This window comes from Pseudopodoces humilis, chromosome 1, assembly GCF_049639895.1.
Source record: "Pseudopodoces humilis isolate 2021_Gansu_Grassland_sample_001 chromosome 1, ASM4963989v1, whole genome shotgun sequence".
Lineage (NCBI taxonomy): Eukaryota > Metazoa > Chordata > Aves > Passeriformes > Paridae > Pseudopodoces > Pseudopodoces humilis.
In genome coordinates, this window is record NC_142200.1 from 39,514,709 (window position 1) to 39,658,887 (window position 144,179).

General features: G+C 37.2%; 1 protein-coding gene and 1 long non-coding RNA gene across 2 annotated transcripts; both read left to right on the forward strand.

Annotated features, from left to right (window-relative positions):
• The first annotated feature begins 22,165 nt into the window (after positions 1-22,165).
• On the forward strand, positions 22,166-96,814 carry ST18 (ST18 C2H2C-type zinc finger transcription factor). Its single transcript, XM_005517168.3, has 21 exons — positions 22,166-22,267; positions 28,800-28,854; positions 30,845-30,875; positions 46,433-46,623; positions 50,867-51,664; positions 54,406-54,540; positions 56,250-56,340; positions 57,811-57,915; positions 59,040-59,245; positions 62,401-62,612; positions 71,123-71,368; positions 76,999-77,114; positions 80,337-80,399; positions 81,183-81,251; positions 86,349-86,411; positions 86,507-86,587; positions 87,626-87,847; positions 89,878-89,966; positions 91,411-91,514; positions 93,713-93,856; positions 94,668-96,814. Exons 2-21 carry the CDS (start codon positions 28,800-28,802, stop codon positions 94,806-94,808), a joined length of 3,162 nt encoding a protein of 1,053 aa, XP_005517225.2. The 5' UTR covers positions 22,166-22,267; the 3' UTR covers positions 94,809-96,814.
• Positions 96,815-125,320: 28,506 nt separating this feature from the next.
• Positions 125,321-139,601, forward strand: LOC148185061 (uncharacterized). The gene is made up of 3 exons (XR_015773632.1): positions 125,321-125,391; positions 137,304-137,406; positions 138,136-139,601. It is a non-coding gene; the product is annotated as an uncharacterized LOC148185061 (long non-coding RNA).
• The last annotated feature ends 4,578 nt before the right edge of the window (positions 139,602-144,179 follow it).

Here is a 144,179-nt window from a genome sequence, read left to right on the forward strand (position 1 = left end):
TTTTCTTTCCTGACTTGACCCATTTGAGTTTCATGTTAAGTGCTACAAATTTAGAGTATGAGTGAAAAATATAAGTTATCAACAGAGAAAGGGTGATATTTAAAAATCCAGGACTTTAAAGGCAAAATTAATTGGACAAATGCTTCAATAATAAATTGACATTCAATTCTAGATATAAAGTTTTCCAAATTATCACAATCTCCAGATAAAGATTTTTTTTTGAAGTGGTTGCCTCTAATTTAATCTAAATCACAAGCAGAGAGTGCAAAGTTAGCTAAGGTTTTTGAACAGTAAGATGGGCAAGTGGAAAAATCTCTTATCCTAAGAAAAATCTTATACCAGGCACACAGGTGAACCTGTGCCTCATTACTTGCTGAGGAATACACAGGACTGATGAACCTGTTATTCTGAAACCAGCTAAATATCTTCCAATGCCTATTTTCAATGTTTCTGCTTGAGATGGTGATTTCATGAATGATATTTGGCTTTTCCCATTTCCTCTGTAGCCCATGGCTCACTGTGGTGGGTTTGTTGGATTTACTATAAAGGTTCTGTTCGCACCCTGTGGGTTGGGTTAAGAATTAGGATTTATGCATTTACTTCTACTGTTGCTTTGTTTATACAGCTTTGGTTTAGTTTTGATCCCTTTTTTTTTTGCCTTTGAGGCTCTTCCACAGTGTCAGCTGCTGACTGATAGTAGGAGAACGGCCTCGTGGTGTGAATGAAAGGGACCTAGCGGTTGGTAAACAGAGATAAGGAATAAATAGAGCACAGGCAAAAGGAGATAGTTCTGTGGGAGCCCAGATTGCCGCCAGTCTGTTCAAGTGAGATGCAGTGCCTGTCCTTTTCCCAGATTAAATTAGTGTGCGAAATCTCCAGTGACCTCCTCCCCTTCTCCCCATACTCTTTAGCCAAGCTGAACAGCCTCTGCTGTAAAGTATTCATTTTATCCAGGGACAACTTGGACAATAGAACTCTCCCTGTTACTTATGGACAGCTGTCGTGATTCATGGGGCTTTTCAGCATTTCATTTTTCATAAGAGTTAAAAGGGTTTTACCTTGTAACTGACGAGAGGTTAGAAATGCAAAGATGCCAGCCCTGAGGTTGCCTGTAGTGAGGAAGTTAATAAATAAATATCACACACACATACACACACACAAACACATCCCCTCCCCAATGTGCGAAAGGCTGTGTTTTTTGTTAGTGCTGCTCTTCTTATTTAAAGGGGTTTAATTGTGATAACATGATTACACTGAAGCATGAACTGCATGGAGAAATTAACAAGCAGAGACACAGCGATATCCAGGGCCCCCAAGGTTCCCTAAATTAAAGGTGACCAATGCTAACCCAGTGTGTGCCCTTTTCCCTTCTTTGCCCTTGCTTTTGCCTACAACTCCTATCAGTTTATTACTTGCAAATAACTCCCAGGAAAGAGTAAACACTCGTGAGATACCTCTGTGGTCCCGGGTTTGTTTGGGTTTTTTTTATTATTTTTTTTATTTTTTTTTGTGATTTACCGCAAATATATTCAGCATTTTGACTGATTAAGTAGACCTTCGGCAACCTTGAGGGTCACTGTGTAGAGTATGTACATAGAAAATGCATCAGCCCATTGTACCCTGGCAGCTAATGAGATTGGTCGTTAAGTAAATGACACAAAGCCTACAAAAAAAGCTTAGCAGCTCACTAGAGTATCACAGAGTGTCCCTGCACACCACACAACGACACAAACAGTGGACTAACCTAGCCCACCCCTGCTTTATTCTACATCACTGCTTCCCTGATGTCAGCGTGAGAGGCAGAACAAAGGCTAAAAGGCACACGGTAAGTCAGTCTGACAATTATGCCCTAGGGAGAAAGTAGAGCAAATCTTAGCCTAACCATGGGGTTGAAAGTCCGTTTCTAGACAAGTAGGTCATAATGAAGGGATTTTTTCCCCCCCCTGTCACTTCATGAAGGGGAGAAAAAATGTCTCTGGAATCAAGGTTGGGTTTATTTCTTGTTTGTTTGTTTCCTTTTCTTACTGTCTGATTTGCCAGCTTACAAAAGTTTCTGGAATTCCGAAAGTAATGTGAAACAGTATGTTTTGTGAACTGGATATTTCTATTATAGTCTAATGAATTAAATATTCCTTGAAGGAACTGACACACAGTAATCTTTGCCTCAGATGTACATTACATCTGATGAACTTTACAGACAGAAAGTTTCTTTTTACTTCTCTGTAAAAATCTGCTGAAAATGTGTTATATATATGAATACAAATTTCTATCCACTAGACAGCTACTTACACCCCTAAATTCCTGGTACAGTTTTTACAAGTATGCAGATATAAATGAACTTGATACTACACTATACTATAATTTTGGGATTTTTAAAAAAGACTTTTACGTGGTATCTTTTCTGTGTTGTCTTTTACATGAGCTGAAATTAAAGAGTTGAAGATTACTGTTTAACAGTTGCACAGTCATTACTTATTTTCTGTGCACAGCAGCAAAATATTCAGCTGATATCTTATAATAGCAGGTGCCTGCCTGTGTAACCAATGATAAAATCTTTTCTAGTAGTGTTTCAGTGTAGTACCTCAGGACCCTTTATTTTGCTGAAAAATGGCAACAGGAAGTTGCCGGAAAGTCTTGTTTGCATTACTAAAATGTTTCTGTCTGCTTTGCACTTTGGAGGCTCAGGGGATGTTAGCTTCAAAACAACATGATATTATTGCAAGATGCCTGTGTGCATTAAGCAGTGTTTCTTCCCTCCTCTCTGCAAAACCACTGCAAACCATGTTTTATAAGAATGCTTTATCAAATGCAGACAGTTAAAGAAGTGGGGTTTATATATCAGTCTGCATTACAATTGATATTTTGTTGGGTATTTGGGGCTTAGTTTTTTGTTTTGTTTGGGGTTTTTTTATTTGTTTTGCTTTGCCTTGTTTTGCTTTGCTTTGCATTGTGAGACTTAACTTAGTTTAGAAAAAAACTTGTCAATATATGTGTATTTAGACATATCAGGATAACCTGTTCACTTAATTAGAACTCTTCACGGGTCAGAGAAGTCAGTTCATTATGATATGTCATTTACCCAGGAACATCTTTTTTACTGCATGGGCAATAGAATTATCACCACAGCTTACAGACACTAAGATAAAATGTGACATTCTAACACATACATTTGATGATTACTTGCAAAGGGGTATGAGTATATGCATATATACAAATCCATGTGGGCATATTGAAAAAAAAAGTTCACACATGCAAAACACTATATTCACCTATATAACATCCCAGTTACCTGACATTCAGTATATATTAGGTATATCTGCAGTTTACACGGACTTTTGCATTTCCCAGTAATTCCAGTTTAGGAAATATAATGAGAAAGTAACCAAACTGAAGTAAAATTCTGTATTTTATTTATTTTCCATATTTTTAAAAGTTTTGTTCCTCTCAGCAATGTTTTCCCTGTGTTACTTCAGCAAATATGAGACATTCAGGCATCAGAAAACAAGCTTTCTTTCTAAATCCTATAATTCAGCCCTAGATTAACAGAGATTTATAAAGCTCCAGTTTTGCAACACAGTTTGCTTTAAAATATGCTAACAGATATTAAATTTTCAGTTTATTTTAACAGAAAATATTCCAAGCTATTTGATGTTCAAGTCCATCCCCACAGCTTTTAAAAATTAGCATATCCCTGTGACACAGTCATGTATCCTTTTTATGTACCTACACCAAAAAGAGTAAAGTGTATTTGATATTTTAGCATTCACCTAATTTATAAGTTCACCTATTTGTACTGTTAAAAGCAAAGAATGGTTTCATAGGGGTAATGCATATGCAGCAGTGTTACAAAAATCATACTGCTGTCATTTGGCAATTACATTCTGTAATCCGACAGGTTGAGCCTCAGTAAGTTTCAGTAGTTTTTCACAGCTTCCTTTTTTATTCCTCTTGTCATTTCTTTACTACACCTAAGAGAAAAGACAAAGAAAATTTGATTTTTGATTATTAATGTCATTCATCTGATCTCCCTGATAAGCTATGAAACACTCCAGATTTTTAGAAACCACTTTACACTGGACATTTTGGACTTTACATTACAATATGAGGCCTCTACCTTTATCTTATTGCACAGTTCCAGGGCATAACAGTATGAGTTGTGCATATGGATCTGAAAAACTTTATGGTATTATGCAGTTGATTTGAACAAATCTAATTCAGTTTATTTACATGTTTATAGTTTTTTTCAAGCCAGTGATCCCAAAACATCTGATATTCCTGACAAGCCAGTACCTCCAGAGTTACAGACAATCCCCATAAGGGCCTGATGCTGTCACTCTAAAATTAGATATAACAGATGACATGCAGAATAAACTTTATATTCTACTGTATCCACAAATATATAGAGAATCTAGACCAAAGTCTTTACTGAACTGATTGATCTTGGAAGCATGCATATATACCTGGGATCGGGCCACTTTATAGTTATTGTCCGCGTGATTGTGGATTATTAAAAAACTACATAAGCAAAATCAGTGTTTCTGGATTTTAATTATCTTGAAGTATTTAAAATTGCAGATGCTGTTTAATTAATAATAAAAAAAGGTTTTCTCCCCCTTAACTTTCTCTAGTATTTAAATTTCTTTGGAGGAAAATTGCTTTCTTTTATGTTTATGGAAGACTTTTAATGATACTAGCAACTCTTGCCTTCCTTAATAACAGATTTCTGATTAAAGAAAAGGTGATAACCTAACAACAGAAGTTATTTTAGAATGAAAAGGGGTTTACTTTCTTGGTTAGGTGAACACTGACAAAAATATTTATACACATAAGTGATTCCACTGAGGTGAGGTCGATGGCTCACTTTAGTAGAGTAAAACAAGTAAGTAAGTGTTTTGAAGATGAGGGTTTTATTGATTTGCTTAAGAGATTCAAATAACATTTGCTAGCACATATTTCAGGTTTGGTTCCATATGTGAACTTTTCCCTTTACTACGGAACTTTGGTGAAAAAGAGCTAGATTTTCATTTAAAGACGTGTATTTGAACTCTGCTCCATTGGGCGTTAGATTTAAAAAAATACTTCAGAACTTTTCCAAAACACAGGTTCAAATGAGGAACGGAGATCCCAAAGTCTTCTAAACAGTGGCCTTCTTTTTCCAGCAGTAGAGTCACTGGGTCAGTTCCCTAAATCTCAAGAGAAATTTTGACAATTTCGCTGCCCTTCCTGTCCCCAAGTTGAAGCACATGTTCAGCATCTGGACTGGCACAACAAAATAGTAATGGCTCCAAAGGCACCGTTATGGACTATCGGGTCAATAATCCTTATGTTAAGAAGGATTTACATGATACAGAGTAATGGGTCTGTCATTTCTGAAGTAAAAACCCACTTTTTAATGAGCATAAAAATATTGTTTTGCACTCTTCACATCAGAGATACAAGGGGAGCTAAAAGGACAAATATATATATAACTTCCTAAATAAAAGTTCTCATTGAAGTGTTAGAATAAAACAAATGTTAAAATACTGTAGGTATGTAGCTACAGTGCGCCAAATCGAGACTTTTTTGAAAATGTACTTATTCTCAATTTTTTTCTTCCTTACTGTATTAGAAGACTTATAGGATGTGTATGTCTTGTCTTCAAATAGCATTTTTATGAGCCGGTCCAGAAATAAATTTGGCTTAGGGGCTTTTTTTGTGTTTTATTTAATATTTCTACTACGTGATTTTCTCCTACTTAAGGCGCAGGTTTGACACAATCTAACATGCATGATCTTGTTACAAAAGTAAGTTTGAAAGTAAGATCAGTGGTCATAGAAAACCACAATTGTGATTTTTTTTCCTATCAATATGATTTCTTTAATTGAAAAAAATTCTTTACTTTTATTGAAAAAAAAATCCCAAACCACACACACACACAAAAACCACTTTTCTTAAATATCCCACATTTGGGGAAAAAGTATTTTTTTCACTCAGACTCCATAAGAGGCACGGAAAGTCACCAAATCCTAAACAGAAAGAACAAACACTGCAACAAAAATGAAGGGAATGAGTACACATGACATTTTCATTGTATCTCTAACATTTTATAAAATTAAAGACCATTTTGAAGTATGTGTCTGAAGGGAATCATCCTATATATAAGCATTCAACATTTAGTGAACAGAGTGCAACTGAACACATAAATCATATTAAATAGCATTGACACTTGGTCAAAAGAAACGTATATTTATGGCTCAAGTGTATGTCCAAGCTAATCTATGGAGAGCCTTGCCATTATTTTTGTGATAAACAGTACTGTCTACAAAAAGGGTTAAAGAAAATGCATTCTGTTGCATCTGCTTACTAAATCCCTTACTTTAGTAGAAATTCAAATTTTGTAAAGATTATTCGTTTTATTGATGCATATAATTATAATCACAAGCCATCTGCTGATTTGGCAGGCATGGTTAAAATTCTCTAACTCTCATAACCTTTCAAGTACAGTGCCCTTGGGACTCTATTTCACTTTTATATTTTGGAAAACATGTAGGGACAAACAAGAGAGGTCATCTGCCGAAAGTCAGACCTGTAAAACATTAAAAGAATAAAGATCATGTTGACTGCACTTGTTTTAACAGGGAAAAAAAGTATTTTCTATTTTGTTTCTCACTTCAGGAAGGATTATATTGGTTTTCATCACACACTTTGGGAATTTGAATTTTTTTTCTAGGGATTAAAGCTCTCTCCTAGCACCTCTGGGATCTGGGTTCCAAGTTTAAACTAAAAGAACAAATATTGTTCAGTTTGGTTGCCACAGGTGAATTAAATGTATTTAACCTTGGCCTTAATTTTTCTTTTTACACAATTTTCATTGCATTTCCATTTGAAATGTTTTAACAAACACTATTCCAGTTTTTATTTTTTTTAATTTGTTTACTGAATTTCACAGAGAGACACCTATTATATATTTAGCTTTTTCCTGTGAAGTTCAAAAAAGCATTTTGATTTAGAGGGCTATATCCAATAAGACATAAAATGAATGCCTAACATTCTTTGCCATAGCCTTTAGAAACAAATTACTTTATTTATATTAGCATACCATTGACTGGTGGTTAGCCACAGTTGCAAAGGTTTGGGCTTTTGGTCTGTGAGAAGTTTTTTTGTGTCCACCCCCATGTGTAGCCAAACGATTTTATGTTTGACATTTCTTTCTTTTTAAAAAAAATTTTGTAGTTGTCATTGAGGTAAATGTGGAGTTACTCTGCTGCTTCTAGCAGAAAACAACCACAAGGGGAAAACAAACCTCAACCTCTAAGGTGCTCTCCCTGTCCAAAAAAAAAAAAAAAGAAAAAAATTATTCCATTTCAACTAGTTGTAGCATACTGGCAATGCTGTGATTTAGGAGAAAGAGTGTTTTTTGAGAGAAAGTACAGGAAGGTGGAAAAACTATGTGCAGAATGAGATAATCCAGTGACTTCCTGATATTAGCAGAAGGCAAAGGCAGTAACCCTTCAACAGAGTTGCCTTGGCTCACTCTGTATTGATGTGTATCTCGCAGGGACAAAAGATGCAACTCACTTCTGTTTAATTAGTGCATCTGAAGGCCCGTATGCAACATGCATACTGCTTTACTCCTTTTGGAGGTTTGATTCTCACCCCACACCCTCATTATGAGAAGCAGGAGGGAAATGCACATGTTTTAAAGTGTCTTCACAGCTGAAACTAGGGAAACAGGCCGAGAGTAGCTCTGGTTTATTTCACAACCAATTAAGTATGACATCTGTTGAAACTCAGGAAATAAGTCTCCCTTCCCCCTGTTCATATACTTAAGCTGCCAGTCTTTTGTTTAGATATGATGAATTTCACCAACAAGAGTTTTTTTCTTTGGGGTAAATGCATGAAATAATAATAATAATAATAATAATAATAATAATAATAATAATAATAATAATAATAATAGTAGTGTTGTAAAATCTTTCTTCACTTTGTTTTTAACACTGCCTTTCACTGAGTGCATATGACTCAGATATGTTTGACACTCACGAATCAAGCAAAGAATTGTGTTGATAATTCTTTGCCTAAACACTAACCTTGCATGCTGAAAAAAAGGCATGTTTGTGGCAAGAAATGCAGGCAATTATGACATTTTAGTTTTTGAAAATCTGGCTCTTATTAGCTCCCAAAGACCAGCAAAAGTCACAAGAAGGAATTTGGGTTTTAATTTATCTATTTACATGGTTGAAAACTTGGCTCAGAGAAGACACCAAATAAAATGGGGCAGGTGGAATTATGTATGGTTAAAACAAGGCAATACAAAAGAAGTAAATGCAGATCCACTGTCACTGGTGACATCAGGTTTCTCTGGTGTACAGCAGTTCATAGTAAACCAAGCAAGAAACACAGATAAGCTCTAAATAGAGTTTTAGTCGTACCAGACCCTTTCCATTTATCAGACATTAATCCATGTGATGAATTTACTTACTTTTATTTCTCCCTAAAATTTTGTCCAATGCATATATTAAAAGGATAGTATTTCAGTCCATACCAACTCTTAGAGTTCAATTTCTCTCTGTTCTGCTTACAGTTTGATTGTCTTCTTTCTGCTATATCTAGATTAGAAATATTTACCATATCATGCTGACCTTTTCCTTTGCCTCTTGGCACTGGGTTCTCCTGTGTCTCTGAAACCACACTGCTCACATCAAAGCCACGGCTAACTCTCCTTTTCCGTAAGTTACACCATCTCCTAGTGCTCCCTTTTATTTGTTCATCAGCTTCGCGTTGTTTGCCAGTTCTTTCCTACAAGGACTGGCACTGCCTTCGTTCCTGGAGGATGCTTTCCTACTCTATTTCTCTTGCCTTCCCCAGCCCTATTTCACAACACAGCTCACATGGCATATGTGTTATTTAAGCTTTAGGATGCTGTTCGGTGATTGCCATAGGTCCCTCGGTTAGGCACCACCATTTGGTGAGATGTCAGTGTGCACAATGGAAGTAGCTAGACCTGAGCCAGTCATCCAGATTCCCTTTAGAGTCAGTAGAAAGAGACATTTCTTGTGTGCGGTTCATCACACCCCGAGGAAGGGTATGAAATGAGTAAGATGCATGACACATCTACACAGCCTCAGAGATGCCTGCAGGTTGCCTACAGGCTACCCAGAGACCATGGGAATCCAGCAGTTCCTGCCTCAGAAATATATGTTTGCATTTCAGGCATGTAAAGTTATGAAGATGAATCCTGTCTTTCCCATGCAGCCTACAAACTGGAGTTGATTTCTTCTTAAATCATATCTACGCAGAAACTTTTCTCACATATCCATACAAGACAGTGATATGGATAATATGATATAGCTTAGATCAAAAGTCTCCACTTGCTCCTCTCCTCACATGACATTGATGAAAATCTTTGTCTGCTTAGTTATTAAACGGCAAACAGAATAACAGAAGTGAATACAGCTGTGCAGCTCAGAGGACTAAATTTTGCTCCTGAAATGTAGTTTTTACAAATGGGAAGGTGTCAGTTCCTTGTTTTCTTCTTAGAAGCCATTACATTTCTTTAAAAAAAAAAAAAAGTTTCTCTTCTCAAAGCTACTTCTTAAAAAAATAAAGAGAAATTAACCCTAAAGATTTAACAATATCCATTAATTCAAAAATACCTTGACTCTGTTGGATTTTTAAAACACTGCTGATAGAAACATTTCCAGACATTTTCCTGTTGGTCACCACTTAACGTCCGGAGACACTTTTAGGGGTGGTTTTTCCGTCTCCTCAGGCTTTCAGGACTCTGTTTCTCAAGCTTCAAACTAATGGAAAGATTGATTTGATTATGGTTTTGCACTATTTCAGTGGGTGATTATAGTGATTCAATATTCCCCATGTTTTCATAAAAACTATAAACAAGCTTTCAGGTTAAAATTTCAGATGCTGTGCATACTTTGCATAGATTTCAACTATTTTCTTGCATTTTTCAAGGGATTTGATGACACAAATTTATATTTTTACAGGATTATTTATCATCCCATGATTTTAGCACATAGGCGTATGATTTTTAAACAAATAATCTCTTAAATGAAAACAAAAAATCTTTTAAATTTCTAGGGAGAGCTTCTCAAAGTTCCTTCAGATCAAGGCGAAGTTCTTAAATTCTCCAGGTGGGTGGTTCAAGATTCTTTCAGGGTTCAAAATTGCATGCAGCTCCACAGATCCATACTAACCCTTGTGCAGTGGATGGTCCCTATGGGACAGTATTTGGCCATGCACTTCTCTAATCCGTGCCACCAAAGGCACAGGTGGGCCTTGGGAGCAGGGAGCGATAGCTGGGTCTCTGACGCTGTTTTGCTTTTTCAGACTCTTTCCCTGAGGGTAGGATAGACACAGGAGTAGATTCTGCTGTGAGATAACTCTCAGAGTGGTCTTATCTTGAAATGACGAGTTTTACAAAGGGTGAGTGACCCTGCATCTCCAGTAGGACCTCCACAGACTCAATGTCAATGAAGATCACGCAAACGATTGTGGGCATGCAAAGTTTATTGTGGTATAAATTGGCACCAGTTCAATAAATATACCCCTTTATTATGTTACAATATTTCTCCTGAGAAGCTTAAACATAATAATCTTATTTCAGATTTTTCTTCCCCAAAATCAACACTTTAGTGTCTATCATTAAAAAGTGTCTTCTTGCATATCCCTAAGTCATTCTGAATAGCAGGAGAGAAAAAACAGCTTTAGCCCTGAATGCTTTGGGCCCAGTGTTATTTATAGCAACATTAGCAATACCAGTTATTTTTATTGTTATTAATGTGACTTACATGTTACTATATTGTGATCATGGGAAATAGTACTGTAATATTGAAGAAGTGCAAGCTGCTTTCAATCAATGATTGTCAGCCTACAAACAGCAAGTTCAGCACTGCAGACACCCTCCAGGTCACAAGGCTTACTTCCCTGTTTATTTGGGGCTTGGTATCTATTTGTTAGTTGCATGATGGTCCCTGTCTTTTAAATTTACATGATAATTTAGGAGTAAAGAAGTCAAGTTTATAAGAGGAAACAGTATGGAAGACATCATGTTTTGTGGTACCAATTTTTTTTTCCTTCTTCCTGAATCTCCAGCAGAGATGCCCACAATAGGAATATCATCAGTTCAATAGGCTCATTAGAGAAGCTGCCTTCTAGCATCCCAGTTCCGTCAGTGTACAGAATGAAGTCTACCTCCAGTAGAGAGATATTTAGCCTGGGCACTGACAGAATTCAAGTTAAGCAGAATTCAAGACCAGATCTCAGGAAAGCTGAAACTCATTCCAAAGGTGAAGTTTTTCTGTTCAATAAGTGGAGATCACTTTTTTCCCTATTTCCTGTCTGTGGATGAGGGAAGAATAATATTCTTGAGAACTCAGGAAATCTAAGACAAGCCAGTAACATGGGAAGACTTTGACTATGTGGAGAATAGTCAAGCTATCCCCAGGAATTTATTTATTTTTTTCATGAACAATGAGTGACATACAGTGTGTTGGAAGAAGGAATAATCTGGTCAGGGGAAGAATCTGAGACAAAATGAGCATTACATAACAGTTTTCCATGGCCTGACCTCAGTGATCAGGGGTTTCTGTGAATCATTAAGCCCAATTATTGTACCTTCAGGAAATTCACTTTCACTTAATCCAAAATCAAGCAGGAGAATTGCTTCTAATGGTGCAATAAATAAATACCTGCCTTTTAAAAGAGCATAACCACACAGCTCACATTTTCTCTCTGCTCAGTGTTCAAGCTGTCAATACAACTTGCACAACCTAGGGTCAGACAGAAAGAGGTGGTTTGTTACAGTAATGCTCTAAGGAAAGTGTGCTCCTCATTTCCTAGATGACCACTGAAGTGATCCCTTGGAATGCCATGGTGCTTTTCCTTTGCCGGTCTCAAAAGAAAATTTAACATATTTTGATTTGTCAGCCCTGCAAGGTTTACCTGGAGCTGGGAGCTTAAGTTTCTTCTTCCATCCTCATATTAAGATGTCTACATTCCTGCCATAAATTTGTCCATTTTCATTATCTCATGTGACGGCTAGCAAGGAATTCAGCCTCAAATAATAACTTCATGAACAAGCCTGTTGCAGATAAAACTGCAGGTAGCTGAGTTCATTCTCACATGACATGCATGTGTTTGTTGTCCCTTTGGTGTCTGGTGAAAATTTACTTTCTCTGCTAACATCTGCAGATCTTATGCTGAGGAAATCTCCTCAGATCAGTGCAACCTCCATACAGATATTTTCAGAAAAAAATTATGTTATAAAGACAGCATCAGTTGAGAGTCTTGCCTGCAGTTACATGAAAAACATTTTCTGAATGTTGACACAAACAGGACTTGAAATTTGGAAGAGCTATCTGTGTCTGACTTTAGCCATAGTCTTATAGCATCTCATAAGAAAGCTAAAATAACCTGTAGTGAGTACTACTCTTGATCTTATATGGCTCTAAAAAATACATCCTGTTCAACCTAGCTAGAAAATGACATGTTCTATTTACTTGCTATTGAATTACCTGTAGGAATTACATAAAAACATGAACAGTTTTTAAAGTCTTAAATCATTGTCTCATTAAAGTTTGCCATATAAAATAATACAAACTCGTTCCCTAACTGCATTAATTCTTGTTCAATTATTGCTTATACTACGTAAACCATATTTTATAAAGAACTTTTCTAGTTCCTAGATCAACAAGCTATAAATAAGCATCCTCACTCAACAATCAGGTAAGACAAGCTAGATGGCTGCAGGGATCTAATCTTCCTTATATAAACTATTATGCAATATTACAAAAAAAAACCCTCTTTCATTAGCTTTTATGTCTTTAGATTCCTACTCCTGTTGATGCATTAATAAACTGGAGAACATGGTGTTTGCCCACAAAATGATGTTGTTTCCATGAAAAAAAAACAACATAGGAATGGAAGGAGTTTTAAGTATTTCTCTTCTTTTTTTTTTTTTTTAAACTGCTTTGCAAATTCTTTGCACAACAAACCTCGCCAATATGTAAACAGGGCTCTAGCTACTGTGTTTGTCCACAGCTAGAGCTACAGATGAACACAGTGTAGTTGTGTGATGACAGGAACAGCTGACTCATTAGTAGAGAGCAGTGAAAGGTAATTAACCCTGGGAAAAGTACAGCTGCCATGCGAGCTGTTCCTTTCTGTAGGATCTGATTAGAAATTAGTGTTAAACCACTGATTCTTTAAAAAAATGTCATTGATAATTCACTTTCTCTCTCAGGTGTAGCCCCTGAAAGGGGCCTAGGATAGAAACTAATGTATAAAAGGTCTTCTATCTTAAAAGGCCTTTTCTGAAAGAAGTGCCCACCTGTTTGGCTGCTTCTGGACTTTCCTTAACCATGAATATTGTCCTAGTTTTCAGTGTTTTGAGGACAGCCTCCAAGAACATGGGCAGTGCAGAGAATGCACTGTCAAAATGATTTAAGGTTGTTGGTTGCTATAATGGAGTCTTTAGTGAGTCTAATGATTTAAAAGTCACATCTACTACTTGTATCAGGACACAGTTCTGATACAAAATGATCAGACCTCTTCAAAAGAAAACAAAAATCTGTCTCCTGAATAGGTAAGCACAGCATATGAAAATAAAAAGAGAAAAAAAGGATTATGTCCTGAGCACAAAAAACACCCCTTTGCCCATTTCCTTTCCTGCACACACCTTGGCATTTGCAGTACCAAAATAAGACATAGAGCCTGTGATTTAATCAGAGCCCAAACAACAAGCCAGACCATTACACAGATATGAAGACACCTGATTGAGACCTACTTATCAAGAATTAAAAAATCTATCACCTAAAATAAAAAATTTTCATTTAGTGTGCTTTTGGAATTTCTAAACTGCTGTTTATTATTTACAGCTGTCACATGCAAAATAGTTTTGATCATCTTACTTTGTCAAACCTTCTGACCAGGACTCTGTATTTATATACCTGTGTGACTAACACCGAGTATATGCGAGTGCTTTCACATGCAGATAACCTGTATTATTGAGATTCAGAGTGTCCTGGTTGTTTCCAATGCAGCCAGGCTAACACTAGGGAGTCTGAAGGGTAACTGAACTTTAAGTGACAAAGTTTGTAAGACATCTCTCAGTAGGATGATTTTTTTCATCTTGCTGTAGTCCAGTTTACTGCAAGAGAATTATTACTATTATTCCTCCAATATAAAATAGTACTACAAAGATATGTTCCTGTAGTGTCATTTTTAACTCAGTATTGTTTAGTGGTACCACAGACCACTTTCTTACCACACATCTAAGAGGTTCACATTGAAAGAAACTTTCCTCTTCAAATTTCTTTTAAATTAAACACTTCTTGGATCTTGTTTCTGGGGTGTGATATTTGAACTTAATGTTACCACAAATATATAAATAAATTTATATACACACAGAAATGCATATCAATTTATATGGACACATACACAAATATATTCATATACAATCATATATATATATATATATATATATACATATATATATATATGCCTTATTGACATTTTCGGCAATGAGACCAAAAATATTCAAATATTCAAAGGAAAACAGTTAAAGATATTTTCTCAGAGAATATTCCTCTATATAGGAAAACAAACAGATTTTTAAGATGAGGGTCTGATGTGTAAAGATTACAGTTATATCCAGATTGCCGAAGCTATTAGGAGAGAAAAGAATGGAAGTGTGTTTTAAATTATTTTGTTGTTCACCATACATGTTTAGTACCCATCCTTCTCAGTACTGTCCTTTTTTATTTCTTCAATTTTTTTTTTTTTAATTTGTTTGTTTTTTTAACTAAAAAGCCTCTAGTGAAAGAGGAAACATTTCAAGTTGAGTTTCAGAGGAAGTGAGATGAGCAGGCTACTAAACTGATAAACGCATGATGATAAAAACAATATTTTCTACATTAAAGTATATTTAGAAATGCACAAAAGCACTTTACAGCACTCTACGTTGTTATCCTCATTTAGCTAAAAGGTGAAAAGATTTGCTGAGGGGCACAGAACAGAGCAGTGGCAGAGGCAGGAAGATAATTCCAGAATCCCTTTTTTCCAGTTATTTGCTCAATCCCGATACCTTCTATTTATGTCTACGACAGAAGACAGGTGTCATTTTAGGAAATAATCTTTGTCTCACTTTAGAATCATGAAACCCTCAGAAAAGAGAGTATGAACCACCATTCCTGGTGATGCTGACCTCTTAAGTTTGAATTAACTGGACATGTTTCTACTTTCTCCCTTTACCTGATGCAAACATACAATGAGCAAAACATTTTGCATAAGGAGTCTGTCCCAAGGAACATTTGACATGCACATTTTGGTATCTGACAAGTAATAATCAACGTTTTTGGTATCCTTTACTGCTTTGATTTGCAAGGTGGTATTTTTATTCTTGGAGGCTTTTTCCTGTGCTCTTCAACATGTTCCTAAGATCTTCAGGGCAGTGCAGTAGTGTAAGAAAGCCCCCATTATCTTTAGCAGTTAGGGTCATTACAAGTCTTTTAAATGGTGGCAGACTGTACTTCACATGGCACTCTTGAAGTTAATGAACATATGTGATTTGCATGTTGAGGGAAGGCACACTTCTTCCCTTTGTGTGACTTTCCTGGGACATGCCTGTCATGCTTAATGAAGAGAACTTGTTTAGAAAGATGAATGCATAGGATAGCAGAATGGTAGTTATATTCTTTTAGTAAAAGTAGTTTGTAATTTTAGGTTTATTGTTCCTTTTGACTCCAGAAAATGTCCAGTCAGCTATTTAGCCATGGGTCTTGTCCAGCATAAGAATTATGATGCCCTAATTCTGACTTTTAAAATACTCCTAAAAACTATGGCTGGAACAGTCAGAAATCACAGGGAAGGAACAGAGGCACCTAGATTACTCCTGTAAATGTTTGAGAGGGGACCACTCTTACTGAACCTAACCAGCTTCAGAACTTCCACAGAGATTCAGTGCAACCATAACAACACCCCACAAAATTGCCCTTGAAACCCATTGGTTCCTAACTAACTTGCTGGAAATCAAGTACAGTAGAAAGACTGTAACAGTGGTGGCTAAAAAGCAGGCGTGTAGCAAACATCAGAACCAGACTGGGATCTTCCTGCTGCCGAAGAAGGCGGTAGCGGAGTAATTAAACCCAGACAATTTCGCTGTTCTTAGTTGTGCTGATCTGTGTGCTCAGGCATCTCCTGCTGGCCTCAGTCCTGCAACTACTGTGCAGCCCTTCGGTGAGCAGAGCATGGTCATCTCTTGCTGAAGGCGGCAGTGGTCCCCCCACACAGTGCATCACAGCAGAACTGGCTCCATGCGGGGAAAGTCATCCTGGCTGGAAAAGAGTAAACATGTTTTAAAAGAAAACAAACGCAGTGTTCCAGAGTCGATGACGCATGCTCTTTGAACTTTCTTTTAAAATTGCTCTGAAATCGTAAGGTTGTTACGGTGTGGTTTTACTCAAAATAATGCATATCATTGTAACACAAGCCTTGAAGTTAAGTGGCTACTATAATGAAACATAGTTGCCATAGTTACTGCAGGCGAGCAGAGAATAACTTTTAGTTCTTTTGAAGCTATAAATTAGTTTAAAAAGAGGAAAAGGAATAAACAAGCATGCAAAAGTTTATTATTCAGTGTTTCATGCCTGATCAACTCTTAAAAAGGAAAACTCTCCCTAGACTAAGGCATTAACTTTTTCTAGCTGAAATCTATAATTGCCCATCAACAAACAAAATTACTTTTCAACTCTCCACTGTCTTTTTTCATGTTTTCCCTCACTATTTTTCCCCCTGAAGAAACAGGTTTTCAAAGTTCTGTTTGCAGAATTTTGTTAATAACTGTCATTTTACAGCATCTAAATTGCTATAAAAATAACATTCTAAAGGCAATAACGTATTGCTTAGCACAACTCATGAAATCTATGGTCTAGCTCTATTATTCATTATAAACACTGTCTTAAAGCTGATGAGAGGGAAATGAGAATTTATCATAGTGAAGATGTCTTCTAGGACCAGCTTCATTGTTTTTCAGTTTAGCATCGAGATGTGCTCTATCCCTGAAGTGTTAATGGAGGTCACTGCTGTTGCTCTCCTTTACTGTGTCAAAGCAAAAGAGTTCCTACATAGTTGACTATTGAGAAACAAAATTATGTTCTTTCCAGTATATCACCTTCAGCTTATGAGCCTCTAGAGCAGTCGTGATTAACAGGACTTTTACAAAGTTTCTGTGTAGTTACAAGGACAGCTTCAATCTTCTGTCATTTTTTTGCATTAGCTATGATTATGCTTTTACCACCAAAATGCATTTATTCTAAAGGTAACAATACTGACTCAGAGAATAGCTTATGTTTCATCTATATTTATCAGCACTCACTGTACATTTGTGTCTTCATTACCAGGAAATATTAAGGGACATTGTGCCATCTATTCCTGTTTACAGTTTATTATGCAGAGATAGGAAACACTTAGCATGTAAAATGAATGTAGAAATTATTCCTGGATAGAAACACGGACATTTCCCACTCGTTGGCTCTTTCTCCTCCATCACCGGATCAGAGTGTAATTGTCAGTAATCAGGCCTGCTTGCTGCTGATAAAACCACTCTGAATGCTAGCAGCCTTCTTTGTGTGATGACTCAATTATTCCAGAAGTGCCTCATCAAATCTGCCCCATCAGCTGGGCTAATAAATAAGGAGAAGAAACTGGCCCCCCAAAGCAAATTATAAATCCATTTGCATTAACCATTTCACTGGTCCATGATCTAGGCAGAAATAAGCATGGCAGATTGCGTTAAGCTTATTTGAATATGTTTATAATGTTTACAGCTTGCAACCTTTTTTTTTTTTTCCACAAGGTGTTGGAATTATCGGTCATGAATAGCATCTAAATGCAGTTATGTTAATTACAGCAAAGCCTCCGGCATCTTTGAGGGATAGTTTGTTGCTTAAATCAGGTGAAAGTTAAAGTCCTCTGCTAGGTGAAATATGATCTTGGCTTTGGAGTTACTGCCCTGTTTGAAAGAGAGGATGGGTGAAAGTGAAGTTTTTTTACAGGTACTAGAAGGGCAACAGCCTGCATTACCAGCCTGTTTCACACTGCTAACGTGACCTTCTGTTCATCTCATGGTAGAACAAAATAAGATAAAGTTTAGCATTAGAGTTGAGAAAGAAAATGTGATTGTTGAAACAGCAATAATTCTGCTCCCTGTGTACTTTGTGCTGAATGAAACAAGTGCAAAGACGAATACTCTGCCCTAAGGAAACTCCTTTCTGAAGCTCAAATTATAAACCAGAAAAAGAAAAAAAAAAAAAAAAGAGATGTTTCCAAGTAGAGTCCTACAGATTTCTTGCAGGGAGGGTGTAGGCCAAATGATATTCAGTTACTCATGAGCTGAATATTTTACATGTACTTCAGGATCTCCCTGAGGCTTGTGCAGAACTTAATGTGTAAAGTCACAGACTTCTTACTGCTCAGGATAAAGATCTGACTGAAGTACCGAGATATCTTTATTTATTTGCTGTCATTCACATATTATTTTCTCAAATGCTAAATATGCTGCATTATTTTGTCTTGAGAAAGAGAAATCACTGTAGAAACACTGCAGAAAAGAGAAGCACTGTAGAAAGAGAATTCACCGTAGAAACACAAGAAATGTTCAGGGATCATAATGGTGAGCACATTGGATTTTGTTTCCTTAGATATTACTTTTATTCTGAGTTAACAAATCACAAACTGAAGACATTATTCATTGCCACATTTGCAATATATTGACCAGTGATGTGATAAATGGGAGAAAATCAAATTAATTTATTGGAAATGGAATGTATTACGCTTAAAAAAGCTTTTGGGATCTTTCACAAATATAGTACAGCTTTGAGCATTGAAATTCTGATAGAGAAAACAACTTCAGACTTCTGGTGAGATAATTTTGTGCTTGTACAATATGTCTTTTCTCATTTTAAAATCATCAGGAGCTCTGGTAATCTGACCTGAATGAGTGGACTTTTACCCACAGACAATGGGTCAAAAAAAATAGTTCTTTGAAGGGATTTGTCACACACATCTGATGTAGAGGATCAGGACCCAAACTGTCATTCACATCAGTATCCTGGTATGACTCATGGATCGCAGTAGGATGGCACTTCAGAGTCAGTACAAAATAATGTTGCACTGGAAATGGCTATAAACCAAGGAAAGAACTGCAAAGGCTCCAGGTGACTTCACTGAACAATTACACTGACAAATCAAGCAACTCATATATTCCATCTTTGTGGGTTTGTATAGTTTATTATTCTAGTTGAATTGAGATGATGGTTGAAAAGGGTGAAGGTTTTCTTTATAGACAGGCAGGCTTCACCTTCTAGAATAAAAAGTACTGTTCAGACACATAGGCAGTTGAAGTGTACGCATAATTTATGGTCTGTAAATTGTTTTGAGTTCTTGATTAAAAAAGAGAAATGAGTTAATGCAAGCCATGAATAGATTGGGCCAAATGAAGATACATGTGGACCTGAAGGGAGTGACCTCAACAAAGAAACTTGATTGACAAATAAGTAACTTAGCTCTGCCTCATTTCCATCAACAATGATCTTATCATCAAAGCCACTAACAACCTAGTTAGACGTTCTTTGTGGGCTCTTGAGGCTGACATCTCATTTTCTCCAGTTGTTATTGCAGATTTCTGCACTTACGATACCTCAAAATCTGGCCCATGGCAATTTTATAACTCGTTTACTAAATAAATTCAGTATAAGGCCTTGATATTCCTGTGAAATCAGCACCAAGCCTTTTTTGCTACCTGAACTATCGGATCCCAACATTCATATTTTAAATACAACTTACTTTTTGGAGTGTGGACAGGGGTGACACATAGTTTATATTACATAAAGGGTATGTCACATCCCATGACACAGCATAATCCTGCAGACCCTGTTTATAGCATGACAGATGCATGACACTGTATTAGACTTTTCATGAAACACCATATCCTCAAATATGGGTACTCACCCACGAATCAGCTGAATGGCAGCCAGCACCCTGTGTTATGTGAAAGAAATCGAACCCAGCACATTCAAACTTACTAACCAGCAACTTCTGTTGTGTTTAAACACAGCAGAGGGGCACAAGTTTTTGTGTTTTGATGCTGTTGCATGTAGTTTTTCATTACAATTTTAAAACCTGCCCCCAGACCCATGCCAGTCCAAACTCCTTTTCTTATGAGGAATTTCAATCTACTAGCTTATTTTGTAAAGCTAAATGTGGAAAGTTTTGTATATTTTTCCTTGTCCTTTGTGCACTTTTCCAAGTGGATCTCAGCTGTGCTGTCTTAACTCTCGGTCCCTTAGGATGAGAGAGACAGCAGATGGGGTTAGGGCAGAGGGCTGATGCTTCTGACAGCAAACGGCCTGGTTGTTGAGTGGAAGCTGTGAGCGTCAGGAAGCTCCTTTTCCCCAGAGAACCAACTAACCACTGAAGAAAGTTGAAAATGAGCCCTTTGAGAAACGCTATTAAAAGTAGTAAAAAACTGCAATTGTGCAGATGATGTGCTGCTGTGTGGTTATTCGGATGCTAATGAGTTTGACATTAGGGAACTCAAAGGGTTTGCAGCTACTCCCTTATGTGATTTAGACCTTTATTTGCAATCTTTGAGAAAATAAAGGAAAATTATATTGTTAATAAATACTTAAGTTGTTAGAATTTTAGACAAAAAATCTGCTAAGTTTAAGACTTTAGAAAGAGCTTTGCTCACCATTATAATTATTCTCAGAGGTATTTTGTTTTAGGTTAGTGTGTTTTGAACAAAGAGGAAGAGGAAGGTAGAAGGCTTTGAGACTTCTTTTGTGGTTTGGGTTTTTTTTAAATGAATGATGAAATAGAATAACATGAAAATAAGACTTTGATGATAAACAGCATCTCTTTCTAGTAACATGTTGGTTAAAAAAAGGATTTTTGGTGTTAGGATGGTTTGCTCTGGGTTTTCTCCCTTCTTTATTATCTTACATCTATTGTTTGTTTCATTATTTGATAAAAGTGTACTGATTATAATTAAAAGTTCTTGATGGGATGAAACTAGTTCCCTATCTATTGGGATACAAGCAGAAATTAGTCACTCAAGAAAATGTAGCTTCCCCGAGAATCTGTTTAGAATGAGCTTTTCCAGTTTCAGAATTGTAACATTTAAAATTTTGTTGAAAAAAACATCATTAGCTATCATTAAAGAAATACTTAATGTTCTTAAAGTTTGTCAAACTTTGGCATAATTGGAATATCTTCAGTGAATAGATGTATTTTACTAAATACACTGGATGATATGTGAAACAGACCTCTGAAGTCACAAATGATAGCAAAATTTTAATGTTTTAGTCACTTGTGTTAGGAGCAAAACCTAAATAAAACTTGCCCTTTTCAACTGCTCATTCTCAGATTCTTCCTGGTTGCAAGTGCCCAGAACTTTAAGTGCTAGAGTTAATGTGTAAGGGTTTGGATATTCAGTATTTCTGAAAACAAGGATCTCGGTGTTTTATACTTAGATGTAAACTTCTGCAGCTCTACTTCCCTCGCTGTCACTGTTGATTTAACATAAAGTCCCTCACAGAAAGGAATAAAAATTGAGAATGGAGAAATGTCAAAGATTTCCTTAATTTGGCTTATACTGAGAACACTCTCAGCATCCCAAACTTTAAATTTTAGTGTTTGAAGTCAGAAAATATAAAACGGAGAGGTTTTCTTCGGTTTTTAAAATATTTCAGAATGCATCTCATTTATTTTACATCATGAACTGAACCATCCCACTCAGTCAAAGGGGTTCTGATTCACTTAAAACATTTGACTAAGGATTTCTATGTATAGAACTGTAGATTTTTGTCCACACGAGACAAAAAACTTTTCTAAGAACAGGTCTATTTCATTAGCTATCAAAAGGGCATTAATGATATAAAGAAACTACTATAAAAAAAGAAAAAAACCCTGTTCTTTATGCCTTTTAGAGTCATCACTGATGCCTTTACACCCTATCTTTGTAAAACTGCTGAGGAAAATATTGCACCTGGATTTTTTGCCCATTGGATCTAAAGAGTGTCTTGTTTCATCTATATTTTATTTAGTAGAGCTGTTTTTTTGTTTTCTTTTGTTGTTTTTTGTTTTTGTTTATTTGCTTTTTCCAGAGAATGAATTTGAGGATTATCTGTTAAATCAGGCAAGGCATCTTGGACTGTGTGACAAATTTGGTCCTTTGGAATCTGCACGTATTTTCACCTGGAAACACGCAAAGGTGGGATAATTTATTTACAAAAATTAATTTGAGCAGAAATATGACTATATATTAATAGTAGAATACTACATGTCGTGCCTCATACATTAGGACTACTTTTCTTGCTTAATATCTGTTGTTTTAAGAAAAGTCTTCAACAGTCAGGTATAGCAGTATTAAAAAGTTGGAGGTAAAAATTTTTGTAAATATGAAGAAATTCTAGTTCTTAATTTTGTGAGTTACACTCTTTTAGCTATACATACTGTCAGTAATGCAGGTGTCTTTGAATCTATATGACTCTAGGAATGAGAATATATTTCACAATGCATGCTAAAATTCAATCTTTTATTGATAACTTATTAGTGATTTATATATATATATGTACATGTATAAGGTTTATTGTTTGGGGATTTTTGTAACTATATAGCAGTTGGATGGGCTAGAACTTTTGTGTACTTAAAAAGATCTCAAAGCATCAAAGCTTTTCTTTTAATATTGACTCTTCTAAAAAACTTGTTTAATATCTACTAGCACAGGAAAGTGTGACAAGACTTTGAACTACATAAAAAATAATAAACTAGGAAGAAAAACCTCCAGAAAATAGCCTGAGTTGAGCTGCATTTCAAGTAATATATTATATATTTTTTCTCTGAATTTAAAAAACTAGCAGTTGCCCCTTAATTTCATGAAGCTGTGACTCTGCCCTCTAAAGCCTTGGTAAAGAAGACTAATAGAAATACTTGGCACATGTTGCTTACCCAAGGGAATAATAGAACTATTTGCTGTAGTCGTTTGGCAAAAGGACATAAACATATGGCTTTGGTTTATATTCAGCACTGCCAGTTGTGCAAAGTTTCATGGATGAAGTATACAACAGCAGTGACAACTCAGAAATCAGAAGTGAGAATCAAAATAAATCATTCTCATTACAAAGCTATTCAAGCTTGCCTCTGATCTAAGGCTTATTTTGTCTCTGCATATTTTCAAGTGGTGAATTCAATATAACAAAAATCTACTTCTCAAAACCAGATACACCAGTCAATCACACTATAAAATGCCAAATTGTTAATGATTTATATGTGTTATAAACACATTTTAAAGTTTGCATTTAGTAAATGTACTTATTTTAATTCCCAAGAAATTCATACAGCTAAACCAATTATTTCCATGTCATTCAACTTTTTCCTAGAGAAATCAGGCACAACACTGAGAAAACTAAAACAAAAATTTAAAAAATAAGGATGCAATGACTCCTTATTTAAGAATAGTCAAAATCACTAAACAAGGCATAATTTTAGTGATAGGCTTTAGGAACATATTTCTAAATATTTTTCCTTTCTGATCATTAATATATTTTAAAAAAGAAAAAAAAAAAGAAAAAACTTTAACCACATTACAAGCAGTGTTCCTAAAATATTTGGATTTGGATTTTGGATAATTTTACTGCCAGCAATGAAAATATATAACTTTGTCTAGAAGCTGTTATATGTGTTCTTGGCATTTCTTTCACTCACTATACTTCTCACCGTCAGTGTGAGATTACAACTTCATATTAAAAATGTTATTGTAGACTAAGAGAAATATTCAGCACACATATACACATACAGAGAAATAGTGCTCTACTCTTCTGGATGGGCTATAGGAAATCTTATTTTCAGATTTATTTTAAAAATTGTTCCTCTATGACTTTATTCTCCTTTTATGTGGTAGAATCTTACATGAGTTACTGAAAAGAAATATCAAAATATGAGTATGAAAACCACTGAAAATCTTCCTCTGAGGGTATTTACTGCAGGGAGAAGCACACAGAGTGTTGTGTCACCTTGGGACAGTATAGCACAGTCCTGTTCATTGTCCTTAGCAGAATCTGACTCCAGCTTTGAAGTTTTTGGCTTGTGTTGGAGACTTGAGAAATTATTTGTGTGCTTTAAAAATCAGAGAGTTTTTTTCTTCTGACTGAGGTCCCTAAGCTTGTGACTGATATAGCTTTTATCTCAATACCAAATTATGTAATTAATAAATTAAAAATAGTAGAGAAAAGTTGTTCTTTTTCCAGACCTCTCAAAATCAGATAAAGCTTGTCTTAGTGAAATGATTCCCCAAATTTAATTTTGAAAATCAGGTATAACTTTAAGTTGTAAACCTACAGTGCAATGATAAAGCTTATACTCTTTAGATAAACTTGCAATTTCTATTTCTTTAGCTAATTATGCAAAAGGAAACAGACTGAAACCCCAGCAGTCTGAAACCCACTCTGGGAAAGTCATGCTTGTATGAAGAGTACAATGGAAATTACAAAGAACTCTTTCATGAGTTCTTTCCAGAAGATGCATTTAATTTTTACCTATGTCAGCAGCACTGGCTTCCCTAAGTCATAGTTTATTTCACAGTATTGTGCTGTAAAACTATCCAACCTAGATAGTAGTGTCAATTTAGTTTCTGAAATTCAAATTTAAAAATGTGCTTGTAAACTGAAATAGTTGCTATTATTATTATTATCATTATTATAATTCATTGTACATGCCCTATTTTCAGCTGTTAGTCATATTCTTGGATCCTATTATAACATCAGTACATGCACATGTGCACAGACAGATTCCAGGCACACAAAAAACCAAACTCGGAGCCAAATCCTGATTCTCTCACTCAGGGAAGTATTTCCAGGTGCTGCTCTCAAGCCTGTTAACTGCAGCGGGATGGTACAAACAAAAGAAGTACCATTTAGTTCCTGCAGCCAGGAACTCTGAAATAGTTTGCCCTGAAAGTATGATTGCTGCTATTGCAGCAGTAAATTAATCTGGAGAAATATGAATACCGTGTAGCAGTTAAATAGCAAATTGTTACAGTTTCAGCCAAGCAGAATCTGGGGTATTGTCAGTGACTCCAGTCAGTATTCTATGCTCTAGTTTTTGACTTAGACTGGTATCTCAATCAACATTGACGGAAAAGTGGAGGAAGGATCAGAATGAAATTCACTAAGTCAGACAGAAGGCGTTCGTAAACCTCGGGGGATTCGTTGGAACATGTATTCAGAAAATAATTCAACATCAATATCTTCAGTAAATTTTGAGATCACAGAAATGCAGTGTAACTGAAGCAGAATGTATTTATTTCTTAGCCTACTCGCTTAACGACTTGGGACTGCAGAGCTGCTGCACCTCTGTCCTTGTTTATTTCCCACTAATTCCTTTAGAGTCCATTAGCTAGGTTCAACTAATTTTGAAAAGAAAATGTTTAGATGAGTTTAAAATCCTTCTAATCAGAGAAACTAGCTATAAAACACAAATATTAAGTGGACTTAGTTCCACTATTCACTTGCCATTATTTTTGTAAAACTTGCTCTTAAAAATTATGGGGCTATAACCCCCAATAAAATTTTCCTGGGGAACATTTTATTATCCCCACGGTCCTGATGTCTAAAAAAATTAGCACTGAGGTATTGTGTGAGGATTTTGTGCAGACATGACCATTCTATTTACCCCTCATGGATTCTTGACTCACAACAGCATAAGTAGTGGGAGGGAGGATGACCACTCCCCAGCTTTGGCAGCATGAAGCACCTTCCTGAATCCAGCCAACTTTAACAGTAACCGCAGTAACAATATATGTCTCAAATTAACACCTTCATAACAGTTACATCTAAAAATATTGGCTAGAATTTCTCAGAATTTAATCTTTTTGTTGTTCCATGGGTGATTTGAAAACTTGAGTGCTTCTTGCTGACCATCCTTTGCTGTAATTTCATGTAAAATTATCACTATGTAGAGAAAAAACAGAAGTGAGACACTTAGTTCGCTTTGTATCAGTATCAGGCAGTCTCTAAAAGAATTGCCAAACTCCAAAGATAGTACATTTAAATTTTGAGCAAGTGAGTTTTATTGCTGATGCAGTTAAAAAATTTCAGTTCTATTCAGTTAGTTTTGTATTTCAAGTTAATGCATAGAACTATTTTTTAGGTTGAGGTGTCTTTTATGCAACACAGACATGATGAGTATTTTGGTATGTATATGCACCAGGCTAAACTGTCCTATAAATTTTATGTTTGAGTTGATAAAAGGATATCTCATAGTTTGAAACTTTCACAAGGAAAGAAAATCAATTGAAAAATCACCTGCATTGATTTTATCATTGGTTTTCACTCTTTGTGCAGTTTTTAAATATTCATTACAGTGCGACCTGCTGTTTAGACCAAAGTAACTGCTGTTCAGTAGAAGCAGTGGGCACTTTTTTGTTTCATAATTAAAAGAGCAGCACTGTGATTGGTGTGGTATTTATTATGAAATGATGACAAAGGAGTACCAGTGGTTTTAATAGTTTTAGCTTACAGGAGCTGTTGTTAATTTTGTCTGTAGAGTTGCAGGTGAAATAATGCACAGTGGATAAATACTCTATATTGGTTTAACTGAACATAATATATAGTGTGTTCTGGAGTTGTTTGTCTCAATAGACTATAGTAATCAAAAGTAATGAACCTATTATGTGCAGGACCTTGGAGAGCATAGAATGGCAGTAAAAGTGTGGCACATAAAAGGTTTATTAAAGGAAATTAAAGTCCATCATTGCCACACCTGCTCCCCTATTATAAGTCTATGGCAGGTCAGTGCCTTCAATCACAACTCAGCATCAGAGAACAGAGCCATGTTTCCCATTACCATTGCAGTCACATTGCAAAAACTCGTTCTCCAGCTTTTAAGGATAGTAACAAGTAAAGGCTGCCATCAACCCCACTATATAAACAGAAGCCCCTCATGTTTTTCCCTCCTAATAATCAATATCAGATGTAAATTTAAACAGAGAAAAGGTATCATCTGGCTTTGATGTGCATTTCCATCAATTTATATTTTCATTTCAGACATCACCAACCTGTGTTCTAGAATTACACTTCGTCAAGTCCATGAATATCTTTTTCAAATGCTTGTGTTCTCTCCTTCAAATATGTATTTTGATTCCAATAGCTGCTTATAATGTTCAAACATATATAAAAACAAATAAACACTAGGAAATTAGAGAAATGCTTTTTATTCTCTAGAAAGGATGACTTTACTCTTTTTAATTCTCAGGTCAATTTTGTCGTATTCTGCAATGTTCTTTCAGATAAGACCTTCAAAATATCTCAGTAATCTGAGTCACATAGGGCTAAAAATAAAGCATACTCAGATCTTCAAAGTCTATAAATGGAAAAAGGCACAAACAGGACCTCTTGCATCTTTCCTCAGTTCAGTGCAGTTCAGCTGATCCTCAGAAAGAAAAAGTGAAGTAATAGACAGGATTTTCTGTTGACATCAGTATTTATCTTGTGACATTTTGCAGGGAGAGATGCCTGGCATCTTCTGCTCTCCACATCTACCTATCACCCAACACAGTTTTATAAATCAGACACTGGTGACTGCAAACTGATCTGCAGAAGCCCATGGGAGTTGCTTTGTCTACAGTATATTTGATCATCACCATTTTACAAACAGGGAATCCGAGATTCAAGCAAAGACAGATAACAAGGTTCCCTCAGAGACAGAAGAAAAATTCCATAGTTCCCAACATTTTGCTTAGACAAAATTCCTGGTGATAGAGTCTTTCTTATGTAAAAAGTGTTACTTTTAGAAAGGAGTTTGCCTCCCTGGATATGGTCAAAATTATACTGTTGTACAATATGCTATATGTCACTGCAGTTCTCCACAGCACGACATGAAATCTTAATCCCTTTGAATTTCAGGGGTTTGCAATAAAATCCATGGACTGAAAACCTGCCCCTATAATTATGTGTCTGGGCCACATCCAAGACCAGAAGGTGCATATTTCCAGTTTGGGTTTAGATGTAGCCAAAAGTGTAGTGAGAACAGCTGAACTTGAGAGGACTCTCTTATTTCAGTTCGAAAACTTATGACAGCAGCTGACTTCTGAGGGGGGGTGGTCTGGGCTTTTTGATTGTTTGGGTTCGGTTTCTTTCAATGTAAAATACAAATCTGGACACTATATTCTCCCAAAATAAATCTGTAATTCACTGTCTCTAAACAAAACTTCTTTAAGAAGTAGTTGATTAAGTGTTGAAGAATTTCAAAGCTGTATATGTGTAGCTATGCATTGTCAAGCAAGAAGGTTTAATGTTTTAAGGATGAAGTTGTCACAAATGCGGGTTCCAACATAGCTATAGAGCTATGCCTCAGTCACATTAAAAATGCAGAGTTCCTGTAGTCACGGCAGCGTTCTGGGATCTTTTATTTCAGGAGGTGGATGCTGAAAGCAGCACTCATGCAGCATTACTCTTTCTAACCTTATGCCTTCAGCTAACACCTGTAGACCTCATCATTAAACCTTACAGAGTCACTCATAACCATCACTTTATTAAACAAATCTGCATCATTAAAGGTATCTCCTAGGTATTTACTAGATATTCACAGATGGCTTTTTATCTCTTTGACAAGATTAATAAGGCATGATTATTCTTTTTTTTCTATTACTGTCTAGCCTTTGGAAATGTGAAAAAAAAAAAGCATTGGAGTATTCTTTTTCTCAATGGCAAAAGGTATGAATTAAAGACCTTGTGTTAATATTACAGATGGATGCAGATGGGGAAAATAAAAAGCTGCGCACACGCTCCAAAGGAACCAAGGGTGAGTTAGCAAGCATGCTCCACAATCCTGGGCCCAGATCACCATGAAATATCATAGTTCCTGTGCACAGTCCTTAATGTGCAGTGAGAGACTCTGTAGCTTCCTTACAGCTGCTTTTTCAATCAAGGCAGGACACAGACTGCTGGCATTAAGAGACACAATGATGTTACTAGCTATGGTATAAAGAAAAGCCAAAAAAAAGTCTACTGATGCTATTTCCTTTGAGTTATTTTTCAGAGAAAATAAAGGTTCCCCTTTTTATTATTAAAAAAAAATTCCAAACACAAAAAAAAACCAACAAAAACCAGCCAAAAGAAAAACAATGCCAAAACCCACCAAAAAGCAAAAAAGCAAAAAAGCAAAAAAAACCCAAACTTATTTTCCACAGTGAGTAGAGTTGACAACATTGAATGGATGCTTTAAAAATAGTATATCAAAACTTTGTCTCAGCCACCTGAATGTTTTTCTGTCTATTGCCATTAATTATCTATAAAATAGTTGTGTAAATGGTCCAGAAGTAAATCTTCTTTAATCAAAAGTTGTAGGTGTATGTGGCAGAAGAGAACCTTGTCCTTTTTTTGGAAGTATTGGTGCTTATGTTTCATTTGCAAAGTTATGACATAGTTGTATTTCCCAGATATTACTCTCTTTTTGTAAGGAACAGATGGAAATGCAGTACTGAGAGATAAACAGGTCCTTAATGATCTCAACATCTGGAGAATATGATTGACTAGCAGTACAGCCCTTCCAGGAAAATAACTTTTTATTTTAATTCATAACACTTTTTGTGAATCTTGTTAACAAGTGAAAAATGGATATACTTAAAAACAAACGTCAAAGGTTTGCCTACCTTGTGAACATTTTTGCTTATGACTATTTTCAGAGGCAAAAAACACCCACCCTTCACTCTGATTTTAATGACAATTGTGCATTCTCAGGATTGTGCAAAACAGACTACTTCTATTTGTTGTCACAACTCACTAATTTGAATTTTTAACATTCTGCCTTCAGAATCAAGTTATGGTCAGAATGAAAAATTAGAATGGTTTGGCATTACTTCTCTATTTTCAAATGATCAAAGGAGCAAAAAGTGCTAGACTTCACTCAGGGAAAGACATTGAAGTACCACAGGCTGACTGCAGATAAAGGGATAAATAAGGACAAATCTTTCAAAAAACATAATCATTAACATACCAAAACTTTGATGCAACCCTCAGTGGTGATCACTGAAATTAATATAAAATTCATATATATATTTCAAAAGTACCAAATAGACAACTTGGACAGTTGCTGAATAGGGAAGTTATTCACACCTCAACATTACAGCATGTTCTTGTTGGTCAGGACTGTGAATTGAAACAGTTTGGCTGGCATAGCAAACTTTAGCTGTCATTAATAGGGATTTCATACCCTTTCACTCAAAAGGCTAATAACATAATTTTAAAACTTATGGATTTTTTTCCCCATGTTTTTACACATGGGCATACACTCTTATAACAATTAATGAATATATCAAGAACACTTTTCCCAGAAGTGGAAACAACAAAAGTTGCCTCTGCAATATGAGTAATCCTTAGAGACACCTGTTGGCCTTGTCAGTATGCTGTATACTCTTGTGTGGGCAGGAATTTATAAACACCAGCCTTTGTAAATCCCAAACTGATTTTAAAATCTGAAAAATAAGAGATTTTTAATTCTATTTTCAGGGAAAACAAGGGTCTTTGCTTTTACTATTTTTTATATTTTTTTATTTTCCTTATTGTTCCAGTGAACATCATACTCCAGGTTTTATGCATCCTAAAATAACTGTGAGAATTACATGTTCATTTAGCATTTGTCACTAGTAGCTACAGTCCTGTGGTTAGCATGAAACAACCACCTGTGTTTTGATAGCCACTCCTCTGTCATTACAGATAGTCAGGTGCAAGGCTGCAGAAAGCACAAGTCTGGAAGTGTAAATTAATTAATTCTTTCCTGCTTTTATTAACAGTTCAAGTGGACTCTATAGCTCAAGAGCTCAGGTAAGAACTTACATTGTTTATTTTTTCAGTTTTATTTTCTTATTATATTGACAAATTTATACCACTGCTACTGCTATAAAATAAAGAATCGAGCAGTTTGCATTTTGTAAAGCTTTAGCACGGATCTGAAAAGGATAATTTTTGCAGATTCAGTTTTTAGATATAGAAAAACTAAAGCAAAATGTTTATTATGCAAGCATAATCAAAAGTAATGTGAAGTGGCGACGATTCTGGTATGTTGTCCTTATTTTCAGCCTGTGTCAGGGCACAAAACAAACTAATTTCTGGTGAATCTTCAGATCTTCAGTAGTCTTCTTTTTCCTGTAGTATGTATTATAGTATTTCAATATCTGAATATTATAAGATATATTAATATATTTTACTAGGTGACTTTTATAAAACCAACCTATATACTCCTGTAAATTCTAGATGCACTAATGGCTCATTCTTTCTTAAGTATTTGTTGAAGTTTCATAGTTTATGGAAGTTGCAGGGAGTATTTCTCAAACTTGCACAAAGAATGTCTGTCCAGTCAAAAATTACACAAGGATATTTCAGACTGCAAATATTCTAGTAAAATTTCAACGTAACTAATCTACCTATGTGTGCACCAAATCCTAATAGATGCCCCAAAAGTTTAGACTAAACTCTGGAAAAACTGGCAGATTATTCTGTGCCAAATCTTCAAGAAAGAAAATATTTAGAGGCACCTGCAAATTCCTAGAGTTATTAATCAGAATTACAATTCATTACAGCTTCAATATAAATACTTAAAAATCTTTAGAGTTTTTGTAAATTAACTTATTTTCCCTACACTCACTTTCCATCACAAGATGCTTGCTTAATCACAGCAGGCATCCAAAATATGTGCTTGTGGATTCATCCATCTAGGGAACAGAATCACATCAACTTGTGATTTATTTGATCAACCAAAAATGCCCCATCTATTAAAACAGGGCATGCAATATTTACAGGAAGTTATTTCCAGTGAAGACATACAATATTTTAAGGTTTTGTTTTATAATAAAACTGAGGAAATTATAAGCTTCTTATAGCTACTCCATGAACAGAAGTGTAGGCTAACTTTTTGGATAAATTATTCATGGTGAGTCACTCATTCAGCTCTACTGTGAATCTCATTTTTTTGTATGGCTTCAGTTTCCTGAGATTTAGTGCTTCTCCTTTTTTCCTCTGTGCATCGCTAATTTATGCACCAGAAGGATGCATTAATCCGAAGAGGCAGCCATCCAAAAAAAGGGATGGTCCATGTGTTCCTAAGAGAAAAATGTTTGAAAAATAGAGGATGTGCAAGTTTCTGCAACATCAGGGAAGCTGTGATTTATGTATTATCGATTGCTATAGTTTTTCCCAAGCAACTTTATTTTTCCCTGTGAAATGCTTGCTGTCTTAGGAACTGCTGTGTAGCAGATCACTGTGTCAGGGATGTGGACTACCTCCATAAGGAAAAATACATTGGTTTAAAACAGTGAGCTCAGAAAAACATTATCCAGACCTTAACTTGGTATTTATAATTTCTGCTGTACCAAATTCCATATTGGGTATCTCCACAGTCAAGTGACTGACACACAAGTCAGGTGATCAACTTTCATGAATCTACTTGTCCATGAAAAATTAGAGGGAGAGGGACAGGGACTGCTTTTTTGGAAATGCAGCCACCAGACTTCATTCCTATTAGTCATACCCATAATATTGTAGGAAAACTATGGAACATTCCTCAAGAATTAAAGACTGAAATAGTCTGTTGTGTTCCCTGGATACAGATATTGGAACCACGGTCTTTTCTGACCAAGGTTCTAAATGCTGTGTTGGCTGAGAAATTTAAATCCATGTTTAATTAATTTCCCCTTTTCCCCTGGCTTATCCTATCTGACAAAGCACTTTTGCACTCCTTATTGAGTTTCTGTTACGAAGTGCCTTGGGATACTTCTACATGAAAGACACTACATAAGCTTACATGCTCATTTTGTGTTATTATTAATTTCATAACATTGATTGGTTCTAGAGCATTTGTTAGCCTTTTCTTATTCTGTAAGTCATGTTTCACAAAAGTAGACAATAAAATAAATGCAAAACAAAACAAAGAGTTGCAATCACCAATTAGACTCAATAAAACATAAAAAATTCTCTCTTCTAAATTTCAGGCGTTGAAATCTTGCTTAATAGAATTCAATGCCAAAAAAACCTCTTGATTTCAAGAAAGCCAAGATTTCACTAAGAAAACTGGCTAATGTTGTTATCATCCATCTTCTGCAAAATAGGACCTCCTTTCTGCATAAAAAAATATATTTTTAGAAAAGTATTATCTTAAGAGACAAGCCGGGTTTTAGATTTTTTTTTCTCTTAGTAAAATAATTAAAAATCCTCTTGCACTGCCCTGACTTTTCAGAGAACAGACTTTTCTTTCAGGTATACACAACGATTTTTGTGTCAAACCTGCACTTATTTCATATAACTATATGCCCTAAGGAATCCCAAATTCCAGTAAAACGTAAATAATTTTCTTTATACATGAACACAATTAACATTTCTGTGTTATTAATTCAAATTTATTAGGCTTATTTTAACAATATCTACTTTATGTGCTGTAGAAGTATATTGAAGCATAGTATGCCGTACTTAATAAGTCTTTCAAAACAGAACTGTTTCTCCTTGAAATCTTGATAATTTAGTTATTAACAACATGATTTAATTTTTTATTTAGGAATTTACTGCTGTGGTGTTTTCATTGGTAACTAAGCTACCTTAAGAAAAGATGAATCTTTTTATCACAAGCTAAACATAGCAAGCAACAATGTGCGGTAGAAGAGAGTGCTGAAGCCGGGAGATCTCTGTTCCATACATTTGAGTTTAAATCTGACACCTTTTGGGCATAGAAGCTTTGTTGTATCCATCTTCTGTAAGAAGCAGAATGAAGAGGTCTTCTCTTAGACAATTTTGTCATGGACCACTGAAAGGACCGGGACCTTCAGCTGTGTTCAGGATTAGAATGGAAACCAAAGTAAAGTGAGGAATATTGGAGTGATGTATTCTCATTACTGTGTTTTATTTAACAGATGGGATACAGTACAATGAACCATCTGTAGGTTATGGAGTGGCATCTGGGTCAGACCAAGGAAGAGCAAATTGGATTGATCCAAGTGCAGGATTGCAAAAGAATAGATCCATTTGGCAAAATCCATATCTGAATAGAAGGGATACCTTTTCTGAGTTAGATACAGGTGAAACCAAGTATTTTGGGCTTCTGTCACTGATGATTAATGTAGACTCCACAAGGTGTTTCAAATCATGGAGAATAACATTGTCGTTTGGTGGGAATATTACACTTCCCCTTGCTTTCTGCACTGTTGCATCATTTCTTCAAAAGTAACAAAAATTACTTTTTTTTTAATCTGGAACTCTTGTGTATGTACAGAGTTATGAGTACCTCAAATTCTTTAGCAGAGAGAGGGCTAACAGAGCAGACCTCTCTGGGTGTCTCCTTGTTAGAAGTAGTAGCTGAACAATTCAACCTTTTGCTGCTGTCTATTGATTAGGAGGGTGAGAAACCAGCAAAGCAACTGAACTAAAGTATCTCAGAAAGTCCGTGTTACTAAAATGTATTCCTTACATTTTTACCTGTAACATTTTAACAGGTACATTAATATATTGTTGTATACAAGTATATGACGACATGTCAGAAAGCACTTCACTAACTGAAGTAGCTATTCTTTATTGTACATTGCTAAATATTTTCCAGGTTTTATTTAAGAACTATTACCTTACATGTATGCAATTATAACTGAGCTCTGTTTCACAGTAATAGAATGAAGGTAGAGAGTTTGGTATATAGAGGGGAATTTGGCCAGTCTGGAAAAGATCATGGCATGAAAGAAAAGGCCTGCTCATGTCTAGATGCATTTAGAAAGGAATGATTGGCAACTCTTTTTCTGAACTTCATAAAGTAAGCAGATTTTTAAGAAGTATTTGTGTGAAAAGAAAGCAGTAGTATGGCAGATGACTGGAGAAGGAGGTGAAAGTGATACTCAGATGATAGAAGAAGTGAACACATGAAGAAATATCACACAAAAAGGCTCCAAGGTGTTCCTCAGTAAGAATTGAGATTATGGTTGATTTGTGTAGCTATCACCTTCACATTGGTGTTATCCCATAGCACTGTTTAGAAATGAGACAGAGACTGAGAAATCTGTTCCTAGCTGGCATCTGGAAAAGCTGTCAGGTTTGTCCCTTGGGCTTGGCTTCTGTTTCCACAGGAGTTGGTCAGAGACTGATTTTCTGGAAACTGCTGTGGAAAAGCACATTTGACATAATCCTGAATAAGCACATTTGGAACAGAAACTGAGGTGGACTTCTGCATTTCCTGGTGTCTCATCTGTCTCCCACTGGCAGAGAGTATGGGACCCTCTCAGTCCTTAATGCGCTTTGCTGAAACAAATTGTATCTTTGAATTCGAACAGACTTAGTAGTAAATGTTAAATGAAGATGGTCAATAGTTATAGCTACTGCCAGACATATCTGAGCTTCACAGAAAGTCTTTCTTTGCAACTGAAGATTGGATGCTGACAGCATACACTTCCAGCTCTCCTCCCGAGTACTCCACATGAAGGTAACTGGCTTTGGGCAGAGCTGTGCCACCTTGGCATTTAAATATTTCTCCATGAAATATTGGATTAAGCATTTCACCTGAGTCAAAGAGCTGTATCATGCTGTTTCTATTGATAACTGATCTTCAATTAAACAATGGACATTAATCTCAAGAGTAGCTATTCCCAAGATCTGTTAACAGAATGAGTTAGAGTATCTGCTGCTTGCTCTTTAGCTTGGAAAAGGAACTTCCTCCCTACCCTAGCCATTGTAGAAATTGAAATGGTTATGGGGTGCTGAAAATATTAACCTCTGTCTCTTGCTCCATGATTTCTGGTACAAGCATGTCTGTCACGTTATTATGAATCATGGTTTCTTAAACTCCCATTAAATCTTGTTAATTTACTATTCTTTTGTGACAACATTTTTAGGTTCCTAAGGAACTTTATCTGGTGTGCTCGAACTTACTCTCAAATAATCTCTTGAAATCTATGTTTTACACTAAGGAACAATGATTTTGTAGTTGATGTTTGATAGAAAACATTGAACAGTCAAACATAAATACTGAACAATCATTATGTGGTGCCATTTACTGCAAGGTAAAGGTAAGTATATAGTCACAGTATATTGTCACATTCATGGTAGTGACAAAGAATAGTGTTAGACCTCACCTACCCTTATTATTATCCTGTCAATATAGTCATCATAGCTAAAAAAAAGAAGCATTAATGAAAATTGTAATGACAATCAAGTTTATAGTCTGTCATGTCTAAGTTCCTCCCTTGTTTCCTCCTTCATCTCCATGACATTCACAATCAAATTGTGAAATCTACAGAGCTGTCATCCCTCCTGTCCCTTCACATTGCCTCTCCATCTTGTTTCTTTTCCTCCTTTTCATAGAGTTAGAATGAGTTAATGGACCTTGGGCTCTTTGACTTTTTTGTAGTACCAGGTGCTTCCATATTTCAGAAACAAGTCATTCTTTCAGTACTGTTAAACCAGTAAACAAGACAACAGTTAACAACAAATAAACACAGCAAGTCAAAATTCAAACATTTCCACTTCAAGTTTTCTTCTTTCAACACTCATGTGAATGGGTTAAAGCTTACATAAAATGTTTGCAACTTGTGTATGGAGAAGATCAGATAATTTTTTGCCTCTTACTAAAATGTCAATCTTTGAATGTAAAGCAATAAGGTAATAAGAACTGCCATTCTCTTTCAGTAAATGATAACACTGTTCTGGGTGGCCACAAGTAATGACTTTTAACATTTTGCAGGTAACCTTGGGGTTTACAGTTCTTTGGCTTAAATATTCAATGAAATGTTCTGAATAACCACTAAGATGGTTGAAATAAGAACTGTACCTCATAATTCTTTTGAGACAACTGTGGTAGGAGGTGTTAATTATGATTAATAATTTGCTTAATTCCTGTACATGTCCAGACCTTTTGATCTGTGTACTGTGACCTCTACTTTTTCTTGCTGGATTTATTTAGAACTTTTAGAGACAGTGTTTCATGTTCAGATTTCTATTTTAGCTTGCTTTAGTTGATACTTTATGTGCATTTGCTTTATAGGTGACATTTACAGCTCTGTTTAACAACAACTTCATTAGATATATTTCTAGCATATTATAGGCCTCTTTTGATGTCTACTATGTTGATTTCCAGCCAAAATCCACAGTCTCAGTGTCTCTTTTCTCTTTGTTATTATATTTGATTATAGTTTTAGGATTTTTTTTACTTAAAGCCTCCATTTAATATTAAAAAGGGTAATTATAATTTAGTTTCAATTTATGTTTTTCCGTAAGAGGTTTTTCACAATATACGTCAAATCCACATCACTTTATTGTGGCTGCTAGATTGAGATAGCTATTTTCAGGTTTTATCTGAGAGCTAGTTGTATCTTAGAATACTCCCTGCCTTGGACTAAAATTTTTATGTTATTTAATATATTACATGGGTCATTGTCTTCCCCATCACAACTTCTGTGCTTATCGGCACATAGTAAATGCTATCCTCCCAAACCTACACAGAAATTTAGGGTTGCATATGCCTTCATGCCTTCTGCTACATGACAGAATGCGTCAGAACATTACAGCCCCAAATGTTCGTTTTCCTCTTATGGCTGATCTTTTCCCTGTAGATGACCACGAGCCGTATAGAGATGGAAACGCCAACCCATAACTTCTGCCTCATATATATCAATCATGAGTTAAATATTATGGCTAGCTGAATTGCTGCCTCTGACTGATGTCAAGGGGTTGATTCAGCCAAGCAAAAGTGAGCAGGAACAGACTGTGTACAGCCTGGAGATAGCAAGGAGAGGGAAAGAATGCAGCCATGGGGCCTCCTGCTACATTAAAGGGAGGTACTGGCTGCTCACAATGAGTTGCTTACAGTCACATTCTCTGTTGGCAAAAAAAAAACAACCCACAAAGCTGATCTTTACTTCTTCTTTAACCAGACTGTGGTTACCAATATGCTTTTTATTAAAGCATTTACTGGCACTAGCAGGCTGACCACTCATGTGCAAGGCTTCCTGGATGCATAGGTTGTGTGGATGATCTGTAGATTTGCCTGGAATCTTAATCCATTCTAAGCCAAATTCTTGGCCTGGGTCCCACTGGAATTTATTGACCTACTGAACCTGGACAGATTGAGTGAGTAAATGAAAAAGAGGCTAGGGAGGCTGGATTTGGCCCAGATCTTGGGCATTCATTCATATTACTGAATTTAAGAACTTCTTGAGCTCCACAGAATAAAAACTAAATTTTCTCTAAACTGGTTCTTACTAAAAAGAACTTACCTGTTAGAAAAAGGTCCAGCCATACAACTTTAACCATGTTAAGTTCTTGATTTATGGAATGACACTCTGAAGTCATCCTTTTCATTGACATAGTATTTCAATTTCAATTTCAAATTGAGGGTTTATATGCAATATTTTTCATATGATCTGAATGTCCTTATGATCCTACAAGCTTGTACTTGACAAGAAAATCAGATAAGTTAAATCTCTGTTATCTTCCTCTGAGCTGAATTTCCTCTGTGGAGAATCCTGACAAAATAATAAAATAGAGTTTAATAAAAAATAAAAATATATTTAAAAAGAAAAATAAAAAGCCATTTCATGAACCTCTTGCAGCCTGAAATTTTTGTCCTCAGAGGCATGAACTTGAGGCATGGGTAAATTTCACCATAACTGCATGTCTTTCTCCTATTTACTGTTGACTTACCATTGCTCTATTCTTTTTACAAGCATCTTCACGTTTGCTCAATCATTTCACAGCCCAGTTGTCCTTTTTGGTCAGGTGGCCTGTAACATTCAGTTTACTGCCTGAAACATCTCCAAGCTCAGTACAAAATGACTCAACACCATTACCCATTTCTCCCCAGCCTCTTCTTACGGGGTCTAATAAATCCTCTTTTACCAACAAGACTATGACAGTTCCTTTGTTTTTCTTAACTGTCTTTTTAAAATAAAATACATCTTTTAATATCTTGCTCCAGCCATCTTTCAGTTATGATACCATATTTTCCCCGCATTATCATCTGTCTAGTTCTGCTCCTTTTTTTCTAGCTAAACCTTCAATTTGTGTATATAGAAGGCATTTAATACTCCCAAGTTACTGGTCTTGTTTTTCTCTATATTAGTGTTCATTAATACAAATTTTCCTTTTATCTTTTTCCCATCTATATCTCATGTCCATTCCTTTCATCTTGGTCCAGCCCTGGACTGAACTTCTCACAGCCCTGGCATTTTAAAAAGAAGAGCATTGCAATAAACTTCCATAGCTGTAGAAGGTGCTTTAACCCTGGGATGGTTGTTAGGGGGCACAGGAACAGCCTCTGTCTCTTTCACAGGTGCAACATGTGAACCAAGTGTGTGAGTTACAAAGGGATGGCATGAATTTTTTTTGTGTTGTATGTGACATTTAAAAATGAGAAAGAGTCAGATTTTCTTTAATTACCATTGGAGTAAGTCATCCCAGTTTTAAGCTTTATTGCAACCAATTCCCTCTGTCCAAATGAAGAACAGTATTTTTCAATACATTTTATTGGTTTATATTCTTAACATTTTAATGCTTTAAAATGCTGAAGGAAGAAAATGGTTTTTACCTGATGAATTTTTTCACAAATGTATTTTTGAGGAATTCCCAGCTGGAACACTTTTTCAGGTTTTTTTATCTCCTAGTCTGAATCAGTAAAATAAGATACACACAGTCATGGAGTTCAAATGTTAAAAATTATCGGAAATAATCTTGTAGCTCAGTTAAATCTATAAAATAGAAGAAACCATTAATGCAAATAACTCTGGTTCAGATGAGCAATTGGGATAAATACATGTTTAACTTCTTGTCAATGATGAGAACTCAGTGGTCCTTTCCAGGACTAGTACTTGAAATTTCATCTGTATAATCTCATACCTGAGTTAACAAATGTCCTTCTTTAATATTTTAACATAAATCCACAAGTTTTTATTTGCATAATGTTTGGATATTTTTAACAATTGTAAAAATTATATAAAATAGTTTGAAAGAAAACACTTGTTTTCTGACTTAACTTGGTCTTAGACTGCTGATGAATTTTAGCCCAAACCTTGATGGCAATTTTCTCAGCTGCCAGTCACAGTCTTACCCCTTGAAGTTCTTCAAGTAGTTGATGTGTGGCTACCTACAACTTGCAAATCAAACTATTGCTTCTGGACATTTGAAATTTTCCATCACCTGACAGTTCACAAATCTTACTTTTACTGATTTTAAGTTGGTAGAATGGTGATTTCTTTATCCCTTGCTCCAGCATATTCCACTATTCAGGGATAATTCCTGGACATACAAAACCTCTGTAAGCATAGTTTCGTATCCCGTTGAGTAGAAAAATGTTTGGAATTGCAAAATTCATTGCAGGATGGAACATCAGAATACAGTACAGTAGAAATCCTAATGTAATGAATTAACATGCTTATTAATCTATACAGCAGACAAATGAGGAGGTATTGAAAAAAATCCTTCTGAGATTGAGAGCTGAAGGGTACACAAATGGGTTGAAATCATTGCAGCCTTTTCTTAACTGGCATTCTCACTTATGAAGAACACCTCATTAAGTATCTTTCTTAAAAAAAATAAAAGTCATGGGTCAAGAAATCCTTCTTTATTACACAAGTAATTTTCTTTATAGTCTTTGTAAGAATTTTCTTCATTTTTGAATCCAGCAAATATATGGATTTTAGAGTGGGATAGAGCAAGCAGAATTGCTGTTTAGTTGTAATTTTTTCCAAGTGTCTATAAGCCTTGTAAATTTTATATTTGAGTATCCATGATCCAAAGTGATACATTTTGCTTGCTTTCTTTCTTTTAGAAAGCATTCAAATATATATAATTTTTAACATATATATATATATATATATTATATATATGTAATCTGTGTCTAATCTATGTGTCTTAAAGTCACTTGTATCTAGCTTTATGAAGCTAGGATTTGATTTTGTATACAGTTAGATTTTGTGAATTATTTCATATTCAGTAATTAAGTTCATGGCATTAAAAACACCACCCTAGGCTGCAGCTGTGGAAAAATTTTTTGCAGACCCAACTGGTGATGTGGATTTCCAGACTTTTTGTGGAGATTCTGACTTCCTGAAACTGTTAATACCATCTTTCTGTCTGTTATCACATTTAGAGCAATCTGAGCTGACACTTTCACTGTCACTGAGCTACAAGATATACATACACTCTTCACAAACAATGAGAGCTAATTAAGAAAGTGGAACATAAATCTGTTTTAATCTCAGGACAAACCACTGAGTCATAGTAACACTCCACCTTCCTTCCCAACCTCCGTTGTCCATCTGAAGCTACTGTAATTAGCAACACCTGTTTAGGTTTTCAATTGCAGTGATGAGACTACCAGCACTCTTTTCTGAACTCTGACATTACAGCTCCTTTCATGAACCTCTGTCATTGATGGTTGATGTAAATTATATCAGCAATGTAATTTGAACTGACATGCAATCCATCCTAGGAGCAGATCTTCCTGTATCCAATGCTAGTAAATTCTCCTAATCATCATCTGTTTATGAGGAACTCAGAATTTTTCTGTGATTTTAGGTGACCAAGTATTTTCGCTGCTCTAGACTAAACCCTATGAAGCCCTTGTGCTAAAGAATTAGACAGAATCCAGTTCATCTGTTTTTTAGAGAACAAATTGATATAAAAAGGGATACTAAGATGGGGAGATGTTCAAAATTTATCTTCGTCTTAGATATTTCTGCTTTTTAACATTCTTAGAAGAAAGGACACTTGTACTTCTTCATCTTTGAGTGGCAAGTGTCCCTGAATTTTCAAATACCAGCTCTTCCCTCCTATAAGGAAAATGTAGTATTTGACTGCATTGTCTTAGGGCATCTGAAAGTCTGGGAAAAGAAAAAAACCTAATCAGGGTTTAAAGCATCTGTCAATATCTTAAACACAATATGATTAAGGAGTAGTTAGACTAACCTTCTCTGTGTAAATGCAAGTATGAAGTTAAATGCTTCTGCACATCAGAAGATGCTGTCTCCTTTAACTGTGATTCAGTGTTAGGCAAACAGTCAAAATCCAATTCATGTTACGAATATAAAATAATTTTCTGCACAACTAAAAAGTTCCACTAAGTTTTTTTGCACAAACTCACATAAGGTATGGTATCCTTACATATCAGTAGAAAATAAATGCGCCTTGATATTTAAATGCCTTTATTTTCTCTCTTGAATCTAAGAACTATATGTGGGATGCGATGTGTTCTGGTCTCATTATTTTACATGGCATCCATTACAAGCATTATTAAACACCAGTTTTCAGGCTGAATCTACCCCTAATTTTACCCACTATGGCAATTCTTTGCTCTGTTTTCATGCTTTGCCAATCTGCAGACTATTGTGAATAAGAAAAAATCCTCAGAGGTCTGGAAGGCTTGCCAGCAGATTAACTACAACAAATCCTTGCTGGATACAACATGGTTAAAGGTCGGGTTGAAGGCTTGACAAACACATCACTTAGATGAACCAATTACAAAAAAAACCCACAAAAAAATCCAACAAAAAACCAAACCAAACAAATGAAATCCTCCCCCCCCCAAAAAAAACAAAAACCCCCCAAAAACACTCAAAAAACCCCAAAAAACAAACAAAACCACCAAAAACTCAAAAAAACAAACAAAAAGACCCCTCAAAAAAACCCAAAAAACCTAAACAAAAACAAACAACAACAACAAAAACCCAAAAAAACCCCAAAAAACAATCATGGCCCATTTTTAAGAACAGCTTTATGTGTTTGGGACTGCTGAAAACCTCTATCTTTCTTCTGAGACATTGCTTTGTGGTGGGGACCGAAGGACAGTACTGCCTGTATATTACCGGTGTCTGCAAGATGTAATCTGAAAAGAAATAAAGGAAAGACCTATTAAATTCCCCCAAAATATATTTAGGTATAAAATATCTATGAAAGATTTATCTTGGGAGTTTTTTCAGTATATGCAGCCAGGTCCTAAGTGTCTTAGACTTTTGCCTCTTGACTCACACTATGATAATACACTATGATAAAAACAAGACTGGTTTTGGCAACTGAAACATGATTTAAAAAGTTATAATAAAAACTTTGCTCACTATAGATAATACAAACATGATTTCTTATCCATAAAATTTAAGCACAGTTAAACTGGGAAAAAAACCCCAACTATGTATTGGCTTTGGGCTCATAACAAAAAGAGCTTCTCCTGTTTTATGAGCCTTGGATTACCAAATAACCTTGACAGCTGAATCAGTGTTCCATGACAACAAGCAGGCCATTGATAAATAGCAACAAAACTATTAGATGTTGAATTTAAGAGATGAGTAATAGAGAAACTAAATTATAGGTTTACCACTTGACAAAGTACAGCTTGACAAATCAGTGATAACCTACATGGGTGTCTATGTATGAAAGCGCACAAGGAAAAGAGGGAAATAGAAACTTTTAAAGACAAAGGTTAAATCGGCATGACATGAATGTTACAAAGCCATAAATATATTCTTTTCATAGTAGCAAAATTCCTGTTTTCCATTATCAAATCCTTAACAAATCATGTGTACTTTAAAAAGCTGCCACTTGTGATTTTTTTTTCTTATTTTATTTAAATTTTTCATTTTATGGTAGAAAAGGGGAGCAATTTCTGATATGTGATAGAACTTTAAACTAGTTCTTGCAAACTAATAGATCACAATTAATTCAAAACCAGGAGTTTAAAGGACCATCAACAAAAGCAAGAGCTGAAAATCTCTTTCTGGAGAATGGAGAGCAATTTGAACTTCCTAGGAAATAAACGACAACTATACTTGTCAACTTCCTGTTATCAGATTGGTTTGAGGAATTATTTTACTAAAAGTTGAATCTTATGTATTTTTAAAAAAAGATGGGACCTATAGAGGAAACCTGGATGGGTAACTGCTCATGTACAGAAAAAGGTACAATAAAGACAAGTTAATGCATCAGTCTTTCATGGGGGAGAAATTTTCTAACATGACCAGTGTGCTCCCAGGAAGATCTGTGGGGCTCCTGTCCCGACTTTGATGTAGCAGCTTTTGATTTACTGCTGTAAACTGTGGTGGTTCTCTTAGGTGGGATTCTTGTGCTCTCACTTCCCGGAGTAGATCTGCAGGTGGCAGGTGGCAGCAGTACCCACACCATGGTCTTGACCATGGTCTGCTGACATCTGAGTTTGACTCTGTTTTCTGGTTCTGGTGGAAAACCAACGTGTTGAATAAGGGTTATGCCAGTCCACAATGTGAGACCTGTAACATTATATTACTAGAAAAATATTGTACTCAGTGAGCAAGAATACAGCAATGAATTTACCATGTTATCATGTTTTCCCTTAACTTGAGGTTAGTCAAATCTTGAGAGTACTTAGACAAATGACAGGATTAAGGGTGAAGAAACAGATAAAGTTCTGTGACTTGAGTTGCACAGGAGGGCACATTACGTGACCCAATTGGATCTTCTGTTCCAAAACTATTAATTATTCTGGTATAAACAACAGCTTTAGCTTCGTCAAAGGGGAATTAAACACTGGAGATTCGTCACATCCTAAACACTTCCACAGTATCTACAGGAGAGTAACTTGACAAATAAATGAGAAACAACAAAAGCAAACCTAGTGAAGGTTTTGGTTTATAAAAACAATTGTGTATGAAGGGATTTCAAACTTATGTCATTTATTCAATTTTCTTGGAACAACACAACTGGTATGAAATGCCGTTCACAAATACAAACTAACTAACTGTATTTCTTTAGAAAAAAAAATGCATATTTTTTGACACTGCATCCATCTCTGATATCTGTTATATTGGCATTATTTCCAGTGGTACACTGATACTGTTGTGATTCTGACCTTCATTATGATATTCATTTTATCCTCTGTTCATAAACAGAGAAATAACATAAAAGACATATTTTATTCAACTATAGCATATACTTACCATCCCATATTCCTGGATTTCAGATGCCCATAGCATTTTAGGCTTCAGAAGATCAAAAATATGCAGTATTTGAAATGTATATGATGGAATTTTAACATTCCCCCTAAAATGCAGATCTTTGTATTTACATGTCCTTTATATTAGCAATGAGGGATTTCCAAAAAGGTGATTAGCCAAAAGCATTTCTGTTTTTTTTTTAACAAAAAGCTCAAGTTAGTCATATGCTTTCATCCAAAACAATCACAACCTGAGCCAATTTAGCGCACGTAAGATACCTTAGAAGGATTAATTTATGCTGTTGAGCTTTTAATATGTTAATATGTGTAACAAATAGTTCTCTTCACACTGTTTTTTTTTTTTTTTTTTTTTTACAAATCTTGCAGCTAAGTCAGTGAGCCAAATGCAAAATCCAACACCTGAGGGCATAGTATAGATTTGTAATGCACCCTGGGGCTACCTAAGGTTGAGAAACCACTGAGTGGATTACACAGATCCATATATGTAGTTTTTTCATCTCTGACATAATATGAGCATTATTATTCATGCTACAGAGATTTCTTAGTATATCCTGTGTGAGAGAAAAACAAAATCATGTCAAATCACTTACATGAAAAATTACTAAGAAAAGAGTGTTGAAAATTCCAGCCTCTTTAGGGGTGTGTCTTTTGCTATAACACCTACATGCCATACAGATTTGTACAGTGACAAAGGTTTGGCTGAATAACTGCAGAACCAAATGGATATTTAGATCAATATATGGGTCTATTAAGAACTGAAAGAAATTTATTAAACCTGCTAAAGATCTTCCTCTCTAAAATCCTGCCACTCCTCCTCTTGTCAGTCATCTGAAAGTTAGGCACCTGAACTGGTTAAGACCTTTCCCAGGGAATAGCTCCCCCTTTTTTCACATAGATATGGATGGAGTAAATTAAAGCAGACTGATGCTCAGGTCTAATATTGAAAGAGGGACTTGTGTTGCAAAATGTTATCAATGTTGAGTATGTTTCTCACAGGTTTTATGCTGTTTAACTCAACGTGTATAATTGGATATTCACACTGATGCAAAGGTAATGGACCAAAGGCTCTGGATTTTGTAATACAACTGGTGGTATAATTTTCCCTTGAGATGTTTTCATGGATTATCAACACAGGTTACAGTTTTGTTTATCCTTTCCTTAAGGCTTTTGGGTTATGGATTTTTTTTGGTTTTGTCTTCCCCATCCCCCCAAAAGATTTTGACAATGAAAAGAAACAGGACTTTCCTGTGACCTGGACTTTCAGTACCTGAGCTAAAATTAAATATCCACTAGACAAAATTTGCTGAAGCTGCAAGTGATTTAGCATTTTGTCAATTCTCACTTTTATACTTAGAATTAAACTATAGGATGGTGCTATTTTAAAAAACAATTTGCTCCTCACTTCTCCCACTTTTTCTCTGTCCCTGCAAATTGATCATTGCAGTGCCTACAAATGTTCCATGGCTAAGAAGAGAAAAGCTGAAGATCAGATATCAGGCGTTCCTGTCAACAAAAGGAAGTCCCTGTTAATGAAACCCCGCCACTACAGCCCCAGCTTGGAATGCAAAGAAGAAAATGAAGACAGGCCGGAGTTACAGGAGGATATCAGTGTCCTTGAGAGAGGCTCAGCTCCAGGTAGTCGCTTGAACTCCACTTGAACTCGAATTCCATAGGAAGGGAGATAAAAACCAGTGTTTTGTAACAGGATGCAAGATATGTTTGACTTCTAAGGAGTTGGAGTGGTGCTTTTCTGTCCAGATTTAACCATCAAACTTCCATTTATTTTGTACAATAACTTCTCCTGGGGTCTAGTAAATGCTTTGTAGGTCACACAGAGAGAACTACCACAGCAGGTCAGATATGGAGCAACATCTGCCTCTCCACTACCTCTGTCAAAGCTTGAGCCCACCACCATCCCACGCATTTCTGAAGAGCAGATTTTCACTGGAATATACAAGGCTCTTAGGAGGGAAAAATAATGCTTAGCAAAACATTGTTGACTTTAACATTTAGCAAAGCAATTTCATGCGTGTGACTGCTGTGTGCGTTCTGCTTAACGCGATTATTAGACTCAGCACTTTCATACTTGTTATTCCAACACTGGTAAGCCAAACACATCCAACAATTTATAGCAGCTTCTACAATGTGTATGCTGGAAAATATGGACAAGGATGGGGGACAAGATATGGCTATAGCATGTTTTGATTACTCTTTCTTTCTGATACATTTTTAATATATATCCAAGTTGAACAAAAAGTCTCAAACCAAATTGTTTTGCACATATTTGTTTAAGAAGTCCTGCCAAAATAGTTGATCAGACAGGTGAGAGGATATCAATGGATCAGCAGTCACCTGCACAAAGCAAATGTTAAAATAGAAGGAATGTGATCTGGAAATGGGAAATTAGTAATCATAGATAACATGCAAGCTGAATGAAATTAAATGTCACTCAGTTGCTGGTTGCTATTGGAATTAAAAGATAAATTATTTTCTACTTAGTTTCTTTTTATCAAACGTTCTTGAAGGATAGGGTGGGGTATATAATCTAGGGTTCCTTTACTACAACAGACTGGACCTAGGTGGTCTCTCAAGGTCTCTTCCAGCCTGGGCTGTCCTCTTATTTTATGATGAACTGAGATTAGTTATTTGTGTATTTGTGCAGTCTAAATTGAACTCCCTTAAAGCAAAAAAAACTGCACAAATTTTATACATATGGTTACTATAAAATACACAGAAGAGGAAGAAGAATGTCTTTCAGATTAAAGACTCAAATCCTGATTCTAGCAAAATCAGTGGAGGTCTTTGTCACATTCATATAACAGCAAAGTTTTCAGTCATCTGTCACCTGTAAATCTTCTAGGAGGAGATTTTTCTGAAAGTCTGCATCCCATTGCTGTGGAAGCCTAGAAGGTAGCTCCATCTTCAAACAGAACATTAATTAGCAAGGTGATACACAATGTCTCTGTCTTTTGGGTGACATTTTTAAGAAAAATTAATCAGGGAAAATATCCCATACCTCTCAGTGCCTGCTCAGGCTTCAGGGAATATTTTTAGCTCCTAACACTAGAAGGGAATCTGTTGGAGTGAGAGTTCCTGTACGGCTCTTGTCATGGGATTTTGTTATTGTTTCAACATTTTTATTTTAGATATTTGGATTTTAGCTAATTTTTTTGTGTTGAATCAGCCTGGCTCCTGACCATCCAGAGTTGCACTCAGTGATGTCTTTTTGCTCCCCCTTTTTCTGTCCTCTGCACATCTTGAAGAACGTGATGAGAGAAAATTACTATGACGGGTGTAAAGGTAGACTTTGTGTCATATACAGACAAACCTAAGTTATTAAAATTCTTTAAGTTCCCATTTTAGAAAGGGGCAAGTGCTGGGCCAAATCTATTGATTAGAAAGCAGGGAAACCATGCCCTTCAGTCAAAACAAAAAATCCCCCTTGATTTCAAAAAGATTTGTTAGACATCAGTAGGATATATTCCAACCTACTTGTGTCAGTGATGATACAACCTACATCTTTTGCATTAATTTTACCAGCTACAAAACAAGTTTCAGTGAAAACACACAATGGGTGTGGGTATGTAGGTTTACTTGGGATTTCTTAGTGTAATATTGCTCACCTTATTATGGACTCATGATCTTTTTCAGTTGATCAGTTAATGATTCTGTTCATGGATTGATGCAACTGTAAACTAAGCTGAGTTTTGATTATTTTAAAAATAAATTTACAGCATGTAGATGTAAAAAGCAAAGCTGGGACAGCTGAATCATTAAAATTGATTAAACAACAAATTTTTAAACTTTGTTTTAAAAATTGCTGATTATTTAAGGAACAATTTTTTTTTTTATCATCAACTTCTATTTTTTTCATCTTTCAAACATAAGAATAACTGAAAAACCTTTTACCATTGAGCATTTTGTTTGGTTTTTTTTCTTTTGATGGGTGGGAGATTTCTTTTAAGATAGATCTTGTTACTTTTTGAAATTTCCCACTGATGGGATTCTGTTATTTTCCAAATGGCAGAAGAGCAAATAACGGAAATCCATTTGACTAAAGTTAGTTATAGAGCCAAATCATCATTCTTACTTGCTGAGATGTGAAAAGATGGCAGACTTTATTCAGAATACATGCAATGTGTGTGGTACTAGACCAGCTGCTAAAAAGTTACAGACACTTCTTTAAATACAACTTTATGCATGCAGTGCACAAGGCCACCTCTGCCTGCATGAGTCCAATTTTCTGAAGAAGAATAAGAATTAATCAATATTTTCTTTTAACATATAACAAACAGTTGAACCAAACAATTATGTAAACTGGAAATGACCCAAAATGCTAACAGTTTGGCAGCAGTAAAGTGAAATGCATTGTGGTGCACATGTGCATTTTTGTCCCCCTTTTCCCCTCCACAATAATCTGCACTTAATAGGAATATTTTAAACTATGTAGCTAAGCAACAGAGGTAATTGTTGCTTTCTAGAGCTTTTGTTAGGCACTCTAACACAGCCCAAATATGCATAATTAGGTATAATGTCTATAAATCATTATTGTACACATGTGGGTAGTTAAGTGGATTGAGAGAATAGTTCAATGAATTGGACATATTCACTGAAAATGCTTTTTATTTGTTTTCTGTAGTTCATAATACTTTAAAATTATCATAACCCTTTACACTTTCTCTTAATAGCTCACTGTGTTATTGAGAGAAACTCCATTTGCATTTTAGGCTATGCTTAATTTATTATTTAAACCTGGAGTTCTTCTGTTTCAGGAAAGGACAGACACATCTTATGAAATAGTCTATGCTTGTTTATTCATCCTCCTTCCTAGGAAGTAAAATGTTAAATTTTTCAGTTTATGTTGAATAGATCCCAACAAAAGAATGTACCCTATAATCAGCATTATTGAAGGGGCTAGTGTTGTGACTAAATTCTTCCCTTCATCCAAAAATGCTTTTAGTTACTATGGCAATATTTACTTGATCCTGGCAAAACCAGTGTTGATTTTAGAGAGATAATTACCAGAAAGGAAGATGATGGAGATGTATTTTTGAGTGTCCTTGTCGGAGGAAATGTTTATAAAAAATTAAATGAGATACAAAAGGCATATTGTCTTCCACACTGACAACCTCTCCTACATGCAGCCTTTATTACCTGCTGGCTGCTGCTTTTCTTCTGAAGAAAGATGTTTATAAAGACAGGATTCACTTCAGTGGTGTCTTTAACAAGTCCTTTATGAGTCTGTACATAACAACCATTTCTGTTTGCCTGTGCATGACCTGATCTATCACTTAGTGTGGCAATTTCAATGGTGACCAGGAGCTTGCCCTTTGTGAAGTATTGAGGATTTTTCCATCAAGGTTTTTCATGGGATCCAGGGTGACTGGGAAAGTAATTAGGGTTTATTTTGAGAAAATATTTGGGAATCTTAGATGAAATAAAAGTGAAAATAGATCAAAGGAATTTTAAAATGTGTTTGTGTGCTTGTATATACATATATATATATATATATATATATACACATATTATATAGATTACATGCATATATGTAATATCAATGTTTGGCACATTATATTTATGCACATGTGTGTGTGTGTATGATCTAAGAAAATATATTTTTTCACCACCAGTGAGAAATGGGGGATGTAATTTTTTCTCATATAGTGCTGGAACTGTAATATATATATAGTCTTAGAAGAGTTTTTCATCATTCTACATGCAGACATTTCAAACAGATCCTTGGTGTGAATTCAATCATTTCAGAGTACCTTTCTGAGTAATGAAACAACAATTGGTAAGTCAGTATCTTCATGTCACTTCTACAAGACACAAAAATTAGTCATTCTTATATATTTCTCTTGCTTTTTTTCTTGTACAGAGGAGAGTACTCCAAAATCATCTGAGGAAAGCCCTCATTTGGCTGGGCAAGAAAATTCTAGTCAAAGAAAAGACAACTACTCCAGCTACCAAGATGCCGTCACCAAATCTTTGATGAGCATGGGAAAAGTAGTAAAAGAGGCACCCAGTCAAACAGTGGCAGAAAATCTAAATGATAGTGGAATTCAATCTTTAAAAACAGAAAGTGATGACACTGATGAATGTTACCTGATTAGCTCAGCTGAAGGAAAGGAAAAGACTGCTATTTCTGACCCAAAATACTGTTCATCTGAGGAAAATGAAAGTAACTCTGAAATTATGGACAACGAGTGGGATAGCTCTTCAAATTTCTCAGAAGAAACAAGTGTAAAGCCCCATGTAACTCAGAAATATATTGTAGAGTGTAATCAGCCCAGTATCCTGGAAGTTCCAGAAATTAAGAAGGAAGAGGTCGAATATGGTCCTTGTGAAACACTCTGTGACTCAGAAACAGAGCTAAGAGCACCCCAGGAGCCTCACTCTGATCCTTTCGAGAAGAGAATTCAGAATCTCTTCCCTGAAAGTGAGGAAGATGACAATGAGTGCCTGTCAGAAACCACAGACGTGTCAGTTGAGCTGGACAAAACAAAAGGGAACTTGAGTTTGCTAGAGCAAGCAATCGCTCTGCAGGCAGAGCAAGGGCATGTGTTTCACAGCACCTACAAGGAACTGGATAGGTTTCTTCTGGAGCATCTAGCAGGGGAAAGGAGACAAACCAAAGTTATTGACATTGGTGGGAGACAGATATTTAGCAGCAAACGTAAGGAAGTATTTTTGGCTCTTCTTGCTGGCTTAAGCATTTGTCCTGTGACTGATAGAGGATTCTGAGCTGGGTTTTATAGCAACAGTAAAGAATCTGGAATTTAGCTGGTAATTTTGTTAATTATGTACCTTCACACTAGTGCCTCACATCTAACCAGGTTAAACGCTAGGTACTTGGCTTCCTGCCAAACTGCTGTGTGAAATGATCAGTAATGGGTACTAAAAGGCCTGTGTAGCTGGCACTGGCATTCCTTCTCCTCCTTTTCCTCCTCCTCTGCTTCCTCCTCTGTAGGGTGCTAATACAAACCTTCAAAGTTTCAGCAGACAAAAGACAAGGCATTTAAACAGTGCTCAAGGGCAAGTTTAGGGTGAAAGATTGGCCTCTCCCAAAAATACTACCTAATTCCTAAGCCATGTGTTTTCTGAGTTCAGTCTACTTCAGGTATCAATCAATGTTACATTTTGCTACATCCAGCACTTCTGAGCCCCTAAAGTGTAAGCCATGCTCTTCTGCCTCATTTGCCATCAAGAGAAATACCAGTAAATTCCAAAATTTTATTTTTTCTGAGGGCTTGTGGTATCCTACAAACCAGTAAGAACGTCACACAATTTTCAGCACTTAATCAGGCTTCCAGAAGTGAAGATTTAAAAGATTTGGGTTTGATCTATAAACTGGGCTGTCTTGTATGAAACTCCTCAATTGAGGATAATTACAGAACATCAAGAGATGTCATTTTATAAGCACACTCCCTTCTGTAGTAAGTAACAATACATTCATCTGTCCTTTGACTTTTCCTTTTGGCCTTCCAAACATCCCGAGGTCACTCTAGCATTGATGCAATTTCTGCTTTTGATAAATGATTTACTTTGGTATTTCTGATGTAACTTGCCAGTAGTCCCTGTGGACACTGCAAATATTATAGTAATTTACTTATCTAAAGCATTTTGTATGAAAGAGAACTGACAGACATTTTTAGGAGCTGCAACTATAAAATATTTCCTGCAGTATTTGGGAAGAAAATGCAGACATCTAATTTTTGTGTCTCAAGCAGCGTTTTCATTAGCATGTCTTAAGCTGCGCATGCATGATAGTTATCTACCTTTTATTAAGCTACATGAACCTTTATTTGCTCAGATGACTTTATGCAGAACTTTATAGATACATTTTTCCTACCCTGACAGCAGCTGTGTTCACCAGGCTCACATTGTGACTTTCTCACAGCACACATAGGACAAAGCAGTGATGTAAGAATGCAGAATTTATCCTTTCCTGATTTACCTGATATTATAATTAGCTGTGGTTTCCAGGTGAGTGCAGAGGTAACACCCATGGAGAAACACACCAAGCTCTGTTTGGGTTGTATAAGCATCATGTGACTGTAGTCAGTGTTGTATTGGGCATGTGATTTTGCCATTATATAACTACCTGGGTTTTATTTCTAAAATACCATTAATAAATACCATCAGCTCTTAATTTTCATTCCTGGATGCTAGATGAGAAAAATACCTCTTTCATGATAAACCTTTCCAATTACCTGAGGAAACACTAAATCATGTTTCAGGGTCCCTCTTTATTTTCTGTTCACTATTGCAGCACTTCCCATTTGCAGTGGTTCTAAAAAACATGTGGTCTCCTGACGGTGCTGAGTCTATTTTCTTTCATCCTTATTTATTTATTTATACTTTTCTAATCTAAAAACTTGCCAGGAAGTTTAACCCTCAGCTGACTCTGGTGATTCTATCCCTAAGCACTTCCCACCTCATGGTCCAGAAAAATGAGCTAGAAGGCGGCAGCTCCCTGTGCTGGCTGCAGCTGTTTTCTCCCTCAGCACCAAATGCTGTTGGCAGCCAATCACAGATGGAGCTAAAACCATCCTCAGCAATTTATGCGGCCACTTCCTTCAGATTTCTCACAAGAGAATTTCTGGACCAGAAATCACTCCTTTCTCGCCCAGACTTTTGATCCTGCATTGGAAATCAAATAAAGGTTTTCTGACCAGCGCTTCTTGCACAATTCTAGGCGCTTGAAACAGAAACTGGGAATGCACTGTGGCCATTACAGAGTGGTAGCTGTAGGGCTGGGCTGAGACCTTGCCTTTGAAAGGGTATCGGCTGCTCCATGTTTTCAGTGTCTTTGTGGGCTGCTCCACAAAGCAGCACTGCCATGTGTACCAGAGGGAGCTGCTTGCCTTGCCTCTCAAATGTAAAGTGGCATGTATTCAGTTTCCTAACAAAGAACCTACAGCCCAGAGATCTGTGATATTTAAGGAATGGCTTCTGGTTGAAATGCTTTTTGTTTGTTTGTTTATTTGTTTCACACCTCAGCTTTTATTTGGTTGTCCCAGCTTCCTGGAGTCTGACATTAACAGAGCAAAAGATTGTTTCTTCTTTTTTTTTTATTCCTTTATAGATCTTGCTGTTGGCTCATGCTGCCAGTTTTCTGGCTTATTGGATTGTGGCTTCTGTCCTGCTTGAGGCTCTGAATGGAATAAATGACACTGCAATCCTAAAGCTATATAGTTTAGCACATAAATGGCATATTGGGAGAGGGAAATCATTGTTTAAAGGACACAGTGTGAAAACCTGAGGTGATGTTTCAGTTGCATACATCCCTTTTAAAACTTCAGACAGTAATTAAATCTGAAGTATATAACAGAAAATATCACACTGCTAGGATCACTCAGCTGAGTGCATACAGGGGCTAAACCCAAACAAAATCTTTATCTGATTTCTCTGCAGATTCACCCAGGCCTGAAAAGAGAGAAACCAAATGCCCCATCCCAGGATGTGATGGCACAGGGCACGTGACTGGGCTGTACCCTCACCACCGCAGTCTCTCAGGCTGTCCACATAAAGTTAGAGTGCCACTAGAAAGTGAGTATCATCACCCTGCAGTTCAGAATAACAACTGGATCTGTCTCAGTGTTGTGGGTAGTGCGTGCTTGTGCTGGAGAATTCCCTTATTTCTGCATGAGATTGCAGGATGAGACTGGGCAAGAAGCCATCACACCTTCTTTGCCCTCCAGCTCACAGTCACAGTCCTGCTTCCCACACTTGACAGCTCAAGTTCTCCTCAGCAGCATTGGTACAAACAGCAGAAGGCTCCTTAGGTAGCCTGGGAAGAACAAGATCAGACAGCCCAGCCCCACGCTGCCAGCAGACCTGCATGCTGTAGTCCCATGACCCCTCAAGATGCTGCTCGCTCACACCTTTGCTAAGGCACAGACATCACATGCTTGGTTTGGAGCTGTGGTCCCATTTGCCGCAGTCACACACAGAGGCTGCTGGTTTTCATTGCCAACAGATGAGAGGCCTGGGCATGCTTATGCAGAGATATTTCCAGTATCCCCCTTACTGCTGAGCTCAAAAAGGTTATTTCCATCAGTACATCCCAGCGCTGGTCCACAGCAGGTCCCTGTCTTGTGACAGTATCACACTAACCCTTTTATGCCCGACCTAGCCTGAATCTCCCTGCTTATATCTAACTGTGCTGCTCTAATTGCATTGGTTTGTGTGTGTAATCCTAAACATGGGGCAATGAAATGCTGTGTAATAAGGAAAAGCTTCATGTGAAACTATCCACTTAAACAACCTAGTTAGTCAGATTGTACTTTGTGGTGGTATGCATAACAACAAATTAAAGGGATATTTGCACTTTACCAAAATCCTCTTTCCAACTGTAGCTCTCCCTTTTTTAAAATCTGGTACTAAACTGTATTTATGGAAACATCTGCTGAATTAAGCAGACTGCATTTGGAAGGCCTTAGCAACATTAACTTCCTAAAAACTTAAAATTAACAAGTCCTCATTAATTATCACATTTCCAATTAGATGTGCTCTGTCCTGATGGGGAGAAAAAAAAAGAAGGAAAAAAGAAAAAGGTTAGAATTTAGTTCCTGGCAAACCTGTGGGCTGAACAGAGAGTCTTTGTGAAACGCTATGGCCCAAAGATGTATAATGTTCACACAAACATATCTGTGTTTCAGCAAAGGTGATCCACACCCAAGGGCATAAGAAATGTACAGGCAAGAAGTTGTAATTGCTACTAAGAGTGTAAACTGATGCTTGGAACCGTTCCTGATTGGTCCAAGGTAGTTTCAGAGCAGCTCAGATGACCAGAAGGTGTAAAGTTCGAAGGGACATGCTCAAAGTATCTGATAAAATGTATAAACAGCCTTCCTGTACTTGAGAGCTTTCCTTCCCTGGGACACAAAGGGACTGTAGCTCCATCTAACATGGGCTGTGTGGCCCAGGGCTCCTCTATCACCTGTCTTTTCCAGTGTTAGTGGTGTATAAAGGGCTTAATGATTTAATATCTTTGCTGACTTCCACTTATGTTCTTTTAAAGTCTGTATAAACAATTTTGTGCGTGTGGAAAGCCACACCACAGTAATATAGAAATAAACTGGTTTATGCTGGAGGCACCATGGTTACTGTGTTGTAGGTTTCTCCTCTTCTTTTTTGCTAAAAATGTGAAAGAATTGAGAATCTGAGTTCAAAGAGGTTATATTCATTTTTTTAAAGACTTGTTTTTTTTAATTGATCCATTTTACTATCAACTTTTTTTTTTTATTTCTGTATAGTTCTTGCCATGCATGAAAATGTTTTAAAGTGCCCTACCCCAGGATGCACTGGAAGAGGACATGTCAACAGCAATCGCAACACGCACCGAAGGTAGATCAGAAAAATTCCCGTCCACTTAAAACCTAACACGTACTCGGGAGTAAATTGATAGGCACACCTTGGAATTAGATGCTATGCACTACACTGAAGAGTGCCTATGAACTGCAAGGGCAGCCTGTATTATTTATAACCAAATAATTGTGTTTAATTCCATTATATTAAAAAATGGCTGCAGCACAGAGGATGGCAAATTCCACTAGTATTTAAAGCTACAATTCAATCACAGTCCTCACATTGAAAAATCATCATGTACAAGGGGAAAGAATGAAAAACACATTATTACTGCTACAATTGGAAAACCCAATGGAAACCAAAACTCATTTGTTTTGCACCACTACATGCTAGTTGTTGACAGGAACTTCCAATCAAGGCACATTCCCTTTTAACCAAATAGAAAACTTTAAGCTAACTATTTTGAAATCTGTTTAGAAGCTCCACTTATTACCCTCAGGAATGCCACCTTCCTGCCTGGAACCCTCCTGTCTATTTAATTTGGTGCCTGCAGGGAGGAAGTAAAATTGAGAAAAGACTTCCAGACAGGCAGCTGGGGAATCACAGCTGGACTGCAGGTGAGGCAGAGAGTCAACACACTCTGTCTTTAGCAAGCTATTGCTGTCAGCACAGCTCTTTTCAGTACTGCTTTCTGCTGCTTCTGGGAAAATATGTCAGTCTTAAAACTGAACCTGGGATATGAGAATTTAAAAAAAAACAACTTTCTTTGTTGATCTGAATTTTTGTGAGATTTTGGGGTTTTTTTGTTTATTGATTGATTTGTTACTACATAGTACCCCAAAATTGAGGTTTATCATACTGTATTTTAATACTAGAAATAGTAAGTCAGTCTTTACCAGTCATATGACAAGTTTGTCTGCAAGAACATTTAAGGCACAAGCAGATATATTTTCTTTGTTTTTCCTGTTTCCAATGCCCAGTTATCTTTGAAGCACATCAGCTGTATCATGAGCAACCCATGAATAGGATAAGAAAACATGTCCTAATCTAATAAAACAAACAGGAAAATATAAGCTAGCACAACTTGAAATGACAAAATGTGTTCTTTGGTAACAGTCTCTCATATATCCCTGCATTTTTTTTCCCAAATTCACTTTCCTTTTAATCAGCAGGAGGCTTATATGCATGGTTTAGCTGATAAAGTAAATGTCATTTGTCAAAAAATTTACTAGTGACTTGCCAGACACAAAACATCAAAGCTGAACTGTGGAAAACTCCTACATGATTCAGTTTCCAGATATATCACCTAAAATACACAGATTTCACAGTTTTGCATTAAGGATTGAAAAACAGATGAATCTGGGCTATAACAGCAGCAGTTCCCTTAGATGCACAGACCATCAAAGTCACTGGTTTCCATAGAAAAACAGCACACATCTCCTTTGCTCAAAAATTAATTTCAATGTTTTTTTCTTGCTGTTTCTGTTCTTCACCTTTGCTTTCCAACAGCCTTTCTGGTTGTCCAATTGCTGCAGCTGAAAAGCTGGCAATGTCCCAGGAAAAGAGCCAGCTCGAGTCTCAAAAAGCTGGACAGTGCCATGATCAGACTCACAGGTAGGAACCATCACAAACCAGTTTCTCCAACAAACAAACTCTTATTTATGCACAAACTCTATTGATTGGTCCTCAGATCTTTCACCCACTTCAGATTTCAGCTTTGGTGAAACTGAAATCTTTCAGTTTTCCATTATGAACCTCTGCAAAACTATCTGATTCTCAAAACATACCACCATCTTTCTGTTGGTTGTTGTGCACGTGGCTGACATAGACAAAAGACGTATCTTTGGATAAGCAATCAAATATATCCCATTAAATCTTACTTTCACACAAGTAACCTGATCAGAGCAATTCATAGAATATCTGTATTTTTAGTTTATTGGTTTAATTACTTTAATTTATTTTTTATACAATGATATAAAAAAGGAGAAACACTTTTTATTGCAATTGTATTTTGTTTGAGTTATATGGACCCTACAGACATGCATAATTTGCACATCATTGGCACCACGACCATTACAACCTATTACATTCAGGTCTATTTGGGGACACTTTAATTTGTGGATTATTGACATGATCAGCTCTAATGGTTCCTTCAGAGCCATTACAGAATATTATGTCCATGTGTCTGCCAACCGCACGTGCCTTAACTCTACGTATGAAAAGTCCTAAGGAAATTACTAAAGACAAGTAGTTACTGAACATTGACTAAATGGAATAACACAGCATAAATCATTTGTTCCTACCAAATAGCACAAGCAATTATTTCAGATCATCTTATATTATATTTATACCATACTCATTCACAGTAAAGTGAGAACAATACTGATCCAAAAACCCTAAAATGTAGAAAAAAATCCAGATAAATTTTTAGAACTAAAGGAAGTGGTAATATAGCAGCAAATCAGTAACTTCCTTGTAAATATCTCAAACTACTACTAAAGAATACTGCATTTTTTAATGTCCTCATCTTTTACTTTGTGAAGTGGTCAAAGTTCTTTTTGACTACTAGTCAGCCACCATGTTTATGTTGTTTATTTCTCGTATACCCACCAGTAAGTTTTGCATACGATGATAGCACACTTTTGGATTATGAGATGCAATCATATCCTATTTTTCAAGACAAGGTTATTTAAAGACATTCTTGTGTTGCTCCTTCATTCTTTTCCTCCTCTCTGCAGGACAAATTTAGCAAAGCAGCCTGAGGTATCTCAGTACAGTTACAGAACTTCACAGCCAGTCACTTCCTCCAGAGGCACCCTGGTGAAAGAACAGGAGAAGTTTGGGAAAGTCCCATTTGATTATGCCAGTTTTGATGCACAAGTCTTTGGCAAACGCACAACAGCACCTGTGTCACAAGGTCAAAAAACACCTCAGTTTCTTGAATGTAAGCTCAAAATTCAATTTTCTCTTGAAAAAGGGGGAAAATATCAATGATTTTTTTTTCCATTTTGCTTGTTGTGCTTTCAAACTTCTAGAATTCTAAAAAGGTCTGTAGAAACCATCTTTAATCACTTGTGTCTATAATGTAAAATAGAATTACTAATTTGCAAAATATGGAATTTTAAAACACTAAACACTAAATATCATCACTACAAAGTTTACTTTTTTGATGTTTCTCTTAAAAGCAGTTATCAGTAGAAAAGAGGAATAAAAAGTAATGCTTAATGTTTTACTCATTACCTTCTTCCTTGATTAAATTGTGATATCTTTATGGGATAGATGAGAAGTCCCATGGAATGTGTCTGAAGATGTAATGAGCTGTAGTACAAAGAAATACAAGTTAGGTTTCAGAGGTACTTCAGGTATCATTTAGATGAATTTATACAGGTATTATTCCCTTTAGATGAGCATGTGCCCAGCTACATTAATTCCAGGCCTGGGCTGAATTTGTTTTGGTATCTCGTATTTCTGTACTAAATCATATTTGTAGAGCAGTCATATCCAGTGCATGAAGTTGCTATCAAGATTCCTCTTCTTGCATCATTTACAGATTTCCTGAGGTACTACTCTGTACAAATGAGATACCACAGTGTGAACACTGATGGTTTATTGCAGATGGGAAACATCGACAATGTTCTGCCATTGTATTGATGATTATAAAATACACTTCAGTTTAAAGAACAAATGATTCTGTTGTCATGAGGGAAATGGAAAAGAAGTGTTTCATTGCACCAAAACTGGATTCAGAAGAAAATAGTTCCAGAGAAATGTGAAAAAAGGCTTTTTATTTGGCCTTTTTTCTTTTGTTTTGTTAGTGATATAAAGACTAGTAAAGGAAAATAAAACGGGAAAACAAATTTTGTCCCACTTACTCCAACAAAGAGGAACATTCATAGTAAGGTGAACAGAAAAGCAAAAAAAAACTTTGTTAATGAATAAATTTATATATAAGTTAATGATAATATACATCTAATATGATAAAATATTATACATGTTTTATATATTTATAAAATTTTGTGTATTTTTATATTCATTTGTGTATGTGCCTGAGTACACAAATACATACATGTATATTTGTAGGTATCTGTTTTTTGTGTATATATATATAAATGCTCTATTTAAAATTGCAAATGAAAAGTAGATATTTATCTGACCTGGAAAATAGGCTTGCTTAAATGAAAGCAAATATATGCATTGCCAGCTTCTTGGGTGGCAGATTTTCCAATTTTGTTTGTAAAATTGAATATTCCCTATTAGCTGTCTCTTTGCACAGATGTATATCTATTTCACAGGTTCATTTCAAGGAAAAAAAAGATTGAAATGTTTTTATACAAATGCAAAAACATATATATGCAATTTATGTATGAAGTATATCAGAACTGAAGTTTACAGCCTGTTGTTCTTGCAAAGATTGCAATGTGCAGCTATTATTTTAATGGAAAGGTGAAAGTAAAAGAGCTGGTGAGTGATTTAACTATTCAGGTATACAAAAGTTGGCAATAAGAAGCTGATGATGTAGTGATGGGTTCAGAGTCCTATGTAAATATGTAGCCAGACAAAAGCCCATCATTAGCCCTCTGTGGATTCTGCACTTGTAAACTTGTTTTTATTTTAACAAAACATACACCCTTTATAGCCTGGGGTGGCTCTTTGTTGGTTGGTCATTTTTATATTTTTTTTTTAAGGATAGGTAATGAAAAACACACTTTCTGGTCTTTAAACACAATTTAAATATCATTGTAGTAACTGTTAAAAATGTAAACTGTCTTGTTTGTGCTTGCAGCAGGGTAGATAAATCCTTCTTAATTTTCACTAGAAAAAGGGAGGACTGAATCATGAGGCTTTCATGTATTGCTCTACTGAGATGCCTCTAGTGCTTAGAGAAATGGAATATAGAATTCAGCTACAGTCAAAGCACATAAACAAGCATTTCTTTCAGAGCATCCCAAGTTTGAGGGAAGATGAGTCCTCCTATGCCTTGTGTAGCTCTTAGCATTAAAAAGCACTCAGCCAAAGCTCTACATCCAACGGGATCCAGAGCCTTGGGGCTCAGATCTTTAGGGAATGAGCAGATGGCCATACGCAGAAATGTTCTTGATGTATCTGGGTGTAGGCTGAGAAATTGGATTTTGCTTAGTTTATCTTTGTAGGACACTGTGAGGGCTGCAGACAAAAGAAGTGATTATTGCTTCTTTAGAGCTGAAATCATGGTGCTGTGTTCTCCCTGCAACAGTTTATGCCATCTCAAGCTCCAAAATCCAGAAGAGAGAGCAGAGTCCTCTCTAAGTGTTTTAGAGTAAGTGCTGCAGCTGAAGAAGAAAACAAAGAACCAAACACGCCACTTTTGTCTGTGAAAGTGCTTTTCTGTTCACCTGTTAGTATTTAATATTCAACTGACCTCCCTGGGCCTAATAAATCTGTGTATTATTCCAAATATAGCCAACAAAAGACTGTAAACCAAGATCATATGTATGTTCATTATTTTTAAAAATTGATTAAAGGATAGACTTAAATTTATAAATATTTCCACAAAATCAGTACTGAATACTCCTTAGAGGCAATGTTTTTATCTGATTTTTTCATTCGAGAGCCCGGTTTTGTGCTCCTTAGTCACATAAGCAGAGCTATTTAAATAACTGATTTATTCATCTAAGTAGAGTAAGCAGTGTTGTTTTAGCTAAGACTGGACAAGTCACTGCTGTTTTTTTGCACAATAGAGATTCAAGAGGAAGCCTTTATAAGAATACATTTACAATTGCATTTGTCCACTGGAGTGGTAATATCATGGTGGATACCACACTAACGCCTGGTCAGTCTTTTCTCGGACATCATTGGTTTTAATGCCTAAGTTAAGTCAAATATGAGTAAAAAATCTCAGAAGGTTTGTTGACAGATGTGTTTTTCTCAAGGAAAAATTAAATTATTGTGTTTCTGAAGCAATTTTTACTGTAAACCCTTGCTGGCAATAGCAAAAGGATTGTTTTAAATGTAATCTTTGAGTATTTTTTTTCTATGTATGAAATTGTAGTCTGAGAAGCAAAACTATTTAATGGGAAAAATTTCATACATGCGATTGCTAATCAAATCTCTCTTCAACAGCAAAGCATTTTTCAAATCCAGTGAAATTTTCTAATCGACTGCCTAGTGCTAGCGCCCACACACAGAGCCCTTGCCATGCCAACTCTTATAGCTACGGTCAATGTAGTGAAGACACCCACATAGCAGCAGCTGCTGCTATCCTGAACCTTTCCACCCGCTGCAGGGAAGCAGCAGAGATCCTCTCCAACAAACCACAGAGTCTGTCTGCCAAGGTAGGGTAGTCCAAGAACCTGGAGGGTGTGCTAGCTACTGAACTGTGCGAATAAACTGTCTTTCATGTTAGTGACTGCATTAAATCCCCCAAAAGGAGGCTTCTGTTTGCATGCTCTTTTGAGGAGAGGCAGAGAAAAAAAAAAAAAAAAAAATCAGCAATGCAGTGACCAGTTCTGATAAAACTAAATAAATAGGGGGAATTATGTTGTTAATTCTTTTCATAATTGAGCCCTAATTACAAGGGGGGAGTTTTCTGGGAGGAAAAAAAGAAAAAGGGTGTTTGAAATCCAGCAACAATCTGTGGTGGATAATGAGTAAGATCTGTTTTAAGAGGGAATTTTTCTCCCTCTGAAACCTGCCATTGGTGATCATTTTGGAGACTGATTTTTAAAAAAATACATAAAAATCATATGATTAATCAAGGGGATATTTTGCTAGCAGTGGAACAGAACTACCTATGGAGTCTGTTGTGTTTGGAGCCCTTAGCAGTTTGGCAAGATGGAGAGGGGGGAATAACAACTGACTTTGGTAAAATTCCCCTTTCTGCTGGCAAGAGAGGAGAATCAGGCCCACTGCGTTTGGAGATAGATAATTTGGGCAAGTCTGTCATAATGGAAAGCTGCCTAATTTTGTAGATGTTTGTGTGGCTCTCGTGTTTTGGTTCCTGCTCTGCGTTTCCTCACAGATCTTTATGATTTACAAATGGTGCTGTGTGAGCTATGAGCCTTATTTTCTGTGCCATTACATAGTATTATAATGCTGATGTAAACAGACAAGATTTTCTTCTGATGACAGTGGTGTGGGAGCACTGTTGTTTATTATTTGCATTAAAGTCACACATGTTCCACTGCAATGAAACTTTTGAAAGCTCTTTGTAGATGAGAGGGTGTCATTAAAAGAGCTTAAGGAGAAATCATTGGGGAGTGAAAGGAGGTGCATTTGTCAAAACAGAGCATAGCAGGTGTGCTTCTGCTGTGGGACTCTGACTCATGATGTTTGCTCTGAAAGACAGATGATCTGTTTTTGTGGAAGTCAGTGTCACTCTACCTTATCTCTCTGTTATCTGAGCCCCACAAGGCTCAGTGTGGTTAGATGTGTCTTCCACAGCTGTCGATCTACATTTTGGTTGAGGGTTTAGTCACCATTTCTAGGAGGTTAGCTATTATTTTTTGAGTGGAGCCATTCATTTTTCCATCAGCATAATACCTTGTTAGGTATCCTGAGCCTTGTGCCTTTGCAGAGTGGTATCCCCTACTCTGATGCTTTTGATTTCTACTTGTGTGTGAAGTTTTGGACATTAAAATCAATGCTGGGAGATGCCACAGGGTAAACTTTTTATAGTATGTCCACATGCATTCCCTGTAATTCATTATCTGTTCCAAAGACTGCTCATAGAACCTTTCCTAATGACAGATCCATCCTTGATATCTGCTGCAAAAAAGTCTTTAATAGAGACTTCTTCTAGTAGGGAAATGGAAACTGATGCCAATGGTTGGATTAAATTGCTGCAGCAGCCTTTGGCTGACCTCAGCAATAGACCTTTGTTGCCAGAGAAGAGCAGTAAAGGGACCAGGCATAACCCAAAGATTTTCTCCTATGTACCTGCTTTCACAGTTGCCAAATCATGGGGAAGGATTGAATGGAAGTGACCATAATAGTAACGATACAGAGGGGCACTTGGGGCACATAGCTTACTCCTTTTTCACAGCCAGGAATCTAGACTAAAAGAAAATCACCTGCCTACCTTGCTATCTGCCTGCCTCCAATTTTGCCAGACTTTCTGGAGGGCATACTGCTACAAAACATCTGACAGAAGAATCAGAATTAGCTTCTGGCCAAAACACAGACAAGTAAGCCTCAAACAGATTTGGTGTCCAAAAGTACACAAAACATATTTTTATTTGGTTCTGGATATTTATTACTTTGATCATACAGGATTCAAACAAAAAAATTGTGGAATTAAGTTGCCAGACTCTCTTCAATGAAGACACTTTCTAATTTTAAAATGTAAAACAATAAAATACTATTTATCAGTGTTTCCAAATTGTTCTGTGGCTCGTAGTGGCCACAAATGTAAATGCTTAATTGCTAGAATATCTTACAAATTTTTAGATTATTAAAAAACCCCACTTGAGACTTTATCTATATTTGAACTCAAATAATGCAATACATTACTACAGAGTTAATTATTTCCTTTTTCTACTCGACAGCACACACATTCAACAGGCTTGGAAATAACTGTGTGGAGTGGCTGTGTTCTGAGCCCCACAGTATCAAGCACCTCAGCCCTGCCCCTTGAAACACCCTTTTGTTCCTTTTTCTAAGAAAACCTGATTACCATCTTCCATAATTTAGCACATCAAATCTCCTGACTTGTAAAGGTGTTTGAGCATCACACAGCCTCCCAACAATCCAATCCTTGGTTCTTTACAGATGGGAGGCTGTGTGGTGGTAGAACAAGGATATGTGAGACTCCAGAAGATTTCCCAGGCTTGCTGGAAATACTTTGCCAGTAGCACAATTGTCAGAGATGCAAAAATATTGTGCTTCTAAGTTTTAAAAGCAGAATTTAAAGTTCAAACATTTAAAGTAGGTGGCATTTTCTTGTATTTGCTCAAGACATGCATATGTTGCCTTGCTTAAACAAGTGGGGAAAAAATCAAAATACTTTTTAGCACAAATGTGTTCCCAAGTATCTTTTTTTTCTTTTTTTTCCTCTTAAATTTTATTTCTTGACCCCCAAAGCATTGTCCCTCTCCTAGAAAGAGTTGGATGGTTTACCCTGAATATTCACCACTTTCCTGTGTATACACATAACATTTAAATGAAAAAGTAAATGTATTTTATAACATAGTTCCAAATTTCAATAATGGGTATTCAAATATGTGTCTCTCATTCTCTACATATCAGTTCAAAAAAGCCAAGAAAAGAGAAAGAGAAGTGTAGAAAGGATAGAAAAGTCACATTACACTTTAATAGTACCACTGGTGAGAAAAACTTCCAGAGAGACCTTATGTTCAAGGTGATCTGACAAATATCCCAAGTTTAAAAATAATAATTCAAAAATCAAGCCATTAAAATAATACATTTATTCTGAAATGAGCAGTAAAATGAATCTTAAACCTTCTCTATGAATTATGTATCAGTTGCATACAGAATAGTAAGATCATCAGATACCTTGATGATATAGTTTTCAAAATAATTAATGCCACATTAATGTTGCGCTGTCTGAGCCATTCAGCCTGGGACTGCAGAAACTTTTCCCCTGAATACAACCCCAAGCAGGCAATTCTCATGCAGACAGTACCCCAAGCCAGTCTCCTGGTTGTATCTGATTTTTCAGTTCATGTAGCTTCACTCAGCTCCCATTGAAGCCACCAGAAGGGCTCCCCTAGGAGGCTTAGCCTGCAGTTTCTAGCTCTGTGTAAGAATCCACATCATCATAACTTCCAGGGATCTCCCCTGTTTACAGCCCTCACCACACAAGTCTCAGTGAGGTAGCTGCAAGCAATAGTTTATCTGTATCCTCATCACTATTGCTTGCCAAACATTTTGTTGACTGTTTTGGTGTTTTTCCCACCTGTTTAGACAAAACGGCATATGCACACTATGCCTTGAAAGAAAACAACAACAACAAAATAAAATCACACTTCCTAAAAATGTTTAAATTCTGGTTTTGAACAAAATTGTGTCATCTCTCCCTTCTTGGATTTTGATGATGTTGAAAATTGCATCTATTATTTAAAAACTGTAGTTAGAACTCAGCATGTTAGTCAGGCAGTACTTTACTCCAAATACCTTAAAGCCTAAATACAGGATGACAAATCATCCAAGAGTATTACTAGGTACCATCCTGTAATACTGCTGTGTAAATTACTCTCTAAGCACTTTCCTGGCTAGCTTTTTTAATTTGTGAACTGCTCTGGGCTTAAATTGTGACTCCATTTTTCTCTCAGATGTTGTTGGGCTGTTAACAACTTTTCTCATTTTGACCCAAATTAATATTTTAATTTTCTGCAGAGGTACTCAATTGCTTAAGTCTAAGTGTGTAGAACTGAGGACCAGGTGCATGTGTTTTTGTTGGCTGTGAATAGAAAAGATTGTACTCTTTTGAATGGAGTTGTATTAAGAATATTATTCATACACATGGCAAGATATGAGTCTCATTTACTCCCAATACCAGAACTTAAGAGCTCTTTTGAGCTTTCCAAACCATGCTGAACTGCTAGGGGGAATGCAAAATCATTGATCATGTTGTTTCTTTGGACTTCCTTAGCATTAAGTTCCATGGTTGATGCCAACCAAAAAGTACATGAATTCCCTTATATATCATGACACAATCTCCCTGGTGTCACAGGTTTGAAATAAGATCCATGCAGACACAATAATTTACTCTTTCTGATCCAGCTGAGATAAAGCTTAACTTGTAATCATTACTGGAGGAGACACACTGGAGGGTATTAAATGTTATGAGTGATCAGATGGGCCAAAGGCATATGAAAAAATGCAGGAGAAATTTGGGACAAAAAACTAGCATCCTTTATTGTCCTAGCTGTGTAATTCAGTTCTAAGGATAGGACCTAATTAAGTATTAGAAAATATTCCCTAATATTTATGTCATAAAATAAACAAGACTAAAAAAGATTGACTTTATTGTACAAAGCAGTTGGAGAGTATACAAACCATTTCTTTCATTTTGGTTTACGTATTTATATTAGTCTTTATTTTTGGTAATAAAGTACTTTTTGTACCTTATTCTTTCCCTGAATAGCTACTGGAATAAAGAAAATGTCCTCTGATCATTTTTCTTTCAATTTTTATTCTGGAATCCCTTTACCAGCAACTAAAATGCTGTAAATGGCTGTAAAACATGAGGTGGGGGAATTTCCTGTTACTGATAAGGTAGTATGTAAGAAGTAACCTGAATTTAATTACTGTGTGTATCCTATCATGCTCATTGATTTCTCTTCATTGCTTCAGTGGATATTTTCCTGGCTTACACCAGTGTAAATGTAAATGTGAGTGAGATCAAAAATCAGGCTGCAAAGAATTTCACAGATTAAAACAAATATAAGTTAAGAAATAAAAAGATACACTTTCATCTTTGTTTTGCTTCCAGTTTTAAGGAATAATCAGAACAGTTTACATTGTTTTAGTTGCTTTATTTTAAATACGTCATGATAAATGGATAATATAGGCCTGTTCACACATGCACTAGAGTCACCAGCAATAAGATCTTGCCTTCAGTGAGGAGAACACAGCCTTTACAAGCCTGAGCTAAGCATAGTAAGTGCCATTTTCTGTCAGCATGTCAGAGCACTGCTTTAGCGTATTTTCCCATTTGCCATTTTTGTCTTCTTAGTTCCATTTAGAAATTAATGTAAAAATAAATGTGGTAAGGCAAGCAAAGGAGACATATTGAGAGGAGGGTGGGCTGGGAGTAGGAATGTAAACTGGAGCAATAACTCTGACTTCCCTCTTTTTGCTCTGCCATTTGGAGTTTGCTAGGAAGGCACCAAAGCAATAGCTCTTTTATACCACTCTGAGTAAAAAGACATGCTGTAAACGTGTGATCAGTCCTGCAGTGAGCAAAGAGGGATATTTTTCCCATGACTTTATTTAATTGTTGTGTGCATCTGTGAGCTCACTTAAACCCCATCTGCACGCTACTTCACAAACACACAACCCAGCCTTCCCTCATCGGAATTAGGTACGTGTTGGGCAGCCCAACTTTTACATGAATTTCAGGCAAGTGTTGAGAAAGCTCTAAACATCCATGTTAGTAAATGTTCTGCTTATCAGTCAGAGCTCCTCGTGGAAGCTATTGGTATCTGTTTCTTTGAGAGAATGATTTTCTGATATTATTCTATGTCAAGTTGCATCAAGAAGGGGGCCTTGATGGTTTTTGGCCCTTTTTGTTGTTGCTGTTGCCTTCTGAGTAGTTGATATTTTGTCAGTGACAGAGAATCTGCACTATTTATGGGTTTTGCACTATAAAACTACCGCAGCCCAGTCACATGGCTTCCTTTCCTAAGCCATCTGTCACAGAGGTCTGGAATTTTATGTGAATGTTGGTTGTGCAGACTTAACCCAAGTTTTTTTATTATGAAAAATGTCAGCAACTACAATATTTAGCATTTTACTTTACATTGGTCATTAAACTTGATTACTGTAGCTCTGTTTCATTGCTATAGTTACATATCTACTTTGAAGCCAAAAAACACTGGGGCGATCATGGCAGAGCTGTATTTTCAGATCCTGGAGTGTGTGCTTGGCACTGATATAGTTAATATCTTGGAATTTTGTAACTAAGGTTTATTAATGCTGGTAAAAAATGTATTTGATATTATACAGATGGCATAAGATGTTGTGGTTACTAAGTTATTATCCAGGATAAGCTGCACTGTCAAATTCAGGGCTTAAAACTATCACAGGAGATTAAACTATTTACTAAAAAGGGGCAGAAAGATATAACCAAAGCGTCTTAGTATGAACATATTAGAAGTGTATTTACTTCCCATAAATATAATAAAACATCTCTCTCTTTAAGCTGTATGATTGAAAATGTGAACTTGGCTATGTGGGAGAAGCATACATAAGAGATGCCTGAGTTTCTGAACCAGGGACAAGCAGATGGCTTGGTGGTGCTTCGGTCTAGGTGGGCATCTGTGTCAGACTCATGGATGCAAAAGGGAGTTGTGCTGGCTGAGTGAAGAGAGATTGTCAGGCCTTAAATTGTCATCTACCACCAATATATTGATATCTTTCTGATTCAGAAGATTTAATCAGTCACATTTTACCTTTAAATGAGTCATCACTGACAGTGGTAGAAGGCAAGGATGCATGAAGGAGGCTTGCATCCTTGGTCCAGCCAGCGTGGCCATGTCACACTTGCAGCACAGGGGAAGAACTCCTTGTTTCACCACAACTCTTAAGATCCTCAAGCAAGGACAGGTTTCACTGCCTTGTCTGTAGCAATTGAATGGTTGACTAATCATCATGCCCCAGCAATATTTAATGGGCAGAAAAAGAAAGGGACTCCTTCAGCCAATGTCTTTCTGAGGAAGAGGTCTAAGACAGACAGACAAATTTCCCCTTGGACATACCTGACTCTTTTCTATTAACAACACAATATCTAGATGATTCACTTACACTACGAGTTTCCTATTATATTACTCAAAGTAGGGAATCCTGGGTTATACCACTGTCTCCTACACAGAACCAAACATATCTACCCCAAATTCCCAAGTGTTATCCAAGCTTTGTGGTGATGCAAATTAAAAGTAGTAGTCATGACAGTAACAGGAAGACAATGAGCAGTGTTAATTACAATATTCTCTGTGTAGATATCTGACATCACTGTTTATCTCCATAGTCTTTGAATGTTTTCCACTTTATTCAGGAAAACATTAAACTAGACTACTGAGTAGTCCTCCAGAAGCCACATTTCATCTTTTTCCCTGCTTGCCTTCAGTAAACATTGGCAATAGCAAGGACTAGCCTTATATTCATCCCTATATAGAAAATATGTCAATATGCAGTGTAGCATATTAAGCATGAGTGAAAATTTGTTGTTTTGTAAGCTGCATTTTCAGCAGGTTTTTACCACTGCTAGAAGAGGAGTTGGTCCTCTTTTTCTGTGATCTGCATAAGGCAAAATAGTGACCTTTCCTTCCTTAGTTCTTGTACAGCCAAGCAGCATTTTCCCCTTTTTGTGAGCAGGAGAGCTTCTCCCAGACTGGAAAGAGAGGTTGGGTCTCTCCCCAGACTGCACACACCTCTGCAATTAGAGGCTGCTCTGGGCTGTGCTTCCCAGGAAGCAAAGGGTTTGTTGACTCAGGCAGAATGTCTCCATTAGGGAGAACCCCCTCAAGACCCTCCTGTACCTCCCAGTCTAGTGGTCTCAGTGCAGACCTGTGCTTTAGTGGCCTAGTCAAATTATGATAAATAATCATTTATCAGTACGCTATTTCAAGCGATGTAGAAAACGCTAGTGAAAATTTCTCCTACTGTGCTACTTTTAGATGTATTTCTTTCCCCCTCCTTCTCCCCCACCATGATGCAGATGTTGTAATGTTTCCAGGGTGTGGGGGGAAGGGAGGATATGTAATGGTAATGCTGTTGATGACCTAAACAATGCATTAATGCTTTTAACTGTGAATTGGGGTCATAGTTCTCTGTAAGAGTGAAAAGATCAAGAAGATTTAAAGCTAAACTTTTTTTAAATAAAACTAGATTTAGGGTGTATAGGTTATGGTTTAGTGGCATCTTATTTAAATTCCACTTACTATGTTTAAGCTGAGATGCAGGGATACCATTACTGAAGCTACTCTTAAGTCTGCCTAAGAGTTGGACATTAACTGACATAAATCGAAAAGCTGGGTTTAGATTCAGATGAATTTAAATAAAAGCGTGCATTTATATTTATCCTTTAAAAGCACCACATGGTTATTTTACAGCCTTCCCATGTCTGTATCTAAACATGTCTCTATTTCCTGTTGCATGTCAGGGAGCTGAGATAGAAGTGGATGAAAATGGCACACTGGATTTGAGCATGAAAAAGAATCGAAGCCAAGACAAAGTTATGCCTCTCACTTCTTCCAGCACAGCACTTCCCACTCCTTCCTCTTCTCCTTTCAAAGCAAGCAGCATCCTGGTAAATGCAGCCTTCTACCAGGCACTTTGTGAACAGGAAGGCTGGGACACACCAATCAACTACAGCAAGACCCATGGCAGGAAAGAAGAAGAAAAAGAGGTATTTTTTCAGTTTCTGAGTGACTTTTTCCTTTGCATGAGAGACCATATGATGGTCTTTAGGAGTTTAAAGATCTTTATGCAGTCTAAAGGGAATCAGTTTCCACAAATAGAAGCTTGTGAACATTGATCTGGTCACTTGGATGGGCTGTAAAAAACCCCATTACTCACTTAGAAAAATCTTGCTTTCAGACCCTACTTGTTAATGTCTGTAAGTCTCTAAGGTAAGGGAAACAAAGGTATCCATCATTAAAGTCTGCTTTTTAAATTTTGTTCCTAATGGATCAATCCTGTAACACAGATACTCAAAGAAAAGAAAAAAAAACAACAAAAACAAAATAAAAATAAAACAAGCAAATCAAATCAAATCAAATCAAATCAAGACAGTTTGTTCATGCTGAAATAAAAGACAATTTCTTCATACCAACTTTTCAGACTTCTAGAGAACTTAATATCTAAGCATTTAAACATGCTTAAAACCTTGCCTGTACTACTCTTTCACTGGAAAACTTTTTATTTTAAAGACTGCAAGAAATTTCTGCCACTGAGTTTTAGATCTCCAGTTTGCAACTTATGTGATAAATCTTCTAGAGTATCACTTCCAAATCAGTAATTGTCTTGTTTTTGTTTTTGTTTTTATTTTACTTTTTCATGTCTGTTTATCCTGTCTTGAAGACAAGGCAGCATAGTCTATTATGGCCTTTCTTTCTTATTCTTCTACTTTTCTGGCATCTTTGATTGTTTATTTCTTTTCTCTTGAGCCTGGATATGGATATGGGCTGCTTTCACTTTTCTTAAATCAGGAAGAGACCACCAGCTCTTTAAAAGGCTGATTAGATGAAAGCCTACATTACAGCCTTCAGAAACAAACTAAAAGATATTGTGGTTGGAAGGTTTTATACTACTTACTCCTTGTTTGCTTTTACATATTTAATAAGAGAATTTGATCATAATTTTAATATTAAATTATAATTTGCTCAAATATCAAATCTGACACTTCAAGAAGACATAGATGGGGTAAAGCTACTTACAATTGAGGTTAAGGGATCCAGGTCTCCAATTCAAAAACCACCTGGAATTAAAAGAATATTCAGTTGAGTGAATATTCTCATATAGTAGTGGGTTGCAACGTGTCCACTGAAAAAGCTTGCATTTCTTGGAGGCTGGGTTCTCTTGAACCCTTTGCAGTCTCCTCTTTGAGGCTAGTGATGGTCTTTATCTCACCAATAATGAACAATCCATGTACCAGGGTTTTGGAGCAGGTTTGGCGTGAAGGAGGAGGCTGAGGACTCAGGCCCTTCCCCATTCATGCTGGATGAGCAGGCACATCCAGCTTTGAGAGGGCTGCCTTGCTGCTGGGATTAAGAGGTGTCACAGGCTTGGCAGGGGACCTGTCATGTCACTCCTCCTCCCTGCTGCCATCACAGCTCAGCAAAAGAGCCAAGAGAGGAGCACGTACCCATTCCCCCCAGTCCATGCCTGACTTCCACAAGGCTATGATGGGTGTCTGGATGTTTCCCTGTCCCTTTCCAGCAGAGGGAACTGGAGGCAACTTAACTACCCAACAGGACATAGTGGTCCAATGCGCTCAGGCTCTGGTGCCCCTTGCACTTGGTGTTTTGACATTGTGAATTTTGTCCCTAATTGAGGATCTGGTCCCAGATCTCTGCTGTGAGATTCTGCTGTCCCAGGGAGCCTTGATACATGCAGTGATGTCAGGGCCAGAGGCTCTGTTTTCAAAATCAAAGACTGGCAGTTATCCTTATGCAAAGAAAATGACTGATTATATCTATTTCTAATTCATTGTTATCTGGTTCATATGCACAACAGTTGCTTAATTTTGGTGGTAATTTCCAGAAAATATTGTCTCTCTCTCTCTCAGCAAAATAGCCTGTCCAGATGCCCCCTTTAGAAAAAAAAATCTGAATTTGGAAAAAGCTCAAAATCTCTCCAAAAGGAAAGCACTGAGAAATAACTAGAGCTGTCAGTTAGTTCAACTGTCAGTTCTCCAAAGATTTCAGGGCTTAAAAATGTTAAAAGTGCCAGATGCTATTATCTGTTATTCATGTTACCATTATGTTCTGGTCTTTGCTGAAATCAATATAAACTTCCATCTGTACATTAATGGAGTATCATTGCTTGCTTGCTTTCAGTAGTGTGCATGCATGAATACACACATGCTCTTTGCAGGAAATAGTAGTGCTTGGACCAATTGGGCTGGTTCCGATTTTTCTTTTAGTCTGAAATTCTTTAGATTTTAATAGCATTTAACTACAAATCCATTCAAATGGAAAAGGAAAAATTATACGTACAGTTGGGCTTGACTAGCTGTGACGATCATCACCCAACATACCAAAAAGAGAGAAGTGCTAAAGGTGTTTTCCCAAAGGATTATCTCTCCCTCTAAAGATAAATAGCTGGAGAAGCACACAAGCCAAGACATGGTGCTCTGCTTTTAGTCTTAAGTGCAGAGGATCAAAATACACTTGTTCTTTATTTCTGACCTTCTGTGTTCCAGACAGATGCAACCCCTTTTGGGCCACATGTAGTAATGTAAGGCTCTAGAAAGGCAGAGTTTCAGTATTCCTTTGCCTACAATTAATTTGCACTGTCCTGGTTTTGCAGCTTCCACACATATGAAAATTTTATGCCGCTTGAATAGCACCAAGTGTCCATCAAGGAACTAAGAAAAGGCTGAAGAAGTCACCTATTTAAATGTTTATATATCTCCCTACTCCTGGGAAATATACTAGGAGAAAAACTGTATAAAATTTTTTATGTTTCTGTTTGTATGTATGTGTATAGTTTTAGTCTAAAAAAATTACAAGTATTAATAGCTCAATTCAGGAAATTCACCATTAAGATTTAAAAAAAACCCCAAACAATTATTTAAAGAAAGAAAATTAAAATAATACAATTCTAAACCCTCTAATATCAGTTATAGTGGTGGCTGTAGGTGTATTCCTGTCAGACTTCACCATGAAATGTTGTTTTTATTAAATGACTCAGTGAAATGAAGCTGTGAACTGCAATACTGTAGCATTTTGTCAAGCCTTGGATATACATAATTCTCCATCAGTCTGCTCTGTGCAGCAGGTATCAGATAGTGACATGATGAATAACACACACACACACACACACACATACACATACACATACAAAGTTTCTTGTCATCACCAGTGAAAGATCAGGATATCTTTCATTTAAAATAAAGAACACAAGTTACATGTATGAAAATATTAGCATATCCCTCAGCACAGTTATGGCTACTCTGGTGTGCTGCAGATGCACCCTAAGGTACGTGACCCAGATCAGGACCACAGTAGAGTGCTAGAGGGTTCTTTTCACCACCCCCTACTCCAGGCTGCTCTCAGAAGAAGTGGAAGAGGCTGATGTATGCCTGGCTTAGATACATAGGATCCAGGCAAGGCATGCTTTAAATTTTTAGAAACACACATCAATTCAGTGATGCAGATGTAGCCTGGCAGAGTTAGTTGTTAGACAAGAAACTGATAAACCACCGTTTTTTAACCTCTGCTCTGTTAAATTAAGTGGAAACCATTTACCTGTGTTTTTTGAAATTATTTTGACATCTGATCCCTTCCAGTAGGTAACAGGGGGTTAGAATTTTTTGTTGCTTCTGGAGCTTTTGATTTTACAGTAACTTGTACCAGTGATGACTCCTGCTTGCACTTATGTGTTTGCAAGAAAGGTGGGTCAGAACTTGTGGGCAGAAGTAGTCAGGAATTCAAATATCCATGGTAAAATCATCCCTATATGCCACTTCCAAAATCACCCCTATATGCCACTGAGAACAAGATTTAACACAACTTTGGAAAAGTATCTTTGATGTTTCTTGGGTCTTGAACAAAGCTGACACCCATTTTTCCACTTTTGCATTTTAGCATTTTAGTTTCCATGTCTGGAAGACTTTCAATCATTTATTATTTCTGCACTAACGTTTTATCAAGACCTCTGTAGTTGCTAATTTTCTCTGTTGCTCCTTATCTGAAGTTCTCCTTCAGAAATATAAGTCCCCAAGACTGAAATATATGAGGGGTTTTCTACTTATTTAAAATAATTACTCATTAATTACTGTGAAATAGTGTTTAGCAAAGCTGACTATATGTATTTTTGCTTTCTGTATTTGTAGCAGATTAGATTATTCCCAACCAAATTAACCTCACAACTGTGGTTCAAAAAAATCAGTAGTAATTGATACAGCAATAATATGGCATCACTTCTACATGTATGTCAAGCGTGAGTTACAGTAGGCAGTAGGTAGCCAGTAGCAGAAAGCAGAAGAAAGTCATATTGAGGATCCAGCCTCCAAACAGGCAAAGATGAGCTGCCAGAATTGAGGACCATATGGAAGCTTTATCAGAAGAAGCACCCCTGCAGAGCTGACAAGACCCAGGAGGCAGAAACTCCATTTTCAGTCCAGATTCGACTCAGCCCTGCACTCTGTGTTAACAGCTCTGCAGACAGCCCTGCTCCTCTGTCCTGGCACGTTTGTCAGCTGCACAAGCCCAGAGCATCCATGGCACCAGCACTGTGAGTTTAGCGGAGGCTGGGACCTTCCCCTCTCAACCACAGGCAGCAGTTTCTGCTCCTACAGATGGCAATCTCTGGGAAACACCTGAGTATTGGAATGGAATCCCAAAACCAACATGAAGTCCAAGAAGGGAGTAATAGAGGTCTGATAATTGACACTATAAGCTTTGGAGAATTCTAGAATGATAGAATGGCTACAAAGCATCCCTCCAAAAAGAAAATACTTATCTGTCATAATGATAATAATAATTGAAGGCATTGAGTCTCAAAACAATATAAACCAAGCTATTTTGAAGTGGTCAAAGAAGATTTTTCAGAAAAAAAAAATACAATTTCCTTTCAGGACTCCCAAGTTTCCAAAATGCCTTCCCAAGGGAGTGAATGCTCATGATTCATACTATCCACCAAACAGAATGGTAACAGTTATGATTTTGATCTACAAATTGTAGAAATCAAGAACTATCCTTAGCAGCCTGCTATTAAGAAAGCTTCAAAGTTTTTTGTTCTTTATGATTTTTATTTTAAAAAGAAACTGCTCTTTCAATAAGATAACAGTAATAGAACAGGATTCCATTCCTCAGACCTAAAAAGCTTTCCATTTAAATTTGCTTAAGTAAATAACAATTTTTAAAATTTATTATTACAATTTTGTAATTTATGGTCACCAAATCTATTCAAAAGTCTGCAATGTACTTACAAAGCAAATAAAAAGAACATAACTGCCAAAGTCTTGTTTGGATCTACCAACAACAACTTTTCTCTGTGTACTTTTCCTTGACCTTTATCACCATCTTATAAAACAATCACAAATTTCTCCTCTACATGGCTTAAACTTGTATCTGTTTTCAGAAATATTTAAACAACATTTTTAAAAGTTTGCCTTTAAGAACCTGAAACTATGATATACTAAACTTCCTTAATTTCTCTCTGAAATTTCTCTTCAATTTCTTCCTTTTTTGATTTTTTTTTTATAAGTTTTAGAAGAGGTTCTTTTCTTGCCATGGCAAATTGTTTCTTGAATGTGTGGGAATACTAGAAGAGAGAAACCTTTTATTAAATTCTCATCTGATATTTCAGAAAGATCCAGTGAGCTCCCCAGAAAACATGGAGGAAAAGAAGTACCCAGGAGATGTCTCCATACCGAGTCCTAAACCCAAGCTCCATTCAAGAGACCTCAAAAAGGAACTCATCACGTGAGTCACAAAAAATGCTGCATTTTCCTTTGCCCTGGTAAAGACTGGCCATGCTGCTGTTTTGATTTCTGTTTTGAAGTAGATTTGCAGGAGCTGAGGAGGGAGACTTGCACAATTCACTGCCAGTAGTTAGTTCCACATCGTGGGTCTGCAGACATGAGGTTTGGAGCTGCCACAAGCCAGAGTGTGCTTGGGGGTCTAGATAGATTAAGGACTAAATTTATACTGGGTGCCGTTCCTTCTTCCTCAGATAGATAGGTAACAAGTGGGCAACAGCTCCTTCTACAAAACACACAGTTTCATCATAATTCATGCTACAGATTGGCTCTGCTAATACTTACATAATTAAATAAGCTTTAATTGAACAATTGCCATTATAGCTCCATTGCTTAGAGTTTGTGTAGAAGCAGTCAGGATTTCTCAGACAGAAAACATGCAGAGTCCATAAAAAGAAAAAATACATGACAGAATGGGGTTTTACAACCTGTATGAAGCATGTTTAAGTCCTTCATCTGCTTCCTTCCAAGCAGAATTATTCAGTCCTGCTGAAAATCCAGTGGTTGTAGAAATTCACGCCCAGGACCATACACTAATACTCTCTTTTCCCAATTTCTGAGATGCACTTGCTCTGTGATAAGTTCCAAAACTTGACTATCTAGAACTGCAGATAGATTCTATTAAATCTATCTGCATACAACAGCTTGTTTCATTTATAATTGTTCACTAAAATTGTCCCAAGCAGCTCAAAACACAAGTCACTTTTTAAAAATCTCATCTAGGCTCTTCACAAAATCCCTTTGGGTTCATTTCAATATCATTTTGATATTAACACAGAGTTTTCAGTATAATAGTCAACTGGGACTCAGCAGTCATTTATGGCACCTTTCTTTTTGTCCCAAACCAGAGCAGGTCTCTCTGAACAAGTGTGGTCCATATCACCTCGTGGTGATAGCCCATAACATATCACTGCAGGCTCACCCATAAATAAACAAGTCATGTCCTGGCAACTTGTGTCCTGCTCTCCAGACTCGGTGGTTCTGAAGCAGTTAGAGCTGCCTCTGCCTCTAGAATTCACATTTCCCTGGGGCAAGCTGCTGTGAAAAGCGATTCTTTCCCCTCATGTCATGCAGTCTGCACATTGTCTACTCACCACATTATATCTGCAGTCGTAGTTCATGACCTAAATTGCTACAGGTCAGGTTGTTTTGCCTTTTCTCCTAAAACAAATGCATCACTGAGAGTTTATTTGCTGAAGACTAATGGCTTTTCTTTTGTAATATTTATTTCTTTGTGATAGTGACCTGTTTTGAGATACCTGTAATACACTTTTCTACTGTCCTAAATAATAACACCAAAACATTTACTAGGGCAATGATGAGCTTACGGAGGTTGTACCCTATTATGTTCAAACAGTATCTAAAAACAGGTATATAAAATGTAATTGTGCCAAAAATTAAATAAGAAATAGTTTTAATTTATCTGAAGAATCCATAGGCAGTACAGGGATCAGACTATATTCCTGTGATCCCACTGAGCTCAGATATTTTATCGAACAATTCAGTACAGTTGGCTCCATCATGAGGAAGCTTTTAAAATGACATATGCACTTGCAGAGAAGAAATTTTGAGCATGGTTAACGCAGCTGGAGCAAACTACTGTATGAATTCCACCATCTAGCATGTGCTTTCTATTTTTCCATGTTAATTCTGTTGGCCATAACAGCATCGCTCAGGTTGAAATGGGCTGTGAAAATGAGGCTGATGTCTTCCTAAGGCTTTTTTACAGATTTGAAAAACTTCCTAGCATTCTGCCAGCTCAGAGAAAATAGCCAGGTGAGCATCTCAGGCACCCCTTTTTCATTAGCATGGAGCACTACCTAAGAGTTTATGTGCAGCACCTGCTTGCCCTTTTTATCCATATTCCCAGTGAAAGAAAAATGGTTCTTTATAAGGCAACTCTGTAGGGTTGGTGTTAGAGTGCTTTAAAGTCCTGTACAAAGGTGTATTTAATTCACCTCCCTCTCCATGTATTTCTTGGTATCTTTGCCCTTTGGCAGAGGGAAAACTGTACCCCAGTTTGATAAATGACATTAGTGTTACAACTGAAGAAGGGCTAAGGAAAAAAAGAAGCTATAACATCCCCAGGTCATGCATAATTCCATCTCTTGGTTTAAATGAGTATACCTGTTCTGTTAAGTGTGTGCCATTGTCTTGGTTCCAGCCAGGACAGGGTTAAATTTTGCAATAGTCAGGAGGTGGGGTGGCTGGGACCTGGGGGTTATTTTATAACCTCACCCAGGGAGAAGGTTTTCCTCCCAGTCAAGTAAGTTTGGCAAAGTCAGTGGCTGGGTAACCTGTTCTAAGCAACCATTTACCTATCTTGGGCACTTTCTTATGGATATTTTTGTTGTTACCACTCATTTTGTTATCTCATTGCTGTTTCCAGTAAATTGTTCTTATCTCAAGACGTGGCTTTCACCTTTTGTGTCTCCAATTATACTCTCCAACCTGCTGAAGGGGAAGGAGGAAGGGGGGCAAGCAAGCAGCCTATGGTTTGGAGAGTCTTGGTGGGAACACTAGTTTGGAGAGTACCATTCCCAAACCACAACAACCACCTTTGTATCACTTCTCAGTTCAGCTGAGAAACAGCTTGAGAAAGTTTTGTTCTCTCTTGGAACTTCAGATGTGTGATATTGACGTGCTTTCTGTTCCGCAAGCAACACTAACACGTTTCCCACTTGTATCAGGAAATAAATATTGGATATGTTTCCAAAGAAGGTGCCTTATTTTAGTCAGAAGTGAAAGGAATTATTTGAAATGTTACTGTTCTCTGGCCTCCAGTATGTTATACTGGAGGTCAGGTCAGAAACTTCAACTCCAACATTTATGAATTGCTGTGAAAATTTTGTGCCAAAAATAAATCAATATTTTTAAGAACCCACTTTGCAAGTAAAATACCCCTGCAAAGGTAATCTTACATGGATGATAAAATGAGGGTTTGAATTATTTGCATTGTGGGAATAGGAGAAATTATTTCCCTCTGTGCTTCAAGTAATAATTAAAAAATAGAAGTGAAGTTTTTCTAGATTTCTGCAATGTCGTGACAGTGTGCAGTGGTGAACGTGATTGCCCTAAGGATCATTACATAATTCTCTGCAGAGTATGGTGAGCTATGTGGTGTATTATATATACTCAAATTTCTCCTTCCTTCTTCTTTGCATAGCTGTCCAACCCCAGGATGTGATGGTAGCGGTCATGTAACAGGAAACTATGCCTCACACCGCAGGTAAGAAACAACAGGAAGCCTAAAACAGGAAATAGAGCTACTTCTAGCTCTTGTCAGCTTTGAACCTTTTTGTACTAACCATGGATAAGTATTCAAAAGCAATTTGCAGAAAGTAATCCACAGAGAAATGTGGAAATGTGGCTGTTTTTCCTGGTTTTGTTATATTTGTGAAGGGCTGGATTTAATACAGTGAGGCAGTTAAGCAGCATATGCTTATTACTGTAGCTGCATTTCTCAGCTGAGACCTGCAGGTAATTCATTTAGTGAAATTTGCATTTCCTTGAGTGTACAAGCAGTCACTATACAGATGCTGTTGGATGTGATTATAAATGAGATTTCTGCATACCTATCTGTGAATGGCTTCAAATTTCATAATTTGCTATTATAACCTAACTATTTTCCTCAAAATAGCCTACTGTCAACTAAGGTGTTGAAACAATAATTTCCTGCTTCTCCCATTGAAGCAGAATGTGTTTTCTGCCTTCTACCTACCATGTGGACCAGATCCTCTAGCTTTCCTTCCTAAAGGAAACATCAAGGATGGATTCTGTCTACCAGTGTCCCCTCATGGCAAAGATTTACAGGGGCTAGAAACTTTTGTCCCTACCTACATACATTTTTTTAGTGGTTTAAGAACCACAGCCTTATGTTGGCTGGTCCTTCTTTGCCAAAAATAAATATTTGAGAGTATAATTTTAACTAATACAAATTCACAGATTGTCTGGATGTTGCTGTTTTAGATAAAAGTTTAGTAAAATATTTCACATCAGGATTTCTTTTCAGTGTTTCTGGGTGCCCATTAGCTGACAAGACATTAAAATCCCTTATGGCTGCTAACTCTCAGGAGCTAAAGTAAGTATTGACAACAGCACAAATGTTACTGTTTTTTATCTTCTACAAACATGTTCCCTGTGTTATTGAAGTTGTAAATTTGACTTGCTCTGAGCGGTATCAAATATTTGTCTAAAAAGTGCAGTGAATTGGTTTGAAAGCTTTTGAGTGAGATAAAGTTTACTTTTCTCCATTTGTCTTCCTTCATTCTTGTACCCCTTCATTTTCATTAACTAATCAGGACCTGGGAGGACAAAAGGTGTAAGCACTAGGAAAAATGCAGTTTTCTCAGTATGTCTGAATCAGAGAGGAACAGAAAATATCTAATATGTAAGAATGATATGGCAACTGATCCAGATAGAATTAATTGGAATTATTTAGTTATAAATAAATCTGGTTAGAATAAATCTAAAAATGAGACCAGAATACCTGCAAATCCTTTTTTATTATTCACTACCCTATACTATGAGTTTAATGTCACTGAAACAGGCATCAAGTCATATGATTTTGTGCTGGCATAATTCTCACCATGAAATGTCACTTACAAAAGGACTGTGCAGGCTTTGCTATATAGACAGATGTATAGGGACATATGAATATTTCAAAAATCTGTAGTCAAGAGAGGCACTGGCAACCAGTCATCTAGTTATTGAATTGGCTTTGTCAATAAGGATGTGGGGAAAGGGGAAGGGTAATTAGAGTTCTTTCATAGCTTTCCCTCTGCAACTTGTAAATTGGATCCCATAATAGATGGCTTGGAAAAACTCATGAATGCATGTAAAAAGGGGAGAACCCCGTGACTGTCCTTTCTGTCCTTTAGGTTCGTCCCTAGTCCAGATAGAAGAAAATAAAGTCTGATCATGTCACTGTTTTCCTTTTCTAATAGTATTAATAGCAACAGTGACTACATTTAGGCTTGGCACAGTGTTTGGCTTCCCCAGATCAAATGTTAGTGGTCTTATTCCATAGCCTTACAACTTAAGTTATAACTGAAATGCTGAACTGATGGTAGCTCTGAAGATGAATGTCAGAAAGATGAAGATGAATGGCAGGAGACGCAGCAAAATAGCAAAGAGAGACCATTTATATAGGCAGCTGTCCAAAGCAGTTTGCAAAGCCAGTAGGTAAACTGGCACACTGGCATAATGCTTCATTTTTTGACATCTCTGATCCTCAGAGGTGTAAAATTTAGGTTTAGTTTGTTTCAAAAGAGCAGAATGGTTAGCAAGGAACTGACTTGCAAAAATGCTGACAAATTTGAAGTCATTTGCTGAGTCATATATATTTGTCCCTGCTTTTATTGGCTTTCTGCCATACAGAGACACTCACACAAATATTTTGAATAGTTGCTCCTCATGCATCACCCCCCCCCGCCCCATTCATGTGTGAATAAGTAAATTTGCATACCAATATGGTTATTTTTCCACTAAAGCTTCTAGAGTTTTGGTCATGCCATAAGGAAAGAGGAGCAACAGCATATGACTTAAATGACAAACTGCACACTGTACGCCATGTATAATAAGTGAGTTGTGAAAGACAAAGTCAAAGTTCATGGACATTTCACAGACAGAAATATGTTGCATAACGCAGTTAGCATTTAATTTCAATTAACTAGAAAAAGAGCAAAAATCAAAATCTGTTCACAGACAATTCGCAAAAGGAAAAAAGGCTAAATAAAATTATTTTTCACAAATGCACCACCTTAATTTAGGTTAAGGCAAACGTAATTCAGGTGATAATTTGAAAAATTCTCTGTTCCTGTCTAAATTAAATCTTATTCCAAAATGCTGCAATCATGCTTGTGCTGGTATAGTGATATCAATAGTTAATTTTAGCATTGCTGTGTGAGCAGAGGGCATAAATGCTCATAGAATCAGGCCAGGAAAGTACCCTCATGTAGTTAGGCATGAATATGAAAAAGCTGTGTATTTTTTCCAAATGTTATTCATGTTTAATTTGCCAGAATCAAGATAAGATTTTGGCTTTAATTATGAAACTCTATGCCAGCAAAGATACAAGGCTTCCATGTGATCCACAGTTTGGAAATAAGGAAGATCTGCTCAGAAAGTGGGCCGTGATTCAGATTCAAGAAAATTCCTGTATGAGGATTCTTGCTGCTCAGAACAATCTGAGGTAGTCAATTTAAAACATAGTAAGTTTGATGATGACTCAGATTTTAAAGCTAAAAACGATAATTGTGGCTGATATCCCATTTAATTAAAGAGCTTGCTTATCCAGCCTTAAATAATTTTAAATGTGTATTTTAGAGAGTTATTTAGTTACAATTCAGCAACTTTTAGGAAGAGGTGGTCAATCTTATCCTTAGACTGGTTTTTGCAGTGGTTAATATCAATTTTTAGAAGAGATTTGAGCAGTTTTTCTACATGGGTTCTACGTAAAACATTGATACTGATTTATATTCCACAGACAGTACAAAAAATGTCAGAAAATTCTTTTCTTCTTTATGGGTTTGCCTTAACTACAGTTCACATCCAACACCTCTGGTGAGCTTTTAAGGGAGAAAATGTACCAGAAGTGCTCCTAAACCTGCAGCTCAGTGTTTGAATTTTACATGCAGTTGTAGTTCATCTTCCTAAAGATAAAACAATCCTCTTGGAGAAAGGGACAAAATAGGAGGTACTCAATGCCCATTTGCAAGAATTTATATGTGAAATCACTGAGAGATTTATTTTTGAATAAGAAATTTGGAAGAATTGGAAAAGAACTTGTAACCTACACCCACCTGAGGGTTGACATCTCTTAATCTTGCATCCTGAGACCTTCAATGTAAATCTTCAATGTAAATCTTATTTTCTTGGCTCTGCACAGGAATCCATTACAGAGGATGACTCCCTAAGCTAGGGGCCAGTCCAAACACCACTTAAAACCTGACGAAATTCCACACCATTACTGATTGCAAGACAGTAGATTTTTAATGTCTTTTGTCTTCAGGAATTTCACAATCCATAAAAAGATATAACCAATATTTAGAAAACCCAACCCAGTGGTCAAGATTAAGAGTCTTGCTGATGAAGCTTTTAACTAATTTGTCAGCGGCCCACCTGAAATATCCTTTTACAGTTTTGTTAGTACTGATAATATCCCAGCCTCAAATCTTCAGTGATTTCCAGAAGATCTTGGACTCCAATCTGCTTGGAAATCTGTCTGCTGCCAGAGGTGGTCAATACAGATGGGGTGATATGAAATTTAGTTCAGTGTCCTTTTTAAGTATATCCACAACTCCCAGACTTTCAGATCTGCATGTCTCACACAAAGACCTTTTCTTGAATTAAAGTCCACCTCCAGTCTATGCAGGGAGCCCTTCCATCTGTGATCATCTGATAAAACAAGTAGCCAAAATTAATTTCCTTAGTTTTTGGCAGGTGTTCTGGATTTTCTTGTGAGCCTTCACGATCTCCAGACATCTGCCCTTGCCTGCTCCACATGACATTGTGCCCAGTCCTTGTCCCATACTTAAACAGGTCAACATTTAGTTCTACACAGTCAAGCATATTCTGGCACTCTGCAAACCCCCACCTTTACCTTTGCTGTCAGTGTAAGGCAAGTCATTCTGCCAAAAATATTTTGTTCACGAAGTGTCATCATGAAATGTTTTGACATTATCTTTAAAAAAAAGTCACCCCTTTCTTCATTTGAAATTATTTGCTGAATTCTACTGGAATCAATGCATAAATTTGTTCATGTCCAAAAGAAGTCAGATTTTTTGACAAATTAATTGTTCACAGAAAACTAGTTTTAAATATTCAGTGAAGAGATGCACCTGCACACTCAGATGTGCTATTACAATTATATTTGTAGGTGTTTTCCATGGCAGCCTACCAATGCCTAGATGAAATCACGAATCTCTTTAACTCAGGAAAGATTCAGTAAAGACTGAGACTCTTAAGAGCACAGTGAACCCTGCAAGTTCCCTTAATGGTTCAGTACAACACTGTTTGGCACAATTCCTTATGTAATTCTGACTCTCTGCAAAAAGCATAGCATTTCAAAGTCCCTTTGGGTTGCTTCCTGTAAGAACTTTGTGTTGTATAATACAGAAACATAGAAAAGGCTGGCATAAATTCTAAGGCAAATGTATTTTGGTGCTGCTTTGTTTGCTGAGGTGTGTTTATATTCTCTGAAAAAACCTCAAACCAAACCACCCCACAAATATACAACAGGCTTAAATAAAAAAAAAAAATAAAAAGAAAAATTAAAGAAAAAATAAAATCTTTGTACTTCTGAGATGGAAGGTGTAAACAGAGAGATCCTGCTCCAAACCCTGCAGAAGTCAGTGGAAAGACCTACTGACCCTAGCTGGCTTTTGGGGCACAGCAAGCAAGGAGCCCACCCTGCCAGACCACTGGTAAAAGCACAGTAACAGGCAGGTTTTGTTTTTTTTTCATTGTGTGGGTGTTTCAGTATTAAACATTCATACTTGAAAAGGCTTGTTTGTTGTGCATACACAGAGAAACCCCTTAACTATGAGAAATAACCATAATCCAATTGCTCAGCCAAACACCCAGCTGAATCTCAAGCTAGAGAGAGATGGTCCTGTGGTATGCTTACAGTGCTAGAATACACAAATTGTTAAATTCAAATTCTGGCTATCGTCTACTGGTGCCCAAAAGTAAAACTGTTCCTCTGCTTTCATTTTCCCTTCTGTAAATACTGGCAAAGTGCTTATTTATATCTCTACCTGAAAACATCATACCAATAACAAACAAACACATCATAGCAAATTTACAGATAGATCTATATCAAGCTGTTTTTTTTTTTCTTCTCTTTGTAATGTTGATTCCGTACAAGGAAAAATGTTTGATGCAAACATTGATATAAACTAACTAAATCTGCGCATCATATACAATGTATTTCACATTCCTTATTAAAACTCTGCTATTAAAAAAAAATAAATAAATCCTCCCCAAAAAAGGGAGCCTGCTTATTTAAGAAAAAAACCAAACAAACAGCAAGAGGTAGGTTTAATTATTCAACAAAAACTCTGCTGTTCTTCCTTCCACTCTAGACAAAATATAGATTTTGTCTATATTTTTATTATTATTATTTACTCTGTATCTTTGTGACTGTACTTTGTAAGCTTCCTGTATTATTCCATAGGTGCCCAACACCTGGCTGTGACGGCTCTGGCCATGTGACAGGGAACTATGCATCCCACAGAAGGTAACAACCATCCCATCATATGGGGCTGCAGTGCTCAGGGCTCTTGCCTGGCAACAGCAGAAAGAGGTGGCTCTTATTCTGTGTGCTTCTTTCAGCTTGTCTGGTTGTCCTCGTGCCAGGAAAGGAGGTATCAAAGTCACTCCTACAAAGGAAGAAAAAGAAGACCCTGAACTTAAGTGAGTACAAGAGCAGGGGTCCACCACCAGTGGAGGGAGAGAAATGTCCTGTAAGAGCTCAGGACATGAGGATTCATAGGGAGATGCCCCAGTTAACCTCAACCATGTGAGAATAATGCCCAGAGCTGGAACCAAACCAAGTGTTTCTGCTTCCAGTGGAGTTGGTGGAGTCCATCACCTAGGAGACTGAACAGTGAGGAAGGATCGCTGTATCTGCTTGCATTGCTCCAATTATTTTAAAGAGTGCTATGCAAGTGCCAATTGGTTGAAAAAATTGGCAAAATGAAGGAAAATTATTACTGACTGAGGTGAAACATGTCAGCTAATTAAATCAGAGTGACACCTTCAAAACATGTTCCAGAGAACTTACATATCTGTGAGTCTCATGTCTTTACCTATGAATGAAAATTTCACTTAAAGTGAAAACTGGAAACTCAGTAGAGATTCACTACATTCCTGGATTGAATGCATATTCTATTAAAATTGGTAAATGATACTGCCATAATATAAAAGTGAAGACTGAGTTGTATGGAATGTTGTCTTAATACTTGCTAATGATATATGCAAAACTGCAAAACATTGACAGAGGAGCACAAAAAAAAATCCATATCCTTTCTTTGCAAGTATTTGCATGGGTTTCCATGCAAGTTTTACGTTTCCTGCAGTTACAGGAATCCACCCTCTGCTAAGATAGAAAGGAGACAATGCTGACTTTCCATGCACTTGAAGGAGGGTGATTTATTGCCTGTGATAGAATTCCAATTTTCTTTTCAGGTAAAATTCTATCTAAATGAATGTCTTATTTTCTTAGTCTCTACGACTGTATTTTAAATCTCCTTATTTTAAGATAGCTGAACCCCCATAACCCAGCTTGACAAGAGCTGGATGCTCTGGTACAATGTGCCACCAGGGACCCAGTCTTACTCCGTTAAAGCAAAGTAGCAAAGGCAGCCAGAATGATTTTCTTGGCATTTTTTGAGACTGTCTTTGCCTGCTCTCTCCAGTGAAAATGAGGGTTCTTTTGCTGTGTTTCTGTAGATGTCCAGTGATAGGCTGTGATGGCCAAGGTCACATATCAGGTAAATACACTTCTCATCGCACTGCTTCTGGTTGTCCTTTGGCTGCCAAGAGACAGAAGGAGAGTCCTGTCAATGGGTCTTCACTATCCTGGAAACTGAACAAACAAGAGCTGCCACACTGTCCTTTGCCAGGCTGCAACGGGCTGGGTCATGTTAATAATGTTTTTGTCACCCACAGAAGGTATAACTTTGTGTTTTCTCTTTTCATTTTTCCTTAACGTTCCACTTTGAATTGGCAACATGTGAGTTTAGAGTCAGAATAAATTGTGCTGAAGTCTTTTGAGTAATAACTTTGCAGCTAAAGTAATACAAAACAGAATTACTTTGAGATACTTAAACTTCTATGTCTTTTTCTATGTTCCCATTGAAGCATGACTTTCCAACGTGTTCAGATTAGCACAGTGCCTATGCATTTTAAAATTAAGTGGAGTTTTTTCCTAGGGAAATATGGAGTTATATCTGCCTATCTTCAAAAGAGAAATAGCATTGAAATGTCACCAGAAAAGCTTTGGCCAAGAGTCATTTATTTCATCTTTCTACCAGTGGAAAACTTATAAACTTTGTATTTAAAGAGCTAAAGTTACACAAAGGAAAAATCAATAAGCACGCAGCACTCATATGGATTAAAGAAACTCAAAGTTATACCAATCTTACAAAGAAAATTATCCTTACAGAGAAGGAGTCACACATATAACTAACAACAATAAACACCATCTATCACAGTGAAAAATAATAATCTGACCATATTGAATCAAAAATAATCAGAGAGTCTGATTGGCAAGTTTGGTTTTCTGTCTTTAACAGTAACTAAGTCTACATTCTCTATCGCCTTTTCTTTCTTCCTAACACTTTGAGCCAACTTCTCCAAAACAAGAAATGTCCAAGGTCATTTAAATAAATTCAGAGTCCAGTGTTATCCTAATTTATTTCCTACATTCCATCTAAAAGTCTTTTCATTAGGACACTACTGTAAATTGTGGCTAATGAAATAAGTAGCAAAAACTGTATGTTAGCTAGTAGCAATTCATAGTACAGATGATTCCTGTCCTCCATCAGATGGGTCATTCTCAAGATCATGCTAGTTAAAATGACATAGCAAATATAACTTTGTTCCACAGCCTTTCTTAGGACATTTGAAACCTAACAAGTAACTCATGGGTTTCAAACAGTCTCCCAGTTGGCTACCTGCTCTGGCCAGAGATAATTAGCAGAAATTTAGAACTGAAGAGCTACCATCTTTCCCTGTATAGCTTTTAGCCAAGCTAATGAAAGCTTAGGTTTTGCTGCTTTCTTGTTTTGTTGTTTTTATTTCTCTGTGTGGAAATGACATGTCTAATAGGATTTTTTTTTTATTTATTTTATTTTTTTTTTTATTTTGACACACACACACACACACACACACACACACACACACACACATACATCAAACATTTTCCTGTGGAACAAATTTTTCCCTCACTCCTTACTCAGCTACACCTAAAAACAAATCCTTCTGCCAGTTCTTTAGCATATGGGTATTTCTTCTTTGTTATTTATAAAGATAGTATTAAGACAGTGCAATTCCTCTTAGCCCTTTAGTGGGCTATAAAAATTGCCTCAGATAATTACCAGCTGATGAAATTGTAAGCTTTGAAATAGCAAAATGTAATTTAATGTGAACAATGGTTAAAAAGCAAACTGACTATATAATAGACCCGTTCAAAAAAGCTATTATAGCCTATAGGGTATATCCAGAGTTATTATTGTATTGATCATTATTACATATCAACAAAGTGATACAATAATTGTGCACCATTAACATCATCCCATTAACTAATTTTTTTTTAGGATAGTAAACTTGCCATTTTAAAAGACCACACTCTCCACCCTTTTGAAGCAAAAAAACCCGATTTATAAGTGTTCAGACTTTAAGAATTCTGTAAATGAATCTTCATATAGCTTAACAGTAGCTGCTACTGCAATTCTGATTATTTTGAAATATGCTTAAGAGTTGTTTACTCATAGATTGAGATTTCTGTGCCAATTTTCAAGCTGGAATATACAGCTAAATGACTCTTTATGAGTTATGTCATTCCCTGAAGCCATGCTATAATGGAGATTCTGATGTGACCTTAGGTACAGAGGTCTGTCCAAGTGCATGATAATATTGCCTGAAAGGATTGTTGCCATTTTCAAGTGGGTGCTAATGTTTTTTTCTCCTATCCGTTTCAGCCTGTCTGGTTGTCCTCTGAATGCACAAACCATAAAAAAGGGCAAAATTTCGGAAGAATTAATGACTATCAAGCTTAAAGCAAGTGGCGGTAAGGAGATCTGTAAAAAATGATGACATTTATTTAGATAGAAGGGCCCTGACTCCCATTTATAGTTGTGCCCCTTTATGCCATTCTGGCATTAATTCTCACTACTTTCAGATGTCTCTAGCAATAAAAAATCTTGACTAACAAAAATATTTGCATGAGAGATTATAAAATTATTCTCATTTACATTTTGATAACTCAAATTTGAGGATATGCTCTTGTCACAGAGCATAATTTTTTTATTTGTGTATGCTTTCAATATTGTTTTTACTCATAAACGATTAGTTACAGATCAGGAGGACTTAGCTATCTGATGAATAAGGTAAGAAGGGAGAAATATTGTGGGCAGAAATTGACTCATTTCTCTAACTTCATTTCTACATGGCTTAGTATCTATGCAGTGCTTGTGCAATTTAGCTAACCTAAGTGCAAAGCAATAATTACCAAAGAGTTGCAGGGGGAAATGTGTGGGAGTCTCCCTTCTTATACAGTGTGCTTTAGCAAGTTGGGCATTGAGCCAGTATTCAGGAAATTCAGTCTTTAGCCTCCAACTGCTGAGGAAAAGGGTTGCATTACTGCTTACAGATTTCCCAGGCTGGTTCCCCAGTAGACTCAGTTCTAGGCTTTAAAGCAGTAACAACAGTGGCACAAATCCCCAGACAGAGGTGGGCTCAGAGTGATACTAAGCAGAAACAGGCACATGTATTGCCAGCAGCTGCTACTGCTCAGTATTTTTCAGGACAAGGCTTTTATTCAAGAACTGAAGATTTTTTTCTTTGCTATGTAACTTGTTGGGATAAAAAAGACTGGCTTCCTTTCTTTTTTTTTTTTTTTTCCCTGTAATACTTGTTAGCTTTCAGAAACTTTCACCCTCTCCTGTTTAAATATCACTGTTTACCAGAGATAACTAAGGCTGTGCTTATTGAGGTTATTCTGCACAGCCCCCACAGAGATTCTTGCAAGATCAGAAACAGGTACAGATGAATGAAAAATTATAATACTAGTGAAGATGTTTCCCTGGTGTGTTTCCTGAAAAAGAAAGGTTGCTGTTGTATTCCTTTTAAAACAAAAACCAACCAACCAGCCAGCCAGCCAAACAAAAAAACCACACCCAACCACCATAAATATTTCCCCATGTTTTATGATAAACTTTCCTCTTTCTGGGCAATGTTTCCTTTCTGTATCCTCCAACTTGTATTTGCATGATGCAATGAAAAAAAAGAAATTGTGAAAAAAATGAGGACTAAGATAGCCCCATCTATGTTTCAGCTCATATAGATGTTTAACAGGTAGGAAAGAATTTTGACAATAAAATCGAACTAAAAGACAATTTAAGGATCAATCATTTGTTAAAAAGCTTATTTTCCTGTAATGCAGCTTGTTACTCATGCATCCATTTACATATGGATACTTTAAATCTGATATTATTATTTTCAACTATTTACAGGTATTGAGAGTGATGAAGAAATAAGACACTTGGATGAGGAAATAAAAGAACTAAATGAATCCAATCTTAAAATTGAAGCTGACATGATGAAACTTCAGACTCAGGTATGCTATAAATGTAAAACCTTTCCTTATGCTATGTTTAAACATGATAAAGTAAACGCTTTGTAAATGCTGTGTTTAAAAATAGCTAGTCTTCTCTGCACTTGTTTTATCAAGCTTTTGGTTTTTTGTTTTTTGTAATTAAGCAGCAGGTATTGTCTTAAAAATCTGGTGAATGACAAATTCAGGACAGTTTGTAGCTAATCTTAGCAAGCAGAAATAAAACATACTTACCAAAAAAAACATTCCGTTTCCTTTGTTGACCAAATATTTGCTTACCAAACCACGGATGTCCTATGACTTGAGTTTTCAGGGATGACAATTCCTCTTACAAACCCATTCCAAGTTTTAATGAGAGTTGAATTTAATGAGTTTAATGAGTTTAATGTGTACCTAAGAAAATTTTCCTAGTTTAGTTCACCCAGTGTCAACTATTCAAATAGTTTGAATTTTTCCTCCAGACAACAGCTGGTAAAGAATTTTGTTAATTTGCGTAGCAGAGGATTTTGATGGGAGTTACGGAAAAGAGTAATTCTCTTTCATTATTTTGTATACTGGAGAGATAAAGGTGGCTTTAATATGCTGGTAGTGGTTCTATATGGAGTGAGCTGTATACCTTCATCCCTTCAGACTCCCATATGTACCTGGAAGTTAACCTGGGCAGACTGGGTAAAAGCATGAGCAAAAGCTTCAGAATTTTCTGAATAAGAGTGAAATAAAATGAAATCTGTGAACTGAATATAAATCTAGACTGCTCTAAACCAGAGTGCAACCACACCCCCCTGTATTTGCACCACGTTGGAATGAGCAGCATTGACTCATGCTGTTTGTGCAATAACCACTGCCTGTATGGTCTAAACAAGGTACAAGCCTTGCTTCTACCACCTGTGCTGGATCTAAACAATCTGGCCTCACACCACAGCAGCTGTGGGGGTATCCAGCCCAAACTGCCCTGCAGGAGGGCTGTGCTCACTGTCTCAGGACACTTGGTTCTCTCTGATCACTGTGATATTTGCATGGAGATTGCCCAGTTTATGCAGTCAGATTTCTTCTCCCCAGACTTTCTCCCTGGTGAGGGCAGTTTGACCAGCAAAGCCTGAAGTGAACTACAGAAGAAGCCATAAATCTCCTACCTCCTTTTACTCTACCCCAGCCAGGTGTTAGACTGCTACAAACACCCTCCAGAGGAGGGGTTGTAGTGCAGGACAGATGCACAAGAAGGGGTTTCTCACAATGGGGAGTTTTGCCATGTGTCTGTGTGCGAGCTAAGAAGTAAAGTGGCACAAGCAGGAGGCAATTAAGTAGTGCAAAGAGGTGCATACTAATTCGGATAAAGTGGGCATGACAATTGTGGATATGGCTGAACCAGTCAGTGCCTTGTCATTGCTCTGACGGGGTGCAGGGATGGCAGCCTGTGGTTCTGCCCTGCTGAGCTGTCTGCTCCCGGGACAAGGAGAGGGCAGAAGGGGGAACCAGACCCTTCCATTGCTGGTTTTTTCAACACTGCTTTTGAAATCTAAGCTTTCAGATCTGAGTACATCCCAGAGTTCTCACTTTAAAAAGATACCATTTTTTCTACCTTGGCTGCTTTTTCTTGCTCTTTCCAAACCCCTCCTTTCCATTCTGTTGGTCCGAGATCATCTTTGTGATACATGCTCAGCCTCTCAGTTTCCTTTCCACTCTATTTTTTTCTTATTGTTCCCAGCACCAGGCCTGTTGCTAATCCCAGCCAGCCCAGAGCTCACCCAGGAGCAGGGCGGGGAAGTAGCACAACAGCTAATACCCGTGCCCTTCCTATTGTGGTCGAGCAGCAGGGATGCTGTAAGCAATATAAACATCAACCTCCTTTCTCCTTCCCTCTGCCAGCCCCGAGGCCACACTCTCCATCCCAGCTCCACACTGACCTTCCTCTCCAAGCTCAATTCCCTCCTCCCACTCTGGGACACTCGCTAGTGCCTTGCTGCCGCAAGGTTTCCCCACGAACTAGCGGCAAAATCCGTTGTTTCAGAGCAAATACAACCTCTTCTTTGCTTTGAATGCTCTGTGGAGAAGTTATGCGTCTCCTAGAAAAAGTATAGCTGAGTTTCAGATCCACCATAGCCTCTCTTGTAATCACCCAGCTGACTCTTTACGTTCAAACTGCTGTAACAATGCTGCCAAGGGTTTGTCTGTCTGTGTTTGTGCCTGCCTGTCTCTTTTAGATCACATCTATGGAGAGCAATTTGAAAACAATAGAAGAAGAGAACAAACTCATAGAGCAGAACAACGAGAGCCTGTTGAAGGAGTTAGCTGGCTTAAGCCAAGCCCTTATCTCCAGCCTCGCTGACATTCAGCTTCCGCAGATGGTAAGACCACAGCCAGCAGGGTAACAGCTAAGTCTTCTTTTGAGACTGTCTTGCCAGCACTTGAAGCAGATGAGCAAGCTCAGGGACCGGCAGGAGCACTGGAGCTGCATTAGCAGAGAGCACTTGTAGGATGATTTGCTTTGCAGAGATGCAGGATCATGAAGTCTGTGTGGGAGTAGGTGCAGTTCCTTTCAGGAATGAGCCAGCCCTGTTGTCTCCATCCTCTACCACATCATGCAAGGCAGACTTTTCACTCAAGCCTCCCTGTCTGAACACCACCCTGCACAGAGTGAAAACTTCCCTCTGATGAGAATTATGAGCTTATTTACTCAGGTCCCAGATCAAACCTATAACCTGTTTCATATACATAATTTTTCTGGAGACAGCTAAGGTCTATCTTCTCAAAAATTTCACATCTTACTTTCAAACACAGGCCAAATCCACAGAAGTACTTGTGTTTCCAGTCCCCTTTCCAAATACCAAGAGTGCCACTGGAAGATTAAGAAAGGACAGTTAAGGGGAATGTCAGTCACAACCCCAGAGACAAATTGGCCACAACAAAAAGAAAAAAAAGCTTACACTAACCATAATATTTCCAATTCCTTTTCTTGCTTGGAGAGGGTGTGGATTCCCCAGGACATGTAACTCCTGTAATTTCCACAACCCCTCCCTTAATTTGGATGGCTGCCCCGTTTATGGCTTCTCCTCAGTTGCCATATCGCTCCTTTGACATGATTTGGGGTTGGGTTTTTGGGTTTTTTCAGCCTTAATTTTACCTCCTACAATTATAATCTGTTTTGTCTCCATTTAGGGGCCAATCAGTGAGCAGAATTTCGAAGCATATGTAAATACACTCACAGACATGTACAGCAATCTGGAACGGGACTATTCCCCCGAATGCAAAGCTCTGCTGGAAAGTATCAAACAGGCAGTGAAGGGCATCCATGTGTAGGATGTGAAAGCTGCTGGGCAACAGAAATTACTTAACAGCAGTAAACTCCAGATGGATCTGTTAGGAGTTCATGTACTGCTAAGGGGTGTAGGTTGCCATGCTGCATTTACAATTGCAACATTGCACTAATTTTTTCCCAGCTGACATAAAAAAAAAAAAAGAATAAAACCACAACAGACTATTTGTATTAACAGCAATGCACTCTGTTAGTATATTGTATTTATTTCAGTACAATTTCTTTTTTTTTCTTCTTTTGCACTCAGTTTTTGTAAAGTGAATGTAAAAAGTGTGTGCGACTATTTTTTATATTTTTTATTTATTTCTAATCAAAGAGTTGGTTTTTTTATCTTTTAACAGCATTTTTGCGGCCTGCCATATTTTTACAAATGTGTTTATTAATTTATTTTCCAATGGGATTTTAAATAGACTGAAAGCTATACTGTAAATTAAATAACTTGCTGGGTTTGTACAGGAAGAAAAAAAAAATACCTATGAAAGTAACAAATGACTGAACCGTGGTTCTAGTTTTATTTTCCTCACATCCTGCTTTTTTATAATGGCTTTGTATCAGAAATGGGTTTGCAGTAACATGAGATGTGAAGATGCATGGAATGAGAAGATAAATGGTGCCCACTAGTGGGGAACTTGGGCTCTTAAAAGCACAGTATGCTGGAAAACAGTGTGTTAAAGAATATGTTAGCAATAATGAAATATAGCAATCAGCAAAGCACTTGACTTGGCTGTGTGATTTAGCCTATGAGAATGATTATTTAAAATGCTTCAAGAGAACTTCAGATTTATTTTACCACTGCAGTTTTTGTTCAGAGTTAGATCATGGAGGGAAATGACAAATATCTCTAAACAAGAAGAGTAATTAGGTAGGTACTGGTACTTTTTTAGTACGAGACGTTGAGGTTTTAAGCAAGTGACCAGTATTGCAATGGATTTGGATTTTAAAAAAATGCAAGCACATCCCAAGCTAAAGGCTTTGTACATAATGAGTCGAACACATCTCCCCTGAAATGGCATTTAATACTGGTTTGAAGGTAATGGCAGCTGAGAAGGCTGCGGTCTGGAGGGCAACAACACCCCTCTGGCACCACGGTGGTCGCTTGTCCCTTTGAATGACCGGTAGCAACACCGTGACTGGTTTCTCCCATCCTTCTTCACTAAGACTAGGCTGATACTGAATTTGTCACCAGTCTTCTGGTAGGGTTCCAAGTGCTACAAGAGCAGGCAGACAGGTGGAGGTGTGGACAGACGAGCACTTGCGCAGAGGTGCGGGTGTGCGCCTCGGTATCCGGTTAGCCTGGGTGTGGAACTTCTGAATCCGTCAGAAACTAGCGGTTGCTGTAACAGAGGCAATGTCTATTTCAGGGATTGTAAGTAATTAAGCATTGTTTCAGAAGTTTTTTTTATATTTATTTTTTTTAAGAAAAAGGTATAAACAACCAGCTAAACTGCCTTTTTTTGTATGCACACACACCTCATGTGCATATGTGCCTCAGTGTAAATGTATACATGGATCTAGCGTGTGTTTAATTTTTCCGTGCTATAATGAAAGTGTTTATTTTTATTAGCCGCATTTATATTTAGATTGAATATGATGGCATTCACAGGCTTGACATATACAATTATATTATTACTGTTCCTGCACAAAAGTACTATTCAGAAGTGATTCAACTCTCATGCACTGTGGTCACTGTTCTGCATTAGGTGGGGCTTGCTTTTTCTTGGGGGGTTGATTCAACTCTCCGATCCTAGTTTAGACAGGGGACAATGTGTGTTCTTAGGAGCTGTGTTTATTTTTAAATTGATTTTTCAAAAGCTACCATATGTGCTGTCTAATATAAATAGGAGAACACCAAACAAAAATTTGCTATTAAAGTTATTGTTCTTGCTAAAAACACAAAAAGCAAACATTTGTTATACTTGTTAAATGCATACAAAATGAGTTCACTCATTACAAAGACTAAAATTTAATTTACTAAATATTTTAACAAATTTGTTATATATTTTATTTAACTAAAAAAAAAATCTCTTACTGACCTAAGTATTTATTATTATGATTTACTATGGCTTCAGGTTAATTTATCTGTGTTTGGTTGTTTGCTCAGGATGTTCTGTGAAGTATGTTTGTATTTATTTGCCTCCCTTGTACTTGATGTGTTTTGTAATGTGCACTGTTTTGGTTTTTTTTCTTTCTGTTTTTCTTCCTTTTTTATTTTTTGTGTTTAAATGCATTGATGAGCTATACTGTAAATTAGACCTTTTGTAAAGAGCAATGATGTATGCATTTTTTAATTTGGAGTAGTTTGTATACTGTTTCTTCATACAATTAATATTTCTTACATCCAAACAACAAAATTGTGTTCTGTGCTGTACATTTGGTGTATGGTAGGAAATAAAATTGATAATGAAATATTGAGCAAGTTTGTTGGGTTTTTTAGCCTCTAGATGCCGAATTATATTACATTTTCTTAACTGCACCTGGCACTATACGATATGTCAGATGGTTCACTTGCTTTGTGGATAAAATGTGCCATCCTCGTAAGTAAATTTCTGATATAAATAATTTAATTAGTGTTTTACTTTGTCAATTTGAAATAAGGAGGAGAAAAATAGAACCACTTAAGAGGTCCCTTTCACTTCTGAAAGGAAAAAAAAAATTCAAGATGATAATCACTGAATTATTTAATGCATTCTTTTCTTGGCAGTTGTAGACTTCATTTATACTGATAAAGTACAGGATTTGTGCTGACCTTTAACAGCTGCTAAATGATGTTTAAACATAAAAGCCATTGTAAAGTTTCCAGCAATTTGGAACCGCCCACTGTTCCAGTGCAATTTTCTGCTGAGAATTGCTGTGCTTAGACATTGCAGAAATAAAAATCTGCTGGTTTTAGAAAGACAATATTTCTATCTAATGGACTTTCTTTTTTCACTGCTCGTTGTAGCGAAAACAGGCCAGTTTTATTTAGGATGTGTGCTAATGGCTTCAGGAGCATTTCTTGTCGCAGATTCCAACTTTCCAGAGATAGAGAATAATTTTCATTTGGAAAATAAGTCAAATTTAAATGTTATAAAGTAGCTGATAATTATTTATTTGAATAGTCATATTTAGATAAACTGAAATGGACTGACACATAAAAAAAATGACATGTCCTGCATTTAGCTAGAAGGGAATTTAAAAATTTGCATCACATGAATCTGGGATGCTCAAAAATCTTGCCAGGTTTCAAACTGTAGGGTCAGCGAAGGGCTGGAATGAAGACAGACTGTCCTGGGAAGCTCTGCTCCGGTGGAGTTCAGAGTTTTCTTTGTTCTAGGACACTTATCCAAGGGCATTATGAGCTGGTTCTTTTTATTAAGCCAATTATTATTTATTTATATAATATGACAATTAATATAAAATCGTATTTTTACGGGTTCTTAAAATTTGCTATTAAACTTCTGCCATGGATCCTCATATGAGATGCTAGTGAGACAATCTCTTCTCACACATCACAGATAAAGCAGAAGCAGGTCTGTCTTAGCAATTTCCTTCATGCTAAACAGATAAAGGCTGAGGCCAATATTTTCATTTTGTCTGGATGCCTAAATTCAAATTGCAAACTTAGAAGGCCTTATTGTCAGACAGACAACTCTTCTCATGTAATTTTCAAAGTTCGATACTAAGTAGGATTATCTGCTGTTTATAAGATCGGGGAAAGGCAGTGGCATCAGGATGTTGGGCTCTACATACACCTAAGAAAACTATGCTCTAATCTCAAATATTTCCAGTAATCTACAACAAGATTGTGAGCAGAAAAACACTTTTCCTAGTGGTTTTGGATATGAATATGATATCCACAGTTATGTGACTAAATTATTATTATCTAAAGACTATATACATTCATCTTTAAACAGCTTGCTCTGATAATGCTTTGGTGTTGAAATTATGACCTTTTTCCATAAAAAAATCAAAACAAAATGAAACAAAAAACCAAAAAACAAACAACACTTAAGATATATTAATTATTGAGCTAATATAAGCTGGGGGAGTTGGGGATATCCCAAAACAACAAAACCCATTGTGCTTGAACAACCTTTCAAACCATTTTCATCTTCTGAAGTTTTCATTTTTAACAATTGTTCTCTAACTATGCCTATAGAAGGGGGAAAAGTACTTAATGCAGTAAAAATACAAAAATTACAATTTTTTAATTAACTTGAAAGGAATTGAAGCTTTAAATATGAAAGAGAAGGAAGGGGGGCAAGAATGGTCAACATCTGCTGTCCTGACACCTCAGGAAGCCTATCTCTCCTAACTAACTGTTATGAAGAGTTTTGAGTCTATAACGTAGAAAACAGATTCTGTAGAAAACAGATTTTGTTTTCTGCAATTTTATTTTTATTACTGGATTTTATCTCTCTTTACTAATTAAGCATCTCTTCTCTCTTGGTGACTTAGTGTATATACCTAACTGTGTCCTGTCTTTTCTATTCAATGTCCCTTTGTCTTATTACACTGTACTTTTAATAAGTCACAGGATTTTCTTGATGGGAATTTGTTATCATGCAGTGACACAGAGTTATGACAAAAGTGCTCTCCTTGGTTTCCTCCAGTGTTCATTCAGTGCAATACATTCCACCTGTCTTGGAAATTCTGCTGTGCCTAACCTTTTTTATGATTTATACAGCCGTGTAACTTGGATGCTGCCAGGAGATCCGCACCAGACAAAGTCCTTTGTTCAACTTGCTCAGGATACTGTGGGATGACAGAGCTCCATTTAGCTTTTGTGTAATGTAGGACAGTGACCTACTTTCAGTACCTTTCAATATCTCATTCCGGCTTGGTTTTCTTCTGTCCCTTTTGCTCTAGTAAGTCTTAGACAGCCAAGCTTACACATAATTGCATCAGGGATTAGTCTGATTTCCTGTCTGACTTCATGGTACAAATTGCTTCAACTGCACTTCATCCTTAACGATTGTTCCCAGGGACATTGTCTAAGTAAATCTCAGGACTTTTCAGTTATGTGATAGCAATTACTATTTAAGCTGCTGCTGTCTGCTCCTGAAACTGTTACTGCACAAGATTTTTTCCAACCAGCTTTTGGTGCCCAGCTTCACATCCCTTGGAGGAACCTAATTTTTAGGAGCCAAATTCACAGCTGTTTTTTGCCAAGTAGGGCCTTTTCCAAATTCCCTTGTCTGGCCAATCCAAATTATCAGCTACTAAGTTTTCATATTATTTCATATCATAGCATTTATATATATATCAATATATATATCTATATCTAATATATATATCTTGTTAACACTTGTTTGCACAAACAATACATCATAAAATTCCACATGGGTACTTGTACCCATCCCTGAAATTGAAGAAAACATCACTTTTGTTTCCCCAAGCCTGGTTCTAAATCTTACCAAACTCCTTGTTTACTGTTTGTGCACACCTTTTCTATTTTATTTTTAATATTTTTTTTCTTCTGACAGAAAAGAAAAAAAAAAAAAGGAAAAAAGAAAAAAATGAATCAATCTCATTCTTTCTTTAACTGAAGATACTGTCCACCCAAACATTTTCCTGAAGCTGGGGCTAGGGTTGAAGCTATCTGGCTAGCAATATTCCCTAATTACAGTAAGGTTTCATTTTAATTTCAAAATTATTGGGAAGAAATTGATCTGATCCTTTAGATGCAGGATGAGCTTAGTTCCTCTGGGAGGGAAGTGCCTAGAATTGGGAGCTAGTTTCTTTAATTCAGATGCATGATTAAAAGGGTTTTAGGGAAGGAATAAGGTTTTAAAAAGCTTATAAAAACTTACCAGGAGAATTAGTGTAAATTGAATTCTTTCAGTGGAAGTGCAGTGCCACCTCCACAGACTGAAGAGCTGAGCTCTTTGCGCAGGCACATGTGGCAGAGGTACCACACATGGAGTGCCAGTACTGAAGACTGTGAGGGGATATCCTGTGTTTTCCAGCTGGCAGGAGACAAAATGCCACCTCAGAAACCCCAGACTGGGGCCCTACTCAGGCTTCTAGGTAACCCTAAACAAGGCACTTGATTCTAGCTCTCTTTCCACATCTAGGAAATTAAAATTACTCCAAAGTGCATTGGTAATGAGAAATGCCAGTCTTACACAGAGCCATGAGGTACAGATGTGTGCACAGTGAGGGAGAAAGAGCCAGGGCAGATGTGTAAGGGCATACAACATCTCCTCCCCCGCTTCGCCCCCTTTTCTTTTTATTCATTCAAAGACATTATTACAGTCTTCATTTTATTGCATGGCTTTGCTTGAAGATATCTTCCAGTTACTGCTGCTGTCCAGTCTCAAACTAAATTTTCAAAATGCAGAAGCTAAATTTCAAAACAACAGAAGCAAAGGCTATAAAAGCAGAAGTATTTTTATTGAGACAATGGAGCTCCTACAGATTTTGTGAAAAATCAGCTGATTGCTATGAGAGCAAAATTATGACTCATGAGAAGAGGGAAGAGGAGGCAGGTTCAGCTGTTAGAGCTTCTGTTTGGCAAGGGCCAGTTCCAGATCAGCATGGCATACAACTCACAGTAGCAGCAAGAGTTGGTGCAAGGCTGGACAGAGAACTGTACTTGTGTGCTTGGTGCAGCATCAAAGGATGTAAAGAGTGCAAGTCTTGTGTGTGAGTGTAAACACTGCAGCAAGAATGAAGGTAGACAAGCAGTGACTACAGGCCTGTGTTTATAGTGACACCTACAGGGTTGGGGCACAGGGCAGAAAACCTGGGAGTTCCTTGGGTGCCAAGCTACATCAGCTCCATCCAGTGCAGAACAGGCCTGTTTTCCAAATGTGGATCTTTACCCATTTTGTCACACTAAGTACCCTCTCCAGCTTTCTATGGGATCGTCAGGAGTAGTGTTACTAACCCTCCCTCCTGAGAAAGCGCATGCTGCCTCTGGGCTCTGGTCCACCCGGGATGTGTTTGTATCTGGAAGAATGAGGGTATTACCCAGCATCAACAGGGCAGGCTAAGCCTTGCTAGGGAAAACCCCAGAGGTGCAAAACTCCAATGGCCAGCACGTCTGCTTTTGCAGGCTGAGGTTTGGTGGGGGTGGCTGGAGGTTAGGAAGAACCAAGGTGCTGGCTGCGTGCCTTTTCTCCTTTGCCTGGTGGCACCTTCCCACATACTGCCAGCCCCAACCAGGTAGCGGCCGTCCAGCTGCATTTCCTCCCTTTCCCCCTCTCCATACCCAGGCCAGGCTGCAGGCAGTCCTTGCTGGGTTTTTTCCTGCAAGAGGCTTAAATCTCCTTTCACCATCTTGGGAGCACAGTGTGGCTGCAGCCTTCGCTGGCTGGCCCGGCTGCCACCGCTCATGATGCCCTTTTTATTGCCAGATTAGAGGACATTGTCGTGATGCGCATGAAGCCTTCCAGATAAGGCGCTGTACAAGTTCCAGCAGGTTCCAAATACAACAGCGCAGCTTTTGCATCCAGCCCACAGGATCAGAGTTTATTTCCCCAATGCAGACAGCTTTGCACTGCCTTCCTGTTAATTAAAGTAGTGATTACAATACTGCACTGTTTACATGCAAGATTTTGCATGGTCTTGGCCATTCACGTGCAAATGAACTTGTAAGCCTTTCTGTGCCCTAAAATCTGCTGATGTCAGTCTTCCAATTCTAACTTCATGTTGTAGGACATGTGGCTTTCTATAGCTTAGCTTTGATGCCCCCAAGTCATATTATCTCTATTCTGAGCTTCATTATGATAAATCTTTCACTGGTTTTAAATCAAAAAACTTTAATTGTACCGTACTTATTCAGCTTAGGTTTTGGCTCCTGAAGGCAGCAGTTTTAATTGCATCATTTGTATAGTGGCCCAATATGTTTTGGTGTGAAAAGTGCATTATCACTTTTAATTTTGCATTATTTTCCCCATATGTTTTGGTTACACTGAAACTTCAGATGGGAAGTGATGAGGCTTTCCCACTGTTCCCTCATTCTCTCCTCAGTGTTTTTTAATGAGCTAAGACCACACTATTTTCTTTTGTTCTCATCAGTTGAGGTTTTAGGGAGCTGTTTATTTGTAGGGTAATTCTTGTATTTATGTAGAGCAAGGCATTAGACATTTTTATCCTCTACTTATTAACAAGCCAGATGGTACCGGCTGCTACCCACACAATTCCAATTATCAGATGGCAAACTGAAATATACGTGGGGCAAATGAGAAGATGTATATTAAAGAAGCCTCATGTAGAATTGGCTTCTCAGAGATGTTGATTCACAAAGGGGTACTAGCAATTAGGGTATGACAGCCTGCTGCTGAATGTACAGCATTGGCCTGAGGGCACAAGCATTCAGCTTCCAAAATTTTAGTACTCTCTCTCTTTCCCCTATGGTATGAATACACATCTTTGAAATCTGATTCAGGTCTTTCATCCTTTAGACTTCTTGTCCGCTTCAGAGTGATATGTAATATCAAAGCCAGTCAGCAAGTTAAGATATCCCAGAAAGATGAGGAAGGAAAATCAGCATGAAGTCTCTTCAACTCATCTTCTAATACAGTCTTATGCACCGCTTGGCATGTACCTCAGTAACACAGGAATAGCTCTAACACTGAAATCTGGGATCCAACCAAGTATTACTATTCTAGGTCTCAATTTTACCTAGAAGTTACAATATACAGAAGGATTTTTTCCTTAAGACCAACTCTTAACTTCAGGTTTAAACACAAGGAGGTCTGGCCATGACTGTTATGGTTGGCTTCATGGTCTTTTAAAACAACATTTGAAGATTCAGAACCTGTACCCAGTCCTTACACAGGGATTCATCCTGTGATTCATCAGGGTGACACAGGCTGAAAATAAAGAATGAGTGTTTTAATGGGAGGTTTTATATTGCTTTGTTGTGTTGGGGGTTTTTTTTGGTTTTTTTGAGTATTTGGTTTTTGTTTTGTTTTGTTTTTTTGTTTGTGTTTTTTTTTTTTTCCTGTCCAGAAGACAGAATCTCTATAAAAAAGTGTTTGAGTAAAATTTATACTCTTTTTTCACCTTTATTTTGACATAGAAATAACATACATGAGTTGGCTGGGAAGATGGTGAATTATGTGAGAAACTTTTCGTGTGTGACATTTTTATTCCTTTTCTCTACTGGCTCAAGCTGCAAGTGCTAAGCCAAATCAAGCTGTGAAGAAATTGATGTCCTAAGGTCAGATCAGCTAAAGGAAAAAGTTATTTAAGCTAAAGTAATGGCTTTCTAAAGTTCTTCAGTTTCATATGGGCTACCAGCAGATTAATCATCTAGATGACTGGATTTTCCAAAAGTTGTAATGTGAAGCATTTCAGGTTGTTTCAAGTTTCTGTTAATAATATCCAATCAGGAGAACACCTCTTTCAACAGCTGCTCTAACAATGCAAGGGGGAAGGTACTCTCCTTGCAGCTGTTCCTGCCTCTAACACTTAAAACCTACAAGTCTTGGCGAAGTGACTTAATGGAATGAGTTTGAAAAGCAAATCTGCATGGTTTAACACTTTAACACCATTTACACTTCAGACAGCTGACCACATGCAAATGGTACATGTGCAAATTCTCACTCCTATTCATGGAGGAGTGAAAGAGGTGCACAGGCATTTGTCTGCCATTTGGTTACACAAGTGTATGACTCTGCAACTGTGAAGAAGCTGCTGCTGCTTCTTTCTTACCTTCCATCTGTGAAACGGGGGGGCTAATAACATTCCTTTCATCTAGCTGTTAGCAGACTTGAGCAAGATCTGCAGTGGTCTCTAGAATGCTCTCAATGAGATCAATGAGATCCTAAGTGTAAATCAGCACACTGGTACTGATTTATGGTACAGCTATTCACACAGTCTTGGGGAGTTCAGACAGAGTTTTGTACCTGGCTTAATAGGTGCAAAAAATCCCAAACCAAACCCAAAACATTGTCTAGTACTTTCCCATTCCAGTGAAAGAAGCTGATTGCCTTCTTTATGTTACTGATATTCCTCAGAAGGGTTAGAGAGGTTCAAAATAAGCATCTCCTTGTAGATTCAAGGTGCAATTGCCTGTTTGTCCCAGTCTACACAACCATCACCTTTTGTTTCAGTACCCTAAAATCCACCAGGCCAAAGTTTAATTTGATTTCTCAGAATAATGAAGCTAACACTGGATCAGGTGCTTGGAGATCACTGACATCCTAATTATTGTCAGGTCTGGATTGCAAAGAAGTGATTCAATAGCTGAACATCTGTGTACTTGCTTACACAGAGTTGCTGTTTCACCCACAAGCAGCTGTGGAGTAGACAGGCAAAATTCTCTGCATGGTGATAATTACAGTGTGCATTACAAAGGAGGCATAGACATAAGAGCATGCAATCAGATTGGGTTTTTTAACTTTGGAACAGAGAAACACTGTTAGATCCAAGGCTAATATACATAAAATAGGTTTCTCAGCCAAAAGAGAGGAACATTTATTGTGATCTGAATGAGGAATGAGGAAATTCACTTACTAAACAGGAAACTTTTTCCAATTTTAGCTTTGTTTCTGTAGAAGCAATGGTTAAGAACTACCCAAGCACACAAACTCTTCCAGAGACTGAGATACTGAGATTGTCTATGGATTTCAATACACTTTTATTGCTTGCTACATGTGCCTGCCTGTCCTGTCCTAAGAAGTGTGTTAGCTATTGTATTATATCATTACTGACCGCCATGGTAGTGGAGACAGCTGAGTACCCGCATCAGAGCTCACGATCTCTTAATCTCCTATCTTAGGCTCTTTCAGCCTCTCAGTCATATCTTTAGATGAACATTACAGCATCACAGAAAAAAAAAAAATCAGTGAAATCTCCTTCTCAAGGCAATCTTTCAAGGCAAGCAGCTATGTGCTGCTGAAACACTATAGAGATTAAATGAAACAAAATGGAATTTCATTAATGCATGATCCTTGTGTGCAGGACTGCCTTTCCCTACATTCTAGATCTAGAAACTCAACTTTATTTTTCATTGCTAGGAGCTGAAAGGAATTAAAATATGAAACAGTGCTTTCCCTGGGTTAATTCCGACACTTTGAATTCACAGATCCAAGGTTCACATGGGAGTACGAGTGTGCTAGTGTGGTGTTTTAGGGATCACTACCCACAAAGCCAGAGAGAACAGTCTCACCTCAGGTAAATAGAGCATCCTGGATGGTGGCAGGAGTGAATATATCATAAAACATAAGGATTATGCCAAAGTGCAAGAAAATTAAATGGTGTCAGGGGTCCAACATTTACTGCAAAATGGCTGCATTTTATTATCACAGGGGCTTTTGCTACAATAATGACTGCACAGCAAATTCCTTTTCTAAGCAGTATAGTCCATGCGTTTACATTACATTTATGAAGAAGAGAAATCAAGTTTCTACTGGGCTTTTTTTTTACAAAAGATAGTCTTGTTTTTGCACCTGAAATATTCAGGAAATGTATTTTGTTTATCACGCAAATAGGTTCCAAAATGTCACAATTTTTTCTCTGAGGGAAGATATTAGGCACAGCAAGATTTGTGACAGAACAAAAAAGACACGTCACTCTATGAAATCAAACCAGCTGTCAAGGTTTTGGTTGTTCCCATAATAGGTAGCTGTGGAAAAGCGTTGTTTGGATAGAATAGCTGCAAATCTGGGATTGTGGCACTAAGGAGGCTGCACAGGAGGAAAATAAGGAAGATTTAATTTAAAGTAAAAAATTTAATTTAAGGGAAACCCCATTGGAGAGGAAGAGGGATGAGGAGTGGTAACAGGAGCCCCCCTCCCGCCTGCATTCAGGTAGAAGATCAAGGCTGGGCACTGACTAAGTAGAATGTGTTTCTGCTGAGACTAAATATAATATTCTGACACACCTGGAACAAAACTGTGTGTGGTCAGCCTATCAATGACTCCGGGTGCTTAAAAAACAGGGTAGCCAGCTCTGGTGGTGCTGTGGGTGCCCCACCAGGGAAAGCTGATGGGCTGGGTGCAGGCAGCCTCTGGCTATGGGGAGAGGCCCTCTGGGTTTGCTGGCACAGGAACAGACCTGCAGGGCCCAGGTTTGGCCCAGATGGCAACCCCCTCACTTAAAGCCCGCAGAGAAATGTTGGTCCATCATTGCCTGCACCCCTGAGTGGTACTCAACACCCTTGTGTCAGCAGTCCCCAGGGGGCTTGCAACAATTTACACGAGCTGGGGTTCATCCCCTTGTGTTTTGTATCCCACAGCAGAGAAGCAAAATTCAGCAAGACACTTAAACATGTTTATGTGAGTTAACACAGTTGTTCTGCTGACCTTAATGGTGCTATTCACATGCCTAGAGCAAGGCCTGCGCTCAAGTACACTGCTGAATCAGCTCTTGTGTGTGTACTGAAATATAACAGTGATTTCTGCAATCAAGGCCAGTGCCAAGCTCTGGTACACCCCTGCCTAGAGTCAAGATATTAGACCAATGCTGCTGTGTGTAGTAGCTGGCAGTGCAGCTCCTCTTCCCAGGGCCGCTGAAGATGAGCAGGAAGCATCCACACAAATTGGCTCATGCTGCTTCTTTAATAATTCATGTATTTTTGCTCTCTTCTATAGTTAATGAACCTCCCCCACTCTCACCCTCGTTCTCTCTCCCTCTCCCATTCAGTCAGTTTGTTGTGGTTTCATGTATCTAATCCATCTGTCACTCGATTATAGCTATCGAGCACCTGTTATGGATTTCTAGAGTTTCATTCAAGCTGTTGACAAGTTATTCACAAATTGGCCCTTGTCACACTGTCATCGTGTGGAGTGCACTTTAGTGAATTCTTTTGGGTACACAAAATAATGAACAGAAGACAGCAAGGCTTGTGAATTAAGCAGTTTCCTATCCCCAATATTTAAAGAACTGTTAACTAATTGGAAGTTTCTTGTGGGTGATATGTTTTTTAGGCTCTATTCTTAAAATATTTTGTCCTCTTCATGCAGACCCTTTTGCATGAATAAGCATAACACAACTTGATTGAGCTGTCAGGGCAAGCTTTGTTGACAATGATGCCTTATTCTATGCAGTCTATGTTGCAGCTGTGACAAGTTGATCATTGCTTCTTCTGTTCAATGCTACTACACTGCTTTGGTACTAGCAGGGAAAGCAGAGGGCTGGTTGACTGACTAGCCCTCAGTAGCTGTAAGTCTCTTCTCCTCAGGTGGTTATTTGTTTTATTTTGCCCTGAAGGATACCAGGCAGAAATCAGGCAGTGGCGGTGACAAAGGTCACTGTCCAGAAGTGAAACATCTCCTGAACAAAGCATTAAGTTAAGGTTAAAAGCAGCTTCAGCTATGTCTTGAAAAATCCTCACTTTCATAGCAAAATTTCAAATATCTCAGTACCAAAAAGTCTAGAAATACATTTTTTCACCCAGTTTTTACTTCTGCTCCCATACATGTTATACTTACTCCTTAGACTTCTGTCCTGCCCTGTTCATGTAACTCTTAACTTCTGTCTGTGCTCTGTTTTCACTACCCAGATATTCTTATTATTACCAGTTTTTAGTGTCATAGTAAGGACCTTAAAAGTAATGTGGTACCAGGATAACATTAATATAAGCTACAAGAGGCTTCTAAAATATTCTCCCAGTGCAGGGTATTAGTGGTACAGAAGAAAGCATTTGCAAATAGAGGCAAAGTGATTGATCTGTTTGCAGCTATCAGAGAAGTTATTTATGCACAGTTTGGCTCAAAACAAGTAAATGTAGTGCATGCATATCTGTATATTTAAAAACTATTTTGCATCAATGAACATATGTACATTTTTCTAGTGTAGTCTGCAAATCCTTTGAATAAGATTCCAGGGCTTCAGTGTTTTGATCTTTGAAGAGGATTTTTTTTTTTTTTTAAATTCAAAAGGGGAGAAACTAAGGTTTAGCAATTGCCTTGTCCATATGGGGTGCAAATATAGCAGTACAAAATTATCTGGCAATTGCAAAGGGGCTAAATAACTTCTGCTCACTTGATGGATTTCTTACTGCTTATGGGGTCGATACTGTAAGATCCATTCTCCTTTGTGGTTTCACAGGGAGACATCCAGCCACCCTGATCATTGCTCTGATAAACCAATAGGTGGCAGGACTTCAAAACAAACTGTGAAATAATAAAGCCATGTTGCATTATAAAGAAGCTTAAAATAGAAAGTGCAGCTGCCTCAATAGTTAATAGCTTAACAGTTATCTCAAAAGAAGCTTTTTTTAGAATTTTTTAAAATATGTTTATAATAATTTAATGTTCAAATCTGTGAACTGCAATTCAGATACACAGAACAACTTCCAACTAAAAAACCAGAGTTTCAGGGAAGTTATGGGTTAAGTTTGCAAGGACATTAAGGTATTAGAGGATGCTGATAGGCATTTATGATTTTTAAAGCATGTAAGATTTGGATTTACACAAACACTTAGATACCTAAATATTTAGTCACTTATGATGATACTGTGATACTGATCACCTTGAGGGATCCCAGCATAAATAGGTTACGATAATGAATTCCATTTCCAAAAACAACTTCCTTTGAGCCAGATCATACAATCAAACTATGCACCTGAAGAGGCTTCACTGAGCATTTTAAAACCGGATCACGGTGAATCCATCAGTGCAAATCAGTAATGATAACTTCTCACTCGCTGCTCTCCAGCACATTCAAATCAGCCCAATCTCAACTTGAGCAGCACAGTAATGAGCTGCTCTGAGCCCTGCCTCAAGCAAAGATCCTGCCTCAAGCCCTGACACCAGGGTTTTAGCCTGGATATCTAAACATATATATCCTTCTATCTAAACAATATCCTTCTATTACTGGCTTAACCATCCAGCAGGGTTCTCAGCATGCCTGAGGCTGGCTGTCTCCCAGCAGTGTGGTAGAAAAATAAATACAGGGAAACCTCTAGATGGAAGAAAAGCCCAACTCCAGACTACCTGACAGCTGAGGGATAATGAGAATAATAGAACAAGTGAGCAGAGACAGCCTTCAAGACAAGCAGAGGTTTTGACAACTAGGGCATAGGCTGCTTAAATAGTTGACTTGGCTGCGGTGCCCACGTCCAGCAGAGCTCCCAGCCAAGGATCCTGAGCGAGGCGAGCCACCTCTAAACTGGCATCACATCAGTTGCTCAGACACATAAGCCCCATTCTTCAGCCTTGCACTATTGGCTAATTCAGGCAGCTTCCTCGCTCAGCTGTTTGCCTTAAAAAGCTGAAAATCCCTTTCTTACAAGCTTAGCAATTCCCATGTAGGGATCCCAAGCTGCAAACAGACACTCAAGTTGGTGCTGCAATTCCAAGCTGTGAGCGGTCGAGGAGTTGTGTTGTGCATGTCTGCCAAACAATGCTGAAAACCATCTAAATAAATCCCTTCAAATCCTAAATCTTTCTGGTTGTCAGGAAACTAGGCTAGGAGGGCTTAAATCACTTTTGAAAATTAGTGTAGGATCCTAAGTCACTTATGTGCCTTTGAAAAATTTATCCTTAAAAGCTGGATGCTCAAAAGTGATTTTCCTTCACAAGTACCACTGCTAACTTCAGAAATCATTCCTGAAGTGAGCATGAATAAAAAATTATTCATAGAAACATGGGTATCACCAGCTGTCTGAAAAAAAGGGAAGCATAAAACAGGCCCAACACCATATTGGTGTTCAGGCTTTCTCAATGAATTGCTTTGAAACAAATTGGTTTTAATTTCCTTTAAAAAAAAAAAAAAAAACAAAAATTGTAATGTGTTCCTTTTAATGTTTTTAACATATAAATCCAAATGTTTTCTGAGTATCACTCATGGGTGCTATGAGTGTTTGATTACAGGATTCTGGTAATGAGGATATTTTGGCCCTTTGAATTTTTTTTTGGGTAACACAGAAAAGAAGTTTCAGGTTTTATTGCTGCTGAAGAATTGTACTCTAAGAACAGTCACAACACCTCTAGTCTTGTTTCTGTGCAAAAAATAAATAAAGGTTTATAAAAATTATATATTTTACCTTCATTTCAGTTGTTGCTAGTCTTTCAGTGTGATTTAGGGTTGTTCCTATCTACTCTGAAATTGTTTAAGGAGTGAATAGCTATGAGGAAAATAAATAAATATCATTCCAAGAAACAACTGTTGAAGATTAGAACTATATAAATCTGAGCCAGATTCAACTGTTGGTTAGACCAATGAAAAATCAGCACAGATCACATTCTTATACATGCTTCTGATGTTGCTGAATTTCTATAATATAAACCTCTAGTGAGACATGAGGCTGAGCAGAATACCTTGTCTTAGTTGCCTGCTCTCTTGAGCAAAAGTAGGCCTTGTTTACACATCTCCTTCAAATGCTTTTATTCTCAGCAGCTAACAAGCCTTTTAAAAATGGGGGGTTTTACTTTAATAATTTGGGCATTTCTTATGGTCATGTATGGGAGTATTCTACATCTAGTGCCATTTCTAGAACACCCCAAACTTTACATCCTACCTCCATCTCACTTCCCATTTTCATGGTGCCTGCTCCCCCTAAAATAACGCTTTTCCATACTGTAGAAAAGCCACCACTGACAAAGCAAGCCCACGTGGTGCCAGCAACCCAGCCCAGAGCTGCTTTGGAAAAGGGAAATCTGAGAAGGTTGTTAGAACAGAACATGGAGGGAAAGTGAGCCAAGACAAAACCAAAACCAAACAAGTGAAAAATGAAAACAAAACAAAGCCCCCCTCCCCCAGAAAATCTCCAAAACCAAGGAAAAAAATCTTTAGATGATCTCCTGCTCTGAAGATTTATCAAGTCTTTCCTGTATATTACCATTTCAAGTACTGTTGGTTTGAGTTATCTCTTTGAGCTATATAGGCAGTGGTGGGGCTGAGGTGGCTTTGTGGCAGGCAGTTGTGCTATTTCTTCCACTTGACAAGTATAATCTCCTGCCATGTCTTTTTTCATTTGCTTCTCTTGTTACTGAAGAAATGCACAGTTTTATAAAAGCTGACATGCCCTGAGAAATTCCATGTACTATTTCTTTTATAGAGCCTGTGCATGTAGATCTCTGAAGGCATGCAGGAGATTTTTGACTTTGCATAGAACAAAGGCTCCCAAATCCATTGCTAGGGAATACCTGTGGGGGAAAGAAAAACACCAACAAAACCCATCCTACTTTTGCCATGTCCTATAAAAAGACTGAGTTAGTGAGAAATAGCTTATGTGCACAAAATAAAAATGTACTGTATCAGCCTTTTTCTTTGGGGATTAGCAGAATGAAAATTGATTTATTTTTGGTGGCATTTCCTCCCCTGGGCCTAGAGAAAATCAAAATTCTAGATCATCCCAGGTAAGGGTTTTAAAAAATACACGTGTATATTTTTTCCCTTAGTTAATATTGTTGAATTTAAACCTTGCATTAACTAATTGCTAAGACTTAAACAAGGACTACTTCCTCATAAATTTCTATAAAAATATTAAAAATCTTATTAGCATTTAAATAAACATTGAAATAAATATTGTGCTTATTGCTTAGTGCTTATTTTGCTTTCTTTAATTCAGCGGTCAACCAGAGTCTTAAATGGAGAGGTTCACAGTAATGCAAAAATGTAGCAGCTGAGGTCTAGAGCTATTTCTATGCAGATGGCAGGGTGGATCACTGCTCACAAATACATGTATATGTATGCATACATGTGTATATATATATATAAATAACTTGAGCAACTCTCATATATATATATATATATATATATATATGTGTATGTATTAGTTATGATACTCTCATAGCTTTATGTATAAACATAACTACACATATTCAGATTTTGATGAGAATTATTTTGATTACCACTCTATCTTAAGACAGTTGTCAATAGTTGCATAAATAGGACCATACCAGAATGGTAAATTTTTGCCTTTTCTGAAGAAGGTTTTAGAAACAATATCAAAACCCACACAGAAGTGATGAATCAGGCTTGTCACAGGAATTTTTGACTCATTAGTGGGCCAGGTATACAGAGGGATGACTGCATGTTTTTAACAAAAATTTGGTGTCATTTAAAGCCACTGATTGAAGTATTTATTCTAACTTACTTGCTTAAGAGCACAACATTAAAATCAGCCAGGTAGGTAATGGGTAAGATTCTCTTTTAATGACTTCTCATAGCTAAAGACTTCCACTGTCTCTATGCACTGACCTTTCAGCAAACACAGGATGTCATTAAAGGTTTTTTAGGACATTATTGGTGAGTGCAATTTTTTTACTTTAATTTTCATGCTACTTTGCTTTTGACTATGCACCAGGGATATTTTTAGATTATTGATGACTGCACCATCTGGCTGTATTCTATTAATATCAGTATAACTGAGTTTTGCAAACTCTTTCTCCTTCAGTTCAAACCCTTAGGCAACACATCTTTCCATGGCTACAGCAGGTATTCCAGAGTGAATGACCTTGGTTGCATTAGGCAATAAAAAGTATTTGATCATATTTTAAGCAGTATCTCTACCTGTGCTTTCTGACAGTTGTGGGGACTTCAAAGTAAGAGGATGGAAACAGATTTCAAGGTTAATTATCTTGTACCCTCAACTCTGGATCCAATCTCAATCCATCTGGATTGCTGAATGCAGAAACTTGATGGCTGGGGTGTTTTTAGAAGTGTCATGGTCCAAAGAAACTCTGAAGAACCTTGCCACTATGAAGAGCTGCAAGGAGGCCCTCACCAAGGAAGCTGAGAGTCAGATGTGGCAGTCAAGAGGTGGGGCTGGACATGGAGAAATTCCCATTTTTTAGAGCCTGGAAAAATTCCTGCTTGGCCTTATACATTGACCAGAAAGCAGTGCAGAGGGTGTGGACTGAGATCTTTGTAAACTTTTTCTCATGGTCTCCAACCACCCTTTTAAGAGAAGGATTTAAATATTTCAGTGCTCATTGCTTTGCTTTTAGCACCAGTTTCATCTGGCCTGCCAGTTTAGCATTCAAGTTCTGGCTGCACTACATGCTATTTTCAGTGCTTCCATATTTTATTTTTTGTTTTTAAAAAAAAGCGTAGTAATTCACAAGAACAATGGATTAAGCACTTGACAACCCAGTTATACCAAATGCTGTACTTTGTTTTCACTGGTAATAATGCAACCATTTAACCACAATTTTATAACCCTTAGAACTGTGATGTTTTCCCAACTTGTTATCCTGAGACTTAATCACTGGAAGCAAAAATTTGTTGATGGAAGGAGTTTTGATATCACAGTTGTGAATATCCATGAACCTAAAAAAAAATTATACTCATAAACTGATAATAATGAGTGCAAATAAAGAGTGTTCTGGTTATTCTGCTTCCCATATTCTAAGGAATATTTACAAAAAAAAAAAAATTAAAAAAACCTCATAGAAGATTTTGTGGAAAATTTATTAAGAGAGGAAAGTTTTGTTATTTATACTGAATTTTTTGAGAAGAGTTATAAATTATTTGTCAGACTCAACTCTGAACAAACCAAACATTGTAGTGATGTTGTCACCTGCATATACTGCTGTCTATCAAAGATAGAGAGCAATCCTTTATAGCGTGGTGACAACAGGACTTGAAACAACCATATTTCTGCTGTATGAGCTGCAGAACAACATCCTTTATCTGAGAGAAGGGCTTTACTTTCTATTCAGCCACACTGGAGAAAGAGTTGGCTGAAAATATAGTATATGATCTTTGTGTTGGTTATAAGCCCATGAACATAATTCTTATGGAAATTATTTTTATCTTCTCCAAAGACAAAATGTTTTAGAAACTCCCTGTGGGTTTCTCAGACTGTTGGTTCATTACCTGGATTACTCCTGCAGTGTTTCAGGCTCTCATACTCTGGACTGAGTTGTGATTCTATATCTATCTCCATTTCTTTCTTTTGCTGCCTTTTTCTTTCTCCAACCCACATTTTTCCCCAATGGGAAATAAATTGTTTCATATTTTCCATTTGAAGCTAAGGCTCCTTAAATGATTCCCATTGAGTTTTTCCAAATCAGGTTCCATTAGCAGAACAAAAATGAAAACAATTCCTGCTGTGGTGAGCCTTAAGAAATGGTTTGTGTAATGAGCCAAGAAAATGGGTGATTGACAGTCAAGAATTTATGAAGCCAGGATATATACAAAAACCCTTACTAACAAATGGACTCCCATGTCTTTCCTAATGTCAGCAAACAGTCAACCTTATACACCAGGTAAATAAATACTCAGGCTTAAGGATTTTAATACTGCATGGCCCTAACAATGAAAAAACCTGGTTAATTTTCTTGGGGTTAAAGAAATAAAATTAACTTCAAAGATACTAATGCAAACTCTGTGATTTAGGACTAGGGCACAAGCAATAGTCAGATGGGGGAAGACCTAATGTGGGTATTGCTAAAAGGAATTGACTGTTAGTACAGCAGGATACCAGGAACAGTTAGAGATCCCCAAGAATTTATGGGGCAGAAAATGCACAGAGCTAGCTGAGCTCTTTTGAGCTGGCCCACTGCCAGCACTTCAGGACACCAGTTAGAGTTCTGCAGAGCCACTCTGGAGTGTGGTTCCCGTAGCAGCTGACACTTCATCTTCAGGGGTAGCCTGGCAGATGTTATTGAAGCACAGTACCTGCACAAGGATCAAGTTCAAATCACGTTTTGTCCTGAACCACATAATCTTCCCAGAACATGTCTTGTGACAGACTCTAGTGCTAAGGCAAACCAAATGCATGTAAGAAACGAGGCTTAAAGAACTGGAAATTAGATATTCTGGTAAATGTCATCCTACAAGCTCTTGCATTGCACCAGTCATGGCAGTCACACAGTGGGTCTACAGAGAACTGCTCTAATGTGTTGCACAGAGATCCCCACAATATTAGCAAGGTACCCATCTCATTCTGCATGTCTTCCTCACATGTTTGCACACCTAGACCTGGAACACTGTGAAGCATGAGGAGAAACACATCTCACTTCAATGAATCCTAGAATGGCCTGAGCTGGAACTGACCTTAAAGATAATCTAATTATTTCCCCCATGCCATTGACAGCTTCTCTGGGCAACCTATTCCAGTCCCTTACCATCCTCACAGTAAAGAATTTCTCTCTAATATCTAACCTAAATCAACCCTCTTTCATTTTGAAGCCATTGCCCCTTGTTGTGTCACTACACACTCTTGTAAATTGCCTCTCTCCATCATTCTTGTGTCTCCCTTTAGATCCTCAGTTAGGACACCCTGAAGCCTTCTCTTCTCCGGGTTAAACAATTCAAATTTTCTCAGCCTTCCAGTCTTTCCAGACAAAATGTTGCCATTTTCTGAAAATCTGTCTTTGATATGCTTCAAATAGTCACTTAAAACCTGGAGTGGCAATGTCTACTACACGACTCCAAAAAGTGTGATCTAGGCTTTATGAAATGCTACAGTTTATCAACTAAAAGATAATCTATTAAAATTACAATCATCAAAGATATGGTGTATGGGATTTTTAGAAACCATTTAAAGTGCTTGGTTCCTTTCTATTTATTTTTTTTAATGATCAAATGAGAATATAGTATTCCAGGTACTCAATCAGATCAGCATTTGAACAGGAAAGAAATTAAATTGGGAAGGAGTGTGTAGACTTTTTGGTCCAGAGGGTTCACACTCAGGGTGATATCAATTATACCATCCCACAAAATGTTCCCATGGGAATCTCTGAGTATGGTATCATAGACCCATTTATCTTTTGTAAGCAGTGAACACTTACAAGTGCCATAGATTCAGAGGAAAAAGAAAACCTGCGGCATTTCGTGGAACAGGCCCTTTCATTTGCATTTTTTCCACCTTGAAGTGTCAACTGTTACCTGCTGTGTTTTGGTTGCTTGTTACTGGATTCCTCAAGATTCTACCTCAGCACCTGGAGACACTCATATCCTAGCGTTCAAAGTCAGCCTGTAATTACAGGCAAGGAGGAGAGAAGTGTGATGCTGCAAGAGGGGCTCATCTACACCACAACTGCATTTTATTCAGATAACTGGACTACTGCCACTTTCACAGGGAGATACTCCACACTCCAGTTGTGCTATCAAAACCCATTTGATAAGAAGCCCTTATTTTTCTTTGCTCCATTTCACTTCATCAGGCTTTATATGTCATTCTTTTGCCTCTAATTTCCCTTCAGAAGTTTACAACCATGTTGATGCTTGGAAGAAGTCAGGCAACTGGAACAGGTAGAGAGTCTCCAACATAAATCAAGGAAGAAATAGGCTGTAATTGAATGAAAAGCCTAACCAGCAGAGAGGAAATTCTTGTAGTTATGAATCCAACGTATCTTGATTACCTCAACCACTTTGATATACATCTGCAGAACTGGAGAAAAAAAACTTTCCTCTTTGTAATACCATGGGAGGGGATAGTTTTCTGCAAAGAAGGTGTGCACCTTCTTTGTGTTCAGAGATGCTCTGAACTCTGAGCTTTGGCACAGCTTTTACCACAATCATTTGCTACATAAAGTGATTGCAGCTTGTTTTGTACATCCCACATGTGAGACTTTATGAGAAACCAAATCAGACTGGAAAAACAGTATGAAGTGCAGACAACTTTTAGAAAAGCGGACTAGAAGCATAAGCCTTGAAAACTTCCATGTCAAACAAGGTTGAGCTGTCAAATATAAATATCCCCATGATTAGGGAGGACTATTTTAAGTCTCAGTTCAGGATTTGGGAAGCCTTAATTTGGGAAGACTAGCCAAGTCTTTCTGGAGGATATCCTAAACTCCATAGCAGTATTTATTTCGACTAATTACAGACAATCTGTTCTGGAGAAAATGAGTATTAGTACAGGACTGAAATGCAATCAAAGACACATATGAGCTTCTATGCAACATTCCCACTTTCAAAAAGCATCAGAAATTTTTGTTCATTATCTAAAAAGGAACCTCAAGTCACCTGACAATACAAGTAGCCCTTCCTTCAAGTTTCAAAAGCCACAAACTCCCCCAAGCTTCTGGCTCTCATCATCTTGTTTCTTTTGAAAGTTTTCTGTGATTCTTTTTCTGAGGATAAATATAAGTTCACAGAATGAAAACAAAGCAACCATGAGAGTGCCCCTGTTTCAAGTGGAAAGCACAATCATGTGTATACTGCAAATTTCAGGCTGTAGTGTAGGATCTATAAAAAGCCCATCCAACTGATATGAAGGGGTTATCCTAATCTGGGAGTATGACCCACATCATGACTTGTGCTTCTGTGCAGGTGTGCCTGGATACAAACAGCTAATATTTGTAAAGTCTACACCCCATGTTAAAAGTTAAAAAAAAATACTGTGATAAAAATAGAAAGATTAAAATACCACTTGTTCTTGAAAAAATCCATTAGAAAATAATTTTATACTACTCAAATAATTTCTACTGAGTTAAACACAAACTAAATGCTGGTGAGACCCCACTTGCAGTGTTGTCCAGCTCTGGGGTCCCCAGCACAGGAAGGACATGGATCCATTGAAGAAAGGTCAGAGGAGGCCACCAATACGATTAGAGGGAAGGAAGACCCCTCCAATGAGGAAATGCTGAGAGATTTGGGATTATTTGTCCTGGAGAAGAGAAGGCTTCAGAGAGACCCAATTGTGGCTTCCAGTGTCTGAAGGAAGCCTGCAAGAAGGATGAAGAGAGAATGTTTACAAGAGCATGTGGTGACAGGATAAAGGGTAATGGATTCAAACTAGGAGTAGTTTCTGGTCTAGTGAAATGTGTCCCTGTCCCTATCAGGGGATTGAAACTAGATGATCTTTAAGGTTCTCCCAACATGAGTGTAAGGAAAGATATCTAAAACCAAGTCACAAACTACAGTTTCATTAGCCTTGCAATTGTAGCATATTTCATGAAATGTCAAATAATTACTAGAGATAACAGTTGACTATAGCATCCTAATAAAACTTCAGAACTAAATTTTAAGGAATTTTTTACAAATCTCATCAGAGTGCATACTGTAATGCATTACATAAAACCTTTTCAGAGTAGGTAATTTACATGCACAAATAATTACTTTGAAGGAAGGGAAGCAATAAAGTTTAAAGCACCAAATCTAGGAACACCATTGTTTCCTCAGGCAGGCTGGTAGTAAAGGCTCCTAATTGTCCTTAGGATAATGATGGGCTGGCCATAGAATGCCACAAGCAGAGATAATATAAGGATTATCCAGCTGACATAAAATTCTGAAACATAAAGCATGATCTCCATTTTGCTGTCCAAGTTTTATCCCAAATTTACTTGCTTTAGTATACTAAATAGATACAGAGTTAATCTGCTATAAGGACATCCGCATTTTTTGTTTATTAAAAAAAATAGGGTAATATCTATATGTTGTAATGCTAGACCAGGGTGCATTTCATTTACTTTGTGCAATGAAGATGTATCAATTCCAAAAGGACAATGCTAATAATCTAAGAACATTCATACTACAGCAGTGAAAGGTGGATAAAGATGCATTTCAATACCAGACAGGAGAATTTCTTCAACATTCTCTGTCTTATCTGCCAAGTCCTCCATTGAAATTTGCTTAAAGTTGTCATCTTACCTTTAATACAGATCCTCATAATTCAATAAATTTTCTCCTCTTTCTCTCTCTTTCTTTCTTTCTTTCTCCCTTTCTCTCAAATATCCTGAAAATAACCTTCAGCTTCTTTAAAACATAAAGCTTTGGCGTTTTGGAGAAACTGTAATGAGCCAATAAACCCAATTTGGAGGCTGGTTACTACCACATAAATTAATTTCCCTGCTAAATGATCAGAGTCACATCCACCTTTTTCACTACCATCTGCCTCACAACAAAGTTGGCACTGTACTCCTTTGAGAGGTGGACTGTAAAAGTGTCATTTAGGAAAGGCTTATTAACAAAATCCTTTCTAAGTTCCAATTTTCCTGTTCCAGGGTAATGATCACAGGCAGCATATATATACTGTTAGCAGGAAACAGTCAAATGTCCACATGGCATGCACTTAAACACATTATATTAAAAAATTAAAAGGAAAAAAGAAAAAAGCAAATGGAATGTGTGTATGGATCTGTACAAATATCCACCTTCATTTTCAGGGATTTTCCTATATAGCTGATCGTAACAATTCTGCCAGTTGTTGGTTCTGCCTGTGAAGGAACTGTCCCTGCCAGCTGGGGTATTTCCCATTTGCCTCTGGATTATGTAAACAAGCCCTTTGCCACACCTATAAAATGGCACCGGAACAAACCACTTTTACTGAGCTTGCTCTTAATTCCATGTCCCTGTTATGATGTGTGACAGACATTCAAAGTCACTCACTCATCCATCTGATTTAGTACCTTACCAAGTGTTGTAAAGCAGGAAAGCATCCAAATGTGGTTGCTAAATTCTGATCAAAAACATTGTTCTGGAATTTTTTACTTGCTGTGAGTACACATACCTAGAGAGTAAGGTTTTTTATATTAAGAAGCCTGCAGTGAAGGCAAGGAAGTCTTAAATTTTGATAAGGACTTTAATTTTGGTTTTCCAGTAATGAAAAATATAGGGGGACAAACTGATTCATGGGACAGTAGAGTAATAAGTTTTTCTATGTGAAGGAGGTAAGGAAGAAATTGAATACTCTAGAAGTTAAAATGTACTTTTATGTGTTTTTCTTTTATGGTGCAGTCAGAATTAAGCAGGTCTGTAGTAATGGGGAACAAAGACACAGACTCTCTTGGGTTTGTGAAGGAAATCTCTCTCATCCCTCAACCCACTTCTAACTGTCCAACCTGCAGCTGTGCTTTCACACAGTGAAACACACTAGTCTCCTAGTGAACACAACAGCTGTAACAATTATAATCCCATATCTCACACAGTTCCACCAAAAGGGATTTTACTTGCAATGAAGTTATTTTGCAGTTAATGGTGCTGTTCCTTCCTGGGCTGAGGTGACAGTGGGCCATGAGCTTTCAGGCAGGGCACCAGTACCAACGTGACATACAAGCACTGTGTCATTTTGTTCTCTTTCACTAAATGTCCTACAGCTTGCTGTTCTAACACACAAAGTGTAGATAGTAGCATTTGTTTATTTTCATAATAAGATGTATTTTTTTTTGCCAAATTTTTAGAACCTCCAATTTTCTCCCCTTAAAGCTAGCCCCAAATCCTGAAGTAGTAATAATAATTACTTGGGTTTCAATGTTCTCTTCTTCCTAAATAACTGGAAAAGACATCATTAAAATAGTTTCCATAACTTTCTATCTTATTAAGTATAGTTAGATTCTTTAGTATTATTTTTCCCTCTTAATAATTATTTAATCTGTTTTGTTTTTATAGTTCTTCTAGGGAGAACTGTGTTTTAAGCAATGATTTTCACTAAATCTACTTAAGAAACTCATCAGACAGTTTGAGCAACAAAACCCAGTAGCATTAACCACATGAGCCAAATTTAACTTCAAAGAAACGTTTGAAACCACACTGTGGATTTCTAATCTGCTTTCTGTCCTCAAAATTGAATCTAAATGACTTGAATGTAAATTAAAAATAGCAAACTACATGACTGCAAAGTTCAAAACCTACACCACAGAATTAGTGTCTGTCTTTCAGATCTATTGTCTTCTAAATTTAGAAAGAATTGAAAACTTCCTTTTTCTCCACTGAAAATTAGCACTGCCAGTAGATCATCTAGTAAACTTATTATATTAAATCTTTAATTCACCATTCTCAAGGCCACAATGATACTAGAAACTCCAGAGTACATGCATGTTGCAGTATGACACCATCAACAGTAGGTAATAATAAATGAAAACTATCTCCCTGTCTCAGATGTAGTGAAGAGGCTATAGCTTCTGTTTGCTCCTGCCAGTACCTCAGGAAGATCTTCTCTATTTCATCATTCTGGAGATCAGTGCAGGTTTTCTGTTCATTATGGGAGAATATTCTCCTTCTTACCCTGTCTTCACTGCATCCTGCCTCAGATCCTGAAAACATGGATGTGCCTATTTTGAGCAAGGAGAGTTTGCTTGAAAAATCATCACTGGCACTATTGTCTACGCTGTAGGACTGGGAAGAACACCTTGCGATCTCTTCAGTTTGCTTAGGTCCGACAACCAGCAAAATAATTGTCCTGCATTTTCCAGGAATTCAAACCTATTTCCTTGTGAATGAGGTTTAACAACTCTCTGGACTCCTCACAGCTAGTTTCTGTCTCTCCACATGAATTATGGAGTTCTCCAATGTCACAAAAATGGAAGTTAATCCTGGGACAGAAAACTCTGGGAAGGTTTCTGTCTGAACCTATGGAAAAAAGTGAAAAGTGCTTTCAAGTAACAAAAGGTAGCTTTCTCACAGTAGGAAGCATAGCCACCTATCCCTTTATGGGGATAGATATCTCTTCATTAAATGCTGGGTGGTTGAGAGCTCTTTGCTACCTGACAGCACTGCTGAGCCACACTTCCTCCCCTAAGGAACAGAGCACACTGCACTTCTTAAGAAAGTATAAAAGTACATTTTCCTGGGGTTTGTGGTTGAATTTTAGGAAACATTCTACCAATGCCTTAAAATTACTGCTCGTCTTTCTCTTATTTCTATCCTCAAAATCACAAAAGCAGCCTGCATTTAATTCCTGCTTTACAGCTTCAGAGCCATTTCACTGCCAGCTAAAAACATAGGATGTGTTTACACTGGTCATTAAAACACAGATCAGAGTATCCAAAATCTCAGTTTGTCAAGAGAACATTAATCTGGTCAATTTTCCACCATGTATATGATCAAAAGAAGCAGAACTCTGCTAGCCTGTCATGCAAATAAAATTATGTGCACAAGGAACACTGTTAGTATTATCACCAGAGACATACTGTGCATTCCTATAAGGCTATTTTAATGTTTCTGGTGTATCATACTTTTTTATAGGCATGGTTGCAGATTTTAAAACAAAGCCATTTCTGTTAGTTTGCTAAAAAACAAACCTAAAGCTTCAAAATATAGCTACTATTCCTGTGTACATATTTTTGGCACAAATACAAATTCTTTTAGGGTACATTACTTGGTATTCTGCAGATGAAAATGAGCCTGGTCTTTGCATGTTTTCAGCTGACTGGATGCAAATCTTTGAAGATGCAGAAGCTATGTAACAATATTTAAGATGACATACTGTTTGGAAAGCTTGCAAGATTTATTAACCTGACCACAGCACCATGTAAAATGTGGCTCTGCCATTTCTTATTTTGTTCTGAGCATATCCAGACATGAGATATTTTGGACAGCTACATTTTGAAATCCAATTGTGAATATACAATGCTCGGAGAGAAGGAAGGCATAAACAAGTCCACTCTGAAGCCCCTGAGTTGTTGTCTGCTCAATTTCTACAGTCAACTGACTTCAGAAAAACAAGGAGCAGGATGAAGCTGCAGAACCTGAACCTGTTCCCTCCTTCTGGAGCACAGTGAAAGGCTGCAGTTACTGCCACCAAGAAGTACTGGAGATATATTTTGGAACTGTTTAGATGTTCGTCCTGAATATACCACAGCCTAAGGTAGACATGTATAAATCTCCTTCTTGGAAGTAACCACTCTCAGATTAATAAAGGAGTTTTATATATATATATATTTAGAAGCCAGTTTATTTCTGAACAGATGCTAGAAGACCATACTTTTAAATCTGAGGAAATTCAAAACTAAAATGGAAGACAGAAGATAATTTGAAGGTGCTCCAGTCCCAAGTATCACAGCAGAGGCAGCCTTCACATCCAGTCTGGGTTTCAAAGTCATAACTCAGTGAGTTTCCAAGTGCCCACATTGCCCTCTTTAAAACCTTAGGGAACTAGGTTTTAGCTCATCTCCTTTTTAGCTCATCTCCTGGTTTGGCTATGATTTTGATGTTGTTTTCTTCAGGAGCCACCCATGCCTGTTTTTTGTGCTATTTCCTTGCTGGATCTTCTATTCATTCTTCTGTCTTCCCTGTCTTCAGTTGTGAATTTTCCCTTCTATGATCATATCCATGAATTTATGGGGAAGGTGGCAACTCCAGAAGGCAGAGGAAGGACCTACTGTGTGAAGGACAGGGCAAGGAGACTTTCTTTCCACTGACTTGCCGCACACTTTTGAAAGAAATTAACTGACAAACTTGTGACATACTGACTCCCCATATATCCTAAAAGTCCTCTAAATCTTACCATGATGCATATAAAAAAAAATAAAAAAAAAAATCAAAAAGACATGTAAAAGACATACAAAATTACAACAAAGCTTAATGTAGTTGAGCAAATGTGCCATGTCAGTTTGCACTGGTACATCTAAGAAATTCCTTCTCAGCTAGAGCAAAGAACAAATGGAGTAAATAGGCAGGCAGAAAAACCAGAAGATAACTACTTTCCAAGCATAATTACAGTCCTCCTCTCCCCCAGGCGTGCACTCTAAAGTGATTCCTGGGCTGTGCTCATGTCAGGCTCTGCAGGTGTTGAAACTTGCATGCCTGCATGTCCCACACATGTCATCAAGTCCCTGGTGCACAGAACATTTCCTATGTGCCTCATTCAGCATTTCAGGGGTGCCTACTCAGTGTTTGATACATCAGTGCTCTGCTGAGTGCTCTGTTCATGCCACCTGGAGCAAGCTCTAGGTCATACCACCAGGGCAAGTCATCTACAACAAGCCCTATAGCTCTGGGCCTCAAACAAAAGAAACAAACTCAAATAAAGCCTTCAAACCTATTGGAAACCAGCTCAGCTTTCCCAGGTGTAAGGATATCGTCTTAAGAACAATGTTCCATGAATAGAAGAGAGCACATCTGTTTAACAGCTATGTTTGAGAAAACTTCTTTTTAAACTCTGTGACTGGGGACCATGTTTGAGAAGAGAAAACTTCTTCACACATCCTGCTTCACACATCTTGCTGTATTTTCTCCACCTGTATTATGACCAAAGCAAAACTATCCAGGGCTGAAAATAATATACCTGTTGGATGTGGGCTGATCCTTGCTGCTGAAGCAAGCCCCGAGGGGCAAGACTAAATACCATAAGTGTTGCACTGAGCAGGTATCCACACACATGAACCTGCCTGGCTTCAGGTGCAAATTTGTGGTGGTTCAGCTGGCCCCTGGCACTGCCTGAGCACAAACACCACTGCCTGCTCCCTGTTGGTCATACCCAAAGAGAATTTGGCTTGTTTAATATTGAATAACAAAAGCCAAGAGAACATTTGTCTTCTAAATTTATAAACTATGTAAACTCCAGGGACAAACATCTGCTTAAGATTAAAATTAACCTTTGATCAGAGACAGGCATAGTCTGGGCTGAGATAAACTGGGATACAAACACAATGAGGGTCTGAACCAGCCTTTTGGTGGGAATTGCAGGCAGCTGTGGAGGAGAAGGCAGGAGAGTACAAGAGGAGAACAAAGCTATATTAAAGCTGTTTATGAACTGTAATTAGGGGTGAATCAAAGGTTGTGAAGAAAAAATAAACAAACAACCCAAACCAATGATAAAACCAAGAAGAAAGTAAGAGAGATGGTGATGTTTAAGCTAACAGAATAGCAGCCTGTAAACTGTTTACAGTCTGCCTACTGTAAGAGATATATTTTGCTGAGACTGAAAGCCTAAATTCAGAGAAATACAAAACTGGTGAGTGCATAAATGTCAGTCTGTGTAAGAGTGGGAGGAGCCAATGACGGTGCAGGGAACAAGATACTCAGACGCTGCTGCCACTCAGGAAAAAGTAAAGCTTATTTGGCTAAGAGGTAAAGATGGTGTTTTCTGTGTACACGATGCTACCAATTATGTCACTATTCTAAAATCTTTTCTTCCTTTGTTTTTTCAGGGTTCTAATGCCTTGAAAAATTTCAGTGGTTAGTCTGCAAATACCTGATTTGTGGGTTTTTTTTTTTTTTGGTTTGGTCTGCCTTAGGTTGGGGTTTGGTTGGTTAGTTTCAGTTTTGTTTTGTTGTTGTTACTATTGGTTTTTTGAGGTAAAAACTTGAATTGTGTTGTGTGAGGGAAATAAATCAGTTAGGTCAACAGTAGAGCTAGTCTGAGCATCTTGTTCTCCCTTATAGTTTTGAAGAGCAGACAGGAATATCACCATCTTCTCCCAAAGACACAGGACATACACAGGGTATGAAATTCAGTGAGGATAAATGTGGGGGAGGGAGAGCTGCTGCTGTTCCTGTTGTGTTGAGATTTTACTTGTTTTGGACTTATATTTGCTGGTGGTGAATTTTGGGGTTTGCTGCTTGGGATTTTCTTTTTCTGTTTGACTTCTTGATGTAGCTGCAGCTAGGGAGTGACTCCAAAAATGAGCAAAGGTATTACCTCTGTAGACGCTCTGTAGAGTTACCTCTGAAGGCCTCCAGGACATCCTAATAATCCACCTACAGCAGTGATCCTCAGTGAAGTATGCTATATTTGGCCTTTCTGTGGTGGAAAGATAAACACTGCTAGTCCTGAATGAGTCCTGCTGACTTCTGCAGTTAACCCAGCGCTTCCTAGATTGGTAGGTAGTGTTTTGTGGTTTGTTTTCAGTGGAACACTTTGCCATTATGTATGTCTGTGATAAAATATATTACCCTTGACTGGTTAAGTGTTCCTCTCTGATTCTCTGTATAGGTATATTATGACATTGAACCACCAGGTACTGAAGGTGTAGTGCTCAGATATTAGAATGGTAGGGAACTTAAATATCTAGAAAGATCCCTGATAAATGATACACTCTGCAGACAAACCTCTGCCAAATTCTATTCAAATAGCAAAGGGATAATGTGAATATGACTCTAATGAAGGAAGGCTGGAGTTGCCATAATGCATGCAGGTGCAATTGCTCCAAATCTCTCTTAAAATCCATTTCCCTGCCAGTGCTCATTCTTCCTTCAAACAGAAGTTAATACTCTGCTGACATTACTGAACTCCATCATGCTCATTATTTCAGGCTAGCATTTAGATCAGGTTTTTGGAGGTGAAAGACCAATTCATTAACTCTATTGTGTCACTCAATGACTTCCTGTGGAGAGATCATAAGTCAGATGGGGTTGTCACTGCTGGAAGATAAAAGACAGCTATAAAGTAGGAAGACAACTGGTATAATTCACAAAAATGAGGAAAAAATTACTCCATAGCCTTTAATTTCTATTCATAGTTCAGGTTTTAAGTATGTTATTTAGATAACAGTGCATCTGAGATTTTTTTTTATGAGTTTCAGATATGGAATGGAAGAGGTTATTGGTTGGTTATTTGTTTTTGATTTAAAGGAGAAAATTAATATAGGCAAGAAGTAACACAGTAATCTTTGGGGGGGGGGGAAGTGTGGTTTAAAGCTGTACGTGTTGAAATGCCCACATACATTAATTTGTCTTGGCTTAAAGGGAAAAAAAAAGAGTGTTTGGAAAATTATTACTTTCTCAAAATGAAAGTATTATGAAATTGTTTCAATTGTTGATAAAGAAATAGGAATCTGCCAGGAATCAAAATCCACTTATTTAATTAAAATAAAACGCCCATACTGTTTTTTAAGGTTAAAGAAAATGTTTATTTTTAGAATATTCTCTGAAAGAAAAATTCTCTCTGAAAGAATTTATAGGACTTTTATACAAAAAGTAGTTTCCTACTGCTACTACTTATGACTGAACATGAAGTTTCTCAGTTTGCACATGAGAAGTAAACAAGCAAAAATTACTTCTTGTGCCTTTAATTGAGATTTTGTAGAAAATTTTCAAATACAGACTTTGCCAGTGTAATTAACAACTACTTAATGTGAAGAAGTAGTGTCAAATAAGGAATGCCTTTGCCAGAGAGCTTTGTAGGCTCTATTCAGTTTCCCTCCACCTGCTGCTAAATAAAACATCATAGAATCATAGAATGGTTTGGCTTTGAAGGGACCTTAAAGATCATCTGGTTCCAACCCTCTTGCCATTGGCAGGGACACCTTCCACTAGACCAAGGTTGCTCAGAGTCCCATCCAACCTGGCCCTGAACACTCCCAAGGATGGGGCATCCACACCTTCTCTGGGAGAAGCTGGGCAACCTGTTCCAGTGCCTCGCCATCCTGACAATAAAGATTTTCTTCCAGAGACATAATCTAAATCTACTCTCTTACAGTTTAATTTCCCCTTCTCTTATCACTACCAGACCTTGTAAAAATTCCTTCTCCAGATTTCTTGCAGGCCCCCTGTAGGCACTGGAAGGCTGCTCTAAGGTCTGCCAGAGCTTTCTCTTCTCCAGGCTGAAGAACCCTGAACCTCTCAGCCTTTCCTCATAGGACAATCCTTGGAGAGACTCTCTCCTTGCTAGACTGCAAGAAGCACTGCGAGAGATGTGGGATGGGGACGAAGGAGGGAGGGGCGGGATGCGATTTGTAACAGCATCCAACACCCATGGGTGAAGCATAGGGAAAGAATCCTGGTAGAAAAATGCCAACATCAAAACATCTAAACATATACCAGCATGTTTATGTACCTTAGTACCTTTTGGTAAACTCCCTCCTTCAGCTGATGGTACTGGGATTTCCAGCAGGTAACACCAGCCAAGGGCTGTGAGCAAACACAAAATCAGCAGCTGTTTATCAGTCACTGCATGAAAAGCAACAGCACCACTCTTATAACTTTTAAGATCTTGAACTATCAAAAAACCCACAGGACTTGGGAAGTCTATTATCTTCTTCAGTTTCTAATGGATTCACAGAATCAGAGAATGGGTCAAGTTGAAAGGGACCACAGTGGGTCATCAGGTCCAACCTCCCTGCTCAAGCAGGCTCATTCTAGAGCACATTGGCACAGGATTGTGTGCACATGGTTCTTGTGTATGTCTGGTCAGGGAGACTCACAACCTCTCTGGCAATCTGTTTCATTGAATGGTCACTCTCACAGTAAAGAATTTCTTCCTCATATTCAGGTGGAAATTTCTGAACATCAGTTTCTGCCCATTGCCTCTTGTCCTATTGCTTGGCATCCATCCAATGTCTGGCCCCATCCTCTTGTCACCCTCCTTTCAGATATTTATATATTGATGAGGTGCTCAAACCCTCTTACTCCAATAAATCCTGGGATTTTTTTTCCTATTTTTCAGATTTATTATTGATAAAAATTAGTGCAGTTTCCAAGCTGTACATAAAAGAAGTAAGTTTTCCTTTCTCCTAGCAGGTTTGGAAACAGCTACCTCCTCTTCCTCCCACCCTGCCCCCATTTCTCTTTAATGCTAAAATATTCCTACCTTAAGTGAAAATCCCTTTCTCAGATCCTTTACAAAAGAAAACCACAGTTGAAAGGAAACATAGGAAAAAAGAAATTCTAAACTGGTATCAATATTACTATTATTAATGTAGTTTTTTATTGGTCAGTCTAGTTCCTCATACTGTGTTATCTAGGAGCATCCTTTGTTCTATTTTTTGTCTGGATTGAAGCACTCTTTGCAAAACCTTTTTTTACATTTCAGCAATGTTATCTCTTCTGCCCCTCCTCCCCACACCCTGGAACTTTAAGCTGCACTCATTTGAAATATTTTCTGAAATTAACAGACTGGTTGAATTTTTTTTCACCAGGTAGCAGTTCAATAATGGGAAACATAAGAGTCACTTAATATTAAGATAACTGAGAATGATAAACCATTCTCTTCTTGACCTTTTCCACCAAAACATTAGCTTCTGAGTCAGCCTGCTTTGAAGCTACAGAAGTGCTACATATTGTTATGTTTGTTTCAAGCAATTCTTTTTTTCCATTTCCTCCTATTTTTAGCATCTGAAGGCTGAAATTTTACAATATGCTATTGCTCTTTTTTTTTTTCCCCAGGAACAAATGTCAGTGCATCAAAAGCTCACTGCTTTTAGTATGTGTCACTTGAGATCACTGGGAAAAAATACTTTGTAAGCCTCCTTATTGAATCATTAACCGTGGGCGCTACTATAAATAGTTTTCACAAAAATTCTGGGATCAGTTATTTCAGCATCACTTCACTGCTAAGTAAAATTTATAAAGACTATCAAGACTGAACAAAGGGACAAAAAACCCCAAATTATCCCAAAGTGAAGAGGTATGCAATCAAAACACTTCTCTTGTATGTACCTTTTGTATGTGTTTTGGTATATACCTTGTGGTATCACAACAATTTCTATTAATTATATAGTATTTGCAATGAAAATAACTGTACAAACTCACATACACATATACTTGAGTTGTTCACCTCCTCTCTCTGTTTAGATGCCAGTCTTAAATCTTCCAGACCTGAAATGCTTTTTGCAGCAATCCAGTCCTCTCAGACAACCATACAAAAGTTGTTTATTAGAAAAAGAGCTTTGAATTTTTAGGAAAATGGTTTATACCATCTTTCTGATCTACAGTTATTGAGGTGAGGGGATTGTGGAATCAGTGCAAAAACATTTGGCAGATACACACAAAGGCCACAGTAGCTATCCTGTTGACTCTGGTGTGCTGCCACAGAAATTCACCTTCAGTGTATGCAGATAGTTATGTCATGGTCCTATATCTGCGGCTGTGGACAGGGTCAATCTCATGGCACATACAGCTACGACTCCTTATTAAAGACCTAGAAGAACTCCTATTTTTTCTTGATAATCAATTAACTTTCCTGCCACCTGGCCAGAGGTGTTCACTATGTGCTCAGAGGCATTCACTGAATTTAATGAATCTCTGGGAGAGGTGTGATAAGCAGAAAGACTTTGATATGTTTGGCAGGAACAACCAGTACAGGTTTTCCAGAATGCTGTTCAATTTGCCATTCATTAAGTTTGTATCTAAAGCAAAACAGAAATCAAATATATTAAACATCTAAAACAGGGCTACTAAATTGCCACCTAGTGGTCTTGTAATGAAGTTAATATCTCCAGCCTGCTGATCTGGCTGAAAAAATATCAGTGTGAGTTTTGTATTTTTGTCAGGGTCCCAGGATGGGTGTTCACTGATGCCTTGCACATAGCATGATTGGAGCAGAGGGGTGTCAGGGCACAGCTTCCAAGCCAATACAAGATAGAGCAATTTGGACTGCTGGGTACCAGGGGCAGCTTGTACAGGATGGAAGATGGAAGAAATGGAATTTCGGAGCCAGTCAGCCAGCCTGTGCATAGGCTAAAAATGCTGCCAGGTAGGAGCACATGTCTATTATCTATGCTACTTGTTAACTTTTCCTTTCTAACAAAACAAACAAACATAAGTAATTTGAAATAAAAGGTTTTCTGACTATTAGTAAATTAGTTAGGAATTTTGTTATTCGGAGGCTCAATGAGATCCAGAGAGATGGTTGTGGCCTTTCAGTACCTACAGGGACTATGCAAGAAAACTGGATAGACACTTCTTACAAGGACAATGGAGTGACAGGAGAAGGGACAACAGCTTTAAACTGAAAGTAGGTTTAGGTGAGATATCAGGAAGAAATTCTCTACTGTGAGGGTGGTAAGGCACTGGAACAAGTTGCCCGGAGAACCTGCTGATGTCCCATCTCTGAAAGTGTCCAGGACTGGATAGGGTTGGGAGCAACCTGGTCTATTGGAAGGTGGCAGGGGGGTTGGAAGTAGATATTTAAGGTCCCTTCTAACCCAAACCATTCTATGGGTCTGTGATGATTCCAGAGGAGGAAGCATTTTGCTCTGCTGGGGTGTTCTTCCACCTTCTAGTCTCACTCTGCCTGAGCCATATGTTCATCAGCATGTGCTGTTTACACAGAGCCAAGCAGATGAGAAACAATAAATAAGCACAAGTAGAACAGTAAGTTTTGCAGTTCTGCTTTTGTGATTGGTCTGCCCAGAAGCGACTAAGAGAGACTAAAAATAATTTGCAACATGATGAACTGCATTAGCAAATTCTTTGGGGATTAATGCATCCTCAATCATTTTACTAATAATCAGCTGGGGGAGCGCTGGACTGCACATTGACAAAGCTGATGCTCACAGGAGGTGGAGGAGGCAGAGGTCTCTTGTTAAGATGTGCCCTGGAGCGGGGGCTGCTGGCTACATCTCTGGGAGGACACATCAGTTGTTTCACAGTTAAGTCAGAGATAAGTCAGTCCATGGCAGCAGAATCCAAGTGATTCATCTTCCTCCTCCATTCTGTCACCTGCTGGGACCTAGTGCAGTTAGTAGCTGAAGGAGAAACATCAGCCCTGAAAGAGACTGAGAACACTTATTGCAGCTTTATTGAGCTCCTGAGTAGAAAAGGTGTCACATGAGTATAGCATTGGTCTGAGGATGCTGCATAAATGGAAAGTTTGACCCTGGCCAAAACACATCCCCCTGCAGATCAATACCTTGATTCAGGTATTGGCAATTCTTGTGCCTTCTCTCCTCTTGGGATGAACTGAGAGCCCTGCAAGCAACAGTCATTACTTCCCACAGAATATGAGATGAGATAGGTCAGGAAAACTAGATAAAGAAGAGAAAACAAATATGGCTGGGGCAAAGGGTAGGACTTGGGAAGCAATAAAAATAATCAATTGTTGACAGGAATATTGTCTTCCTACGCTTTAGATTTTGTGATTAAAGTACAACTCACCATACAGAGCATCATATATAGCTCTATTTTTCCTTTCATATCACTTTTGGCCTGCTTGATGTTAATCTGTTTTAAGCTAAATCTGATTTTTATTTGTGAGCATTTTCCCCATTTCTTTTTCCTTTTTTTTTCTTTTTTTGCATTTACCTGTAATTCTCTTGGTTCACATCATACTTTGTTCTTGTCCAGGGAAACTTGCACTTTGTTTCTCTTTGTTTCACAGATTTGATTTGCACACTGTTCAATTTTAAACAAGTATCTACTGTACTAGTGTCTGACCTCACTCCATTAACTTAATCATATTTTAGTCAGTGAAGCTCTCTTTAGCTATCTAAACTGATTTCCTTTTTTAGTTTTTTTAAGGCCTCAGCTTCCCTTCCTCTAGTTATTATAGAAGCACAGTAATGGAGGAAGCTGTAAACTTACTCCGCACACTGACGTGCCACTAATCCAAACTACCTAGTATAATAAAAAGGCACTCAATTGAAAACTGGTTTGCTCCTTAATGTACTCCAGGTGATTTGATCTTTAAGGAGTATACAATACAAGGTGAAAGGTAATCAATACAGTACTGTCTGAGAAACTGCAGATTTAGCTGCATACCTGTTGTCAATAAAATTATCCAGGGACAGAATGCCCTATAAATGCAACCAGCTTTTTCAAAAAATAAATGCTCTGCTCCAAACCCGAGAAGCTGGTAAGCCACAAAATAGAATCCACATGACAATTACTCATTTGAACTTTAATGTGTGCCATGGGTTTCTGTTTCCCCTAACCTTTTCTGAGTTAGTCTCTTCAGGGCTTATTAGGATCGCCTTTGACTAAGGGATTTACCATACCATCAATCTGTCACTGTTCTGCTATCCCAGTAGCTTCCTGAGTTTTCATATTCTGCTGAAATTGCCATGCCAAATGTCATCCACATAACTCTGATAGACATGTCTTTGATTTCTGGGGCTTCGTGCCCGCTGTAGGTAGTAGTGAGCAGCTTCAAATACACCTCTTTAAAATGTTTTGCATTTTCCAGGTAGGAAGTCCTAGATCTTCCTGTTGACATCCCCACAAAAAACAGAGTTAATGACTTGGGAATGTGCTAGATGGATCATTCAGTACATTTTTTACTTGATGTTTATACATTTAGAAAATCACTGAAGGCTTTCAGGAGGAAGAAAGCATCATCCAGTGTTACTGTGCCAGCATTGAATAAGAAGAATAACTATTCAGGTGCCATGCGTAGAGAACATGCAGTGAGAACTTATTTGTGTTGGCTCTGGAATTGTACACTATCTTGTCTTCACCTTAAGGGATATGCAGTTTTTACTCAGCTCAGAGCAGTCAGACTGAGCTTGTGCCTCCCTTAAAATACCTGAAGATGTGCTGTAAGGCACAAGCTATCTACATTTACGGCTCTAGCAGAAAGATACCTTAAGACTTTTAAAAATTGAAGTACAATCAGGCACTTAAAAGGGGACTGTATTTTTCTCAGCACAGGTTAAATGACAAAATAGGGCTTTCATAGGAATTTTTTTGAGATCTTAAAAGACATGAGCAGGATTCTCACAGTAACAGAACAGTCATGATCTGAAACAAGATTGTTCTCTGAATAGATGGAATGGTATTCAGTCAAAGGGATGTAAAAGTTGAAGTAAACTGAATGTTGTGGGGTTTTTAAACAATATTAAATCAAAATTGAAACAAGCTTGACCTTTTACAAAGAAAAGTTGCTTTTATTTTATTCATTGTTTATTTTCACTTTGTGTGTATGTGTCTGTCACCTCCAGGAATAAAAACACTGCAGTCAATTCCCTTCTGCCTTTCTTTATATGGAGCTGGTATTTATAATGAGCCTCCAGTCAGCTCTGTCATGTTAAAATGAACTTTCTGAATTATTGTTGTTCGCCTGATTTCACAATCAGCCCTCTGCAACCCACAACACTGTCACTAGCAATCTAACCAAAGGCAAAAATTTCTTTAATGTCTAGATCAGTTTATGTTGAATAATCCCAACACCTTTCAGCAGCAGTAGTATTTAAATACAGCTGGAGTGGAACAAAACAGAATGCCTGAATTTTTAAAAAGCCTCATACATTCATGCTTCTTTTCTTCCTGCTGGAATCATGTAAGTTATAAATGTTGGGGGCTCTTTTCATCCTCTTTCTATGTCTTGCTTATACTTGGTGTTTTGCCTTGGTTAAAGGTTAAAAACTTTGAAGGCTGATGGTCTTTGCCATAGGAAAGTGACTTCTCCATTAGAAAGCCAGTAGATTTATAAAGCTGTATAAAAATTCCTTATTTAACAACAGGGTCAAGAAAAAGTATCTATTTTTCTATCATGGATGTCTCTGTTATTATTTTGACAGAGCAAAAAAACTACTGTCTTTTGGAACACAGAAGAAATAAAACAGCCAGAGAAAGTACTTTTACTTGCAGCTTGAAGTTCATTTCCAGTTACCACTTAATATATTTTCCTTTACTTTTTCCACTACTATTTTTACTTAGTTTTTCAAAGAAAGACAGTATCAAGTAGATAGGATTGGGGGGGGGAAGGGGCAGAGGGGGGAAGGGTAGGGGAAGAGATTGCCTATATCCATTCTCTATTCATCATCTTTTCAATCATCTTTTCATCTCCTAAAAAAATTGAAATCTTCACAAGAACACAAGCTAGATTACTCTTCTTCCCATGTGTTTACCTGTTGGGGTAGAGAAGTATTTACACCATCTGATTCCAATAACTGTGCTAATAAAAGACTGATATGGATTCACAACAGGTGATATTAAGAAACTGAATAAGTGTATAAAGCATTAATAAGGTTTAGAAAATAATTAAAAAGAAATTCTTATATCTGACAGCAACAGAACTGTTCAACTTCTATGCTCCAGGTTGAGATGAACTTTGAAAAAATGCTAAAGACAGGCCCCTGTGCATATTACCAAGATAAATTATTTCTTTGATATATAATTCTCCAGGTGCAATAAAGATACACAAGACTAAATTCTGAGTAAGATACGTGTTTTATTTCTAGTCCTGTGGTGGAGCAATTCAGAGTACAATCTGACTTTAACTCAGCTTCAGCACTGGCAGGATTCTCACCTATTCCAAGGGCAGTGGCACTTGCTCACAGCAGGGGTGCAGGAACTTTGTAGCTCTTTGAGGCAGCTCTCAATAAATCCTCACTACTAACCTCAGCCACTTGCCAAAAGTTACCACAACTGTAGATCGCTAGGAAGGCTCTGTCACTGAGCTAAAAATCGGAGCGGAAGAGACGCTGCACACTCAACTGTTAATTCCCATTTATCCAGTACTTTAACTTGCCATGAAGCCTGTGCGCCACCAGAGGGCATTCCATGCCTCAATAAACTGCAGATTGGTAAACAGTTCGAAAGCAAGGGAAAATAATTCCTCTAGTCTTTTTAGGATATTGGACATTCCATATTACTAATCAAAAGCGTACTACAAAATTAATTGTCCCAAGTGCAGTATCTATCAGGTACTTCTCAACTGCTCTTTCATTCCAGTAGCTCCTTTACTGGGAAAAATAGTAAATTAATTCATTCTCACTTGTAAACAAAGATGGAAACTAAAGCTATTAGAACTGAAGACATGTTTTCCCATCACAACAAATTAATATGAGGAAAAACTTTAGAGCATGTTGATTTGTTGTTTAATTTCTCCTAATGCTTAGCTAACACATTGCAGATTTTTATAGTTAGTGAGCCATGTGTTTATGTAGATTTTGCCTTACTAGTGTCAAGTAATACAGAATTATATCAGCTGAGGAGCCAGCCCTTTGCATTTTATTAGCTACAGAAGTACGGCACAGCTGGAAGTACATTTGTCCTTTAAAAATTTTATTAGAAAAATATGCTTTCATTTTACAAGTCTGCAATCCTGTATAAGGATTTTGATCATTTTTTCCATCTCAAAGAACTTAAAATGTAGACGGTCTCTAAATTGATACTTATAAATTCTAATTTTCTATACATCAAGCAAAATGAATGCTGTCACTAAAACTGAAAGAAAACGACTGAGGAAAAGACAAAGAAAACAGCATTCCTCATAGTTCTGTGCAGCTTTTCATTGCAATTGGCATAATGTTTGCATTTTTTTTCAAAGCCTGATAATTTTAGCAGCACTTGTCACGATCCCTTAGTTTCACACATGAAAACAACTTTATTGCCCATCTCAAGATACAAAACTAAGTTATCTCACAAACTCTTTTTTACCAAGTAATGTCTTGCTACTCCGTAACATCATTGCTTTTCTGTTATTCAGGTAAAAATAGGGCCTTCAGGGAAAGCAATACAACAGGAGAGTTCACATACTAATGTATCAATGAATAATTATATGTTTTATGTGTTACCAGATACTCTTATAGCTATTTCTTCAGTGTAGCATACTAGCAATTTTCTAAAATATTCTTTAAAAAATAAATGCGAATAATCTTTTTTTTATTTGATCTATCAGATAAAGTTTGAAATCATCTAGATTTCTGAAATGCAGTAAAATGAAATATTGAACAAACTATGTAAAATAATTTTTTTTTTTACGAAAATACTGAATTATAATTGAGGTCATTGATTAAACTCTGTTATGTAAAAAATAAAAAAATCTAAAATGTGAGTAAGTTATCAAATAATAAGAATGAAAAGTATTTTCTTCAGCACATATTTTTACACAAGGATGTAAAGAATATAGCAGGCAATGATCTTTACATTATACAAAGCATCCAGCTTTTCGGGTTTGTAGATAAGTACCTAACTTCAGATGTCAGAATGTACACATAATGTAATAATTATTTGTGTGTTTACAAAGCAAAGGTGTGAAGTGACTTAAATCTATTCCTTGGATAGCAGAAGCCCATTGGGTCATTTTCAAAGTGATTTTTAGAATATCATTACAGGGTAGGATGCACTCACTTGCCTGTTCATCCAGTGTGAGTTTGCTTCCTTGAATACTGGCATAGCCAATTACCAGCTTATAATAATGTATTGTTTCAAAGTACAATATTTACATGTAAGTCCAGTCCTAAAATTAAAATATTATTTCTTTCTGCTTCAGTGGATCAGAGGAAAAATGCCCTTCCAAGAGAAGGCTAAATGCTCAGAGGCATGTACACAAATGACTCACTGATACTTTCTGTACATTTTCCTTCTGGTTGTTTCAGAAGTCAGCAAAACACCTTGTTGGTCACAGATGAGAGAAGTCCTTGTCCAGCTAAGCCTAAAATCATCTCAACTTTCAGCATCATCTAGGCTGGTCTATGAACGGTAAGGACTGTGCTAGGAAGCAAAGGCTAATTTGCCTGAAAAACAGATGTTCTGGTTGACAGAATATATATTAACTGAAAACTACGGGGCAATATTAATTCAAACTCTAAGGTTATTAAGGACAGTATCTAACACAAATAAAAAGTGCTTTGAGTTTAAGTACACTGATTCCTACCCACAAAGCCCCTAAGTCACTAGAACTTGGCTCAAAGCCCATTTCTGGATATGGGCCCAGCAGTCCCTCGCTATGGTGCTATAAAAACTTACACAGGTGCTCTGAAATTTGAGCTATCAAAGTCAAGGAGACTGCTCTCAGGAATTTGAAAAAACCCTCTTCTGTTTCATGTTGGAAAGAATGGGTGGCAGAAAACTTTCAAAATACTTTTGCTGACACTTTTTTTTTTAATAATGTCAGCTGTTTATCATAAACATAGGGTAACCCAGCTGGGGTGCAAAGGGTTAATCTGCCTGACGTGAGCCAGTTTTTAAGTAACAACTTCTGCAGAAATTATAAAGAAGGATTATGGATGCATCCGTATCTTAACCAGTAATTAATTAACTGCAAAATTAGGCTGTCTAGCCTAGAAAGGCTAGAAAGGTTGGCTTTCAAAAAATGTTTTGAATCGTTATGGGTGACTACATGTTTATTTGATCTATGATTTCTGAATGTGTTTGGGGTGGCTTTGTTTGTCCTTCGTGTAACTTTTTTTTTCTTTTTGAAAACAACAGATAGAAGGGAGTTGCTAAGAGTCATCCCAGATTATAGCAAAGCCTGGATAAAAAGAAATTTAGCCTCAAATCAGAAGGGGGAAAATATTGCCCTTATCACTTGTGCGAAGAATAAAAAGAGCAGCTGGAGGGAGTCCAAAAAAAGTGAGGATGGAAGCTGTATGGTCAAGGAAGAGATGCCTCTGCAACAACTTGTAAACAAGCACTTTAATCATGTTTGCCATTTCATTAGCATTTGAACAATTCAGATTGAAATATGAAAGATGGTTTTATCTCCCTTCTCTTTTATGCAGGCCCTGGACAGCTTTAAGAAAAACACTTCTCATCTGAATGATGAGGATAACAATAACATTTCTCTGTCTCAAAGGGCTGATTATGAAAATAAATTAGATGCTGAGATGTTAAAGCAATGAGTCCCAGTAAATTAAAAAGAATTTTCAGAACAAAATAACCACATTTACATTATTTTTAGACACCTTGATTTCAATTTTTTTTTTTTTTAAATCATAAGCTGTTTGTATGCAAACAAGGAATTTATGGATGGTTAACCCCAGAAATGTGAAGAACACTTATTGGTAAACAGCTAGTTGACAACAGAATAGATAAAGAGGAGACTATTAAATTATTAAATGACCTACACTACAGCTTCTTGTATGCAGTTTTGCAGCTGGAGGAGAAGTGACTGCTAGAATGCTTAGTTTGGTGTCTTCAAAATGTCTACAGTGAGGCTCTGGTTTGAAAAGTGATTATGTAAAAATAGCACTTCCTACTCAGCAGATCTGTTCTTGTATGCTTTAGTAGGGAGAGAGAAAAAAAACCAAACAAAACAAACCACTGTGTGTCTTCATTGCTGAGCCACCATATCTCTTGGGGTGGTGGGGGGATGGAAGAAACTGCATTATACTCTAGTTTATGCAACTTCATCAAAATCACCAATTTAAAGCTATAATGTACCTAAGCAAAGCCCATCCTTTCAAAACTGTGCCCTTTGAAATCAGACCTGCATAACCTCATTACCTTCAGCTGAATGGAAAATGAATGAAATGAAAGGAAATAAACCCTTCAGATTGAAAAATCATGATTGGATTTCCTCCAGCTTCCTATCATCACCCAAACTAATCAAGCTATTTTCTCCCCAGGTGGAAAATGAAAAGAAAGAGAGGTGATGATGATTCTTTTTTTAAATATTTGGCAGGTAATCTCAGAGTATGGAGCCCATATAAGTTTCAAGAGGTTACATGAGGACCACAGAAGGCTAATACTATGATAACAGCTGCTAGTACAGGGATGTAAGCAATGCAAAAATCAGATTAATGCAGTTTGGCCAGCCTGTTTCCAGGGTTGTCAGCCTCCTAAGTGATGGAGTGGGCTTTGCCACTATCAGCTGCTTCCAAAGGATCAATATGTCAAAGCAAATGCTCCTCTTAAAGCTTTTCAAAAGAAGTCTTCTTTGTCAGTATGTTTTGTTTTTTTTTTCCTGAAGAAAAGCAGATGAAGAGGCTTGTGTAAAAAGGAAAAAAAAAAAAAAAAGTAAAATTCTGAACACAGAAAAATACATACTTAGTATCTGTCTAGAGATTTGAAAGGATACTTTGATCATTCTTGCCAATTACATACCTGTTAGAGGTGAGTATATTTACATATTTAATATTCAGCTAATCTCCAAAAACTTTGATCAAAAAGACATGCCATTTATCCTCAAACACTGTGCCAAAATTTCATCTCTAGATAGCCTAATGTGTGAAGTGATGAATTTGTTTTCAAGTCTTTTACAGAACGTCTTCCATTTTTCACTTCAGATTAAAACACCTACCCTTTTAACAAGTGTACTGCTTCTCCTGAACACTATCTTTAAATATAAAAGAAATGATAGCACAATGGTTCCCTCAGGGTTTTGCCTTTTGACATTTCTCTACTTAGAAAACATCTCAGAAAGAAAACTAATGGCATTATGCTTGCAGACACAATCCTTTTCTAAATGAACAGAAGTGTCTACATATTTCTTCTCATCTGTGACATGTTTTAGTGTGCGTTATAGACACGGATCCTGAGTGACCTTCATTAAGTCCCTGGACAAGAAGCCTGATCAGCTCTAGAACTGCAAGCTCTGAGCTCGTGCATTAATGGAAAATGGAAAGATTACCACATAAGTTTGCAGAAAACCCCAACATCAATTCTGACAGAAACAGTCCAGCAGCGGAGGTTCTGCAACACACTCTGGACTCAGGTCTGTTATGTTAGAGGTAGATACAACAAATCCCAACAGAAAATGCCATTTTTTCTGTCATTAAATTGCATTCTTATAGAATGCATGCTTTCCAAGCAACGTCTAACCTTGTAATTCTTTTCTTGTCTATACCCAGATATCTCCTAAACCCCTCAAAACATCTTTCCCAAAATAAGAATCCTCCTGAGAGTGCTTTATTCAAGAAAGAGAGAGATGCAAATGCAACATCACAATTTTTTTATCGATTAAGAATTCAGCATTTGCTTTGAACCTCAGACTAGATCTTGGAGATGTTTCAAGCACAGTCTACATGTTTACTGAAGTACCAGGCATTCCTCTCCTTCCAGTGCCAAGGATTCTAACAGCAGAGTCTTAAGACCTCTGGCAAGATGTACAGTCTGGTAACAAAACTCTAATATATCTGGAGCCAGTGCCAGAACAGCACTATGTGTTTACAGTCCTAAAATTGAACTACCGTGGCACAGTCTCTCATAAAAAAATATGTTAAAAAGCCAGATTTTATTTTCAAGTCTTACCTAAATTACTCTAGTATTTAATCAGAATATTCCTTAGAGTTGCCACTTTGGGAAGCCAGTGTAGGGATGAAGCTCAGTAGGGTGGCAGCTCTGACCCTTCCTTCCACCATGGGAAGGTGGGGTCTACTCTGGCAGTATATATCTCACTAGTGCCATTTGGGGCTTGAAAGAAGAACTGATTTTGAACAATTGTTTTTAGGGTTCAAGGTACAACCAGACAGACTTATTTAAGCACAGACTAGAGAGCTCACTGACCTACAAATGAAAAATAGGCAGCAAGAACACGGGAGAAATTATCTTTCATAGAGTGCAGCAACCTTTTTATCCTCATCTATCACAGAAATATTTGAAGGTCATAAAGCATTTTTTCTTACCAATGATTAGATCAGTAAACAAGAGCACTTCCTACAAGGATATAAATAATAGTCTTTAAAATTTAAAAAGATAAAATTAAATAGCCTTTAGCAAGAACATCATTTTTCTTTCCCCATCACTAGATTTGTTACTTTTTTTTTCCCTTTAGTCATAAGACTCATTTTCTTTGCAAATGTTTTTTCTACCTGGGACAAATTTGTAGAAACTGATTTACTGAGAGGAATTCTGACACTTTCCTGGCAACTTGCAGTGATGCCTGGTGAAAACAGCTAAATTTTGCTGTAGAAGAATATTGCAAAAACTCATGCAAACAGCTTTTGAACTAATCCAAATGTGATCTCCCTAAAGAAAAATCTAAATAGAAATATCAGGATTGTAGTTTTTAACTCACTTCAGGAACCCTATTTGGAATACTGGCTATACAGCTTGATATTAAAGCTGATTTTTGTCTGGTTGATTTTTTTTTCCCCCATAGAAGAAAAAAACCAAACAACCAACCGAATAAAACACTCTAAGACTTATTTTTCTTGTAAAGCTGCCTAGACTGGGTATCTATCATACAATTTTGCCAAGAGACTGTTTTGCTTCTAGAAATTTCACCTTGAAGTCTACAAAATCTGGTAAGATCTATCAGAGAATAAAAAACCATAAATGCCCTGTTTTGCCCAACTCCACCACATAATCAGACAGGAGCAAGTAAAAGTGTGCCCAAAGAAAAGCCAAGAGCTCTGTCCCTGCATGCCACAAATCAGAGATCACTCTCCTTTGCCTTGATAAAAATGTAAGGCTTGTAGTGCAAAAGCTACCAGAGGGCACTACCAGTATTCCAGGTTCCCCTACAACAGCAGGAAACTTGTTATGCTTAAGGGAACCCAGAAGTACCTCAGCCTAGGTACTTCTCCTATATAATGACATTTTAGATTTTGTTTTGGTAAGCACTCCAGACATAAAAAAAAACAAAAAAAAAAACCCAAGAAATTTGCATCCAAGCAAGAAGCATGACAGGGACTTTAAATTGTGTATACTTGACAAAACTCATCATCAGTGCAATGCTTTTTATATCCCCTGTCTTGGTAGTTAATTTCCTAAATAAACTTTCCAAGCCTCTAATTTAAATTCTTCATGGGTATAACCTGTTAAAGGTGCTTCAGATGACAACTTAATAAAGGCTGATCTCGTGAAAACAGAACAGAACAAGATGACAAGAAATTAGAGTGCTATTCTTGGTTTTCCTTATTTTTTTCTAGTTCTGAAAAAATTGTTTAACCTTGCTGTACTTCACTGTACTCAAAGGCTAATGATACATACCTATTCTACAGAGAACTGGGAAAATAATTATCTTTACATTTCAAAGCTATGGGAATGAAAAGTATCATTACTTCACTGTTATTTAATTGTATTAAAAATTATCCTTCAATTTCCATTAAAGTCTTCGGTATTTAATACAACAAGAGAGAGAAGAAGTAATGAATACCATAGTCCTTTATTTTCTCTATAGGTAAAGGTATTTACATGAATTAATTGGCAAAGCCAAGTCTTTCTAGAGGAAACAGAGTGTATCTTCTGTCTAAAGGACATCAACTCGTATCACCAGTTTAGGTTCTTCAGTCATTTTTTAGTGTTTCAGGTCTGGGAATTTTTTGGTTCTGTAAACATTACGGTGCTGCTCTAATAATTATATTGCAAAGAAAAATTATCTAAAAATTATCTTAAGAAATCAAGCTCCCTGGTGTTAATGTCCCAGATGGGATTAAACACTAATCTTCATGTAGAATTTTAGTAAAATTTCCTCAATACTGTGCTGACTTAAATAAGGTATTTCAGAGAATTTCCAGTCAAAGAGAAATCGGGTCTAAGGGCTCTCTGAAAATTAGTAACAATTATTAGTGCTATGTAACTTCCTCCTTCCTTTGTACTAACCAATGACTGTGCTTCTGAAAACTTTTGCAAAATCAGAAGAGTTGTCAGCAGAAAGGTGACTACAGAAAAGTCACTTCTGACAATGACATCAGAAGCTAAATGATCTATTAAAAGGGAATATTCTGATAGTTGAGCTGTGTAGGTGAGATGCAGTAATAAACCCATGTAAAGACATCCCCAGTTCCCAAAAAATTTACACTCTGTTTTAGGCAGAGGAAATAGTGAAGATATTTTGGATGTTATTGTACTCTGCAATAACACCATCTTTGGGCATTACCAACGCCTGTGACTACCGGAAAAAAAAAAAGTGTGCTACAATAACCCTAAGAATATTTATAGTTGTTTAAATAGTAACCATCAAGAAAGAAATTTATCAGTTATTTTTTTTTAATTGATATTTAAAGCTTTTATGGTTTTGGATAAAATGTAGGTATTGAATAAGTCGGCTTGATATTCTGGAAACTGATTATAGTAGGTCACATCTCAGCATGCTGAAAGGTTTACAACATGGCTTATTAAGAAGGCAACATTATTCAAATGCTGGGCCTCTACCTTTATGTGTTTCCAAGTTTTTTTTTTTTCCCTATGGAATGAGAGCATGTTTAATCCTCTAACCATAAAAATCTTCAGACATTACAGTCACCTGCAGCTCTGAGTCAAAAATCAAGTATTTATTACAGTCTGGACTCTCAGTATCCAATGGTGTTTTGATCCCCAGTTCTGACTGCAATGAATGGTATCACTCTTCTGCAACAGCTAAATCAGTTTTAAACAGCCACACAAACCCTTATATATAAACCATATACTTAATTTGTCTTTCTTGTGGAAAACTACTTAATATGTGACAAAATAAATTCTTATGTTCAAAGGAGGTCACTGAGTGAATTAAATGAGGGATCTGTAAGACATCCCTTACGTTTAAACACCAGAATAAAGATGAGTTACTGTTATTGTGTGAAATGACCCTTCTTGACTGCAGGTGGAAA

Bases quoted from the DNA above. Each gene is read 5' to 3' on its own strand.
- ST18 (XM_005517168.3), top strand. From the start codon at position 28,800: ATGGATGCAGATGGGGAAAATAAAAAGCTGCGCACACGCTCCAAAGGA. The intron at 57,916-59,039 runs GTAGGAACCATC...TCCTCTCTGCAG, and splicing joins TGCCATGATCAGACTCACAG to GACAAATTTAGCAAAGCAGC. The intron at 91,515-93,712 runs GTATGCTATAAA...TGTCTCTTTTAG, and splicing joins TGATGAAACTTCAGACTCAG to ATCACATCTATGGAGAGCAA.